Consider the following 144179-nt stretch of genomic DNA (forward strand, 5'->3'; position numbering starts at 1 on the left):
TTCAGAATGCTGCTGCAGCACAGTGTGTGTTTATATAATTCACATGAGAGAGCACAGAGACAAGGCTAGCTTTGAAACTGGGCTCTCCTAAACATTCTCTCTCTAAGGGGGATAAAATACTGAAAAATACTTGGTTTAAACTGCTGCCAAAACTCTTATAGTTTGTACCACTTCTGGAAAAGACCCTGGGGTCCAGCACTGGAATCCTTTCTATTGATTGGCTGGTTAAATAGAGGCCTATTAGATTCAGACAGGCTAGATTGATTATACAGCAGCAGAAGGAGCTTAGACTCAGAGCTGAGAGAGCAAGAGAGGGAGAGAGTATGTACTATAGCATCAGTATGTGACTGCTGGTGCCTGATAACACTGATACCTAGCTCCCTCAGTGGACAACTTACTGAGCTACCTTTTTCCTTCACGAGAGGATGCCAGCCTCAAGCCTGTGCAAGCGATGATAGACTGGACCTTGGAATAGTTCATTTTACTTATCTCTTAACAAGCTGCATCTCTGAAGAAGAGGTTCATTACTGAAAACAAAAATTTGCCCTCTCCCCACTAAACCCACACAGCACTGATGATATACACAGTTTGATCCTCCAGGTAAGGATTTTCTTTGTCCTTTCTCAGCAGTTAATAAAAAAATGCATTATTCTTTTGTATACCTTGCATGTTAAAAATACCTACAAGCTTTGGCTTCATGTACAGTATGTATTTATTGCATATAAATTCTCTCATTCTCAGGTGGATAGGTATCAAATACTATGCATGCACAGAGAGAGGATTAGGAAGGAGCTCTAGATTGTGAAAAATCTTGATTATACTTTTGCCCCCAACTAAGTGAAAATGAATTGGTTAAGTGACATTTTTCTATCTACTTGTGCAATGTTATAATGTAAACTGTCCCACAGATGCTAAGCAGTTTAGGGCAATAACAGCATAGCAATAAGGCTCCCTTGTATTATTAATTCTTGGCTGTTCATGTTGTGCAGCCAGGTAAGGCAGGCATTTCACTGGAGCATTTCACAGTGCTTGTCAGTAGTTTAAAACAAAATCTGTCTTTTGACGGCAAGCTAACTACTGCTTCACAAACATGATCTGTCTTATATGATATGGCATTATACTGCCATCTTATTAGAGATATGACAATTATAGCTAACGTTCTGCTTGCAAAGAAAAGACCAAGGCTTAGGAGCTGAAACATGAATCCTCGGATGTTCAGTTATTCTGTGCCTGATGTGCCAGTCCTATCGGGCTGATTGCCGGTTTTGATGTGACATTGACACTACACTCCCTTAAAGCGTCTTTTGTTCTGCGTAAACTTTTCACATATTACATCCCTCAGCTTGGTGGGAAACAGTTTCATTACCTCTATGGAAGGTGATAGGTTAGAAAAGAAATAATCGAGCTTTAGGCTATGCAGCAGTCAGGAAGTTGATTGACTTTGGGATTATAGGTGACAGGAGAGTAAAGCTGAAAAGACAGCACTGTGACTTCAAACAAAAGACATTCATATCATATTCTCTCTAACTGTGATGATTTGCATCACCTTTCATGTTCGTTTGTTTGTGCTTTCTGCTTCTTGATCCCAACCAAAAGGATTTTTTTGTATTCCAGACACTTTAATTTTCTATCTGAGTAGAGTGGAGTAGTCACTACATTAATCCAAGCATTTGAGCAGTTATTCTCACAACCAGGCACAACTTTCCTGTGGGTCATCTAGTTAAGAAATTTTCACAGAAGGTTACTGATCCTAAAATGTCTGTGCTTTTAAACCCTAAATTTCAGTCTACCCCGGCGATGGCAAACCAACAATAGATATGCTGCAATTACCATTTTTCCTCCCCCAAAATATTTTGCCTATAGAGTGTTGTATATACAACATGAAAGTATTAAATATCATTTCACCTGGTAACTACAAAACCCCCACAAGTAACACCAAATACCTTATTCATAATTATTCAGTTCACTCTTCATATTTTGTAGACCTTAAATATTAATTAAAAACTAGTTATGTAGGGCAACATGGTCACAGATAAATTTTTGAAATTGGCATTAGTATAAAGGACGAGAGTGCACACTTGAATGGGTGAGAGAGGTATCTGGGCTCATTTTTAATATACTTTATGAAAAAAATTGCTAGAAATGTACAAATGCAAACTGACAAGCCTTAAAAAAAACCAAAAAACAGTATCTGTCTATTCTATTCAGCTTTCTCCTTTCTTAAATAGTCCCAGTGTCTGTCTACAGTTGATAAACACAATTTATGCATATAGGTAATACTAGCCTTTCCTCCTGTGATATTCTTCACATTTAACAGTGGACTCAGTTAGGGCCAGATTCTGCGGCATTTACATGCATTGAATAGGGCCTCACTACATGAGCAGTCCCAATAGAATAAATAAGACTGCCGGCCAGAATACAGTACTGTACAAGGTAAGTGTCAGAATCCAGCCCAAAGTAAGAGAGAGAGAGAGAAATGCTTTTTCTTTTATCTACTGACAATGTAAACAGAGCACAGTATACGTGTCAGATACTGAAGGGAGTAGAGCTAGCACGTATATTAGTTGTGGCTGGGATTTTTCACCCAACTCCCATTGAATTTCATTAGGAGCCGAACCCCTAACTCCCTTAGGCGGCTATGAAAATACACGCCTGTCTCTTTAAATATGTAGCACCGAGGGTAACATTTACGAATACTACTTTTGCATAGCTTTGACTAAGAGCTCTCCGAAAGCTTTCACATTTCACCTCTCCCTTTTATCTATGCTTGTTTATTGAACCTGTGCAAATTTAAATGTACCACTTATGAAAGAGAGCAATCACTGATTGTTCTTGGTTGTTTCCCTCAATGGCATTTCCCCTCCCATAAAAAACTACAAAATAAGCATCAGTTTTAATTTAATCAAAGAGGGGGTGTAATATCAACAAGCCCCCCTACAAACAAGTATCTAAAAACATTAACACATTGATGGTCATCATGAAATTCTAAAAGAAAATTACAAGGATTTTATTTTTCTACTAGCAATACTCAGCTTGAATAATTATTAAAAAAAAAAAAACACACACAGGAAAAAAATCCAAAGCCTTCACATTATTTTAGGTTTTGAGATTGTGCTATTAAAATGTGTTGATAGCATCTGTGCATAAGTTTTACACCATAAGGGTTCACTTTTGTCAGTCCCTGGTTTAAATAATTTAATTTACCTCTTAAACATGTGTTCATTTCAAACTGGATTTATCTAGTCTAAACTGTTCATTTCCATTGATTTTTTGAGCACAGAGAATCTTGACTGATCACTCCATTTCACGCTTTGGTTCAATAATATCAACCATTTACCCAAATTACTAATTTTTCCCATTCAGAAACTCATTTTGCTTCTGCTTTCCACCAGGAACTCAGGAAACTGAAATCTATTTATTTTCACAGATAACTTGAAGCCATTAGGGGGCTCTTTCTTCCTATACTATTCACACAGCAGGCCACGTTGGATAGATGCTATTGGTTCCTATACTCATTTTTAAATAAGTTCTGCTTGGATGAGTTTATTCTGAACATATAACTATTTTAATCAGACAGAACAACTGGAAAATATTTATTGATTTATTTGCATGCATGCCGATGGTTGGGAGGCTAGTCCTGATGCTGCTGCTGATTTATACAGCTATGTTTTAAATGTATTGTGTGTGTCCGTCCATCCATCCATCCGGCTGTCCGTCCAGTGTGTGTAGGGAAATACTTTCAAGAAAAACAAGACAACTGCATTTAATATTAGTTGCTGCAAATGTCCAAAAGATGCTACATATCTGCTCATTCCAGAAACATTTCCTGGGAGCTGTCATGAAAAGAAATAGTTGATGAGTGCTCTGATATGATTAGCGAAAGACTCATATTTGACTGAGCTGCCTGATAAGAACCTTTACGTTGTTTGGAATATGGACTAGGTAGTTTCTTCAGACATGCAACATTCTATTTGAAGGAGAGACTAGATGACAGTGAGCTTTAAAGTGGATGCTATTTGTTTGAAATGAGACATAGAGAAAATGCTACACTCTTCATTTCCCTTTTTCTCTATCAGCCTAAACCTGAAAACACTTACTCATGTGAGTAATCCCACTGAAGTCACTTTCGGCCAGATTCTGAAGCTCCTGGTCATGCTGAGTATTACCTGACTTGAGAAGCCACCCGAGTGGAATACACTATTCCATAGGCATGTCCTTGAGTATTACTTGCAATATTCGGTCCTATTTCTGTATATAGTATTATTTAACATAGCAAATTGACATCAATACAGGGCAGCTGAAACTTAGACGAAAAGTAACAGAAGTTAGCTTAACTAGTGAAAATATTTTCCAATGGAGATTATACCAATAAGTATACTTAGAGCGATCAGTGGTTAGCACTGTTGCCCTCTCTGTACTGAGGGATCCCTCACACTAGCAGCACACATCCTATTGTGTGGCAGATTTGCTGCACAGTTCCTCCATGCAGGAGGTCACTCCTCAACAGCTTCCTCAGCATTGGTAACTGTTGCACAGTATCGGAGGTGGCTCTGGGGACTGAAACTGAGCAGTCCAAAGGCTATGAAAAACCCATTCATAAATCTCAGTGCCAAAATCTAGAAACAAAATCTTTCTACTTGATTTAGGCAAATATTGTAGAAAAATATATACTGACTGGGAGATTTTTCTCCAAATAAATTATATTAAAGTAGTATTTTTTTTAAATGCCATCATTGTGCTGTACTCCACACTGATATGGCCTCAACTGGAGTATTGTGTCCAGTTCTGGGTGCCACATTTCAGGAAAGCTGCGGACAAATTGGAGAAAGTCCAGAGAAGAGCAGCAACAATGATTAAAGGTCTAGAAAACGTGGCCTATGAGGGAAGATTGAAAACATTGGGTTTGTTTAGACTGGAAAAGAGAAGACTGAGGGAGGGACATAACAGTTTTCAAGTATATAAAAGGTTGTTAGAAGGAGGAGGGAGAAAAATTGTTCTCCTTAACCTCTGAGGATAGGACAAGAAGCAATGCATTTATATTGCAGCAAGGACAGTTTAGGTTGGACATTAGGAAAAAAATTCCCAACTCTCAGGGTGGTTAAGCACTGGAATAAATTGCCCACTGCGGAATCACCATCATTGGGGATTTTTAAGAGCAGGTTAGACTAATACCTATCAGGGATGCTCTAGATCAGTGATTCTCAAACTAGGGCCGCTGCTTGTTCTGGAAAAGCCCCTGGTGGGCCGGGCCGATTTGTTTACCTGCTGTGTCCGCAGGTTCGGCCAATCGCGGCTCCCACTGGCCGCGGTTCGCTGCTCCAGGCCAATGGGGGCTGCATGAAGGACGGCCAGGTTTCTTCAAAGACACACACACACAAGCTCTTGCCACAATGTCTACTGTATTCCACTGCAGAGATGTCTCTAATTTACTGGCTGGTGAATTTTATCCTTTAAATATACACACTATGTAAAGCACTTGGAACTACTTTTGAATGAAAACTACTGTGTAAATGTAAGGTGGTATGATAAACAGAAGTCACTCTGCTAATGAAACCTGCAACTGTCTGGGATGCTCTGCTAAGCATGAATAAAACATTTGTCACTGATGAATGTATAAAACAATTATTCAGACGTCTCCAAATAAGACTCCAGATATGCTTAACAGGAAACATTTTCCCCATTTTCTGCTTTCTTGGAGTCAATGCGGGGGAAGATTGTCATGTGTCTCAGACTATCATTGCTATAAGTAAGAAGTTTACAAGAATAACTTAAATATTATGAAAACTGTTAAAGACTCATTTTAATAGAGCTGATATATATATATATATATATTATGCACATGAAGCTGGGTCTGTTGCTGTTATTTTTTCCAGTTTCTTTTAAAAATTAAAAAATAATTAAAGCTGGGACCCCTGTTCCCAGCTATGTCAGGTCTACCTAGGACCTCCATCCTATTTAGCAGTGTGGAAAGAACAGGTCATGACTCACTGACAGCTATTTACAACCCCTGACTTGAGAAGCCCAGGAATAAGCCAATGCTGATATTAGCTCTATCTTTTGTTCCTCACATCATCTTGTACGTAAATATATGCAAACCCCCATCCTGTTCTGTATTGTTGTATATGTAGCCTCCACCCTGCAATCAGATGTGTGGATGGACTTTTGCACCAAAGCAGAAACCAGGTGTGTTCAGTCAGGCTCCATACTGGCACAAAGATCCATCTGTGTAGATCCAGTTGCAGGATGTGGCCCCTAGTTAAGTTCTGTGTAACCCAGTGCATGAACTTTAGTTGGTTATCAGATGTTTGAATCCTGCAATGAAATGTGGTGGTTGTTTTCTCCAATATGTACAGTTATTCTATACACCTAACATGACTAGCTGTAATATATGGAGAAAGAAAAAAATACTTTTCTGTGTATAATGAAGAAAAATACTATTAAACTGTGTGGAAGAACAGTCTGGAGATAAGCTTTTACAAATTTTGGATGTACTTGAATTTCAAAGCCTTTAGAACAGAGGTAACAAAATGCTACTGCTTTGCAAAAACACTGAATATGTTGAGGTCTAGAACAATGCACGGACAAATCTTCCTTTGTACAATAATTAATGATGCAGGTCTGTGGAGTACAAAGTACATCAGCAAGGTCCTGCAGAACAGCTGATAGTGAGAAGTACTTCTTTTAGTTGGCTGTCCTTCCTTGGCAGATTTGTACCTTAGAAAATTAACTTGTTTATAGCAACAACAAAGCCATGGCAATTCCTTTAATTATGTATACCTTTTTTTTTAATAAGTATTTTTCATGAATTCCAGTAGTTGGCTAAGGACAGTACCCCAAGTATATTTTATTCCTTCCAGTTATTTAAGATCCCTGATATAAATTGGTGTAAGTTGAGCTTCCTGGCCAGCTCTGAAGTAGTGACTACTTCAGTTACTAAGAATGCATGACGATTAACTATTTGCTTGATTCCATTGAGGATAGTACATTTGTTCTTAATACTGCAGAATGATCAGCAGTCCTACTTGTACATGGCCCATATAGGTGAAGATGATAGACTAGCCAGGTGGCCACTGGGAATTACGTATGGTATAGAGGAGAGTAGCAGTATATTGGTTTATAAACTGTTGCATTAATCTTTTTCCTCTTGGAGTAAACGGGCTTCTGTTTTCCTCTTCTAACAAAAATGGAGACAATTAAATGGGTTTTCCTTTTTTGCACTGCCAGTCATCCAAAATCCAGACAATAGTTCTTATCAGCCCCAGCCTCAATTGGATGATAAAAAAATGTACTGCTGGGTGTAGAACCATAGACTCAATCCCGCTACAATTGAAATTGATGGCAAAACTGCCACTAACTTCATTGGGAGTAAGAATGGGCCCATTATTTACTGATTTCTTGTGATGTACAAAGGCACTTAAACATGACCCAAAGCTTCATCCAAAATTCAGATCCAAACTTTTTCTCAAGTTTAACTTAAAAAAAAAAAGCACATAACCTTCACATTCCAGTTTTGGCTGGGACAGTATCTGGATATACTAAATTATCATACAGGAGACTAGTGTTGTGAAATGTCCTACCCAATTGAAACCAGAAAGTACAAATCCTCACAGGAAAGCCACCTCTCTTCAGCTATCCTACCCTATTCTGAGACGTGACAAATTTCAATTAGCTCCAGATAAAGTTTTGGATGCCATTCCAAAACATCAAAGCTTTTGGAGGTTTGCCCATTACTGCTGTGCACTCATGTAAGAGAACAAGAAAGCTTTTCTTGATAATTTTCAAACACAGACCTATAATTAAGTAGATAATTTAATTAGCGAAATATCAGCAATGCAATTGGCAACTGATCTTCCTTCTCCACATCTTATTCCAATAAAACATCTAGGGCTATATTGACAGTTGTCATGAAGCCACTTTGTTACACTGATACAAAGTGGCTGCAAGGAAGCTATAAAATACCTGGTAAATAACCCTGGTAAAGAAAGCCCCTCTGGTAGGTGCAACATCAGCTCTGCTGATTCTACCCTAACCCCTGCAGGAGGCCATGGTGCAATAGTTAAGGCCGGGGGATGGAAGGGGCATTTGGAGAATGTGGCGGGGTTGTTGCTGGAGCAGACAAGTGCTCTAGCTATTATTTGGCTGTCACAAGCCCTTGGGCAGCTGTGTGCAAGTTAAGTGGCCTGGTTAGTTCCCAGGAGCTCCTGGATCAAGGTGCAAACTACCCACCTCAGTGTTTGTGCAGAGATGATCTCCCCTATTTGTACTAGCAATTGGGGCCCTGTCACAAGCTATGCTCTTCCTCACTGCTGATGAAAGTAGTTTCAAGAACCAAAGTTTTTCCCTCTCTAGGAAACTAACAGGTCCAGATAAAGTCACCTCCTATTGCTGGTGTACAAGCAAGGAAACAGGCCCTTCTGAATCTAAATTGTGACTTTCCCCCACTCTAGCTTCCCTTTTCTCCTCCCTCCTTTTATGATTGTCATCTGGGCATAGTGGGTTTGTGAGGCACAGCAGCATCCATTCCCTGAGCCTCTTAACTCTTTCCTGTATGGTTCTAATGCCCTGCAGACTTGTCAGAGGATGGGAAGAGGTTTCTGTGTTGTTTAGATTCTTGTAAGGAGCTCATCACCACAATACTTGTTCAGCTGGCTTTACCTGGATGTCTCCAATCAGATACTAAAAGGCTCAATAAGAACACAAACCCTTTCAGAGTATTTTGAACATCCATGTAGCAGACAGCAAAAACAATTACTAAGCCCACAGCCTGATGGTTCTGAACTTCTCTTAATAAAACAGTTCTCATTATTTTCTACCAGTTTTCTTTTTAATCAAATAAAAAGTAAACTCCAGGATTGAAGTCCAGTCCTCTGCCAATTAAAAATATAACACCCAGGGGATAACTGCTGGGAACATTACATGTAGTAATGCAAATAATGATTTTCCTAATGCTCCAGAGATGCCCACGTTTGACCTACACTCGGTCTAGTTTATAGAAGTCAAACTGTTTAAATCTGTCTTGTGTCCCTTTTCACATGAGATGTTACTGAACGCCTCAGCCAGGAAAGTTTTCCATTTAGTAGCCTGAAGTCTATCCCCACCCAAGGCACATCACTGCCAAATATTTCTCAGAGTTTCTTTATAAATGCAGTACACATTTCCTTCCGGAAATAATCTCAGGGAGCTTCAGGACTATGCTACTTTGCAAAGGAAATTGCTTAAGGCAATTACCCTGTTTCAGCCAATCAACTGACTATTCTACTATTTGAGGAGGTATTTTCTGCTTATTGCATCATGTACTTTACTAAAGAGAAGAAATGGATTGGCAAAACCCAGGCCAAGTGAATAAAAATACAGCCAAGTGTAAAGCATGAGGGCATCACAGTCACTTCAGCATGCATGTGATTTGGATTCTATGTGTCAGAGGTACTTCACCAATGCTGTATAACATCATGGAGGTGCTCTCTTATCTGAGAAACAGACTTTCACCCCCCACTATGTTGCTGTACTTAAATACAGCAGCCCAAAGGTTCTTGCTGTCATTCTTTAGTCTTTGAACACTTTAAAACCAGCTTCCAGGGCCTTCTCAATTTAGGGATCCTTTATCAGAAATGCAATCCTTTTGGCAATCTACCAGCACCTGGGTCTAGTGCAGGACTGGCTCTAGGCACCAGCAAAGCAAGTACGTGCTTGGGGTGGCACAATTCCAGGGGCGGCATTCCGGCCAACTTGCTTGAGCAGTTGTGCTCTCGGAGCTTGGGGCAGCAAATTTTTTGCTTGGGGTGGCAAAAAACCTAGAGCCAGCCCTGGTCTAGTGAGCTAAAGGGACTGATGAAAGATATTTATTTAGTTTGACTTGTTTTTATAGAAAGGGAGCTTTGTATTTTCTTGACTGAGAATATGACAAAATGGTTCCTAAAACTCTTGTAGGCAGCAACCATGTTTCTCCCCAGTTACCCATGCATAAGTCATGTTTTGTTTTATTTTTTAATTTTGAAAATGTGTCTAGTCACCATGGAAAAGGATGCTGTAATAAATATTGCATATATTTCTAGTGGGCAGAGGAATGGAATGTGATCTGTATCTTGAGGTTACGTTTACACCTCATACCTCCTGAGGTGGCATGTAGGGTATGTGTAGCTACATGAAGCAGTGAAAAACAGGTTGCATCACACATGTCAGGGAAAGACTCGGGGGGAGGGGGAGAGGGAGGGCTTGGCAGTGGGGAGCTGCTAGAGCCTTTCACCATTCCCTCTCCCTCTGCACCAGAACCTTCCCCACTGCCAGAGTCTTTCCTTGTTGCCTACCCAAATGCAAGAATCTTTCCCCAGAGCTCAAGCATTTTCCTGCACTGGTGAAAGTCTCAAGCAGTGGGACACTATACTGCTAAAAATAGAAGTGTAGAAAGGGAGGCACTGTGTGGGTGAGTAGAGAGCCCTGAAGGCTACATACCAGGGTACATACCCACAGGGCTCAGAAATGTGTTTGCTCTACTTGCCTAAGCGGTACCTCATCATCTACACAAGGGGTGGGCAAACTTTTTGGCATGAGAGCCACATCTGGTTGGGGAAATTGCATGCAGGGCCATGAATGTAGGGCTGGGGCAGGAGGTTGGGGTGCAGGAAGGGGTATGGAGTGAGGGAGGGGGCTCAGGGTAGGGGTTCAGGGTACAGGAGGGGTGTGGAGTGGAGCAAGAGGCTCAGGGCAGGGGGTTGGGGTGCAGGATGGGTTTGGAGTGCGGACTCCGGGGTGTCAGTGGCACGGCATCGCTAAGGCAGCCTCCCTGCCTGCCCTAGCCCCGTGCTGCTCCCGGAAGCGGCCGGCACCACGTCCCTGCGGCCCCTAGGGAGTGGGGGGAAGAGGGCTCCGAGTGCTGCCTTTGCCTGCAGGCACTGCCCTCCGCAGCTCCCATTGGCCGGGAACGGGGAACTGCGGCCAATGGGAGCTTCGGGTGTGGAACCCACAGGTGAGGGCAGCACGCGAAGCCCTCTGCCCGCCCCCCCTTCCACGAGGGTGGCAATCCCGTGGGCCGAATCCAAAGCCCTGAGGGGCTGGATCCAGCCCACGGGCCATAGTTTGCCCATCCCTGATCTGCACTGATATTTATACCTGTGCTAGGGGGACATACAGTGTATGTATTTTCCTTTATGCTGAAAGGAATGTGCAGTGTAGACATTATTCTTTCTTAAGCATTTTTGTAGTAGGAGTTGCTTTACATGTTCATTTGTGCATTTTCAGCACCATACTAATAAATCTTGAGTTTAGATAGTAAAATATAATTAGGTCAAACTTCACACTGCTTGCCTTGTAGATGATGCTTTAACTTCTGGATTTAACTGCCGGCTTGTGGGTTTGTGAATGTAGAGATGTGCCAACTCAGTGAATTCTAGCGGTAAATCATAAGATGCCCTGGTCTCAGGAAGGATAGTATATGAATGAAAATAGATGTATATAATAACTTATAGGTTTTAAAGCTGAGTCTTTCCCCAAATTGCAAGCACATAAGACCAATTCATTCTCATATTTTGCTCCTGTGTTTTGCTTGTATATTCACCATCACTTGTCATTAATTTCTGCTATTTTAATTTTTTTTTAATTTACCTGTTGGCTCACCTTTTGGTACGCATCATTGCAATATCTGTGGTGGAAAAATATGGTGGTGTTCTTTGAAGTGCTAATATTGGGATAGATGTATCATTTTAAAGTAGTAATGTGGGTGTTTTGTATCCTAGAGGACAGATATAATACAGCAATTAAATGATTACCCAGGCATCACTTTGCCACTCCAACTCACAGGAACACATTTAACTCAAAAGAAGACTGATTGTACCTCATGCAGAATTAGCACCTTTATTCTACTTTTTTTTTCAAAACATTTAAAAAAAAGTGCAGGACATTCTCTTACACCTTGTTTCAGTAGATTAATCTACGTATTAATTGCTGGTGTTACTAATGTAAAGAAATTTTAAGTAAATTCCTTTAAGGGCCTCACACTTCTTGTATTTGACATAAATGCAATATAATCTAAACTTTCTAAAATACTCTTCAAACCTGTGTATACACCTAAATGAGGTCATTATCTTTAGCCCCCAGTCCTGCTCCTTTTGAAGTCAAACCCTAAATACCCTTTTCTCCAAATGCATAGAACTAGAACCTGATTCTCTTCCTACTTTACAGCATTATGAACCAGGAGTAATTCTACTGAAATTAATGAGGGTATTCTGACATAAAATTGGTATAAGAGAGCAGAGAATCAATTATTTATCTTCTGTATAACTAAATTCTTAAATTGCCTTAGTTATTTCTGTAGCCTTTTTTATATTTACTTCATTATAGTTTTGTATAGCTAGGAACTAAACTAATTTCTTGTCAGTATCTATTTTTATACATCCAAATTGTGGTGACTTTATTATTTCTAAACTCGTTGGCAAAGTATATAGAGTTCCACTGAGAGAAATGCGACCACAGGCCAAGTTAGACAAATATTACTACTAGATTTAGGATTGGAGTGAATTTGGGACTATGAGCTATTGTTTCCAAAACCAGACATTGGGGATTTTTTCTCTGGTGTTTTTTGAACACTCCTAATCTCTTCCATATAACAAGAGGAAATCATGTTAACATGTGCCATGTTCCTAGGGAAAACACATGGAAAAGTATGGTTCTATTTGAAGCACCTGGTCCTGCAGCCCTTACCCAGGAAATTTACCTATTACTTTCTAAGGACTTTTGCAATAACAAGGAGTACAGGATTGGACCCTAAATCTGATTTCATGACATTTTGTATGTTTGTGTATATTGGCAGGGACAAGGGAATGCAAATATAGCTCTTGCATCCATTTTTGTATTAATATAGTCTTGAAATGAGTCCATGTCTTTCTATTGTTTTCTTAGAACAATATGGGCTCCCTCAATAGCGGAGAGGGCACATCAGTTCTCAGTGATATTAATTAAAAGCAGTGTTGCCTGGTATCAGATTGTCTGTCTGTTTTTGCTCTCCATTGCAAACCCAGGAGGCTTTCTGACAATGTGATTGCAGATCAGTGATCAGAAGAGAATCGGTTAACACTGACCTGAGCTGCGGCCATTTGCTGGTGGGTGGAGGGGCACTTCTGTTTTCAGTATGGTGGATTGTTGAAATAAAATGGCCTAAGGACATTGTCCCATAGAATTGTGGGACATCACTGTAGCTGTGCCACTGTAGCATTTTAAGTACAGACAAGCCTCAAGTGTAGCAAGCTACACAACTTCACAGCTAAACCTTGCTTGCTGATGGGGGACTTCTCTGGGAATTTCCTGACTCTGTTTTTTTTCCTGGGCTATGAGAAGAGAATGAACACTTCCTCCTTCATCCTTTCAGACTCCCCGCTCTCTTTATAACCCTCCTTTAATGTAGGCCATCTGGGGAGTCCTAATTTTTGGCTGACAGGTTGAACATTTTCTCTGGGGCAGGGAAAGACCCTCTGCCTTTTTCCAGGTGTGAGCAAATAACCCCTTCTCTGTCTATTTTTATGTGTGGGCTTTGTTCATGCTATCCCATCACCCTATCCAAGTGAACAATAAATGTAAATGTTCATAAAGTCTCTTCCTGAAGGGCATGTACTTATCTTTCATGTTAGCTTTTACCCGATTATGGTGGCCACGCATTAAGATGCATTCGGAAAGAAGATTAGTGTATTGTATTACCAACTCCAAACTTTCACAAATTAAGTCAGACTCTCAAAATTTATGATAATGACTTAAACTATTATTTAAAAAAAAAAAAAACCTCAGGATTTTTATTTTCCATCTGTTTTCCCCTGAAAGCTTTCAGGATGCATGTGGGCCACATTATCAAGTTTTCTTTTCTTTTTACATTTATGATAGCCAGAATCATAATTTTATTTTATTTTTTTTAAAGAATAAAAATAAAAGATAGAAAAAAAGGTGAGTTCCTCATGTAATCATGCAACCACTTGTATCCAGGAGCTGGGGCATTTAGTAAAACATCAAATATTGTAAGATTTTTGATAAAGTTGTGACAGTTGTAAACACTGAGTTTATAACCTGCAACAAGGAGGAAGAGACTCTGAAAGTCAGACTAGCACCTATGACAAGAAGTTCAGATTTATATTTGCAGTTTCCCAAAGTTCAGAGGGTTTGGATCTGAGATTCTGATTCTCGCCATCCTCTAATACAGAGGTCGGCAACATTTGGCACGCGGCTCGCCAGGGTAAGCATCCTAGCGAGCCGGGCCAGTTTATTTACCTGCTGACGCGGCAGGTTCGGCCGATCGCGGCCCCCACTCGCCGTGGTTCGCCGTCCCGGGCCAATGGGGGCGGCGGGAAGCGGCGCGGATGAGGGATGTGCTGGCCGCGGCTTCCCGCCGCCCCCATTGGCCCAGGACGGCGAACCGCGGCCAGTGGGGGCCGCGATCGGCTGAACCTGCGGCATCAGCAGGTAAATAAACTGGCCCGGCCCGCTAGGGTGCTTACCCTGGCGAGCCACGTGCCAAACGTTGCCAACCCCTGCTCTAATATATATATATATATAAAATCTGTTTTAAAAAAATCCAGATGCTAAATACTTACTGAACATTAGTTTTTAAAAGTAATTTCTACCTAATTTAAAATGAGCATAGTTGTACTCAAACAGCAAAAAATGTTGTACTTTCACATTTAAAACTGATTGAACCCTTCACAAGCTCATCAAATACTGTAGCTGAGGTAAATTATTAGTCAGCAAAACATTGCTCACTTTTCCCTGCTCCTCCAACAAAAATAAGTCTCAGTCTTAGGGTTACCATCTGTCCGTATTTCCCCGGACATGTCCGGCTTTTGCGTCTCTAAATAGCCATCCGGGAGGAATTGGTAACAAGGTTAAAATGTCTGGGTTTTTTTTCTCCCTCACCTCCCTCCCTCCCTTCCATGCAGAGTGTGGCTGCTGATTGGGCGGCTGGGCCGATTGAGCCGCTCCCATTGGCCTCCAGCAGCCAGAGCCCTCCCCTGCTCCCCCCTCCCTCTGTCTGCAGCCCTGTGTAACACACAAACCGACCCACCGGGCAGCGTGTTTTGCCTACACGTGGAGCCAGAATGGTAAGGGGAGTCTGGGGGGGGGGGCAGTCAGGGAGCGGGGGAGTGTTGGATGGGTCCCCGGCCTCCACCTGCCACCCCCCCTCCGCGCGTTCCCCCCCCCGTGGGGTCCCCTCTCCCTGCCTGCCTCTCCCTTGCCTGCTTGTACTGCCAGAGTCAGCAGCAACTGCTGTCTGCTGCCCCCGGATCCTAGTGTCCCCCATCCACTAATGGGAAGACAGGCTGCCCTTACCCTGCCCTTCCACCGTAGCCCCGAGCCTCTCCAATGCCCCAAACCCCTCATCCCCAGCCCCAGCCCTCATCCCCCCGCACCCTAATCCTCTGCCCCAGCCCTGAGCCTCCTCCTGCATCATGAACCCCTCATCCCCAGCCCTCAACCCCCCGCACCCTAATCCTCTGCCCCAGCCCTGAGCCTCCTCCTGCATCATGAACCCCTCATCCCCAGCCAGAGCCCTCATCCCCCCACACCCTAATCCTCTGCTCCATCCCTGAGCCCCCTCCTGCATCATGAACCCCTCATCCTCAGACCCACAGCTCTCACCCCTGCATCCCCTCCTATCCCCAAACTCCCTCCCAAACCCCCTCCCCCCTTCCCACACACCTCCTCCTGCCCTCAAACTCCCTCCCAAAGCCTGCACTCCCTCCCTTTGCACCACCTCCCACCCCCAAACTCCATCCCAGAGCCTGCACCCCTCACCCCCTCCTGCACACCCACCCCCTGCCCCAGCCCGGAGCCTGCACCCAGCACCCAAACTCTATCCCAGAGCCTGCACCCTGCACCCCTCCTGCACCCTAATCCCCAGCCCAGGACCTGCACCCCAGACCTCCTCCCCCCACCCAACCCCCCTCCCAGAGCCTTAGGCAGGTGTGGGGGGGTTCTGGGCACCACCAAAATTTCTACAACCCTGCCACCCATGCGAGTGGATAAGGGTCGGGGCAGTCAGGGGACAAGAAGCAGGGGGGTTGGGGTTCTTAGGGGGGCAGTCGGGGTGGGAAGTGGGAGGGAGTGGATGGGGCGGGGCTAGGGTGGGGCTAGGGCAGGGCTCCCCCCCCACTGTCCTCTTTTTTGATTGTGGAAATATGGTAACCCTACTCAGTCTAGCTTTCCAAAATGAAGCCAGAGTAATGTTGTCTATTGTAAAACCTGAGCCTTCCATATTTCTATCTCCTTACTTCCCTCTACCTTATCACAAAGAGGACAGTCTTGGGAGCTAAGTTATTGTGCCTTTGCAGAAAAAATGTAAGCTCTACTCTTGTAGATCCAATTCATCAAATTCTGCCTTTACTTGGAGACTGTCCAAAATGAGGGAATGGTCTCCAAGAGCTTAAACAAATCTTTACTTTTAGGACAAGATTTGAAACAGGATGAAGCCGTTTATATGTAGGTTCACATTGCTAAATTCTACCTTCCTGCAACAGGCAAACTCACAAACACATCTCTATCATATTTGTAATGTCTGATGAAAATAATAGTTTATAATAAGGCAAATCTATAACACCACTGTCTTTTTCAGACTGGTTACCTTTCTCTTTGCACCAGTGAGAGCCATGAACACCCTTAAAGAATCTTTTCTGGAAATGCACTGAACAGTATGATCTCATCTGGTATAACTACTGACTACACACAAACCCATTATAGCATTTGACATACATATGCTGATTTACTTTATATAATAAAAGATTAAACCAACCCAATAATGCCCATGTCAATAAAAAACAATCAACTGTCGACATATTTTTAAATACCTAGAGAAAACTGTGCCCCTTTCATTCATACTAAGCTTGAGACAGTGTCTTTTGTTAAATGTCCCATAAACCTTGCTTTTACATTGTTTTCATTGTTATGGTTGCCAACTCTCCAGGATTCTCCTGGAGTCTCCAAGAATTAAAGATTAAACTTTAATTAAAGATTGTCATGTGATGAAACCTCCAGGAATACATCTAACCAAAATTGGCAACCTTATGAACAGTGTAACTATTATTCTACAAGTGTAAGAACACATTTCTTGCCTTCAGAAGAATGTGCTGCTTTACACATTAAAAAATAAGGTGGCTAGCAAAATCCGCTTCTCGAGACAGTGACCTGAACTTTAAAAGCACTTATGAGGCAAGGAAGCTCTGGTGTTTATTTTCCTCCTTGATTTGAAATGAAGCATGTTGTGTAAATAGGGACAAAATTATGGTGCAGACCATATAGGGTCATGCCCTGAAGAAACTCCTCTCATTACATTGCATTTTGGAACCTTGTGTCCCTTTGAAAAGATGCAGGAGCCTTTATCAATTGCATACTGAATGATTTGACTATTCCATCCAAACAACCGTCCCCTAATGCACTGTAAGAAACAGCCGTATGACTAAATTCTGCCTGATGATTCCCATAGTCCTATTATTGATATACTGCTTTTGAAATCCCTCTGTGAAGATCATTAGCTTGAGGCACAAGTATCTTCCCATACAAACCTACATGCTATACTTGTAATGGTCAAATCTTCTAGTGATGATATAAATATTACTTAAAGTGATTTTTGCCTTTACAGCTGTATCTGTAGCCCACAAAAGCTTCCTGTTCTATCCCTTGGCTCCCTGAACTCCAGTTGGGCTCAATGACCCAAAAGAGAGATGATGCCAGGTGACTTATGTTCTCAGTCTATACATAAGAGATCATCCAATTTTGTATTTATTATACATGCTGAAAGGCTGATTAGGCACACCAGCACATAACCTCCATGGGCATTGTAGCTAAGTGTGTGTGTACACACGCATAACTTTGTGTCCCTGTAGCCATAAGGTGGATGATTGCACCACCTGCTTTAAAGCCCTGAGAGACTGCAAACAACTGGTGGGGCTATGGCCTTTCAAAAATACAATGTACCCACTAAAGAGAAACTAAGTAACCTGGGTGCTCTGATAACAAACAGCATGCCTCGCCAGTACTAGGAGTTGCTGTGATGGCCCCTCACCTGCATTTAGCAGCTGTAAATTGCTTGGTTCAAATAAGCATATGAGAAGCATATGGTCAATAAAGTCATTTATAATTATTAACCCTCTGAGGGCAATAGGTAATGAATCAGTCTATATTCCCTTAGGCACCAGTCCTAGCAGGGAAATTTTATACTTGGGTAGGAGAATATCATTTAATAGACCAGCAAATGTGCCCATCTCCATAATTAATTTTTACTCCCTGTGGGGAAATAAAAACTGCTTTTCTCAGCTGAAATACAAGATCATGATACATTATACTTTGGCATTGAATGACACCAACAAATAGATTTTACTCTGATGGATCTGGTATTCCTTCATTACCGGACATGCTTAATTTTACTAGGGGCTAGTGCTGTGGATATTGGCAAACTATTGTAAATCTACCGTAATCTAGATGCCTAATGTTGATTTGAGGAAGGCTTCTATACCATGAAAACTACATCCTTTAACCTGAGTATAATGCAAGTAATATGAAAGCCAAGCAGTTCAGCTGTGTTTATCTGACCTGCAAATTGCTTCTTTCTACTTATATAGTTGGGAAGACATAGAATAGTTAAGAGAAATCTAATTCTGGTCTAATTAATATCATCACGCTCATCATGGACTAATGCCAACCTGTACTACCACTATATCTCAATCTGCTGCTGTATCAATTGCCAGTTCTAACCTGTACAGTGATCCCTATACTTCATTTCATTTGCCAATAAAAATTAAGGTAAAACTTCCTATTTATTTATTCATTCAAATTCTGTTCTCATATCCTCTGATATAACGACTATTATGGAGTTAATCTGGATTTACATTACACCAGTATAACTAAGAGCAGAATTTGGCTTTATATATTTATACATTATAAAAATCCCATGTATATTTCCTGATTGTCTCATAAGTTACAGTATATTTACTGACTTGGGGTCTGATTCTTTTGTGCCTTGCAGGTTGTGCAGTCCATTTACAGCAGTGCAGAATGGATGTAGAATGCTACCAGATGAGAATGGCAGTGTTTTATATTAACTTTCAACAGTCAATGACTGCATATGGTGAAAGGCTGTGGAAACTAGGCCCTATGGTATTTCATGAATTAAACAAATACTTTTAACGTTTTTGGGTGTTTGATTTTTAGACTCTTTTGAAAGTTACATTTGAAAATTTATATTCCTGATTCTTCCCAGGAAGCAGCTGGTAAAATTCAGGTTGGTCTTTCTATTGTTTATTTTGTAGGTAGGGACTCAGTCTTTTAATATTTGTGAAGTATTATTCACCCTTATGACATATATAAAATCACACTTGTTAACTGAAGGGGAATATTAACTTGGCATAACACTTTAGCTATTCAGCTTCATCTAGTATTAATATCCACTTTCTTATGCTTAGAATGTTCTGACTGTTGCATTTGGCTATCATGTATCTCTGGCTTAAGGGGCAGACTGGCAGATGGAGGAAGTCCCTGGACTTTTGCCATGCTTAATCTGGCCATCCCATTGATAATGGCCAAAGTAAGCCCTGAACAAGCTGTCATTAGTCTTTGCTGCTGGACCAGTTGCAAGAGTTCCCATGGCACTCCATTAACCATCTGTGACTTCCTTGTTGCAAAACTCTTCTGTTTTCCAAAATCATTGTCCTTTTATTCAAGCTGTCAGTCTAGTACAGAAAAAATATTTTTTAGTAGATAGTTATGAAATGACAATAGTTGCTTCATAGGTCTGGTTGCAAATGAGTCTCCATTAGAAGCCTGATTTTGCCTCTCTAAAATGCACAAAAAACCACCCATCATATCAGTCTCAAAATTGGTAGGTTAGATCTGAAGTCAGGGTAGAAATTTTCACAGAATACTAACTTAATCAGAGAAGAGGCTCCTGACATACGATACTCTCTAATATAGGGGTTAAATGCTGTTCCAACATTCTTTTTAGATTTTTTTCAACTTTGTAGCAATAAAATAAAGGAAGAGAGCAAATCTGCTTTACCGGATTGAGATCTGTAGTGCCCAAGACTCAACTTTAGTTGATTTAAAGTGTGGTTTCAAGAGTTATTAAAATGTAGTTTATACTATTAGCAGATAACATTGTATAGCTCAACAGAAGACGGAATGAAACATTTACAAAAAGTGCACCACTCTACCCTTCTTTTTAGATGAGATAGAGGTGAAAAGTATAGTTACGCAGTTTTTTCTATAGGGAAAAAGAGATATTTGTCCCATAAAAAGGCTCATGGAGAGACTTTCCTATAGAGAGAGAAAAGCATTTTCCTCCTTTATGTGGACTTAAAGAGATCTGTAGCATTGGAAAGCCCCCAGCAAGCCTTAAATTCATTGTTCTTCCCCCTGCCCTTATCAAGCTCAGGAGGGGCAACCCCCACCTCACCAGGAGCCTTAGCTTAATTGTGAGCCCCCAAATAGCCATTTTGGCTCATTGCATGCAGTGTTGTTATAGCCTTGTTGGTCCCAAGGTGGGTGATGTAATATCTTTTATTGGTCTGAAAAGCTTTTGAGCTTACACAGAGCTCTTCTTCAGGTCTGCAGAAGAGTTCTGTGTAAGCTTGAAAGCTTGTCTCTCTCATCAGCAGTAGTTGTTCCAATAAAAGATTTTCTCTCTAAGTTTGGCTCACTGGAGGATAATGACCCTATTTTGGTTTGTCAGGGGTGGGGAGCCTTCTAAGGTTTTGAAGTCCCTCTTAAGTTTCATGGGGTGATGTCTGAACAGACTTCCTAGGTGTAACAAGGGGGCTCCAGTGGTGATCTATTTAAGGATTCTTAAGAGATCTCCCCTTCTGTTAATTTCAGGAGATCCATAGAAATGAGGATGGTCCTCAGAACCTCCTCCCCCAGACCCTTGTCCTCACTCAGTTTCCCTTCTCTGCAGACCTCCTTAGGAAGATCTGGAAGGGTTGGAATGTTGAAGGGGTGTGGCTATCGGGGCTATTCCCTACTGAAGTCTACACAAATGGAGAACACTCAGGCAGGAATTTAACCACAGGCACCTGTGGATTTTGGGAGATACCCTAGAGGTCTGTCTCATGAATGATAGCCTTGTGCCTTCACACAGGCTCTGGTGTTCCCTGCCTTCTATAGGGCTCTTTGGCAGCGTGGCTCCATCTGCAGCTGCCCCAGAAAAACCCACTTTCCACACTCTGGGGAGGGTCCACATGATGAAGGGGGTTTGCTGGAAAAAGAATACAGCCTCATGATAGTTTAACCTTTCAGAGGATTCCCCATGCAGGCGTGGGGAACGGGGAGGAGATGTATGCAGTAGGCATGGATCCCAGACCTTTCTCTGACTCTTCCCCAGTGGAGAGGATTTTTGGAGGTGGTTTTCTGAGAGTCTTGAAGTGACTGATATGCCCATTTGGTCCAAGAAGGTGGAGATGTGTATGTGCATTTGAGGGGAGGAAGAGCAGGGCTCCCGTTTCTAGCTTTAATAAATCATGAGAGAACAGACCTTAAACCTGGCATTGTTTCACATGCAAATGTGCCCCTTCCTACACGTCATAGCAGTGTAAATTTTGAAGGGAAAAATTCCACAGTTGTGGTGGATAGGTCAGAGAGAAAGAGGAAATATTTCTCTGGTAGGCTATTTTTAAAAGATTGGTGGAAGCTGCTTAGGGATTGGAGATGTGCGAATAAATTCTATGAAGAGGATTCCTTGTGTAACATCCCCTTGTTGGCAGCAGGGATCAAACCTGGGATCTCTTGAGCTTAATGCATGAGTCTCTACTGCCTTAAAAGACGCACCTCTTTTAACCAAGGCTGTAACAGGTTCATTGCTCACTGGCTGGCCTAGCCACTAGTAGAGGGGGGTAGGGTGCCACACCGAGCAGGCAGGGGTTACACTTGGCAGGCTATCAATGGTGTGTATCACGTGGCTTTGTCATTTATGAACAGTATCTCTGTGTGTATGTATAGATATAAAGTGCAAATATATTTTCATATGCAAATGAATGTAGAGGGGTGCACACTTTTTTAGGACTCCTCTTCCAGAAGGACTTTGCTAGCAGTCAGAAGGGAGCATAACATGTGTGTGTCCATGATATAAATTTACTTGCATTCTTTCATAGACAAGAGTTTATTCAAGTGCCAGGACTTTATTGAATATAATAAGATGAGACCATCTAGCCCAGTATCCTGTCTTACGGCAGTGGCCTTTTCTCAGAGGTCAAAGGAAAGGTGTCTCAGCCAGCTTTTCTTAGAGGTCAAATGCAAAGTTTGCTAGCCATAGACTGTCTTTCACTTGAACTTCCCATAGCGATGGGTCCATAATTTAAAGATAAATTGCGATCATCTGGTGTTTAAGTGACAACATGGCTTTTACTGCATTGTGTTGTGCTTGGCAGATTGTTAAAATATACCATACAAGTCTGTGATATTTTTCACTAACAGATGCTATTATATACAGCCATTCACTGAATGGAAATTGTGCATAGCCTGGGAGTTTTCTGGGAGCCAACTGATAAAGGACCTTATTCTTAAAATCATTTCCATTCCCTGTCAACTCTTGACACAATAGCCAAGAACTCAAATTGTAATTTTCAAAATCACTTTGCAGATTATTATTAGAGGCTGATGGAATATCACAGAGCTCAGTACACTCCGTTCCTTTAAAATTATCATCAGGACACAGTTAATTTAGTAACTGTTATTTATCCACGTGAGGTTTTATTTTATTTTTTTTCTTAGTTTGTCTCAACTATTTACTCCCACTTGTGGTTAACGATAAACGATCTGTTCCTGTGATTACTATAAGGTGGCAGAGATGTATCAAACTGGCTCATTTAATGAGACTCTTTCATGCAAGAATGAAATTAGGGCTTGTTGTCATTGCAACAGTGAGCTTGAGGTAGGCCATGTCTACATTACAGGGACAGTAGCAGAACAGTTACAGTGCTGCAGGTGTCCTGGCATAACCCCATACCATTGACACATAGATAAAGGACCTTATTCAGTGACAGAAGAGGGTTTTCCTGAGTGATGGTAGCTAAGTTGATGGAAGCCATGTCTATACCGAGAGCTAGGGCAGCTTAGCTATGGTGCTATGTCGACCTAACTTGTGAGTGCAAGTCAGACCTTAGTAAACTCAAGTTAACTCTAGCTTGAGGGAGAACAGAATGAGGGTAGCCACTCTGCAAAACAACAGCGGAGCTAAACAGTGATTTGGTTAGCATCGTAGAGTGATTTGATTAACAGTTGATGTGTTGTAACTTCAATTGATACATCCGTGCTGCATTTTGAAAAATGCCACTTAACTCAACCTAGAGCAGCGGTTCTCAAACTTTAGCAACCTGAGGACCCTCATTTTGATTTAAAATCTTTCGCAGACACCCTAGTCCCCCTCTCAGCCCCAGGCCCACCCCCCTCCATCCCTTCCCCCTAGGCCCCATCCCCACCCCTCCTCTTCTCCACCTCTTTCCGCCCCCTCCCCCGAATGCACCCTGAAAAGGAACACCTTTTCCCCAGCATGCAGGAGGCACTGCAAGGGAGGGGGAGGAGTTGATCAGTGGGCCCACGGACCCCCTGGAGTAACCTTGCGACCCCAGTTTAAAAAACACTGACCTAGAGAATTGTACGTGTGGGTGGGAGTTGGATTGGGGCAAAACTCGAGTTATAGTTCGAGCTAACAATGCAGTGAAGGCAGATACTTAAATTGAAATGAATTCTCTTTTATGTGATCATCCTCATTACGGACGTTATTGTGAAATCATTTATCAGTTACAAGGTCAAAGTCCAGATGATTTCAATGCGGCTTGTGCCTGAATAAGAACTCAGTCAGGACTGTATGGAGTCCATGAGATCTGAATCTCAGAGCAGCAAAGAGAAGCAAATATATCCTAGAATATATTATATGTTTGCTGGTATTTATAATTCCAAGTATACAGGAAATGCATTACCAGAAAATCAGGAATAGTACATAAGCCATAGCTTTTGGCTGGGCTTCAAAAGTACCCTAGGTAGTCATTGCAACACTCTTACCTGGAGAATGTAAAGTTCTCGGTGGCTCTTGTGACAGGAAAGGAAACAGCCTTCTGGTCAGCCATAGATGTTGAAATTCATTATGGCCCTGGTTACTATCTGAGAGCCAGATGTTTTTCTGATGCTCTGAGGGTGCGATAGAGAGTGGTCAGTGTGCTAGTTGCACACTCTCATTGGGCACACCAGGAGTAAATTCCCAGTAAAGGGTGTTGCATCAACCATTTCTCTAAATGGCATCAACCTAGTCCCTTAAATTTTACAGCCAGCAAGCCTCATTTACATTTTATTCAGGTTGTGTCACAGTCAGTTTCTCTTTCATGTGGAACGTTATCTTGTTCAGGCATGGGAAAACTGCAAAATTAGAGTTTGATGAAAAGCTGTAGAGCTGAGCATCCTTGTATATTGAGGATGCTTTAGGCGAAAATATCAGTCTACCCTAATGGCTTCACAAACATATGACAGGTAGCAAAAGGGAATCTTGAAGTCCCTGTGCATGAAAGTCTTTGGAGAGAATGAGTCAAGGGCTACTTTCACTGAGCTGACAGGAAGAAATGACAAATAATGGAGAACATCACTGCTACTATTAATAATTTCATAGCCACATATCTGCCAAGGCTCTCCCAACAAATCTGGGGCTGTGGTGTTTGTGTGCCCCAAAGCCAAGGCTTTCTGCCTGTTGGCAGAAAGAGCATGTTTGTAAAGTGTGTGACATGTATCCCACTAGTAACTAGCCCACAAGAGATAACAGCTCACTACTGCTGTCAACTAAAGGAGTTACTTCTCCATGATAGAGGTTTGTTTTAGTCCAGGTCTTGGATTAAAACCCTGCTGATGTGTGAGGGTTGTTACAGGGTAACAGAGTCACCAATTGCTTTTAGGAAAAATTGCTTTGACAACTTTTCACACTTGCAATCAGTTTACATTTGGAATGTGTCTCTGCAATGAGGGGAGCTAGAAACATATCCTACTTTTAAATGAAAGCTGGGATTAGCAATAATACTTAGGGGGCCAAAACATCATGGAACCCAAGCGGTGAGCCTCTGTTACTGAGAGCAATTACAGTTACCAGTTACAAAGATCAATGAAGCTGTGTGATGATCTAAGTACATATAATGTGGATGTCACAGTGGATGATCATGGTAGTCCCTGCTGATCTTAAGATCCAAACTTCCCTATTACTCTTGCTAGAGAGTCTTCTTGATCCTCATCTCTTCCTAGGACTTTCTTACTCCCCTTTATTACCCAGGCAGTGTCATGACCACTTCATCCCTTCTTGTTTGCTTGGGCCGTATACTGGTGCCAAGCCTCAGTTGGTCAAATGAATAGACACTGGGCAGAAGTTTCTTTTCTTTTCTTTCACTACATTATTCCTCTCCCCTTTCTGACTCAAAAAAACATTTACAGTGGTACAAGGTTACAACAGCTTAGTTCCATTACGCTTGCCTGTGAGTGTACTGTACAGAGTCAGCAAGTTCACACACCTGTTTTGACAATGCATTTTCCACATCTCCGGAACACTTCCCTGCGAACATTTCCCATGTTTAAGATCATGTCAATTGAGGCAGTCAGCAAAATGTTACTCTTATTGTAGAAAATAGAGATGCGTTGAAAAATTTACAGTTTAAAATTTGAAATGTTTTTATAAATAATGAGTGCTGAAAAGGGTGATGATTTGACAGATAGAACACAGTGCTTGTGGAATTTCAAATCTCCTCTGATAAATACAGTCACATTTGCAATGTTTTTAATACCCCAACAGCATTTTAAGTTTGTACACAAAGAATTAAATTACACTAAAGCATTTATGCAGTTACACATACACGCATGCACACACACACATTAATGCTTTCCTTTCAATCTTTCAAGAGAGGGGTTTTATTAGAGGGTAAACAGAGAGATTACACAAGTAGTAGTATTAACACACACTTCTCATCTTGAAAGTGGAGAACAATTAGGGAAAATGTAAACCTAACACCTGACTTGTTACAGCTATCTTTTACTCATCTGTGCCTTGTGTCCTATACAAATTATTTGAAACAATCTCACTTTTTTTTAATTGACTCCTTGTTCTTTTTATACATTGTCACCTTGTCAAGCACTTTTAGCAAGGAGTTTATTAGCACTCCCCAGCAAGGACTAGATGCTTGTTTTGTTGCTGAAAAAGATATTTATGTAACGACAGATAGCTGGAAAATGTTGTATTTGTGGATTGTGGGGTTGTGCAAATAAAAGTACAATCTAAAAATGACTGGAAGTTTTTCAGAGCCATTTAAGATTAGCAGGCATCATGAGTATGTCAAGGAAAACTACATCGTGACCTATATCTTGCATAGGCTGAGAGTTCTAAAACTCTGAAGCTCTGAAAATACACCTGAAGGTTTTTGTGGTTGTAGAGTACTGAGCTTTGAACTAGCTGCTTTATGGAGGACTTCACAGAGAAAGGCATGATCTTTTACCATGAAGTATAGATGTGAACTATACTAAGGCTAGATTGTGGCTTTAAAGCCACATTCTTGGATAGGAGAGAGTATAGAGACAGTTCCCTAAGAGGAAAGCTAGAGGGAGAGGTGCAATTTCTCCCCAAGATGCTCCTTGTACATGGGGGATGCTAGTTTGCATCATTTGCATGGAGTAAGATGCTCTCCTGGTGTGCCAGTCTCACTTTTCAGTCTGATGCAGAGGCAAAGACCTTCTCTCTGTCATTCCCTTGCCTGTTTCAGCAGCCTTCTCCCTTCCAGCTGCAGGGACTGCATCTGTGAGCAGCACATATAGAGGAGCAGAGGAAACGTTTTGCTTGACCCTGGGTAATTGCTCTGGAGCCATTTGAAATCCAGCTCACAACGTGTTCTTTTCTTAATTTAGCATCTTTTATGTAGGAATCTTGTATTTATTGATTCGTTCCTGATTTAGAGGCCTCAGTTGCATTATTTTAAAAAGAGGTTTAAGAAAATAACTGCTATGTCCAGGAAGGTCATTTTATTTAGGAGGGGATTTTGAATATACATCTCATATTTGTAGTATGCAACAGAGAGTCCTGTGGCACCTTTAAGACTAACAGACATCTGTTAGTCTTAAAGGTGCCACAGGACTCTCTGTTGCTTTTTACAGATCCAGACTAACATGGCTACCTCTCTGGTATTTGTAGTATGTAATGACCGAAACTGTTGCAGCAGGTAGGTTTCCTCCTGTCTGATATCTTATCAGCTCCAGAGTGAGCAGCCACTGATTACGAATTATTAAAATAAAGCAGTGTCTGCTATCGTGATCTGCTGGCTTTTGCTATTCTATTTTGTCCCAAAGTTACTGTGCTTCTACTGGACATAAAATCCGAAGTCTATAGAAGCAATCTCAGGTCTATGGAACAAACAGTATCTTGTCAAAATCCAGTGGCAGATTTGTAGATGAAGACTGCTGGATCGCAGAAGCTTAGAAACCCAAAGTAAGATTTTGGAGTGAGGATGACCAAGGTTGGCAAGACACTAATAATAAAAATAATAAAAACCTTAGGAAGATATCTGGGAGAGAAACTAAATGAGATCATCCTCCCTATGGCATACCAGTTCCAAATTATGTATCATCTATGTTTTGTTTAGGCTTTTAAGTGTGGATTCCTTCTTCTTGGTCTTTCTGCCAAAGCTGTGGTTTTGGCAGAGGCTTTAGCAGTGCAGTATCAGAGAGACAAAGAAATATTGTTTGTCTTATACCTGTCTTACATGTTTTCTCTAGTAACTGAAAACTTGCCCAGCATGAAGGACATTGCTGTACATCAATACAGGGTGATGGAGCAGCATTTCTCACTGGCTGATGGAGAGGAGAGGTGCAAACCGAAGTGCTCTGTCAGCCTTTTCTTTCAGACTCTGTTAGTCCCTTACATCCACATTTTAAGATAAGTGTAAGGTGGCTACTTTAATAAATCAGACTCCCAGCATTTGAATAAAATAACCTACTTGTATTTTGGTTATTAGCAGCTTTACTTACACTAATTTCCATGATGTAAATTCAATTTAGTGGAGTCATTATTCACATCATGCAACTGTGAACTTACTGGGAGATTTTTTCTTCTTGTCTCCTTATGGTTAAACAGTGGGGTATGCTGGGTAGAAAGTGGTTGTTGTGAGTCAGAGATGGCATCGCTATTGACACCAAAATTAATAACACTCCGGGTCTGACAGGGGAGCTCCATGATGGTGTCTAATCTGCATTAACCATCCCATAAACAATCAAGTACAAAGATGTTATTTCAGTACCTCTGACATGCAGTGCATCATTTAGAATCAAAGTAACATGCAATAAATATAGAAAGTCAAAAGAGAGGATGAAATAATGCTGTAATCTTGCAAACAGCTGATTTACTTTACGTAGGTGAATAATTCCATTGTATTTAAGTCCTTATTTTGTCCTCTCTTTTGACATCCTATATTTATTGTAGTTCATGTAGATGTAAATCATAGTTCATTTGATCTGAACTATGTACAATGTGCCAATTGCATTGAAATAATCTTTGTAATTGTGTTTGAAATGCTTATTGCTGGAAAACAAGCAGTTAAAGCACCTCTTCAGACCTTCTCCTGTTGCAACCAGAGTGCTATTTTGGTGTCAGCAGTGATGCCATCTCTGACCTGACTCATACTGTCTTTCTGCCCTGTAACCATAAACAGCAATGAAAAAAAACAACCTCCCACTGAATTTACATTTGCATGATGTTCAGTGGGACTGCTCAGGTGCTTAAGTATTTGTGGGATCAGGGCTTTAAAATGTAAGTGCTTTCTAATTTCTATTGAATTTGCAGCTTGTTCAAAGGAATAGGATCGGTATCAATGGGAAGTCCTATCCCCCAAACAATGTTCTCTTTAAATGTACTTTTTAATTTCTGTTTTATATTCAGATTTCCCATTTTTGTGGTTCTGTTTTAACATTTTATAAAGTTACAATAGTGTGGTGAGAATGTTGAAGTGTCTTGTTTGGTCATAGCTATTTTTTCTCTTATCATTTCTCTCACTCTGGTTATCATTCAAACCAAGATAACATATAGTGAAAGGAAAGAAGCGAAGCAATACAAATCCTTGATTCAGAACAAGGCTGAAATAGCACAGAGTTAAGGCAATAAGAATCCATGGAGAGGAACAGCAGGTAAGATTTAAAAAAGAGATTGAAGTGGTAAAGGAAAGAGAAAGAAATGGAAAGAACAGAAGAAACAAACAAGATATATTGGCGAAATTCAGAGGTACTCTAGCAAGTTAGTAAAACAGACAAACTGCATGCCACAAAAATTAAGCAGACAAAAAAATGTTAGCATGTAGAGGGAAAAAAATAAAATTCTGTCTCCAGCTGTGGCCTGTATTTGACACTTCTGAGAGAGCTAATGACTCCCACACCCTATAACTAGGGCTGAATGATACCTGGAGTGACTGTGCTGTGTGGCTTCCCTTTTGATTCTCAGGGGGTTACCCCCGGCTGGTTTGATTGGAGACTTGGGTTGTACAGACCCAGCAATATGTGCCCCATTTCAGAGATCTGCTGGTGATGCTGCGAACACACATTCTGCATCCTTTTCCTTTGAAGGGTCCACTAGAGAGAGAGCCAGTTCCTCTCCCAATCTTACAGGGTCTTTTAGAAGGTTCAGGACTGGCCTGACCTCCCATTGGGCAGAGGGAAAATCAAACATTTTCCATTGGCAGAAGGCTAACAAGCCACAGTAGTAGATTATCAGAAGCGCTAAAGACTTGCCGCTCCTATTGACCACTATTAGAATTGTGAGTGCTCAGTACTTCTGAAAATCAGACCCCACAAGGCTTACCACATTCTAAAACTTCTGAGTTGCTATTTTTCACTCCAGTTAGGCATCCAGATGGCGCCAGAAAAGGAATGGTTAACCTCTCTGCTACCTTGATTTGGTGGGATATTAGAGGGTTTCCAAGCAGCCTCCTTTTCCTAAAGGCTCTCCTATCTGGCAGGCCCACTACAAATGATAGTGTGGCCACCTGATTTCACAGTAAACCCCAAAGATTGGGAGCCACTGATTTCCAACAGGGAGTTGTGGGCTAGACCAATGGGGACTCCCAGAGCACCACATAAGTGGAAAGTGAGGAGTTTCTGGAGTTTCTGAAGCCATGGAGGATGAGCGCAAATAGAAGTAGCAAGCGGTGGTCTTTCAGATTTTTGTAGGTTTGTACTGATGTCCACAAGGTCTGGCTAGAACTCAAACTCACCCTAATCTAAGATAAATGCAGGGGTCTAGCCAAACATGTTTCCAATAAACCCTACTTCAGGTTGGCCAATTATTCAGTAGTGTGACCTGGGTGAAATATCTGTCCCAGAGCTCAAACTTGTGGTTCTATTATCCTTCTGTATAAAGAATAACTAATGGTCACAAAGTTATCCAGTCCTTTTCAAAATCCTTATATGCTACTTTTCTCTGACCCTCTGCAGCTGCATAAGTAAGTCTGTCTTTGTCTTTTATAATACTTCCTGAAAGGAAAATTCCTTTGACCAGAAAAAAAGAAACTAGTATTAAAATAAAATCCCTAAACCCATTTTGATTAGGAATGTTTTTACCCATATTAATAAAATCCAGAATTACGCTTCACTTTTATAAGACAAATTTGGGTGTGGGTGTGGTTTTTTAACATTGGTCCTAAGTTGCAGAAATCTAAATGATTGGCAGAAGCTGATAAACTTGATCTCCCAAATGAAAAAAAATAAAACTTAATTCCATGTTTGTGAAAGTTGCCAGATTGATAGACATGGAACTTGAATCCCTCTGTTTAATGGCAGAACAGGCATAGCTCAAGCAGCAGCAGTACGAACTTCTCCGTGCAGTCTCACAGCTGTCTCACCCCTGATCTGGAGGGGGCAGACACAGAAGCCCATCAGTGCCAACTGGCAAAAGGGTTAATTACAAGCAACTCCTGTCTCAGACCTGACAAGCTTGATGAGTGGGGTCCTTCATGAAACACTAGGTGCTAGCTCCTTGGGTCTAGCAAGTGCTGCAAAGGACTGAACTTTGGGGTGAGAATCTGCTTTATTAAATAGGAAAGGTGACTATTAATAAGATGAGGCCCTAGTTACCATTTCATTATTTTACTGTGTATCTGTCACGTGATTCACTACTCACTGTTGTAGTGCTGCTGTGGCCCATCTGACAGTTAGCTCACGACCAGTCTGATGCCCACTCCTTCACTTTCTCAACCTGTGGTCGGTCTCTCTGTGGACTCAGGCTACTCTCTCCTCATCACTCTGGGTGTTCATTCTGCATGGCTTGGTCAACCAGCCAGGTCACTATAGTTTTCCCCATCTGGGGTAATATCAAGGTCCTACTGGACAAACTGTCCCCGACAGCCTTCTGCTTCACTGCCCAGTCTCTGCCACTTCCCCAGTGGTTGGTAGGGGAAGCCAGGCCTGCCCACTACTCCAGATTCCAGCCCAGGGACCTTATGTCCAGCAACTATGGTCTACTCAAGTTCTGACCTTGTGGCTGTTCTGCTGAGATCCTTCCCACCTTTCCTTCCTATAATCTGGCCCACCCCTGGGTTACCAGTGGAACTTCCTCTGCTCCCTATGGCTATCTCACTCACTTGGGTTCTTGTCAGAATCTATATCCCAAGGCAGAATCTCAGGGTTTACTCCTCCTTGTCTGTGGCCAGCCACCCTCCTCTCTAGCGAGTGACTTCAAAGCTTCTCCCCACAGCCATCTCTTACCATCAACTTCCTCTCTGTGTACCTATCTCAGCTAGGCTCCATCCGCCATTAGGCCTTATCAGCCCTGACCCTCCTCAGGTGCGCCTGTCACAGGGTTAATTGGTCCTTTCTGCCTAGTCAGGCCTTATGTGGGGTAGACACCCAATCTCAGTAGCTAACCATTTGTTTCCCCTCACTCACAGTTGTTTGTATTTGAATCTCTTTTTTCTTAAATAAATTTCCTTATGTTTAACTGAAACTGAACTGAAGTGCTGCATGTGATACAGGAGTGGTGGGCTAAAGTAAAACTTGTCAACTGGGGTATACTGGTCCCTTGGAAACTGCATGTCTGGGATTTCTGTGAGTATCCAGTGATCAGGGGCTGGACACCACAGGGAAAACTGAAGGGAGTAGGGGACTGGGTGCACCTATTGTCAACCTGCAGGGCAAATGCTGGGATAGCATAGCCCAAAGGAGAGTTCATGGTGGTGTTAGGGAGCCGACACCCAGCCAGGTACAGGCTGGACTCCCTCCTGCTGGTGGCAGGTGGCAACAAGGTGACTCTCAGCCCTTGAAGCATCACAAGCCATCTCTGGAATTGAGAGGCTAGTTCAGTCTCTGTGCGCACTTGATCTTTGGGTTTTGTGTTCTTCCTGAGGAGAATACCAACAAGCCTCCAGCTGTGTAGATATGTTTTGCAATAAGGGCACCTTTCTGCTATGAACTGGGTGCAGATCACCAATTTCATTTTACACTGTCAACTGAACACTAGATATGAACCAACAACCTAGAGGTGAAAAGTTCCTTATAATGTGATCTCTCCAGTCCTTGAATCAGCCGGTCTTTCAAAGAGAGCCAATTTTTTAATGTATTTTGTTCTCCCAGCCCACCAACAAGTTGTGATGTTGATTTGAACTTCATTTATATTCTGTAAACAAAAATGAAGTCTGTTTTTGTCAACACTCCATTCCTCACAAAGAACAAAGAAGCGAAAATGTGGCACAGTGATTAATGATCATGATTAACTCCCTGCAGGTTGTGGTTTCATGCCCCAGTGATTCTTCTGTCATTATTCTGGGTAAGATGCTACATTAGCCACATATGCCTTCAGCCACTAAGCTTGATAAAACATAAAGGTTAAGCTCTAGCTTGGTATCTTTTGTTAAGGCTTGTCTTTTAATGCCCTAAACCATTACAATTACATGTTATAAAGTTATTCAGCTGAGTTATCTAAAATGGTAAACCATGTAGTCAACTGCATTTAATATCTATATCTATATCTATATAGATATAGATAGATATAATATTACATAGTTTAAGAAAATGTAAGAGCTATAAATTATAATTATAGAATCATGTTTTGAGTTAAATTTTCAATGCTACCTCGTCCTTTGATTTATGCACATTAAAGCGGAGCAAATAATTTGTGTTTTTGATTCCAGGGCCAAACTGAAAAATCCATGGGGAAATGAAAAAAAATCATGGCAATGAAAAAAATATTGTTTTGGGTGGACCAAAACATTTTGTTCAGCCTGAAATGATTTTTTTCCCAGTGTTTCTTTTTGAGTGTTTTTCACCCTTTTAAAAAAATGCACTAAATTTCTATCTGAAATGCAGTTTTGAAACAAAAAGTCAAAATGAAATGTTTCAAAATGGTCAAAATGAAATGTTTCAGTTCAAAATGGTCACAATAACTGTTTCAACATTTTTTGGACAAAATAATTAGCTGAATTTTATCCAAATTATTATGTAGTTTTGGTGCTTCCAAAATGCATTTTTGGCAAGTTTACTGTTCATCAGAAACATGTCACCCAGCACTAATGCATGTGCTGTTTTTGTACAGTCACTTGCAAAGACAAATGAAAGAATGGAATGATTTAAAATATAAACTCCTAGATTGAATAATATTGTGGCAGCTCTTATCTTGGTTGCCTCTGTTTGCAGTATGTAAACACAATAACCATTTTTATATTAATCATTTAGACACAAGTTATTTGAGTATACTATAGAACTAATCAGACTGTAGAAATAAAAAGTAGTTTTGCAGTAGGTCTGAAGATGGATACTAAAGAATTTCATGTACACCTCTACCCCGATATAACGCTGTCCTCGGGAGCCAAAAAATCTTACCGTGTTATAGGTGAAACCGCGTTATATTGAACTTGCTTTGATCCGCCAGAGTGCGCAGGCCCGCCCTCCCGGAGCGCTGCTTTACTGCGTTATATCCGAATTCGTGTTATATCGGGTCGCGTTATATCGGGGTAGAGGTGTATATGACATGGATGCTTGTATCAGCATCAGTGAACTTTTAAAATAATTTCAAAGTAACTACAACCATGCTTTCTTTATTACCACTATTTTTCTTTTCCATACGCATATCTGATATAACACATTATTTTGAAGGAGTGATTTGGGGAAAGAAATAAAATATCTTGATATTTCTTTAAAGTCCTTAATGCCAATAGATTCAGAGCTCCTGCTATTGTATGAGCTTACATGTAACATGTTGAAGGAAACTCTCTATTGCCAATAATTTTCAGCTACAAAGAATATCAAGAAACATATTTAATACATATTTTTCCTTCACTCACTTTAACTACATATTTTGGTGCACTGTGCATACAGCTGATCAGGTATTTTTCAACATATCATTTTTTGTCTGCAAATGCTGATTTGTCAAATTCAAAACTGTTTGTGAAACATGGTCAGGTTCGATGAATTTCCTAACTTGAAAAAAAGTCAAACAAAAAAGTTTCGAAATTGTTAGTTTTTCATTTAGTCATTTCCAAACTTAAAAATTCTCATCTTCCAATTTGAAATGACTTTTTGTTTAAAAATTTAAGCTAATTAGAGTGGGGAAAAAAAGCTTTAAGAAGGGAGAACAAAGTTTAACTTGAAATGAAACATTTTGAAATATCAAAATGAAACATTTTGGTTGACCCAGAATGAAAAAAAAATCATGTTTTTGGTGTGTCAATATTTACAACATTTTGTCCTGGTCCTGGTCTTGGTTCAGGACAGTATCCATGGGATGGGGAACAGTTTCCTGCCCTGCTGTAGTCGTGTGCAGCTTGTATAGTATAAGTAAGTTAATTTTGATTTGTTTGTTTATGTTGAGTTCTATTAGCATCACTTGGGCATTTTTTAAAAGACGTTTGTTTGGCCTGAATAACCATGTTCCTATCCACTCAATCATCTTCATGTGTCCCTTTCTATTTGTTTCCTGTTTGGGATTTTTTCTCATCCTTGTTTTGGGGTTTGCATCATGTAAGGTACACATAAGAACTAAAATTTTCAAATCTAACTAGTGGTTTTTGGGTGTACAACATGATTCATCGTAAAGATGTCTGATTTATTTAAAAGCACTGATCATCTGCCCACTGAAATTCAGGCTGCTTTTAAGCTGTTTCAGGTCAGACGCACAATATCTTTAGTCACTTCTAAAAAAATTAGGCCAAGGTATAACTGATCAGCCTGCATCCTGATTCTAAGGATTTTAATATCTCAACTTTTAGCTTCAAGTTGTGTTTGTCTAACTTGTTCATTTAAAACAAAGCTAAAACTAAACAAAAAAAACCCCTTTTTGACATTTTTTATGTTGTTTATTGCAATCCATACTGCAAGGTTGTTGATCTTAATTGGCACATTTTATAGTAAAATTCCATGAACAAATAGTATTTCATAGATATTTTATTACATGGTAAATCAGTGGTTATATCAGTCCAGCAGCTCAAACGCATGTCTTATAGACTATGTATTATAAACATCTGTAACACTTTCTACTAATGTGCTTATAATTGGAACTCTTTGCAAAATGTTTCTTTGTTCCTATGAAGAATTTGGAAGAAAACTGAAAAGTTTTTATTTTCATTTTTTTCCCCCTTCAGAAGGTGGCGGCTTGTTGAAAAAAACAAAGATTTTTTGGTTTTTAGCAACTGAAATTTCAATAATACCCTATTTTTCCTACTTTTCACTGAAGCCTCCCGACACCCCCAAAAATGAATTTAAAACAGACATTTCCTGTGGGAACTTCCATTTTGACAAAAAAGGCATTTTTTATTTAAAAAAAACCAAACTATTATACCAAAAATGTTTGACCATTTCTACTTACAGCAATTTATATGTTTGTAATAAGATTATCGCAGCTTTAAATCACTTATTGACCCCTTGTAAGCTATTATAAATGCACCCTTAATATAAAGCGTGACCTACTTAATTATATTATTGCTGTATGTGGTTCAGCCACATGGTACCTGAATTAAATCCTGTCTGTTACTCAGGGCCGGCTCCAGGCACCAGCCGACCAAGCACATGCTTGGGGTGGCACCTTAGAAGGGGCGGCCAATGTTGGAGTGGCGGGGGGCGCTCGCGGTGTTTTTTTTGTTTGTTTTTTTGTTTTGGCCGGGCAGCGGGGGGGTGTTTCGGTGGCACGGTGCTGGGGGGGGGCTTCGGCGGTCCGGCGCGGCGCTCGGGGCGGGGGTTTGGGCGGCCCGGCACGGTGCTGGGGGGGGGCAGCGGCGCGGCGCTCAGGGGGGGGCAGGGATTTGAGAAGCTTGGCGAGGCGCTTAGAAGGGGGGCGGGGGGGGGGTTGGGGCGGCGCGGCGCTCCGGGGGTTTGGCCGGGGGTGGGGGTTTGGGCGGTGCGGTGCGGCACTCGAGGGGGGGGGGTGTTACGGCGGGGCAGCGCTCTTCTTTTTTGCCTGGGGCGGCAAAAAAGTTAGAGCCGGCCCTGCTGTTACGGAGGGCAAGGTAGGGTCACATCTCATCTTGTGAGTTCCATAGAGAGCTATTCCAAGGAGTTTTTCATGGCGTTTTGATGCTGTTTCTCCTATGTCCCATGGTGTCATTCCACTTGCTCATTTCCTGTATCATTCAGCATTCTGATTTTACTGTTACATTTCTCATGTGGAGGTTGGCAGCACATGACAGTATTGCATTAATATCCTTATTAATGGACTAGTTATCCATACAAATCCTGAAGCATGGTCTCCCCCATGCAGACATTTTCCTTTATGCATTCTGCTACTGTTCTGCTGCACAGCTACAACTGATATATCATTCTTGTATAGTTTGTAGGTAAAGTTTTGTAAGTCTAATTCTGTCATAGCCTTCTCCCACAATTAGCCTACAGATTGTTCTTCTTTGTGCCAGGGACCTAACAGGCCCCCAGTCAATTTCCGAATCAGGGTATGTGTAAAGGTGATACAAAATCACCTTTGCCCAGAATTGCATGCTCATCCCTGCCACATCTCACAAGTAAAGATCAGCCAGACCTAGGGATTGGGCCTTGGTTTCTGTTTCTGAGTCAGATTTCTTTTTAATTATGATTCGTTTTTGCTCTTTTGATTTCACTGCTGTCAGCCACTCAGCTCAAAATAACCTCTTACTAACTTGTTTCCTTTATTTTTTTTTAATTGAGAACCATATAGAACAACAGCAAAGATAAAAGGCCATACCATTTTTAGAAACTAGCTTTAAAATATACAGAACACATTCTCATCATTGGTTGCCATGTGCCATAGGCCCAGATCCTACTTGCAGTTGAGTGCCCCAAACACCCACCAACTTTAATTAATTTATTTACTTTCAATATTATTTCTAACACTATTTCTGTTGAATACTTCTCTGCTTGTGCACCTTCATTCTGCACTAATTGTGCAATACTTTGTGGAGCCAACAAAAAATACTGCAGTAAGGCATCACAACGCCAGCACCTCCAATTGTAGAAACTTTTTATCCAGATACCAGACAAATGTATCCATGGCCTTGGCCACACGTAATAAGTAAGCTATTTTCTAACTAGCACCTTATAAAATGCAATGTATTCACTAAATACCAATACAATTAAATGCTTAACAGTAAATACAAATGTAAATTTTTAGCATAATGCAAACATATTACAATTCAAACTGTTGTTCAAAATCAATTAAGGTGTGCATTATCAGGAACAGCAGAAAGCTGGGACTTACCATAGAAATTACCACAAAATTAGTCATGGGAGAGGTCTTACTTTTCATGCATAATTACCATAGTTACAATATGAAAAGAATAATTATCCGCCAGTCCTATAAGTCTTGAACTCTATCCCACATCAATCAATAAATTTGCAGGCATTCTCTTCCCAGTGGAGTCTCAACTTAATTCTGCCATCAGTAGTAGTAGGTTGCTTAATACAGAGAAGCCACTCAGGGTACATGTGAGTCTCAGAGTCTAGATCAACACACTGGGGCTTGTGCTAAAATAGCTGTGTAGTTGGGGCCTGTGCTGGAGCCTGGGATGTGAGGGCACATCTATGCTGCAATAAAAGACCAGCAGCGTGGCCAGGGCTGGCCCAGGTCAGATGAGTTGGCCTCTTGGAATTCAGGCTGTGGGGCTAAAAATTGTAATGTAGACATTTGGGTTTGGGCTAGATCCCAGGCTTTGGAACCCCACAAGGTGGAAGGGTCGGAGAGCCCAGGCTCCCACCTGAATCCAAACATCTACACTGCAGTATTTAACCTTGTGAACCACCATCACTTGTGAGACTCAATCCTGGTCTACACTAGTCGGTTATTTCGGAATTAATTATTTCGAATTAATTCGAGAAAAAAAAGATTCTGTCCATACGACCAAACCGTTTTTTTCGATTTAAAGGGCTCTTTAATCCGATTTCTGTACTCCACCTAGGCAAGTGGAGAAGCGTTTAAATTGAGATCGCAATCCCGGGTTAAAGGTATTGTGGACGCAATTCGACATTATTGGCCTTCGGGAGCTATCCCAGAATGCTTCCTTGTGACCACTTTGGACAACACTCTCAACTCCGATGAACTAGCCAGGTAGGCAGGAAAAGCCCCAGGAACTTTTGAATTTCATTTCCTGTTTGGTCACCATCAGCACAGGTGACCATCAACACAGTCCAGCAGCACAGGCGACCATGCAGAGTCCACCATCACAAGAGATCACGTAGTCCTGGATTCGCAGATGAGCTCCAGCATGGTCCAAACGGGAGGTACTTGATCTCATCGCATGTTGGGGAGACGAATCTGTTATGGTCGAACTTCTTTCAAAAAAAAGGAATGCAAATACGTACGCTAAAGTCTCCAGGGCCATGACGGAAAGAGGCTACTCCAGGGACACAGAGCAGTGCCGTACAAAAATCAAGGAGCTCAGGCAAGCGTACCAAAAAGCCAGGGAGGCGAACAGGCGCTTTGGGTCACAGCCCCATACATTCTGCTTCTACCGTGAGCTGCATGCAATTATGGGGGGTGACGCCACCATTACCCCACCACTGTACGTGGACACCTGCAAGGGGGGAGTTGCACGGAGCGAGGAGGAAGTCATTGGAGGACGAAGAGGAGGAGGACAGTGCACAGGCAGCAAGTGGGGAATCCATTTTCCCCCCAAGCCAGGAACTATTCTTAACGCTGGAGCCAATAGCCTCCCCCCATTCCCAAGGCGATCTCTCGGACCATGACCCTGGAGAAGGTACTTCTGGTGAGTGAGAGCCTGATTGGAGCCATGAGGTGGGGGGCGGGGGGGAAACCCAGCCACGCTGAGCTGTTCATGTTTAGGTTAAAGGGCTCATACCTGCTCAGAGCCTCATCGGAGCCGTGCGGGGGGGGGGGGGGAGTATTGTGTGAAGCGATCATCCCAGAGAGCCCGCAGGCCTTCCTTTTATATGGCAAACCCACCAGGCATTGCTTGCTATGGGAAAGGGGGCCCAGCAGTTTGAAAGCATTGAAATGAATGTAGAAGAAGCAGAACCCCGCATGCCCCTAGGCTGCCTGCAAGCTGAATTCTGTTGCCCGGCCGTGTGTGATGGCTTACTCACACCAAAGTGTCCCCTTTGTTCTCTGAAATGTATCTTTTAAAATACTACCCTCCCTTTTTGTCCTCCCGCAGGTGCAAATGTTTCAACGCGGCCCCTATCTACTCCGTCCCAGAGGCTGGTCCAAATTAGAAGGCGGAAAAAATGAACTCGGGACGACATGTTTGCCGAGCTCACGCAGTCCTCCCGCACTAATAGGGCCCAGCTGAATGCGTGGAGGCAAACAATTGTGAAGTCCCGTAAAGCATTACAGGAACACGAAGAGAGGAGGGACGCGCGCGATGAGAGCAGGCAGGATGTTATGGACAAGCTCATGGGGGAGCAAACTGACATGCTGTGCTGTATGGTGGATCTAATGCGGGAAAGGCAGCAAGACACAGACTGCCGCTGCAGTCCCTGTATAACCACCATCCCTCCTCCCCAAGTTTCATAGCCTCCTCACCCAGACGCCCAAGAACACGAGGGTGGAGGCTACGGGGACTGTAGTGGGGTAGCTGCCCCACTCCCTGAGAATTTAGGCTGCAGCAGGCCAGTGGGCCTGCACAGATGGGCAGACAATCAAAGAAGAGCTTATTGGGAGCCAATCAGGACTGGGCTCAGCCTATAAAGGCTGCCCAGGAAGGGAGCAGTCAGTCTGTCCCAGATCTTCAGGGAGGAAGGTCTGTCTCCTGAGCAGGAGACCAGCACCCAGGACAGCGCAATGCGGGGCAGGCTCAGGGAAGCAGAGTGGAGCTTCAGCCTGATACCTGCCAGACTACCGGTCCTGAGTAGAAGGGCTTAGAGGGTGCAATGGGGTCAGAGAGGAAGTGACCCAGGGAAGGCTGAAGGCAAGGGGAGAGAAGGAGGGCCGAGAGGCTGCTGTTAGAGGGTCCCTGGGTTGGGACCCAGAGTAGCGGGGGGGCCTGGGTCCCCCACCTTTCCCCCTTGTGCTGCACCGGGCTGTGGAGCAGTGGCCGAGTCAGGCTGCAACCTGCCCCCTGACGTAAGAGGGGCTAGATTTGGGGTTTGTGGCAGGCTGCTGAGGCTGGTGCAAAGACTCCTGTTAACACCCTCCCCCCCTGGAAGGGGGTGAGGATGGACTAAGGCGCACTGCTGGAGGGCAGTGGCCTGGGCCTGAAACGGACGTCGCCGAACGGGGAGCAACGCAGGTCCAGATGCTGACAGAGGGATGGACGGGACACCACCAGGAGGGGGCGCCACCCATGGACAGAGCTAATTCCCAGACGTGCCAGCGGGAGGCGCTGCAGTGGTGAGTCCCAATCCTGTCACAGGGACCCACACACTCAACCCCAGAGGATCGCCCAAGCAGGAGAAAGCTGGCATACGCCAACTTTTGATTTGGTTTCTGGACTTGTCCTTCCCTCCTCCTTCCCCTCCTCCTCGTCCCCTCCTAACCCAATACCCCCCCCCCCTTCTGATTTCTCTTAATGTGTTGTGCAACAAATAATAAAGAATGGTTTTAAAACAAGTTTGACTTTATTTCCTTTCATATATATAGGCAGCGGGTAACTTCAAGAGAAACAAACACAACTGTCACACTGTACCCTGGCCAGTCATGAAACTGGCTTTCAAAGCTTCTCTGATGCGCAGCGCGCCCTGCTGCGCTCTTCTAATCATCCTGTTGTCTGGCTGTGTGAAATTGGCTGCCAGGCGAGTTGCCTCAACCTCCCACCCCACCATAAACGTCTCCCCCTTACTCTCACAGATATTGTGGAGCACACAACAAGCAGCAATTACAATTGGAATATTGGTTGTGCTGAGATCTAACCGAGTCAGTAAACTGTGCCAGCGCACTTTCAAACATCCAAAAGCACAGTCTACCCCCATTCTGCACTTGCTCAGCCTATAGTTGAACTGCTCCTTACTACTGTCCAGGGTGCCTGTCTACGGCTTCATGAGCCATGGCATTAAGGGGTAGGCTGGGTCCCCAAGGATAACTATAGGCATTTCAACATCCCCAACAGTAATTTTCTGGTCTGGGAAGTAAGTCCCTTCCTGCAGCTGTTCAAACAGACCAGAATTCCTGAAGATGCGAGCGTCATGCACCTTTCCCGGCCATCCCACGTTGATGTCGGTGAAACGTCTTTGTGATCCACCAGTGGTTGCAGCACCATGGAAAAGTACCCCTTGCAGTTTACGTACTGGCCGCCCCAGTGTGCCGGTGCCAAGATAGGGATATGCATTCCGTCTATCGCCCCGCCGCAGTTAGGGAACCCCAGCACATTAAATCCATCCACAGTGGTCTGCACATTTCCCAAAGTCACTACCCTTGATAGCAGCTGGTCAATGATTGTGTTGGCTACTTGCAGAACAGCAGCCCCTACAGTAGATTTGCCCACTCCAAACTGATTCCTGACTGACCGGAAGCTGTCGGGCATTGCGAGCTTCCACAGTGCTATGGCCACTCGCTTCTCAACTGTGAGGGCTGCTCTCATTTTGGTGTCTTGCTGTCCCCTTCCCTGAAGCGCAAAGTCACAAAGTTCCATGAAAGTGGCCCTACGCATAAGAAAGTTTCATAGCCACTGGGAATCATCCCAGACGTGCAACACTATGTGGTCCCACCAGTCTGTGCTTGTTTCCCGGGCCCAGAATCGGTGTTCCATGGCATGAACCTGGCCCAACGCCATCATGATCTCCCAATCGCCACATGCTGTGCTTCTAGGAACGTCTGTGTCCATGTCCTCATCAGTATAGTAATCGCACTGTCATCGCTTCCTCGCCCAGTTTTGCAGGTACTGCACATACTTCTGGATAATGCCTGAGGTATTTACAATGGTCAAAACTGCAGCAGAGATCTGAGCGGGCTCCATGCTTGCTATGGCACCTGCACAGGTAATCCTGGAAAAAGGGCGCAAAACGTAGGAGAGCTGTTCGGTTCAAGATGGCCTATAAAAGGCGGTAAATGGTTGTCTTCTGTAGCTTTCACGGAGGCGGGAAGCTCACTAGAGCTGCAAGAGCAGAGTTTGCGGTGGAAGCCGTGCGGTTCAGTTCATGATGGCCGAAAAATGGCGGGGAATTGTTGCCTTCTGTAGCTTCCACAGGAGCCCAGGACAGACAACATGGAGAAATTAGCTAGCGATGCAAGAGTGGGAGAACAGAGTTTGCGGCGGAAGCTGTGCTGCTCGGTTCACGGTAGCTGAAAAGCGGCGGGAAACGGTTAGATAAAAGAGTAGATAGAAAGACGAGAGGACATGCGAGGTGAATTCATAGCACCAGGAGACAGGCGGTGCACTGTACTGCACCATCTGCTGGCAGTATGGTGTCTGCCGTAGCTTTCACGGAGGGAGGAGCGACTGACGACACACACCCAGAAACACCCACGAGAATGTTTTTGCCCCATCATGCAGCGGGAGTTTAACCCAGAATTCCAATGGGCGGCGGGGACTGCGGGAACTGTGGGATAGCTTCCCACAGTGCATCGCTCCGACATTCGATGCTAGCCTCAGTACTGTGGACGCACTCCGCCGAATTCACGCGCTTTTGTGTGGACACAACACCGAATGTATAAAATCGCTTCAGAAAATTCGAATAGAATAAATTTAAATTAATTTCGCACTGTAGACGTACTCTCAGACTTTTTATTGCAGAGTAGACATACCCTGAGCCTATTCCTAGGCTTCAGAGCCTGAGCTCGAGCGCAAGCTGCAATGTCTATGCAGTCATTTTTAGCATGAACCCCGTGAGCCCGAGTCTGTTGTATCAGGCTCTGAGACTTGTTGCCACTGCCAGCTGCTCACTGTGTTGACATACAGTCAGATATCTCAGTGATGATTGTCATTAGACGGGGACTCAACAGCAAACATATTTTCTCACTAGATGTAGATACGTTATTTAAAAAAAAAAAAAAAAAAAAAGATTAACAAACCTTCATTTTGCACAGTCATTTTGCAAGTCTGGCCCCAATTTTTATACTCCCCCATAATAATAATAATAATTATATTTTCACATGCAAAACCAAATTGTCTGTAGTATGAAAAGGGAGGGATAACTGTTGGAAAGTGGTTAATCTCCACTTGCAACAAATGTGTGAAAGTTTACAATTTGTTCCAAGTTGCAATTTTGCAGTTGTGCACCAACAAAAAAAAAGGCTGATAGTGGAAATAGTAGAATTTTATTCCTAATAAAGTTTAGCAATGTCTCAGATTGTTGCAAGAAAAATCTGTTGCTTATGTAGTTTACAATTAATCAAAACCCTCTGATCTACATTTACCCAAATTTTAGGGAAATTCACATCCATATCTGAATTTTACAGCAGACCCATATCTCTGTAATAGGCCAAACCAAACGTGTGGATCTAAACAGTCTCCAAATTTTGGAAGTCTGGACTCTAAACTAGATCCAGAACTTAGTTTTGCTGCTGGAGCCCATCCATGATCAGAAATTTTTATTAGATACATCTTGGGAGAATTCACTGGGGAAACTGCCAGACAGTAAAATCACAGCAGCCAATAGCCTCCATAAGAAACCGCTAAATTCCTCATACAAATCAAGCACGACCACAAGTGTAAAATCTATCTTATATTGTTGCCCATCCCCAAAGTTTGAGTACTTTAAAATGAAGGGAAGTATAAATAATTTTCCATATTTCAATAAATTGCAAAATAAACTGTATCCACTATAAGAAGTAAATTTCATTCCCTTTGAAGCACCTGGGATTGGCCACTGTCAGAAGACAGGATACTTAGCTAGATGGACTATTGGTCTGACCCAATATGGCTGTTCTTATGTAGAAAGCTTACCAGAGGTCACCCCAACCCCAACCTCAAGCTCTGGTGGGTGTCAGTCCTTCAAAACCCACAACTGTTTGTCATTGTATCAGATTCAGAACCGGAACCACCATGAGTCTTTTCTTTATATACAATAGAACCTCATTGTTATGAACACCTCGGGAATGGAGGTTGTTCATAACTTTGAAATGTTCATAACTCTGCACAAAACATTATGGTTTGTCTTTCAAAAGTTTGCAACTGAATATTGACTTAATAGAGCCTTTTAACTTTACTATGTAGAAAAAATGCTGCTTTTAATTATGTTAATTTAAATGACACAAGCCCAGAAACAGTTTCGATCCTTGTCAATTTTTATTAAAAAATTCCCTTTATTTTTTTGCAGTTTACATTTAACGTAGTATTGCATTGTATTTGCTTCCCCCCTTCTTCTTCTTCTTTTTTTTTTTTTTGGTCTCTGATGCTGCCTGATTGAGTACTTCTGGTTACAAATGTGGTGTGTGGTTGATTGGTCAGATTGTAACTCTGAGGTTTTACTGTAAATTGGGCCTTTGATCTTGGCCTCATTTAACAGGTGTTCAACAGCCAATGGCCTGCTCTTTAGGACATAGTTTCAAAAGGATGGGTTTTTGCATAACCAGAAGTGGGGAATTTGCATTCAACTCCCCCTAAATGTACTCCAGGAAAATAACTTAACGCTTTTTGTTCGAAAGTCGATTCTTGTATGGCACATTGTTCAATATAATAGTTTAAAACCCCCAGGTCTCAAATCAGTCATATTAAACCTCTCTAGAGGTTATACACAATCCCAACCCACAATAATACATAAACCATTTATTTAATACAATGGACCCCAAAGATATTTACATGTAAGTAAATAAGGCCTCCCAAGAATATTGCAGAGAATTGCTATATCTGCCACAGGGCAATTCAAAAAACTTCCATCAAATATATATTTCAATAGAAAATTGGGTCTGGGAGTAGACTTTTTTGGGTGTGTGTGATTGAACACCATAACTGAACACCAAAAAACAGAAATTTCAGAATTTGAATTTACACCAAAAATTAAAACTTCCATGGAAAAGGTAGACAAAAAATAATATTTTTGTTTTGTTTTAATTAATCTCTGGCTGTAATGTTTGAGGTCCTACCATAAGCATAAACTTTTAGTTTTTTCAATGAATCTGAGTTAAATACATAATTTAAAATATTCAGAAATATTCAGCAGCTCTAATAATATGACCAAATACTTTATTTGATAAATATTACTTAAAAAAATATTCCCCAACTGTAGAGTGGAGTTGATGATTCAAGTATTTGACATATATCATTGACATATATTGACATGTGAATATATCCCAGATTTATCAAAAATCGTGAAAATTATTTAACAAATATTTTAATTATTTTCCCTGTTCTACTTTGCAGTTAGAAATTCCTACTAAAAATAATGACCTACTGCTTTATTTTCTAAAATCATAGACGATTAGGCTTGGAAGAGACCTCAGGAGGTCATCTAGTCCAAACCTCTGCTCAAAGCAGGACCAACCCCAACTAAATCATCCCAGCAAGAGCTTTGTCAAGCTGGGCCTTAAAAACCTCCAAGGAAGGAGATTCCACCACCTCCCTAGGTAACCCATTCCAGTGCTCCACCACCCTCCTACTGAAATAGTTTTTCCTAATATACAACCAGACCTCCCCCACTGCAATTTGAGACCATTGCCCCTTGTTCTGTCATCTGCCACCACTGAGAACAGCCTAGATCCATCCTCTTTGGAATCCCCCTTCGAGTAGTTGAGGGCTGCTATCAAATCTCCATTCACTCTTCTTTTCTGCAGACTAAATAAGCGCAGTTCCCTCAGCCTCTCCTCATAAGTCATGTGCCCCAGCCCACTAATCATTTTTGCTGCCCTCCGCTGGACTTTCTCCAATTTGTCCACATCCTTTCTGTAGTGGGGGGCCCAAAACTGGATGCAATACTCCAGATGTGGCCTCACCAGTGCCAAATAGAGGGGAATAATCACTCCCCTCGATCTGCTGGCAATGCTCCTATTAATGCAGCCCAATATGCTGTTAGCCTTCTTGACAACAAGGGCACACTGTTCACTCATATCCAGCTTCTCATGCACTGTAATCCCCAGGTCCTTTTCTGCAGAACTGCTGCTTAGCCAGTCAGACCCCAGCTTGTAGCAGTGCATGGGATTCTTCTGTCCTAAGTGCAGGACTCTGCACTTGTCCTTTTTGAACCTCATCAGATTTCTTTGAACCCAATCCTCCAATTTGTCTAGGTCACTCTGGACCCTATCCCTACCCTCCAGCATATCTACCTCTCCCCCCAGCTTAGTGTCATCCGCGAACTTGCTGAGGTGCAATCCATCCCAGCATCCAGATCATTAATGAAGATGTTGAACAAAACCGGCCAAGGACCGACCCCTGGGACACTGCTTGATACCGACTGACATCTAGACATCGAGCCGTTCATCACTACCTGTTGAGCCCAATGATCTAGTCAGCTTTCTATCCATCTTATAGTTCATTCATCCAATCCATACTTCTTTAACTTGCTGGCAAGAATACTCTGGGAGACCGTATCAAAAGCTTTGCTAAAGTCAAGGTATATCACGTCCACAGCTTTCTCCATATCCACAGAGCCAGTTACCTCATCATAGAAGGCAATCAGGTTGGTCAGGCATGACTTGCCATTGGTGAGTCCTTGTTGACTGTTCCTGGTCACCTTCCTCTCCTCCAAATGCTTCTACTTAAAGACATTAATAACCTTGACTCTTTGACAGACATACTACATGTGTATCTTTTGCTATTTGACCCTCTTTCATAAACATATGCTGTAGAGGCCCTCTATAGAAATGTTTATTTTTGATTGCACTGAAATTGACTTCATGTACTTCATCAGTCCTCCACAGTAATGTAACATGCAAAGCCTTACACTGATGATTTCAGGTCTGCTATGTTTTCTTCATAAATCACATTCTGTCTTGCTGAGATCTCACAAAAACATGTATTTATATTAACTTTTTGTTTGCCTTATGAAAATAAATTCAGAACACTCAGAATACAACAATGAGGTCTCCTAGCGGAGAGAAAGGTATAAGGTGTTGAATCACCCCATCTGGAGATTTTGTAAGTAGATACTAAAGCCTTTATTATAGTTTTGCATGGCAACTAGAAGGACTGCTGCTAACTCATCTCAGTCATTGAGGTCAATATATATTATTAATTGTATACCCAATGAACCTTAGTTTAACAGAGACCTTAAGAGATTAAATATGTTTTGTTCCTTACTTTTCCTCTTTTGAGTGTATAAAGAAAGCTTGAAATTGTTGTAGTCTTCTGTTTGGTTTTTCATTAGAAATAACATTAATTTCAAGGCTCATTCTCCTGGTTTTGTTGGAAGTCTCAGAGATGTGGAACCAGAAGTGCTCACAGACCTTAAAGAAGGATGGGGGATGTTCAGCCTTTAACATTAAGGGCTTTTTCTTCTGTTTTTCTGTATGATAAGCATTAGTATTAAATAGGCATTAGCAAATTCAAACAAAAGACAAGAAACAAGTTTTTCAAAACTTGGATCCAAAAGTTTAGGCTTTTCACTCCTTATTTATGCACCTGAAGAAGTACCTTGATTTTCAAACATGCCAGGTATCCAGCAGCTTCCAATAACCTCAGAAGTGTTAAGCATGAAAATCAGTCCTCTTAGGTGCGTAAAAATGGAGTTAAGTAACTAACATTAGCCTTCTACTCCTGGAAATCTTGACCAAGGAGTTTTTAGAAATTGATCCTACAAACAGTTAAGCACCTAAATAAATATATTCATATGAGTAGTACCACTAACTTCTACTGGACGACTCGCATAAAAGGCTTAAGCATTTACAGGATTGGGCTCTTGAATAGGCTGCAGCACAACCTCAGCACAAATCGGACAGTGCCAAGAGACTGGAAAGTTAATGTAACTGACCAAGAGACAATCCCTGAGTGATGAAGAGGCAGCATAGTTAGTGCCTACACCAATACCGTAGTGAGGGAGGCATGTCCATGTGTGGCAACAAGGAAGGGAGAATGACTGGAAAACTGATATAGTCCACTTATCTCTGGCTGGTGTATGGGCCCCTTGGAGTCATAGAGTAGATTAGAAGAGCCTGCTCTAAACTATGCTCTAGTTTGGACCACTCTAAACTATGCTAGCAGGAGAATGATCATATAGAACTAGCCTCAGACTCAGAGAATTGCAAGGAGCTTCTTTGTGGATCCTCACTTTCAGTTGCAGCCAACACATACTGGTTGCTGCTGAGGATTGAATCCAATGTTTCCTTTTTCAATTATATTCCCTTGCTTGGTACTTGTGGTGACATAAACCTCCTAGTTCTTTAAACATCTAATTTTACCATGAAAAAAAGAAGATAAAACATGAATTTCTAATGTAAATAATAAAAAAGGCAGAAAAAGCACTTATTTTGTGGGGCAGAGGAGGACACATACCTTAGGAAGAAAGAGCTTAAACCGTTTTGTACATCTGATGCAGTCACCTTTAAAGTGAAGTTAAATGTCGCCACTGAGATGAAAACCAAAAATCAGCTTGAAAAATATGTTTCAAAAGACATGTCAGACATGTTAGTAGACCTTAACATGAACCTTTTCTTGACCATTGTCCCATATCATAGTTCTTCCCTGAAGAACTAAACCCATGTGATTTTAACTAATTTTGCAAGTATTTTTTCACTTGAAAGCAAGCAAATAAGCTCCAGAGTTTTGAGGCCCAGCTGGGGAGTTGCAACACTGATAGCAGCAACTCTTGGAAGTACAATGCCTGCTAGAGCCCATAGCAAATGTAGCTGCTCTGCCATCCTGAAAGATGGTGAGGCTTCCACTTCTCTCCTCTCTCGCAAGGGGGACAGTGCTGCTGGTTAGTTCTGGAGCTGCAGCATGGATCCTATTCATTCCAGACCTTTCTTGCTCCCCTTCTGCTATTGGAGCCTGTCAGGTAAAGTCCTTACACTCCCTTAACACGAGCACCTAAACTGTACTACATCCTTGCAATGGGCTCAAGTGTAGGAGGTTTCTTGCACCCTCCCACCCATGCACATCTGCACAATGGTCAGACATCATCTGGGCCTTAGTGTCTGATATCATAAAGATACTGATGCATGTGCTCTGGAAGATCTTATGCATAGTAATGAATCTCAGTAAATGAGGTTTTATATTTATATTGAAGTTGATACTTAACAAATCTGGGAATACAGGAAAGTCCTAGAAGACTTGGGAAAAAGCTAATGTGCCAATATTTAAAAAGGGTAAATGAGGTGTCTGGAGGGAATTATTATAGGCTAGTTAGCTTGACATGCTTACTGGACAAAATCATGGAAAGGCTGATATAGGGTGCAATCAGTACAGAATTAAAGTATGGTGGCATAATTAGTGGCCACTCTGTATGATTTTATGGAAAATAAGTTTTGTCATACAAATTTGATATTTGGGGGGGATAAAATTACCAGGTTGGTTGACAAATGTAACTCTGTTGACATACATTTAGATTTTAAAAAAAGTACTACACAGAATCAGTGTAGCCCATATTAAATGGATTATAAATTGGCTAACTGATAGATCTCAGAAAGTAATTGTAAATGGGGAATCCTCATCCAGTGGAGATGTTTCTAATGATGTTAATGGGAATCTGTCCTCTTCAATATATTTAGCAATGATCTGGAAGGAAATGTAAAATCATTGCTGGTAAAGTTTGCAGATGACAAGGTAAGTTCTACAGAGTGAACTGGATTTCATGGTAAACTAGGCTCACTTAAACAACATGCCTTTTAATTCAAACTGGTTGGAATTTTCCATCAGACTGATTTTCTGACAGAAAATTCTCTTTCTGAATAATCAAAATTTTCCATAGAAAAATTTCAATTTTCCAAGAAAAAAAAAAAAGATTTTCCACTGGAAAATCATTCCCAGCTCCATGGCTCTCCTGCTCCTCAGCCTCCTGGGCTTCCTGGCCCCACAGCTCTGGGATATCTCAGAAGGCAGACTGTCCCACAGCTGGGGCTTCCAGGCTTCTGGCTCCTCAGCAGCTCTGGAAGTCCCAGCTCTCATGATCCCTGAGCTATCGAACTCCCTACCTCACAGGCTGCTGGGGTTCCAGTCAGTTCAGAGAGCCTCAGAAACATTTTGGAAAAGGTCAAAATGATATATCATTTAGTGAGAGACTAAGGAAACTCCATCTATTTAGTTTATGAAGAGAAGGTTAAGAGCTGACTTGAATTCCTACACAGGAGGAAGATATGATAGTAGAGGGCTCAAGCAGACAAAAGCAAAACAAGACTTAGTGGCTGGAAGCTGAAGCTATACAAATTCAGACTAGAAATAAAACACATTTTTTAACAGTGAGGGTATTTAACTATCAGAACACCATACTGAGGGATGTGGTGAATTTTTAATTCTTTAAGACTGGATATCTTTCTGAAAAGTATGCTTTGGCTCAAACTGAAGTTAGGGGCTGTATACGCAAATTAATTGCTGAAATTCTGTGGTCTGTCCTATGCAGCAGATCAGACTAGATGATCATAATGGTCACCTCTAGCCTTAGGATCTATTGCAAGTCAGTAGCAACACTGTCCCTTTAAATAGAAAGTGATTATCTGGAGAGTTGAGACATTAGACAGAAAAAAATCAAGTTAACCTGAACACTGTTTGACCTTAGACCAGAGGAGAAACCTAGAATGTTTTAGAACCACTGCAAGATATTAAAAGATGTATAAAGCTTGTAGGGCATTTGACTTGGTGCCACACAACATGTCATCATAGGGGTCTACTACAGACCACCTAACCAGGAAGAAGAGGTGGGTGAGGCTTTATTTAAACAACTAACAAAATCATCCAAAGTACAGGACTTGGTGGTGATGGGGGACTTCAACTACTCAGACATCTGTTGGGAAAATAACACAGCAGGACACAGATTCTCCAACAAGTTCTTGGAATGTATTGGAGACCATTTTTTTTTATATCAGAAGGAGGAGAAAGCTACTAGAGGAAAGGCTGTTCTAGATTTGATTTTGACCAATAGGGAGGAACTGGTTGAGAATTTGAAAGTGGAAGGCACCTTGGGTGAAAATGATCATGAAATGCTAGAGTTCATGATTCTAAGGAATGGTAGGAGGGAGAACAGCAAAATAAAGATAAAGGATTTCAAGAAGGCAGACTTTAGCAAACTCAGGGATCTGGTAGGTAAGATCCCATGGGAAGCAAGTCTAAGGGGAAAAACAATTGAAGGCAGTTGGCAGTTTTTCAGAGACATTATTAAGGGCACAAGAGCAAACTATCCCACTGTGTAGGAAAGATAGGAAGTATGGCAAGAGACCCTGGCATAACCAGGAGATCTTTGAGATCTAAAACTCAAAAAAGAGTCCTACAAAAAGTGGAAACTAGGTCAAATTACAAAGGACGAATATAAAAAAATAACAGAAGTATGTAGGGACAAAATTAGAAATACCAAGGCACAAAATGAGATCAAACTAGCTTGAGACATAAAGAGTAATAAGAAAATATTCTACAAATACAGTAGAAGCAAGAGGAAGACCAAGGACAGGGTAGACCCGTTACTAAATGAGGGGGGGGGTGGACAATAACAGAAAACATGGAAATGGCAGAGGTGCCTAATGGCTTCTTTGTTTTGGTTTTCACCAAAATGTTTGGTGGCAATTGGACCTAACCTAGTGAATGCCAATGAAAATGAGATAAGATCAGAGGCTAAAATAGGGAAAGAACAAGTTAAAAATTACTTAGAAAAGCTAGATTTTTCAAGTCACCAGGGCCTGACGAAATGTATCCTAGAATACTCAAGGAGCTGACTGAGGAGATATCTGAGCCATTAACAATGATCTTTGAAAAGTCATAGAAGATGGAAGAGATTCCAGATGACTGGAAATGGGCAAATATAGTGCCATTCTAAAAAAAGGGAAATAAGGACAACCCAGGGAATTACAGACCAGTCATCTTAACTTCTGTACATGGAAAGATAATGAAGCAAATAATTAAGCAATCAATTTGCAAACATCTAGAAGATAATAAGGTGATAAGTAACAATCAGCATGGCATGTCAAACCAACCTGATAGCTTTCTTTGACAGGGTAACAAGCCTTGTGGATAGGGAGGAAGTGGTAGATGTGGTATATCTTGACTTTAATAAAACTTTTGATACTGTCTCACATGACCTTCTTATAAACAAACTAGGGAAATGCAACCTAGATGGAGCTACTATAAGGTGGGTGCAAAACTGGTTGGAAAACCGTTCCCAGAGAGTAGTTATTAGTGGTTCACAGTCATGCTGGAAGGAAATAATGAGAGGGTCCTGCAGGGATCAGTTCTGGGTCCAGTTCTGTTCAATATCTTCATTGATGATTTAGATAATGGCATAGAGAATAAAGTTGGTGGACAAAGAAAGCTGGGAAGGGTTGCAAGTGATTTGGAGGATAGGATTATAATTCGAAATGATCTGGGCAAACTGGAGAAATGGTCTGAAATAAATAGGATGAAATTCAATAAGGACAAATGCAAAGTACTCCACTTAGGAAGGAACAATCAGTTGCACACGTACAAAATGGGAAATTACTGGCTAGGAAGGAGTACTGTGGAAAGGGATCTGGGGGTCATAGTGGATCACAAGCTAAATATGAATCAACAGTGGATGATCTAGATCAGGGGTTCCCAAACTTGGTTCACGGCTTGTTCAGGGTAAGCCCCTGGCGGGCTGCGAGACACTTTGTTTACCTGAGCGTCCACAGGTACAGCCGCTCGCAGCTCCCAGTGGCCTCAAAATGTAATTTTAAGTGGAGAATCATCATCAAGTGAATGTGTTTCCAGTGGGTCCCACAGGGATCAGCTTGTGGCCCTATGCTATTTAATATTTGTTATTAATAACCTGGAAGAATACATAAAATCATTGGGAGAGAATGTCACAGGTTGGTCCCTTGAGAGTCCTTTCAGGCCTTTATCACAGACCACAACCACTCCAAGGCTTCTGAAACACCTCTATGTTTTATTATATATTATATTTATAGATCAGTAGCTAACTTCCTCACTTACTTCTGGGGAAGGCTGCAAATGTAGCAACTAGTCCTCCCTATTTCTGCCTTCCTTCAGGCTCCTAGCACTTCCTTCCTGCTTACTTATGTAATCTTAGCTGCTGGACTATTTCCACCCAATTAGCCCCTCATCTGTGTCTCCACTGCCAACTGCCTGTTTTTCAGTCAGAGTTCAATTAATTTAAACAGGTGGGGAGTTGAATGACAGGATGCTGAGTTAGCTTCTGAGTCAGCACAGTCTGTTACAGAGGAATAAATAATGAAGAGGACAGATCATTGATAGAGAGACCTGGGTCACTTGATAAGCTGGGCACAAGCTAACAATGTGTGTTTAAATACAGTCAAATATAAAGTCATACCTCTAGAAACAAAGAATGAAGTCCATACTTACAGGATGGGGGACTCTGTCCTGGGAAACAGTGACTCTGAAAAAGACTTGGTGGTCATAGTAGATAATCAGCATCGAATAAGGAGCTCATGTTCAGCTGTGGCCAAAAGTGCCAATCCAATCATTAAATGTATAAACGGGAGTAGGAGTAGAGCTGTTATATTACCTCTTTACTTGGCACTGGCAAAATCTTTGCTGTGATACTGTGTCTAATTCTTGTGTCCATATGTCAAGAAAGAAGTTGAAAAATTGGATAGGGTTCAGAGAAGAGCCATGAGACTGATTGAAGAGTTGAAAAACATGACTTATAGGGAAAGACTCAAGGAGCTTGTTCTATATAGCTTATCAAAGAGAAGATTGCATTCTAATTACCTGCCTTGGTAGGAGATAGAAATTTGGTAACAGAGGGCTCTTCAGTCTAGTAAACAAAGGGATAACAAGATGCAAGATGTTGAAGCTACACAAATAAAGCACTTTTTTTTTAAAGTGAGGGCAACTAACCATTGATATAACTTACCAAGGGTTGTGCCAAATTCTCCATCACTGGAAACTTATAAATCAGGATTGGATCTTGTTTATTTTTTTTCTAAAAACATTATGATTCATGCTGATGAAGGATGGAGGGTTGAGAGACTCTGAACATTATAACAAGAATAAAATAGGAAACATTTCTGTAGATATTTAACCACCTCTCCATTTAACACCACTGCAGAAATCCCCCTGACAGTACAGCTGTCAATTTTTTTTGCAATGGGAAGTACAGTAAAACAGAGTTTAACTTCTGTACACTTCATCTATATGAGTGTGTTGGAACTGAATACAATATCTCATTCATCACTGTTTAAATGCTGTCCTTTCTTAATGACTAAAACTGGTAAATGTGGTTTAAAAGCAGTTTAAAAGCACCAAGAGTGAACTTCTATTTTTTGAGTATTTTAGCTTGAGACAGAAGAACATCAACACTTCAGAGAAGTTGTCACGTTAGATTGCAGTACAGAAGCTTCAGTGGAGATCAACTGTGAATGGGTTAAACTGTAGAGAGGTTTTAGCCAAGGTGAAATAAACTAATTTTACTGCTATTAAAGGAGTTGCATTGCACCCAGTAATCTCATGGGATGTCCTGGAAGATATTGTGGAACCTGTGACTATTGCCTGTATATCCACTAAAACACAGAATTTAATATACGAAGTATGCTGTTAAATTCCTATGGGATGACTCTTCCAGCTTAATTATTGAACAATCTCAGAAGCTGGATTTAATATTATGGAACCTGTGGTACAAAAGAATATAATTTCTCAAGCCTCAGCCAAACTCAAAGGTTTGCAAAGGGTCAGCACATCTACTGCCACAAGCAAGGAGGCAGCACTGGGGGAGAGGGAACATGCCCATTTCTGAGCCAGCATTCTTCACAGATACACAGAGTGATTACAATGTCAAGTCAGCTGACAGCAGCTGATTTGCAAAACAAGTGCATGAGCGAATTCACTTCAAGTAAAAAGTTTTCAAACATTAGTTAAAAAAATTACAAAGATGCTTTTCAATAACAAACAGTTTGGCTAATGATTGAAAAGGGAGATTACAAAAAAAAAATCCCATTCTGGACAAAGTGCTTTAAACGACTCAGAAATTCTATCCTCTTGTTCTACAAATGGACTCCAGTACATTATATGTAGAGGAGAATTTGGAAACATTCTGTCAGATTCCTACAACTGTGATTTCATCGGAAGCATAAAAACAAGGCAAATTGATACCTCAATGCAGGTTGAACGCATGAGCTTTGATATGTAGGTTTGAATATTAATCATTCTTGAGTTGGAAGTCATATCTGGCAGAATCATTGATATATAGCACCAGAAGTGATTTGATTTTTATACTGACATGCTTTATGATGAGCTGCTTACAACTGTGTGCACATAAATTAGAAGTAAGCTTTTTATTTATTTAAACCATAGATCATTCTTGTAATGAAAAACATTTCAAGCAAGATTTTAAGCTTCTCCAAGAGCATGTGTTCAAACAAGAAAGCTTTTTTTTATTATTTTATTTTAAGTGAATTTTACTGCACATGAAAAGTGCTGGAATGACAGCCTTCTATTTCTCTTCATATTGACTGAACAGGTGTAGCATAGGCAGCAGCTGTTCAAATTTCTCTCACACCTGAATAGTGTGCTTCAAGCCTGACTTAAAGGATGACATCTAGAGGTGCGGCAGTTGATATTAAGTCTTCCTGAGTCTTTCCATCTGTGGCCTCTCTTCTAAGACTGCCAGCATAGCTGCTTAGTCGTGGACTGTGGTCATTGTGACATAGAAATGTGTTCACTCATTTCATATAAGCCTTTAACAACCATCATTTGGTCATTTGCTAGAGGTTGTTGAATTATTCCCAGTGAGAAATGTGTTATTGAATTTATTCCAGATATCAATTTGCAATGTTTTACTTCACTGTATATGATTATTGAATTTATGCAAACAAATTTCAGCCTATTGATTGAAAACTATTCATAGTGAATATTAATTTGATTGTCTCATATTCAGAAATCACTGTTTAAATTGTGTGGTTGGTCATCTAATTCACATGGTATTGTCTCTGATCCCTGATTGGATGACTTAATTTTAACAAAGTACTTTCACTTCTACCCAGCACCATTTTTTTTTTTTTTTTTTGGTCAGTTAAATGTAGTTTCTTAATTAAATGAAATATGACTTAAGGCCCAAGCCTGAGTCTTCTCCTCTCCAATACATCAGTTTTACAGTGATGATACTCCATTAATTTTAGTGTAAAATGTGTTTAATGAAGTGGAGAATTAAATCCCTAAAAAATCACTTCCAATAACATTCATATAAGCATAGTTTTGTTTGTATGAATATTTGCAATTAAAGAACAATTTTATTTTAGTCCTGAGCCAGCAAGCACACAACTCGGCTGATGATGTATCAGGAATTTTCTAACAACAAAAAGCTGCAGGTGTATATACTGCATGATCAGATAAGTAAGATAGCTTGGGTTAAAATAATTACTCTCTGTCCATAATACGTTCATCCCAAGGTGCATTTGTATGTTATTGAAACGTATGTAGTCATTTAATAGTGGTAGATTAGGAGGCATTTAAAGAGGCAAAGATTTAAATCTGAAAGACCAAGGGGAAAAATCAGCCGGAGGCAATATGGTGTCACAACAATGTTGAAGCATTCATGCCACACGTTTAACTGGCAGACATTCCATAAAATGTAATGAATGACTTGGGAACTTTTTAAAAAGATCATAGCAAATCTATCTAATTTTCTCTGTTTTCTTCCCTTCTCTCATGATTAAGGCTACGATTCTGTCACAGGTATTTTTTAGTAAAAAGGCACGGACTTGTTGTGGGCAATAAAGAAGCCCCCACGGCCTGTCCCTGACTTTTACTAAAAATACCCTGGAGGGGAGGGGGGACAAACAGAGCGCTGCTGGAGCTTGCAGTTGCTGTAGCCCTACTGCTGCTACTGCGGCAGCAGCTGACCTCTGCTGTTCCAGCCCCAGAGGAGCTGACCCAGCTACTGCTCTGGTGGCCCTGGGGCTGGCCACTGGTCAGCTGTTCTGGCAACCCTGGGGCTGACAGCTGCTCCAACTCTGCCCCAGAAGAAGTCATGGAGGCCCCAGTAAATCACAGAATCTGTGACTGCCATGACAGAATCATAGCCTTACTCATGATTTATGGGTAGGGTGGATAGCTCAGGCCCCAAATCTTTTAACTACAGAAAAAACCACCCCAAAACAAAAGAAGAGATTGGTACTAGACATGGGTTAGAGTATCATACCTGGATCAAGACCCAAACTTCTCCAAATTCATCAGTGTTTGGAGCCAGGGTTTTAGTTTGGTGTCTGTGTTTAAACACTACATCAACAGTATACAGCATACTATGGCCTAGGAGACAACTGTAGTAGTATGGGGCTGGTGTGGCATTAAAAAGATCAATGGGGTCTGAGCATAGAAAATTCAGAAGAAGTTTAAGGCCTCAGAGCAGAATAGAAGAACTAAGCTGGGGTCTCAGACAAGTGGTGGCTTTAAAGAATCTATTCACTCTGGGGAAGGTATACATGGGCTATCCCTTGACTGATCCCCAAAGAAGAGCACTCAGAGCACTGGTTTGCACCTGGCAATAATTGACTGAAAGTTCTTTGTTAAACCTATCTTAAAGGAAGTCTGAAAGAGGTGGAAAGGGGTGCATTCTTTGCTCCAATCTTAAGATTGGCACCATAAAGTGACTATATCTCAGATTCTGTAAAGAGCTTTGAAGATGCTTTTCTGTGAATCGAGAAGGATACTAAGCACCTGCTTTGAGACCTCTGTTCTGTCCAATGGTGCTGTTCATGAGCCAGGCCCTGGAATGAAACCTTACCATGTCATGGTGTAGAACTGGTCCTTGAAATAGAAGGTCTGCCCTGTCCGGAAAAGTAAGGTTCCATTCTCTGGTCAATTGGAGAAGGTCTGTAAACCATACTCCTCAGCCAATCTAGAGCTAGAGGGGTCAGCAGGCTGCCTTTTTTTTTCTCTTAGCAGTCCTAGTTGAAGTCTGAGCCTGGAGGGAAGGTTGTAGAAGTAATGCAAACAATTTATCCTTTGCCTACCTACAGGGCTGGCTCCAGGGTTTTTGCCGCCCCAGCAGCAAAAAGAAAAAAAAAAAAAAGCTGTGATCGCGATCTGCTCTACCGCCTCCGCTTCAGTCTTCGGCGGCAATTCAGCGGCTGGTCCTTCGCTCCAAGAGGGAGTGAGGGACCCGTAGCTGAATTGCAGCCGAAGAGCCGGACGTGCCGTCCCTCTCCTGCTTGCTGGGCTGGTGCCTGGAGCCGGCCCTGCCTACCTGGTAATGAATGTGTCCTTTGCCAGGGCCCTGGGATCCAGTTAGTAACTGCAATGCAACCTTTCTGGTCAGTGGCTTGGATTTGATGTGAAGAGGTTGACATTCAGTGTTTCTGACTGTCTCCTAGGATACTTTTTGATGGGCCCATTCCCTGGTAATTTTGAGTTCTGTTTAGCCAGCATTCATGCAGAGCTCTAAGATCTCATATTCGTTTTGGCCCAACAATACAGAGAAGCTCCCTGTTTCAGAAGAGTTGCTTTTCTTGTTCCATTTGCTTCTCATTGCACACTGATTCACATATGACACTACCGCTTTGTTTATCAGTCCAGTTGGAAGACATGGCTATCTACATAAGTCATCCTATGAGGGATAGTAGCTCAAGGCTGACAATCTAAGTACCAGGATGTTGATGAAGAGGGTCTTAGTCTTGGCACATCAACAGTCCTGAACCATCTTCCACACTGAATGTGCCCTCAACCAAATTGACTTCTGTCTGTGATTAAGCAATTAGGAAGATGTGGGGTTCCCTGAGGGGTATCCTTTGGAGAGTGTTGTGGCTGTTTATTTACCAGTCTGGGAATTAAACAGTCATGTCTGCAATCTTCCACATCTCTTCTTCCATGGTGATCCAGTGCAGATGAGAGAAAATGCCTGTTCTGATATGTACAGGTTCTTATAATGCTCTCCTTACTGTGGTATCTGAGCAGCTTCCAGAAATGTATTGAATGTTGTGACTAACATTTTTCACATGTGCTTCATTAATCCTCTCCACAGGGGAGAAATGGTGTGTGCAATGCAGAGTTTTGTCTTAGAAGTTCATTACTTTTTTTAAACTGCCTGGAAAAGGATGTCTCATCCAACAACCTCTGCTGCTGCTTTAACAAAGGCGGGAAATAAATGAGGGAACCCGCCTCAGGAGTGTCTGGAATGAAAACTCTTACCACGTGGATTGGACACCTCCAGTCTCATTGAAAAAAGAAAGATGATATGCCCAGAGATAGAACTAGGGCCAAGTGCTCCTTAGGAAAATAGTATGACAGTACTTTGATAAAAAATGTCTGTCTTTGTGAAATAAGTGAACATGAGTGATGCGGAAAGAAGCTGATGATAAAGGTTTTTAGCAATGCTTTATAACATGTCATTCTGTGATCTTTTATCAGCCACTTGTTACTATTGTGACTATTTTTATATATATATATATATATATATATATATATATATATATATATATATATATATATATATATATATAGCCTATTTGTTTTCCTAAATGTTTTGTATTACAGTTCCCAGTATATTAAAATAAATTCTCCAGTGTTGCCCATGACAGCATCACATGAAGGCAGACAACAAACTTTATAAGTGCTTGTATACAAATGCTAGAAGTCTAAATACTAAGATGGGTTAACTTGAGTGCCTGGTATTAAATAAGGATATAGATACATGAGGTGTCACAGAAACTTGTTGGAATGATGATAATCAATGGGATATGGTAAAACCCGGGTACCAAAAATATATATAGGAATGACAAAGTAAGTTATTCTGGTGGGGGAGGGGCACTATATGTGAAAGAAAGCATAACGTGAAATATAGTAAAAGTCTTAAATGAATCAAAGCGTACCATAGAATCTCTATGGATAGAAATTCTGTGCTTGAATAATAAGAGTATAGCAGTAGGAATATACTTCAGACCACCTGACCAGGATGGTGATGGTTATTGTGAAATGCTCAAGGAAATTAGAGAGGCTACAAAACCAGAAAACCCATTAGTAATGGCGGATTTCAATTATCCCCATATTGACTGGGGATATCTCTTCAGGAAGGGACATGGAGAGAAAATTTCAAAAGATCATTAGTGACTGCTTCTTGGAGTAGCTAGTCTGGGAACCCATAAGGGCAGAGGCAATTCTTGATTTACTCCTAAGTGGAGCACAGGATCTGGTCCAAGAGGTGAACATAGATGAATCGCTTAGTAATAGTGACCATAATTTCATTAAATGTAACATCCTCGTGTGTGTGTGTGTGTGGGGGGGGATACTAAAGAAACTTAACATAGCAGCAATTAACTTCAAAAAGGGGAACTACACAAAAATGAGAAAGCTAGTTAGAGGGAAATTAAAAAGAACAGACACAAGAGTGAAATGCCTTGAAGCTGCATATAAACTATTTTAAAATAGTGTAATAGAGGCTCAAACTAAATGTATACCCATTTTTTTTTAAAAAAGGAAGAGGACCCCAAAAATGTCACCATGGCTAGACAACAGAGTAGAAGAGATGGTCAGAGGCAAAAAGACATTCTTTAAAGACTGAAAGTCAAATCCTACTGAGGAGAATAGAAAGGAGCATAAACTCTGGCAAGTTGTGTAAAGATATAATTAGGCAGGTCAAAAAACAATTTGAAAAGCAACTGGTAAAAGACACAAAAACCAACAGTAGTTTTTTAAAGTACATCAGAAGCAGAAAAACTGCCAAAAACTAGTGGGGCCACTGGATGATTGAAGTGCTAAACGAACATTCAGAGAAGATAACATCATTGGGGAGAAGCTAAATGAATACTTTGTATCAGTCTTCACTGCAGAGTATGTGAGGGAGTTTGCCACACCTGAGTCATCCTTTTTAGGTGACAAATCTGAGGAACTGTCCTAGATTGAGTTGTCAGAAGAGGAGGTTTTGGAATAAATTGATCAGTTAAATGGTAATAAGTCACTAGGACCAGATGGCAATCAACAGTTCTGAAGGAACTCAAACATGAAATTGCAGAACTATGTTATATAACCTATTGCTTTAGACAGCTTCTGTACCAGATGACTGGAGAATAGCTAAAATAACACCAGGGTTTGGGGGGTTTTTTTGTTTTTGTTTTTTAAAGAAGGCTCCAGAGGCGATCTTGGCAATTACAGGCCACTAAGCCTAACTTCAGTACCAAGTGAAATTGGTTGAAACTATAGTAAAGAACAGAATTATCAGATACATAGATGAACACGACATGTTGGAGAAGAGTCAGCATGGCTTTTGTAAAGTGAAATCATGTCTAACCAATATATTATAATTCTTTGAGAGGGCCAAAAAACAGGTGGACAAAGGTGATCCCTTGTGAATATTTTGTACCTTGACTTTCAGAAACCCTTTGACAAGTTCCCATACCAACGGCTTTTAAGCAAAGTAAGCAGTCATGGGATAAAAGGGAAGGTCCTTTCATACGTCCGTAACCAACCGAAAGATAGAAAACAAAGAACAGAAAAAATAGTCTGTTTTTACAGAGAGAGCTAAATACTAGGGTCCCCCATGCATCTGAGCTGAGACCAGTGCTGTTCAACATATTTATAAATGATCTGGAAAAGGGTAAACAGTGAGGTGCAAAGTTTGCAGAAAATACAAAATTACTCAAGATGGTTAAGTCCAAAGCTGACTGTGAAGAGTTACAAAGGCATCTCACAAAACTGGATCACTTGCCAAGAAAATGACAGATAAAATTCAATGTAGATAAATGCAAAGTAATGCACATTAGAAAACATAATCCCAACTATACATTCAAAGGGATGGTTTACCATGCAATAGAGATCATCTTTAAAGAGATCATTGGAGTCATCATGGATAGTTCTCTGAAAATATCTGCTCTATTTTAATCAGCAGTAATAAAACCTAATAGAATGTTAGCAACTGTTAGGAAAGTGATAGATAATATGACAGAAAATACTATAATGTCACTATATAAAACCATGGTATGCCCACCACCGAATACTGCATGCAGTTTTGGTTCCGCCATATAAAAAAAAGATATATTAGTATTGGAAAAAAGTACAGAGAAGGGCAACAAAAATGATTAGGGGTATAGGACAACTTTCATATGAGGCGAGATTAAAAAGATGGGGACTGTTCAGCTTGGAAAAGAGACCTGCGCCCCTGCATGCTGGAAATGCCCCCCCCACCATAATAGGAGGAGCCCTGAGGGCCCCCCGCCCGCGACTGGAGGAGGCCCGAGCACCGGGCCAGCCACCTCCCCCAAGTACCGGGCTGGCCCCAGACACTCCAGGCTGAGTCGCTGCCCGCCCCCCCAGCGCATGGCAAGCTCCAGCACATGTCCAAGCTGCTTCTCTCCCCCGCCAGACCCTCCCGCCCACCATTGTTGGTTTGCCGCGTCCCTCCTCACTCCCCTGCCTCCGAGGCGGAGGGACATGGCATGCAGTGGGGACCTCCGGAGGGTGGGTGGAGTAGAGGACCTACTACATGGCAGTCAGGTGACAGCAACAGTAGATGGTGGGGGTCTTGGGGAAGGGGCAGGGCCACCGCGGCTCAGATGTCCGGCGGCAGGTCAGCTTAGCCTTTCCTGGCCTATTATACCCGCCGTCCATTGACAGAGGTGTATGAAAGCATGAATGGTGTGGAGAAAGTGAATAAGGAAGTGTTATTGACCTCTTCATATAACACAAGAACCAGAGGTCTTCCAATTAAAAGAATAGGCAGCGTTTTTAAAACAAACATAAGACCGAATTTCTTCATGCAATGCACAATCAACCTATGTAACTCATTACCAAGGGATGTTGTGAAGGCCAAAAGTATAATTGGGTTAAAAAAAACAGATAAGTATATGGAGGATAGGGCCATCAATGGCTATTAGTCAAGGTTTTCAGGGATGCAACCCCATACTAAACGTCTGACTGCGAAAAGCTGGGACTGGATGACTGGGGATGGATCACTCAATAATTACACTATTCTGTTCATTCCCGCAGAAACATGTGGCACTGGCCACTGTTTGAAGACAGGATACTGGATGGTCCATTTTTTTCTGACCCAAAATGGCTGTTTTTATTAGGGTTCTCAAGCAATTAAAAAAATTATTTGTGATTAATCACACTGTTAAACAATAGAATATCATTTATATACATATTTTTGGATGTTTTCCACATTTTCAAATATATTGATTTCAATTACAACAAGTACTGATCTTACTTTATATTTTTATTATAAATATTTGCACTGTAAAAATAAAAGAAATAGTATTTTTCTGTTGCACTATGGTACTTGTATGAGGTGAAATGAAAAATACTATTTCTTTTATCATTTTTACAGTGCAAATATTTGTAAAAAAAAAAAAAATTAAGCACTGTACTTTGTATTCTGTGTTGTAATTTAAATCAATATATTTGAAAATGTAGAAAAACATCCAAAATATTTAATACATTTCAATTGGTATTCTATTGTTTACCAGTGTGATTAATCGCAATTAATATTTGTAATCATGATTAATTTTTTTTTAGTTAATCGCGTGAGTTAACTGCGATTAATCAACAGCCCTAGTTTTTATATGAGAGTTTGAAGGACATTGTATTCTCTCAGTGCAGCCCAATTACAAAAAACACCTGCACTAAATAAATTTATGCTGTTCCATTGTGAAAATTACGAGCATTCAATAACCCACAAGAAATCTAATTTCATTCTGATGGTGTTGTGGTCTAGTTGTTGCACTTTGGGAGCAGTAAAAAGCATGTAATGGGGACATTTGTTCATAACACCTTAAAATTTGTTTTCTCATTAACATTACTTAAAAAGAACATCTGCACTTACTTAATCACAGTATACACTGTATAGATTTGTTTCTACTATAGGTTGAATTAAGATTTGGGACCAGATTTCAGCTGTTCCCCATGATTAAAGTGCTGAGATTTTCAGTTCTATTGCAGCTCATTTTAAAGATAAGCTCTAATCACAACATTGGGATCTGAGTCTAGTTTTGAATTTTGAACCCATCTGAAATTAAGATTTCAGATACAGGGTTTTGGGTCTGGCTCATCTCTGTTTCTCTACTTCAATTTACCTTTTATAAGATTAGAACAGGATCAAGATTAGAAATAAATTGCACTATGGGGGAGGTAATTGCCTTATAGTTAGAAACCTAGGTATTTTTGAGGTTCCCATGACTGTAGTATCTGAGTGGTCATTAATGTATTTGTTCACACAACACCACTGTGAGGAATTTTCCTTATTTTACGGCTGGGTCAAAGAATCACAAAAAGAGATTGTGATTTGCCCAAGATCGCAGAGGACATCTGTGGCCTACTAGGAAATCAAACCAAGGTCTCCCATATCTTGGGTTAGGGCCCTCGCCACTTGACCATCCATCTTCATTTCTCAAGGGCACCATATTCACCATCTGGCAAGATGTAGGGAACAGCTTGTGTCATTCTGAAGATACACCTTCTCCTTGCATCACTAATCCTCCGTTGGGTTTGGGACAATGTCAGTTTACAGGTCTGGGAGTAAAGGGAGTAAGCTCCAGTGTGCTCCCAGTACAGGTATGAACTGTGGGGTGAGTTCAGGAATCTTCCCCATTCAAAATTCTGCAAATAAAACCCAGATTGCAGGTATGATAGGCATTATTTTCTAGATTACCGCAACAGGGCTGATTTCTTATATTCTCTAAGGTGTTTACAGGGGCAGGCTGACATTAATTCATAGGAATTAAAGACACGTATTATTAACGCCATACAATAGTCCTGCAATGGTGCCATGTATTATCTCTCAATCATATGAAAACATCTCATACAGTCACTTGACTATTTGGAGTCTAAAGGTCATCATATATCAGTTTGTATATCCCACAGAATTTGACCCTATCAGCCCAGAAGCCACTAGAAAATAAATAAACTGTGAAAACATATTGGAAAACAGAGCCCTTTGTAGCACTGAATTTAGCATAGCACTAAAGCACATGCAATGGGACTTAGGCATGTGATTAATTGCTGTGTTGAGGGGAGTTGGAATTACTCATGTGCTTAAAAATAAGCCCATGCTTTAAATGTTTTGCTGATAGGGGTCTGTATTTGTGGCTATTTCTAAATAGCAGCAATATGTAAGCTTTCTAAACTGCTTGACAGCTAGCTTTTGCTGTGAGTGATTTGCAGCTTTCTGACAATAATATGCTGACTGCCAGATGAGCATTAATTTAGCATTATATTACACGTACAAAACAATGGGAGAAAGTATTATGGCTTATTGTTATATCTGTCTGAAGTTATAACCAGTCACATGATTTACTCCCCAATTAAACTGTGTAGCTCATGCCAAGTCTTCTTCCTGGATTAATCATGTATGCATGGTAATAATTTATGACTGCAAAAGAAAAGGAGCTGGGATTGTCAGTGTTGACTGCTAGAGCTCTTCAAAGTTGCAACACCCCAAATATTAAAATTATCTGAGAAGAAAAAAATACTAAAAGGAATTAATAACGCCATATTTTTGAGGGATCGAATGAAATGTCCTTCACATGCTGTTCCACTGTAATATGAAAAAGAAAGCACAGGGCTAAATTCTGCTATCAGTTTCATCCATCCAAGCCCATTGACCAATAAGGTTAAATGACTGTAAGGGAAGGCATTATTTGTCCTATAAGTTTTACAAATTGGTGGTGCTGTGTAAATCATTCATTAAGAACACTGCCAAGTTTCACCCTCTTTGGCTTTTTTGCCTCTTAGAGAGAAATGTTCAATTAATGTCAGCTGACCTTATCTCAATACAGAAAGAGATCAGGGATCTGAAGATCAGGTTCTGTCGCTCCTTACAGTCTTCCCTTTGCAGTCTCTGCTAGCCATTCCTGCTTTGAGGCATTCCAATTAGCTGATTAGAGACCTATTCCTAAACAAGTTGTAACATAAGCTAATCCAAACGTTTTGCTAGAAACAATCCTAACAGTTACCTAAACCCTACAGTCAAAATGTAGTTCATTCAAATCAAGGTTATATCTGGGCTCAAACAGCAGACCTTGGACAAATGACCTGAGACCCCAATCTTTCAAAGACTTTGGCACATGCTCAGTGTTTAATTTGTGCCAGGGCTGAGCCCAAGCACCTCTTGGCTTGGCAGTTCATAGCCCCGGCACCTCAAGACTTGCTGCATCAGTTATGAATGTAAAAAAATTGCTTGAGCCCCAGCACTTCTTTCATTACAAATTAAGCACTGCTCATGCTTAACTTCATGCTCTGTGACTTAAATAAGAATACTCACAGTGTGTAAAGTTAAGCACATGGGTATGTCTGTGCAGGATTGAGACCTTAGATTTGTTTTTTGTTTTTAATTGAAAGATCTAGGAGACATGATTAAGGCCAGGTCTATACTACAAACTTACATCAGTATAGCTATGTTTCTCAGGGGTGTAATATATCCACACCCCAAGCGATGTGGGTGGGCTTTTCACATTGATCTATCTACCACCTCTCACAGAGCTGGATTAATTATGCTGACAGGAGAAGATCTCCCATCAGCATATCAGTGTCTTCACTAAGTGCTACAGAAGCACAGCTGCACCAGTGCAGGTTTTTAAGTACAGTCTGGTCTGAAAATGGACAGATTAAAAATGAGCCAATAATCTAGCACATCAAAAATTGAGAAAATGTCAAACAGCCATAAAATCCACCACCTCCAGAGTATTTGCTAGTTTGGAATCTTTGGAATGTGAAGAGTTACTTGAAAAAAAATTGTTTTTATATTCCCTTGCTGTGTTTGACAGCTTACTACATATTCTAAAATTATTCCATATATGTCTTAAATCACTTCCATTGTCCACTTAGTCTAGAATAACTGTAATGGTCATTGTCATGTCTGCATCGTTATAGATAAAGAACATATTTTATGTAAAATAATGTATACTTTTTCTGGATAACAGCAGAGCTACTCAAAATTGTACATGAGAAATGCTGCCACTAAATACCAAATTATTGTCCTTAAGATTCCAAACATTTGAGCTGTTTCTATTCAAATTAAAAAAAAGTAAGGGTTTTTTAATACATCTTTTAAATGTATGATAATGCCAGAGTCATCTTATTAACATGAATGGGCCAGACTGAAAATGGTGGTATAGCTCATTGGGCCTTACTTTCCTTTCACCTTCACCAGTGTATATCAGAAATAACCGTGACTAAGTCAGTAAAGCTATACAATGATGTAAAATTGGTATGATTTGAGAAGAAAATCAGACAGCAGTTGATTAGCCATTTTAATTGCTAAGGTTCTTTTTCTTCGTGTGGGCCATAATCTGGTGTCTCACAAGAATAAAACAGGATTTATATAGTGGCAAATAATACCTACCATTTGTTAACTAGAAAGTGGGTCAAAGGTCCAATGTGACTATGTTTTGAGCACTGTAACTACTATGGATTTCAGTAGGCTGTGAGGGTGCTCTTCATTAATAGTCTTGAGGATCTAAAAATGGCTGGAGGATAACAAGGTGCTGATGAAATGGCAGTCTGGCACTGTGAGCCAAGAGGATAGCTGAAAGCTGTCACTTTCCCTACTCCTGCTGTACCCAGTATTTCTCTGTTATCTTTGTCCATCCAGGAACCCTTTGTCTATAAACTTTTTGACAATACCTATCCCACAAAATGAGTGGAATGGTTCTTGGTATTCCAGCGTGTCCTTTACCATCATGATTTAAAATACCAACGTGATGGATGAAAATAATAATGATATGTTTGTTGAGGAGTGGGTGGGTAGAATTTTGAAAGGTTGCTTTAATTAATAATGCAGATGTAGACCCCTCCCCTCCAAACCTTGCCAGGGGTGCTTTGATAAGGCCTCTATGTACTGTGAATTGGCTCCAAAGGACTACAACTACTTCCAGTTCAATTGTAGACAATATGAGGACTACACATCCCATGATGCCATATTTGGTGCCTCTGGGACTCCTTGGATTTAGATCTGTGATCCTACATCTGGAGAAACTGAAAGGCAAGAGATCCTACAGGTATTGCAATGATCGGCTGCGAGACTGAGGGCGGGGTCAGGCTAAGGGAAGCTAAAGGAGAGAAGAGACTGGAAAAGGGGGAGGGGGAGGAGAAAGATCAAGTACCTGAAAAAAAGAGTGTCAGGAGTTTCATGAGAAGGGATTGCAAGGCCAGAAGCCAGCTGTGCTACCTTACCAGTGCTGTGCAACTATGCTACAGTAACTTGGTGGTAGACACAAATCCTGTAATTTAAAATTCTTACATCTTTTGTTCTTCTTTTTCATAAAAAGATGATAGAATTCTCTTTTTCTTTTGTCAAGCCATTAAAGATAAGTAATGGGGTGAGGTGAGAAAGAACCACTGCAGAAAAACATCTTTTTTTTTTTTTTTCATTTCCCCCCTAGTAACATTACAATAAAGTGCTAATTAAGATGAGGGAAAATATTGTGAGTATGTGTTCAAACTAAACCAGTGGTGGGCAACTTGCGGCCCAAGGGCCACACATGGCCCATCAGGGTAATACGCTGGTGCGCCGTGAGACATTTTGTTTACATTGACCATCCGCAGGCACGGTCGCCCACAGCTCCCAATGGCTGTGGTTCTCCGTTCCCAGCCAATGGGAGCTGCAGGAAGCGGCGACCAGCACGTCCTTGCAGCCCACGCCACTTCCTGTATCTCTCATTGGCTGGGAACGGTGAATCGCAGCCACTGGGAGCTGCGGCCTGCTGCACCTGTGAACGGTCAATGTAAACAAACGGTCTCACGGCCCACCAGCGTATTACCCTGATGGGCCGCGTGCGGCCCATGGGCTGTAGGTTGCCCACCACTGAACTAAACCAAAGTTTTGATTTAATTACATTACAAGTGATTTTTCCAGGGCAATCATGAAGCAGAACAGTGAGCAGTATTAACTTACCCCCACAGACTGTGGTGAAACCAAAAATGCATACTCTAATATGAAATTGCTCTAAAACGAAATCCCATTGTATGACAGTGTGCACATTTCTGTGATATCGCATCCAACATTCACTTAGTATCAAAGCTCACATGCTGTCTACAGGTCTATGACATAAGACTCTGCGATTAAATTTTTTAATGACACTAGAATAGTTTTCCCACAACAAATACCAGACACAGCCAATAAACCCAGAAATGCCAGATTAGGAGTTGACACCCAGTCACCAAAAATCTTATCAAAACACAATTTGAGCCAAATGTGTCATACTGTGATGTACAGTATAACAAATATGTTGCATAAACCACCATGCTATGCTTAGAGGTATCTTCTTTTTTAGTTACACAAGGATTTATATATGCAAATTTTCCAGTTAGAGCCTGATTCTTATTTTTAATGGAAATTAGGTGTACAAGTCAACATGGGCTGAGCAGGAAATTAGAAAAAAAAAAGGTAATTCAGAGAAATTAGCACAAAAGATCAGCTTATTTAGGCAACCCCCTGGAACTACTTCACTCTGTGAAGTATGCTAAGAAATCATGATAGAGGACATATAACTTCATAATTGCTGGATTCAAAACGCATAGCAACTGTTACAACAGGTGAATCGCACCCTGCAGATACGACTGCAATGATATAATATAGAGTTTTAATATTTATCTGTTTGTGAGAAACTCTAAATAGTTTTGTGGTTGTTCAGCACATCTTTATTGAAAAGTGCTGTTAATTGCAAGTCGAGTTTCTTTGACACATTCCCTTCAAATAATGAACCCATTAGGTCAGCTATTTTTTTTTAAGCATGTTGATTGCTGAAAACATCAACCAAAGAGAATGTATATTTTTAAATCTCTAGTACATGAAACATATTCCTGTATTATCTCTTTTAATGTTAAATACCTTTTGCCTAATATAAATTTATTACCATAATTTAGCAATTCCTTTAAATTAACCATGCCCTGATTACTTGTATATTAAATTTTTATCTACTTTTATGACCTAAAGCTTTACTTTCCATCTTTTAGATTAAACTGAGAATAAAGACTGTATTACAGAATAAGTGTATCTTTACTACCCCTGGTATTTTCAGGGTGCCTTAATGCTTCTGAACCAAATTTTCCAAGTTACACCAGTCCAGTCCCATTGAAAGCACTGGTGTAATTAAAAGGAGAATTTTAGCCCTGTGGGTAAATACAATCTTTTACATTCACCAAAAAGAAAGAGACAATATATAAAGCTGATCAAGTGGAACAAAAATTAAGCAACTGGATATGGGTCATGTGCTTGAAAATATCCCAAAATATTAGACAATCTTGGAATGTCAACAAGAATATTAAGGCCTTCATCAAGTGTAAAATAAATTCTGGAGTAAAAATCACACATACTCTTTCATACTGAATAAAATTCAGCCTTTTGTACAGGGCTAGCCCAAGGCTTATGCATCACTAAAGTCATACTTTAAGCCCTCTGAATATAGGGCTGTGCGGGGGCTTAAATGATGTGTAAGCCTTGTACTGTCCCTTTGCCCAGGGTGAATTATTTCACTTATGAGCAAGTAAACTTTTTGGCATGTCAGGTTAAAAAAGACATGAATTATAGTCTTTTCACAATTAGGCTGCCTTGAGAGAAAGTAGTCTAAAAAACTAGAAAAGTTTATTGAAACTCTGGCTGATTTTTAATCTGTGTTATATAGATCAGATCGTCCCAGTTCAAAGTAAGATATTTTAAAAAATCAATTACCTTTCCACAAATGGATTTTGAACAGGCTTATATCTTGGCTAAAGAGAATAAGATAGAGGAAATGAAGATCTTTCAGAGCCAAGTTCTGCTCTCAGCTGAAATTTTATCAGATTTAGAAACAACCAGTTCCACCATTGCTATAAATTTTTATGTTCCTTTGAAAGAGGGGCCCGACTAATAGACTCATTTGATGTCACAATAATTACAGTAACATGGAACAAGATAAGGATGTCTCTCAATCTATGTCATGTAAGCTGATATCACTTCTCTGTGTTGTCAAGCTGTTCGATAAGATACAGCAACATAATTAGAGTGCTTATTAGTCTCATGAAAACATAAGCTCTAGTTTTACGGTAGGTTGTCATGTGCAGATAATAGTCCCAATCTCTTCTTTCTTACACCAGTTTTATTTCAGAGTGACTCCCTTGCCTTTGATGGAGTTACTCTTGATTTACACCAGTTTAAGTGAGAGGATAATCAGGCCCAATAGTTATAGTTTGCAGGAGGTAAATGAATTGGTAAAGTAAATAAATAAATTAATTAAATAAAAGAATTTAACAGATATTATAATGTTAGACGAAGGAGAAGTATTCAGTCAATTACACCAATGTTCAATTCTAACCAGCGGTGCTAGAAAATGGAATTTTGGAGAACAAAAATGGACAGAGGTCTTGAGTCAAATTCTGGTCCCTCCTTCACAAAGATGTTGAGGTTTGCAAATGGGACTGCACAGGAGACTGAGGGAGAATGGAACAGTTATCTCTCTTGCAACAAAATGCAGGACAGACTGTAAGTCACTACAAGATGTTTGCCCTACAAGAGGCACTACGAGAAGCCTCAGAACTAAAATAGTGACTGCTGAGCTTGTGATCTCCCTGCACAAAGAATTTGGTTCATGTACTTGTGGATCCCCTGGTCACATCTCCAGGCCTGTCCTCTACCACCAGTGTTCCTTCCCCGATTCCCCCCTCTGCATTGTTACAGAGAAGAATACTAGAGAAATTTGTTCCATGGTGTGCATAAGGGTTGTAGACTCTTCGCAATGCTTCCTTTCCCTAATTTGTCTCATCTGTGCATGGGGATCATGCTAATTTTTGCTGGGTCTGAGGCTTGTTGTGGCACTAGAATGGCTGGGAGAAATTTTCACAAACTATTCAAAATTTTGGGCCATGATCAAAACAAATTGTACCTTATTTAAACATTCTTAGGCAAAAAAGAGGCACTCGCAGGGTTTTCCTCTTTCTTCAAAATTGTGTTCTTTAGTTTATTTATTGTATGTATGTATGTATGCATATCAATATAAATCTGGCAAAATTACTTGAGTCATGAACAATTTCAGTTCATGCCCAGGATGTCTTGCACATGCATGTGTGTATGTGTATGTGGCGGGATGTGGAGGCACTAAGATGTGATGGATATGATGATAAATTGTTCATGACAAGAAATTGTGCCAGAACCATATTATACACATAGGATTCTCAAATAAAATAAAAATAGACAATACTTGAAATGACTGCTGCCATATGACTTTGAGTACTATAGCAGTTTATAACACTGAGTCATGGAAAATATCATCAGAAGGCTAGTTAAGAAATCATTATGGGGCAAATGTTTCTTTAATTCAGGGGTCAGCAACCTTTGGCATGCGGCCATCAGGGTAATCCGCTGGTGGGCCTTGAGACATTTTGTCTACATTGGCCGTCCACAGGCATGGCCTCCCGCAGCTCCCAGTGGTCGCAGTTCACCATTCCTGGCCAATAGGAGCTACGGGGGACCATGCCTGCGGATGGTCAACGTAAACAAAATATCTCGTGGCCCACCAGCAGATTACCCTGATGGGGCGCGTGCCGAAGGTTGCCAACCCCTGCTTTAATTACATGTTTCTAATTGTCCGGCTATACCGAAAGAAGGTCAGGAGACACTTGATATGGATTTAATCAGGCTGCAATTTTATTATTAGATGATTGGGACTACCTGGCAGATGAAAGTGCACAGTGCAGGCACCTCCATGTTCATTCAAATAACTACCCGGGCCTTCCACTAGCCACCCCCTTCATTTTGCATCCAGATCTCCCAGCCAACCCTTGGCTTGGATCTTGCCATCCATACCCCCCCCCCCACACACACAGGAAGATGTTAAGAAAGGAGCCCCGAACCTCTCACCCCTCCATTCTGTTCCTTTAACCAGCACCTCCTTTTTAAGTCCTTTACTAGGCCATTTGTCTGGTCACTGGATACCTTCCCTATGGAGTACCTGCACTGGACATCCGCCCTACACTTACAAAATGAGTTGTGACATATAGCCTAACCCCGTTTCTTCCTCACTATAATAGGTCCTCCCTGACATCCACTGTGGAGAAGGCGGGAAAAAAAACATTCCATCTAAGCCAATATGGTGGTAAGGGAAAAATTTCTTCCCAGCCCCCTTAAAAAGGAGTGACTAGCGCAATGCCCACAGCAGGTTCTAAGCTAGGGTAACAAGATGTTCTGATTTTATAGGGACAGTCCCGATATTCGGGGCTTTTACTTATATAGGTGCCTATTACCTCCCCACCCCCTGTCTCTGAGACATCCACTCATAGATATGACTAGAAATTGTTTATTCTATTGTTATATTTCATACGATGTTACCTTGTCTCTCCTAGGGGAAAACATGCTTGATTTTTTTAAATGAGAGTAAATTCTATTAGAGAATGAGGCAATTGGAAAAGTCAAGATTGTCTTTAACAAATATTTATTTCAGACCAGTTTATGTATCATACTCTGTTCAGCTGAGGTTGCTAGTACTGCTGTTTTCCCTTTACAATCCCTAACTTTTTTTTTTAAACTAACATGAATTTTCATTTCTTTTTTCCAAGTGTTTTGATCGTGTTTGACTGTCCTACACCGTATTTCCTCCTTGCGCACTGCTATACGTGTTTCTAATGCATTGTATTAAATAATCGTTATTTGGCTAATGAAGTTGTATCTGGAGTTGGTAATGACTTTATGCAAGCATTTATTTTCTTATTTCTAAGCCTACTGAAATGATTAAAGGCTGAAATGAATATCACATTCGTGCCTTTGATGCATTATCTCATCTTTTGTAGGAGAACGTATGGCGTCTCTGTGATCAAAGACTGCAAAACAAATGCCACAATTAGATTGTTATGGAATATGTTTTAGGAAGAAAAAATAAAAATAAGTTGATTATAAACTTTGGGTCAAGGGAGTATAATACTCTACCACCATAAAATTTAGTTAAGTAAAAATAAATAAAGTTATGTTAAAACAAGTCTGTGTTCTCACAGGCATTTACCTTTGTTTATGCAAATTACTGCAGAAGCATGTTATGTCTTTGATCTACTAAGGAGTGCATCAAGGAAATCATGACTAGTTATATGCTGCTTCATCTATTCTCCTTCCACCTCTATGGGCAAAGCAATACAAGAAGCATATATGCTTTAGCAAACATCGGGAAAATTTTTATGGTGACAGTCTCTATGGAAGCTATTGAGTAGTCCTTACCTCAACAGGGTTACTCTACTCATATGTACAGTCTCTTTGTAGATAGGAATATAAATCCAAAAACTCCAGGGTAAATCAGGAGTAACTCCATTCATTTCAAAAGCATTTCTTCTCATCTCACACTGTATGTTTCCTGTATGGTTAAAGATGCTGGTCCAGATTCTCAGTTGGTGTAAATTGGCATAGCTACATTAACAAAAGTTGAGAAATCTGTTCCTGTATTTTGTTCTCCAGGGAATCTCATAATTATGTTCATATATGATTCTCACTGTTCAGGGCAAGAGCACCTCTATTTCCCCTCAGTAGTTCAGCAAGAGCATTCACTCTTGGCTTTCAGCTCCCCACTTGTGGCTTCTCTTGCATCTCTATCCTTTCTAACCAGGGTATTCCCATGATGGACAGTTCCCTGCCTTCACTCTGTCATTCTCTGTACATACAGGTTGCTTGCTTTCTCTTCAGAGGTGGATAACAATTTAATTGCTGTAGATATGCTACCACACTTTTTTTTTTCTATGAAAGCCTAATTTATTCTTAAGGTAAAAAACATTACAGAAAAAACATATTAAAAATAATAAAAGAAACTATGTGCATACCAATAAGCTTAACAGAGTTTATTCCAGCTTTCACATGGGTTCTGGCAAGTGCAGTCTTTTAATATCCCACCCCAGGGGCATCCTTATGGTTACAAATTCATCAGAGGATCAGGTCAGAACAAGGACCCTCCTATCATGTTCAGTTCCCTGTTTTGCAATTCAGGGGTCTTTGAATGGAGTTTCCAGAAGCAGGTAGTTAGTATTCAAAGGATCTCTCTCCCTAGGACATATTGTCAAAAAGTTGGCTTTGGAGGGGAAGAATTTGCATTTCCCTCACTTCAAGATATTTCCTAAGGAAATCCACTTTGCATGTATTGTTCCAAAAAAGACCTTTGAACTTCCTCATACTTTCCAGAGATTGTTTTAATCTTGTATTTCTGCAAAGAGGGTCCATACAATCTTACAATAGTACATACACATTTGCATTTATAACATGATGAACTCCAAAGGTGTTAGCCCTAATTCAATGAAGTTAAACTTAATTAAATGAAGTTTATCTTAGTTTTACCAGGTTTGTTCAGTAGATTATCAATATGGCACAATGATCATTTAGTTTAGATATTTTTCCGTTACATGGTCTAACAATGTTTCATATATACATATTCAGCAACACTACAATCCTTTATCTATTCTGAACAATAAATTTCCTATGGATTAAGAAAAACAGATCCAGTATCCTTTTAAACTCACTGTAGGTGCTGGCCCTGGTGGGTTCCAGTAGCTACTCAGATACATGTCTATGGGAAAGGGTATTTTACAACAGCTGGCAAGAAAGGGAGAGATCACAAATACCCTAGGTACAGAGGCGTCGACAGTTACAACTCAGTGAGACTTAGCAGTTCTTATTTTGGCCCAATCAAGGATTAGGGCTCTTCAAGTCTAATGCCTGGGTTGGCATCTACAGTCCAGTCTTCTAATACAATTGGAGCTTTAAGGTGTCTCTTGCTCCTGGTCCAGTTTCTACCGCTTACCCCACAGGTTCGACATAGACTTGATCCCAGCTATAATGTTAATCAGTTTCACTGTGGCCCACACACAACTCACTAGCTCCTGCTGCAGTCTGCTCTGCACATGACTCCCTGGTGGCTTCTCCTGCATCCAGCTTCCTTGCTGCTCGTGGCTTGCCATGTGGCCTCTGTTTGCCCCAGAGCCAGTTAACTTTCTGGATCAGGGTTTTACAACATAGTTTCTGTCCCCTTCCCTACTTGCCCAAGGGAAAAGGATATGTCTGAGTGTTCACCTCAGAGAGTCATAGAACAGTGGGGATGGGATTGATGGGAATGGTGATTTCCTGCTTACCTCATTCCTCTCACAAATGCCAGAATTTCATATTCCTCACACAGAAAATTTGGAATCAGACATAAGATTAAGGTAGGTTGTAAAACAATGCATTTAATATTCTAATAAAGAAAAAATTCTACTAGAAGGGCTGTAAATAAAATAATGAAATAAATATATATTGGCAAGGTACAATAATTCTTTCTCATACAATAAAATGTAGATTAAATATGTGTTTCAGGAGAACTTACAAAGTCAAGATAAAATGTCAGTGAACATATTTTTGAGTCCCAGTTCAAGCCCACAAAAGGAATCTAATGGGGCCTTATCAAAGTAAGAGAGAATTTTCTCTTAAGTTTCTGATCGGAGATCTTTGAGACTGCAATTTCCTTGCAAAAGAACAAATAATAAAGTAAAATACAGTGTGGAAGCTTTTGGAATATATAGAGACCCACCCAGTGTAATGTTTGATACTGAAAATTGACTCAAATGGAATAACATAAGTCTTTACATTCGAGACGAAACAGAACCATACAGTATAGATCTGGATTCAGCTCTGGATTTCAGACACCCTTCTCAATAAAGTTCTGGGGTGGGGTAACAGAGGTTTTTAAGCATGAAAGCCAGATCCAGGTTTGTGTCTAGATTTCAAATCCCATGCAGATCCATCTCTTCTTGAAACATACTTGAAAAATATATTCCGCCACAAAGTAAAAATCTAAGTATTAACTTCTGGCAGCTTGCTCAAAATATTCATACAGGATTAATAACAGCAGATCTCTTCCTGTCATAAAAAGATATATGTAAATTACCTGTGTATCACAGGCAAATAAAGAAAACAAACAAATACAAAATAGAGATTGAATCTTGTGTTCCCACATAAATATATGTTGCTGGTGTTTATCTCCCTCATTATAAACTGCAAGAGAAGAAAAGGGAACGGAGCACCGCACTGTTCCATAATGAAATGCCAATCATGGGCAAATCAATGGCAAAACTCCCCCTGAATTCAGTTGAAGTAGAATCAAGCCTGAAAACTTTAATTTCAAAATTGCGTAAGTTATAACATTTGATGACAAGCAAACATAATGTCTGGAAATTGCAAGTCACCCATGATGGAAGAAAGAAATGCTAAAAATGTTTAACAGACCAGTATTTGAAACTATCTCATAACTGCAATGTCCCAGAAAAATGCTAATCAGGACACACCTGATCAAATATAAAATGCAAACTAAATTATTTACATTTCTAGTGTAAGGGCGATTTTGTGAACTATTGTTTTCAATAAATATTCCATGTTAATCAAAGCACAGTGTTATTGGGTCTGATCTTCCTGCAGTGTAAAAAAGGAGTAACTCTACTGAAGAAAGTGGAGTTATGCTGGTGTAAAAAGGTGGAAGAAATATCAGAATCAGGTGTGATATCTCTGAACATATCATCTTGGAGAAGTCCAGATGGACCTGGGATCAACAGCAGCAAGTAGAGCCCTGTGGGCAGATTGGTCATAAGAAGAAGTTGTCTGGCCAGTAATGTATCTGATTAATGGTTGTAGCTGTTCCTAATGGTTTATAGAGGTGAGCGACAACTATGTGACACGGCACAGTGGAGGTGCAACATGCCAGATAGCAGCAGGGCTAGAGTGAAGAGGCAGTGCTGGTGGAGGAGTAGAAATGAGGTAGGAGGGAGTTGCAGAGCCAGCTATGGAAAGCTGGGAGGGTGAGGAAAGTGCAGTGGGACTTTTGAACCCCTTTGATGTCCCTCATATGCCATTTTTGTGTTCAATAAGAGAGAGGTTAAGAACACAAGTTGAGAGTAGAACTCAAAATTTTAGGGCCCAAAGGAGCTCACTGTTATGATTTTGTTCTGATCAAAAGATGATACTTGAACAGTGACTTTTAGTTCTCAGGCAATATATCTGTAAGATTTAGGGTCCAAAGTCCAGCTCTACCAGGGATTTCACCAGATGGGACAAACTAAAGCCCTCCTTGACTCAATTCATGATGATATCTACTAAGCTTGTCTCAGCTGGAAGATGTTCTTTGTGTGATGTATGTTTTAGGCTCTCCAGTTGGTAGCAGATACATACTATGTTACCCAGCTGTGCTGTCTAATTGACTAGTTAAAATATGGAGCCACAAAGTTAAAGGAAATACTCTCGATTCTCTGATAAGTAGGTACACACGGGCACCCATGTACTTCAAGGGGCAATTGGATGCTTCCTTCTGACTTTGTGGAAACAGCACAATCTACTGATGAAGCAACATTAACTAACTCACTAATCACAGATATAATAGTGGATAGAATCTGTAGACAATGAACCATAATTGGCACAGATTTATACTCTCTCCAACCCTATAGATTTTTTTGTTGGGAGACGTGGTATAAATCAGGATTAAATTTTCCTACAACTAAAATATGTATCTCCAATTTTAATATAATATAATATAATTATAATTAATACAATCTCTCTCTATATATATAAAAATGTAACCCTTCTGCCCATCTAAGTTGGCAGCAACAAGGGCCGGGTTCTGTATCTAGGGGTTCCGTTTCAATAACGCAATGCAAAACCGGCTCGAGCCCCCACCCAGTGACCTGGGACAATTACATACCACCCCCTGGGTACCTCTAAGAGGCAATACTTCCCCTCTCGCAAGCACGGAGTCTGAGTGTAGCAGAAAATGTTTAATAACATGAGGTAAACGACATTAGCATAAAATTGGAAAAACACCACAAACAGGATTCATAACACAAACCATGAGCAAAACCCACCCCAGCAAATTGGGCTGTGTCCTTTCCCTTTGGTTCTTGAATCCAGCAACCCAAAAATCACCCAGAGTCCCCAAAGTCCAACACCCCCAAAGTCTCTTGGGTCCAGCAACCACCCAAAGTCCCAAAAGCCCAACAACCCCCAAAGTCTCTGTCCCTGGTCAGTGCAGCCCCAGAGTAAAAGGGGGGGCACGCAGGGTGTTAAGGGGCACCTTACGTGATCCGAGGCTGGCCAGCCGTCTGTTTCTCCGTGGGGGTTCCACCGCAGCCTTCACCACGAGCCAGTCCACTTTCCTGCCATCCCACGAACTGCTCTGCTCTACAAGCTGCTCCACTCCACTCCACTCCACTCCGCTCACCGACCTGTGAACCGTTCCAGCCGTCCCCGCAAACAGCTCCGCTCGCCGTTCCTTGGGCCACTCCAACCGGCCCCGCAAGGCTCCACGCCGCTCGCTGCTCCTCCAGTCGTCCCCACAAATTGCTCTGCCAGCTGCTGAGCAATATAGCTTCAGGCTCCCCCACTAGTTAACACAGCACTCAGTGATCTCAGCTCTTAATAACATCAGCTCTTTTGTGATTTCAGCTCTTAGCGATTTCAGCTCATAGTATAGTAGGGGAGCCCCAGTGCTGGTGCACCATTGGCCCAACGTGAATTCAGCTCAGCAGCCTGTAACTAGACTCCTAATGGAATCAAAGTTAGCTCTGACATTCAACAGTGGAGAGAGGAGGTGGTGCAATTGGTGTTTCAAACCCTCAGAGGGGGCCCATACCATCAGGCACAAATACCTGTCCCCATCCTCTCTCAATTCACTGGGTTTTGTAACCCATGCCCCTTGTCAAGCAATTGCTACTTAGGTAATGGTGAAGGACTCACTCAGTCCTTCTGTCATACAACAGTTCCACTGGCCTTGATTCACAGAATCAGGGTAACAAAACTTTATTCTTCCTGCCCCAATAACAGAGAAACTGGGGATCCCACACCAGCCAAAGTAACCACTTTCAGTTGCTGTTGTTTCATGCCAGGTGAGTGGCTGTGCCTATGCAAACAAGATTAGCCCCTGGAGTTCTTTTCCACACTCGCCATAATTTACCACCAGATGTCAGGGTAGAGCTCATCCTGACTCTGCTTACATATATATATGTACACACACACACACAACTTATTTTTACTGACTGCTCATGATTTGTTTTGTGAGTAATTTCAGATGACTTTAATAAAAAGTGGTATGTGGCTCTCTGATTTATTTTCAGAGCATCTTCCTGTTGCACTTTCATTTTGTTAAAATAAATGTGCCAGCTGTCATATATTAATCTCTTTACTAATCTACCTTGGTGTATTTCTAATGCACCCTGCCAGTGTATCTGTGTGCCAGACAGGGGCGGCACTAGACTAGCTGCCAGCAACTGGTGCCTTAGACGAACCATGCAATTGGTGCCCGCCACCCCTCAACCCCAAGGGCAGATCTAGGCTGAGGTTTTTGGTAAACTGGGAAACATTTTGCCCCTTTTTTCCTTTTAATGTTTTTTAAGTGTTTTTATTTTATTTTTATTTTTTTTAAACAGAGGCTTAATTATTCGGTTTGTCCATCCGGCCGTCTGCCCAACCAGTGATCAGATAAAATAGAGACATGAAATTTTCAGAATAGATTTGTACACGACAGCTAGATGATATTTCAGTCCGATTTCAAATAAAAATGCATTAAAAATGTTAATTATAATTTTTATTATTACAAATCCAAAATCATCCATTACAATATCCTGCTTTAACTGCCATTACCACCACATCCAATATAGAAAGAAATAAGAAAACTCTTCAATGAACTTTAACCTGTATTTACAAAACACTCTGAATAAAAAACACTCTGTGCTCTTAAAACATGACTTTTCTTGCTTTAAGTTTTGAAAATTCAGTCACTAGGTCTTTTAGATCCAGTATTCCAGCTATTTCATGCTCTATTGACATTGTGGAAAGTCCAACAAGTCTCTCTTGCACCATTGTTGAATGCAGATATGTTTTTATCAATTTTAACTTTGAGAAGCTACGTTTCCCACTAGCTACGGAAACTGGAAACATTAAAAGAATGCGTGGAGCTATAAAAATGTTTGGAAAACTGTCTGTGAGTTTATTTTCACAAACAAACGACAGTACTTCTTCAGGAGTGGAATGTTTCTTAAGTCGTCTTAAAAAAGCCTGAAGCTCACTACACAAATCTGTCGCATCAATGTCTTTTGAATTTTCATGAGTCAATGCCGACTCCAGTTTTATACAAAATTCTCTTATGTGTTTTGCTGTTTTCTTTTGCAAGCTGTGGATATCATATAGAAAGCTAAATACTGACTCTAGCTGCTGCATCTGTTGAAATCTTTCGTCAACCGAATGAATAGCAGTACCAAGGACTGCGAGTAGAAATTCACTTTGAACCTTTGTTTGGGGTTCTGAATGGGTGTGTCTCGTCCTTCATATGAAAACTGCTGTTTCTTTTGCTGAATGCGAACTGGCTCTGGTTCAAATTCTGTCGGAAAGTCTATTTCTTCAGCAAGCTCGAGAGAATCTACCAGTGTTCTTTCGAACCCTTCATCACTTCTGAATTCCTCCAGAATATTTTTAGTTTGCTGCAGTTTTTGAATAGCAGAATGTATGTTCAAGTTCTTTTCCTGAAGCTGCTTACTAGTGAGGTTAATCTCAAAAAGAATATTATACCACAAAATGAGTGAAGTCACAAATTTGAACTTGGAAAGGCCATTTACAAGAGCTTCTGCATCTGAATGTGCCGTATTGCCAGATGATCCAGTAAAGGTAGTATCATCAGAAATTTCAATTAGGGCATCATAAATGTTTCCAAGTTCATAGCAAAGAGGCTTCAAATCATCAATGCGACTCTCCCATCTTGTCTGACTGAGTGGTTTACAGTTAGAGAATTCATATGGCGAGTCAGAATTTCCCAATGTCGTGTTGAGCCTGAGAAAAACACATAAACACGTTGCACCAGGTCAAAGAAACTGCTTGCCTCCAAACAGCATCTAGCAACATTATTGACAACGAAATTCAGAGAATGCGCACTGCAAGGAACGAAAAAGGCCCTAGGATTGATTTCCATCATTCTCCTTTGCACACCATTGTCTTTACCCTTCATATTACTCCCAGTATCAGAGCCTTGGCCACGTAAGTTTTCAACAGATAATGACATTGTTTCAAGCTCTTGTAGAATAGTTTCAGTCATAAATGCTCCAGTCGTCTCCTTCAGTGGTGCGAAACCCAAAAAATGTTCCTTTATGAGCACTTCAACATTATCTTCATCTGAAGACTTTTCCATATCCACAAAATGAATTATCATTGTCATTTGTTCAACATGGCTCACATCCAGTGTACAGTCCAGTATTATTGAAAAATATTTTGCAGAATGGGCAGCTTCTACAATTTTCTTTTTATGGCATTTTGTAGGATTTGAATCAGTTCATTCTGCATATTTTTTCCTAAGTAATGAATCTGTGTTTCATGATTAGTTATTTTACATAGATGCTTCTTCATAACTGGATGAAACAAAGCTAGGTATTCAACAAATTTTTAAAAGTTTCCTGGAGTGTATAATTTTTCATTTCTACAACGGATGCAGAATGCTAAATTTTGCCCAATGAGAACTCTCACTAAAGCAATCAGACACTCTAATATTTGTTGCCTATATTCTTCTTTTTCCTTGATCACACGTAAATTTTCTTCATCGATAGTTTTTCCTTTTTTCAATCGTAATTCGAGTTCTTTCCAATTTTGAAAACATTCCAAATGTTCTGTACTTTTTTCATGTGAAGATAGAATTGAAGATATGTTTTTCCAATCCTTCGAACCATTTTCAGTAAGTGATGTTTCAGTTGCTTGATTTTTAAACAACTTGCAGCAAAAGCAAAACACAGAGTCCTTTGACACTGAATATTGTAATCAGTTTTGATGAATTTCTTCCCCATTAATGAGTTTCCTCTTGTAATGCTGAGAAGAGAATTTTCTTATTTCCATCCTTAGGGAAGGGAAATTCATGAACTTGTTCGGGTCCATATTCCACGAGAATTTGCCGCACACTAGTATCACATCTGGGCCATGAAGCTGGGTCCTCATACTGTAACTTGTTTATAACTTCCTCATCCTTTCTTTCTTCTACTTCATTTACTTCAATTTCTGCATGTGTCTCTGAAGGTGAATACATTTTCTACACTTCCATATCAGTCTGATGCTGTGAGCTGCCTTCATCTAGAAGTAAGTTTCCATCATCTTGACTTTCCAAACTGCTTTTTTTTGGATGTGACCTACCCTCATCTCGAAGTAATATCTTCATCTTGATGTTCCAAACTGCTTCCATGCAGATGTGAGCTAATCTCCTCTCCAAGTAAAATTCCTTCATCTGGATGCTGTGAACTGCTTCCATTCAGGAAGGATCCCTGCTGCTTTGCTTGGTCCTTTTCCTTCTCAGTCTTTCGTTTATGATACTCAGCTCCTGAGGGTTTTCTTTTTCTTCTTTCTGCCATGGGGCATTTGAATATTGTTATGTACTGTGCTCCCAACTGCAAGCATTATAACCTTAAGGATGGCTGATACACCACATGGTTGGTGATTTAAACCACATTGCAGCCATCCCAACATGTCTTTTCACTGCTTAAAGGTTCAATGATTAGTAACATACACTCACATACCTAATAAAACAGTTAGTTACAGCATTTACATGGAAACAAAATGACCTTTTTCGACATTATAACCCGACACCGGTTGTTTGGAAAGTAATCCTCTTCCTCATGGTTACCCGGTTGGAGTGTGACGTTATCACTTTCATAGTCTATTAAGCGTTAACACTGTTACTTTTATTTTATGGACCTTATTCATTACATGTGAACCAGTTACAACAAAGAAAAGTTCATAATTATACAGCCCGATAATATCGCTAAGGTTTAATAACGCTTACAGATACTCACATTTTCGATTTATAATGCTGAAAGACGTTATTCTTTATTCTTTGGCACAAAGAAACACAATTTTCCACAGTAGTCACTCAATTCTTAACCATCTACCTGCGACGTGTGTTAAAATGACCGTTTGACATGTATCAACTCACGATATCTCCATTCTACATAAATTTCCGGTTATGCGATCTTGATGTATATTTGAGTTAGGTGTCACTAGCATTGCAGCTCTTGCCGCTGGTGGATGTGTTTCATTGTGGCTGAGTTATTGCTTATCAAAATTGCAGAGTGGGTCATCTTGACCCTATGTCACAAATTGAAATAAAATTTCACTAAAATATTATTTATTTTTGGAGTAAATAAAAGATTTGACATATTAATAAATTCTCAGAAATGTAGAGCAATTAATTATAGTTCATATTCGCTCCGTACACACACAGGAATTGAAATAATGACATCTTCGTTATTTTATTTGTGTTTTTTTTCATCTTTTTCTTTTTTTTATTTTTTATTTGTAATTGTTTCCCCCCCCCTCGAATTTGGCACCCCATTTAACTTGGCACGCTAGGCGACTGCCTAGTTCACCTATATGGATGCCCCAGTGCTAGATAATCTTTAAGTATATATGGTGGCAATCTTTTTATGCTCCAGCTGTTTTCTGATTCCCTACGCCCCTCTTAGTGCAAAGGGGGCTTGGCAGGGAGGGAAGTGGACATGACTGAAGTACCCTTGTACTCCCTGGCTGCCAGAGTTGTCCACTGAGCCATGAGTAGCCTGGTATATTTTTCAGCAGCTCCAGGATTACTCTAAATTGCATCAGGTGACCAGGATGGGCCAAGATATCTGGTGACTTAAGACTACATTTACACTCCTGTTGCTGAGCTGCACTGAACACCTTTAGCATAGCCCTTGATCTATCCCATATAGATGTAACAGTTTTACTCCTTTGCCACATGGAACAACTCCGTTAGCCCAGCTACAAGCCCAAGCAGCTGGGTATTGGGGAGATGTGCGGAAATTCAAGGTGAGACCTCTTTTCCTCTTCCCTCCTTAGCTGGCCTTAGCTGCATGCCCAGCTTTTTCCTAATACAGCCCCACAGTGTGAGGAGGACTGAGAACATGTACAGCATCAGATCCTCCCCACTCAGTTGCTCTTTTTCCCTGTGCGCTGCTGTGAAAGAAGCCTGCATGGAGCTGGGCTCTGTACCAAGAAAGAAGCGTGCATCTCTGAGCATCCTCCTGGAATACAGTCTCATCCTTGCTGTCGCTGGTTCCAGTGAGTCAGACACCTCCATGGCTGTGGATGTCAGGAGTGAGTACATCCCTCATTGCAGGGCTTTCCTCTCTGGAGGCCAATTTTCAGATGACGCTCATTGTATAGTCATAACTGAAATGGTTTCAGTTCAGCTTCAGCTCATGACTCAAGTGACTCACATAAAATGTAGTGTGTAACACAGAAATGTTCAGTGTTTTTCAAGGAAGAGCTAGCTGATGCCACAATGCAGATGCGATTGGGTTTCTCCATATGTTAGGTCTGATGTTGAAATCTGAAAATAACACACAGAACCATTAGAAGGCATCAGTGCTTCTCTCTCTCCCCCGTTCCCTTTTAAAGCATGTCAGTTCAGTTCCATTTCAAAATGTATCAGAGCAATTGCATTTTACTTTTGTTTACTTCCACTGGGCCTGTATTTTGACACACAATACAGCATCAATGGGATTTTCTGTCTCAGAATGTAACTGCAATTGTTACATTCAATGTTCCCCATACTTTTGAAACTTTGCTTAAATCACCCTTTAAAGCCATTGGCAGCACAGCCACCAGAGGGACAGGAGCATACTCTTGTTGCCCCATGGGAGTCTTGATTTAGAACAGATTCAGGACTCTTGCTTCCTAAATACTGATTTAATTATGTAATGTACCCAGTAAATTTAATCTTGAGGGCAGGCTTCCCCCACCCTTTCATCTGTCTAGTGAATGTATGATTTGCCACACAACTTTTAGCCTCTGTAATTATTATTAAAACAATTCCTCTGGAGGTATTTAGATTGACTATAAAGTAGAAATGAGTCAAATTCAGATCACCCTTTTACATGCAGATATCCACAAAATACATCAGGCCAACTAGTAATATAATGTACCAAGTTGCTGGAAAAAAATGAAAGCTATTTATTTCATAGGGAAACTAGACATAAGAAAATGAATGAATTGGGTTAGGTCAAGTATTTTCTCAGTCTCCAAGATGGCTGTTTTAGAAAGAAGTAGTAAGAAATCATAAATATCAGTAATTGCCATATGATCAAACATAATTGTGCTATGAACTCTCTAACAAAATCACTCGCAGCCCTTATCAAGACCATTTAAATAGCAAGATTTTAAAGACTTGGCCTCCCTTTTAGCATGTACAAGTAATTATGAATGCAAATAAGGATATGTAAATATATAGGCCCAAATTTTCAAGAATCCACTGTCATCCTCATCAATATGGTGAGCCCCAAAGGGATATGGCCTCCTTGTAAATCGAGCAATACCAAGATTGATCTGTGGCAAGGTACTTACATTGTTTGTCTATCATTGGCTATTTTGTTATGCCATCAAAGCTTTTGGTGCTCATGTGATTGCCAGCTGTGTACCAGTATTCCTTGGTCTTTCTTCCATTCTAATAATACGTCCCTGCCAAGAAAGCTGCCAAAACCGAAGCAGTGCTGATAGGGAGGCTAGGTTTGGTTTCAAATATCCTCATTTATATCTTGTCTTACCACTTGATATAGAGCAGCTGACAAAGTTGACAAGAAATGAAAACATCAATCCAGTGTTCTTCAGCCTTTCTTAGCATCCAGGTTTCATTGACATAAAATAAAATTGGCATAATTATAGTTCACTAATTTTGGGTGTGTCTTATTTGAGATACATAAAGGTTTCTTGGGCTCAGCATCCAGAAATTATGTCTTCCCATGTTAGCAGACATTTGAAAACTGATTGTGCCCACAATTCATGTAGTTAAATATCAAAATACCTTCATTTGTGTCTGTAAATAATTATAACTGCAAGCACAATTTTGTCAGTGGATGCAGTCAGGAAAAGGGAAAGTTATTTTAAGGCTACTTTAAAAATCCATCCCACACTGTATATTGCAGGTGATCAACAGAAACACTGGCTATAATATGCAGCTGTCCATAACGTATAGCTGATAATTAGGTTTCCTAATGCATATTTTTACTAGTCACCATCAGCATGATTTTTAAGTGAATTTAATATTATATGTAAGATGTTAGATGACAGCTCCACTTTGCTTGTCTGGGTCAGCCATCCTGAAGGGTTTCACATTTCCACTAAATCTTCGCTTATCTTACTGAAATTATCCTGATGTGCAAAATAACAGGCTCTCTTAAAGAGGAAGTGTTTATTAAATGGAACTGCTATCAATTGCAGACACCACCAAACAGGTTTCTATATGGATTGAATTACAGTTTCGTCTTTGCAGTGTAGGTGTAGCCATATTGGTCCCAGGATATTAGAGAGACAAGGTGTGTGGGGTAATATCTTTTATTGTTTCTCTCACCAACAGGAGTTTGTCCAATAAAAGATATTACCTCACCCATCTTGTGTCTCTAGCTTTTTCTTTGTTATTTTCCAAGGACCTCACCCTGTCTGGAACACAACACAACACAGCACAGAGATGTCTAGTGGCTGAATATTATACAGTAAGGAAACATATCACAGAAACTGCATCAAAGACCTCATTTGTGATTGTGCCTTTATGTCAACATTTTCCTATGTAAAACCAAACAAACTACTAACTCACTTTACATAGGCTACCAAGCTGCCATCAGTTAAAAACCTCCATTCACTACTGATTTGGGTAAGATTCAAATCAGTGACTTAAAAGGAAAAGGAAATGCTCCTCAACCTAAATAAGGGATTCATTTATTAGTATTCATCAGTGTCTTCCAGCATGCCCTCATACTCCAAGGCATAACTTAGAGGGGAAGATGCGTTATCTAGTGAGTCATCCATATTCATTAGTATGCAAATGCTTTTAAGCAACCAGTGCTGACAGCTCTGAGGAAGGTTCTTCATCCTATCCCTGTGTAATCAGCAGCCAAAAAGATGTGCTCTGAATGTTCTCTGACTGATAGCAACTGATTTGGAAACAACAAATATTTCCTTCAGAGCTGGCCACAGCTGACTATTTAGTTCCCCATTACATTAGAGCTTGTTTTACCCTAACATTTGTAGCCCTTTCATCAAGAGAATATTTGTCCATTGATAGAGGCACATTGTTTGCCTGAATAGCGCCACATCATTGTGAACTCATGCTTTTTTAAACAAGAATTCCTGTAAGTAATTTTTGGTTTGCTTGTAAGTTATCTAATCAGCGCTTTCCCCCCCTCTGGCTCATTTTATCATGTTATTGCTAGTCCATGTATAAGTTTTAGAAACAGAAAGGAGACTTCTAGTCATTTTGTTCTATGAAAACTTCCCAGTTTCCCAATTATTAGATGATACATTAAAACTCATACAAACATAGAAGATCAGAGTATTGATTTATCACGAGTTCTGTTTTGCCTGCAGCAGTGGCCATTCCCTGATATTCCCTAAGAAAACACCACCTGCTTCCCATTCACTGTCGTGCAGCTACTTGTGCAATAATGAGCAGTATATATTATGGATTGGGAGCAGACAGAGCACCTTGTTGATACTGACAGATGAATTTACACTCTGATTCATAAAATTATCATAACATGCAGAATGCAAGTCAGTTTAATTCATAATTGTTTAGAACCCCTAGTGTGTCATGGCTGAGTACATCAACACAAAAGGTCCTGCAAGGTTTCTTACAAACTGAAATAATGTTGTGCCATTAGTGGACTTAACTGTCCATTTCTACTATCAGATAAGCTGTATTACTCTCTTCCCTTTGGAGGTGAGTCCCAGATGTGTGAGAGTTTGCATAGTTGCTAAATATGTGAATAAATGGCCTGATGCATGGCACTAGTGTAAGTCCACTGATACCAAAGGAATTACTCCTAATTTGCCCTTTGTAAATGAGCACTGAGTCAGGCCCGAAGAGAGGACTCTTGGCTTTATACGTGTTGATTCAGCATCTTCCAAAAGCCCAAAAGATAAAATTCACTTAAAAATTTAAACAAACAAAATTACAAGCCTGAAGGAACCCCCAAAAGCAAACTTTAAAAATAGTAGCTCTAACCAAATCTACTGTAAAACCAAAGATAACTTCCCAAAGTAACTAAGTTTAAAAGAACCCCCGAACATGTACTTTAATGGTAAACTGAAATCTCTGTATTTTGTCATCTGCTACCTTGATAAGTGTTTGTAACTAGTGAACTGAAATTTGTGACTGGCACTGGTATTTATGTAGGCTCATTCTCATGGATGAAGAATATATACAGTATATATATTAGTCTACATGGATTTATAAGAAAGTAAAAAGTAAAATAAAAAATTGCACTTGATCAACTGATTGAACTAAATGCTAAAACTAAAACTGTAGATCTAAATCCAAAAAGAAATCACTTCACATAAAATTAATTTAATTGACTCTTCCCAAAGAAATACTTGAATTCACAAAGTGTGTACATTCCTGTCAGATGGGCTCATGAGTTTGGGCTTTGAGTTTAACCATATATTTATGCTCCCTACACAACTTTAACTATCAGTATTATGGAAGCACATCCACATTGCAAGGGCTATTTTGAATATTTGCACTATATGGAGATAAATTACAGAATAAATCTAAGACGTGCCTATATTTCTTTCATTTTGCCATGAAGAAGTTGATTTTCTCCAGCATAGGGCTTCTAGTGTTGGCTCTAACCATAAAAGAACAGAAGTAAAGGAAAGACCCTATATAGCAGTCTTGCTTCATATAGCAGCAGCCAATCACATGCTTACTGGATTCACTGAGTGAATGAGGTACAGTAATGAAGAATACATATTGCTTGGCGGCAGCCCATTAATCTGATACCTTTTTAAACTGACAGTTTAACTTTCGTGCCCAAACATATGAGGAAACAGCTGGTGCCTTTGCCAAAGTGTCATATGTGCTAAAGCTGAAAGATTCAGATCCTGATTTTGAACACACCAAAGTTTGGAGATGTTTGGATCTGGGATGTCAGGTCAGTACATTATAAAGATAGGGGCAATTTGCAAAATTCAGATCTGGATCTGGGGTAGTATTTCAAATGCCCTCAGGTTTTGGGAGTTGTTCACAGCCAGGATTTTGATTTGGAGAGGAAGGATGGTCCAGTGATTAGGGTGTTAGTCTAGTTCTTGAGAGAAACAGATTCAGTTTCATGCTCCACCACAAACTTCCTGTGTGTGTCCTTGTGCAAGTCACTTAGCTCCAGTTCCCCACCTGTAAAATGGGGAAAATAATACTTCCTTTTGATAAATATGTTTATTATTGTGAGGTACTCAGATACTGTGGTGATGAGGGCCATATCAGTATGACAGTGAAATGAATCATAGCTATACTTGCCTAGAAATGGGTCAGTCTACATATTTATCTGTCAGTACCATTGCACCCTCCACATTCATTCTGGTTTTCAAATCAAGTACACCTTAAAATCAGTATTAAGTTATTTACTAGTAGTGGTCTGCCCAGAGTATCATTTTCTCTGGAAAAAAACTCAACTTCCATATTTTGCTTTCCTCTCATGCCACTTCCACGATTAGTTCTAGCTTGTCTGAAGACAACCTATACTGTGAACTAGCAAATTGAGGCTCTTCCCCAGATAACAATATAAATATGCATCAGCGTCACTATACGTATTATTATTATTATTATTATTTATTTATTTATTTTATTTTATTTCATTTGCAACATTACAAAGTAGCAAAAACCTATAGGTAAAGACTGCTCTCCCACTGCGCCTTTGTGGTTGGATCCTGAAATGGAGCGCCCTACCATGTTGGATAATTTAGGCTCATAAACAGTTGTTGTACATACTAAATTTGCCAAATATATAGATATATAACCGAAAAGTTCCAAAAGAAGCAAAAATGGCAGGTTTTATTGTCTGTGTAGGCATTCCAATAATGTTGCACCATTACAGCAAATGCAAATCCTGATAACTGGACAGAAATAACCTTATTGATTTTAAAATATCTTTTGTTCACTGCTGGACTGCCCCTTCCATTATTTTTTTCAGTGTCACCATCCAGATTTTGTTTGAGTGTTTAATCCATTGCCTGTCTAAGAACTCTTGTGTCTAATAGAACATGTTACTGTGGTGTAGTCTTTGAATCTTCTTGTGCAAGGTATTATATTGGATTTGTGTCCTTGTGTGAAATTATGTAACTGTTCCTTGATAATTTTAAAGGCTCTAATAGTGCTCCTTGTTCCATGCCTATAATTCCCATTCCTGTTAATAGTTGTTAAACACGCAGCTCAAGAAAACCATAGTAGATTCAGATCTCTTTATATTAAGGCTTTGCTTGATTCTTTTCAGATTCCGCTTAAGGATGGGTTTGTTGGTTGGTTGGTTGGTTGGTTGGTTGGTTGGTTGGTTGGTTGGTTTTTTGAACTCTCATTTGTCAGTTGTAATACTTCTTTTGGATCAGAAGATGCTGAATTTTTGTATAACACCAGGGCTAAGCCTATTAGCCACTGCCAGTACTAGCATTGCCACACTATGAAGTGAAAGCCAATGGATGAGAAAATACCCAGAGAACCCATCTACTGATTATTATTTTTATTTTGCAAGTAAAGTTAAACTAGATAACACTATTGAAAATAAAACACCAGCTTGCTGGTTGGTATACTTTATTTCTCAAAGAATAGGTGCTATTGTTAAATGACTGTGAGTGACCCATAGGTAACAGCATAATAGTGATTTCATTTCTCTGCATAACTACTGCATTGCCAGAACTTAACTTATTGCACAACTACATAAACTTTAAAGTTTATCCTATTTCCATAAGACCAACATTATGGTTCACATTTTAAGACTTAACCATTGTAATAGACACTAATTCCTTTTAGGGTCTGATTCTGTCACCCACATTGAGTAGTACCAAGTAGTCCCATTATAAATAGAGCTTGTAAATATGTAATTTCACAAAAAATATATTTTCCAGAGTTGTCTATGAAAAAAAAAATCTACGATTTTTGGGGTGTTCTCCTATTTTTTTAAAGTGGCAAAATGGAAAAAAAAAGGGGAGTGGCAAAATTGAGGAAAGGTTTACTACCAAACTTTTTTTTTAATCAAAAAATCTGAAAAATTGAGGTAAAGCAAATGACACATGAACAGTCTTGCTATATTTTCTGAAATGCATTTGCATTTTGAAATTAGTTCCTGAATACCTTTTGTCAATAGTTCTTGGTTTGGAAGAAGGTTGGTCTAGTGGTTCGAGTGCTAACCTCAGATTGAGGAGACTTTAGTTTAATTCCCTACTCTGCTACAGACTTCCTTCGGCAAATCAATCATGTGTTTACATTTAAAAAAACAGAATGTGTGCTGCTAACTCAAGTTAAATTAGCAATGAAGACATATCAACTTGGGTTAGCAGCTCAAGTTAGAGCCTAGGGTTGAACTCAAGCTGCTAAACTCAGTTGCCCAGGCTTTGCTGCTATTTTAACCCGAGTTAGCAAATGCTGATAAACTAACTCAGTTTAAAAACATGCCTTTTTTGTGGTGTAGACATTCCTTTCTTCTCTTTGTGCATCTGTAAAATGGGGATACCACACTGGGGTTTTATGAGGAAAATACACTAAAGATTCTGTACAATATTCTGGGGGCCATATAAATATTTAAAATAGAAACACAGTTGAAGAGAATTGGTTTTAGACTATAAAATACTAATAGGAGGATTTTGTTCTGTTGTTGGGTTTTGTTTTGTTTTATTTTTCTTTCTCCTGTAGTATTCATGCAGTTGTATTGTAATGAAACAATGCAGGGTAAATTTGGTGTGGTTTTATGTTTCCTTCCTAAATGCTCTCTCCTATTTCTACCACCAGTCTTAGCAGCAAAATATAGATCTCTTATTTCAATCTGAATTAACTACAGTATGTTCTAGTCAGGAGGAGAGGATGGAAGAGGATAAAGTATGGGCCAGATCAGACGAGAAACATTCTTATAAAAAAGAATCTGACACATCAGAGAAGGACAGACAAATAAACAGTGACAAGTTTTCAAAGTGCTTGTACACAAATGCTAGAAGTCTAAGTAACAAGATGGGTGAACTAGAGTGCCTCGTGTTAAAGGAGGATATTGATATAATAGGCATCACAGAAACCTGGTGGAGTGGGGATAATCAATGGGACACAACCATTCCGGGGTACAAAATATATCAGAAGGACAGAACAGGTTGTGCGGGCAGAGAGGAGTGTGTGGCACTATATGTGAAAGAAAATGTAGAATCAAATGAAGTAAAAATCTTAAATGAATCCACATGTTCTATAGAATCTCTATGGATAGTAATTCCATGCTCTAATAAGAATATAACAGTAGGGATCTATTATCGACCACCTGACCAGGACAGTGATAGTGACGATGAAATGCTAAGGGAGATTAGAGAGGCTATTAAAATAAAGAACTCATTAATAATAGGGGATTTCGATTAACCCCATATTGACTGGGTACATGTCACCTCAGGACGAAATGCAGAGACAAAATTTCTTGATACTTTAAATGACTGCTTCTTGGAGCAGTTGCTACAGGAACCCACAAGGGGAGAGGCAATTCTCGATTTAGTCCTGGTGGAGCACAGGATCTGGTCCAAGAGGTAACTATAACAGGACCGCTTGGAAATATTGACCATAATATAATAACATTTAACATTCCTGTGGTGGGAAGAACACCTCAACAGCCCAACACTGTGGCATTTAATTTCAGAAAGGGGAACTATGCAAAAACGAGGAGGTTAGTTAAACAGAAATTAAAAGGTACAGTGATTAGAGTGAAATCCGTGCATGCTTCATGGACACTTTTCAAAGACACCATAATAGAGGCCTAACTTAAATGTATACCTCAAATTAAAAAAACACAGTAAAAGAACTAAAAAAGAGCCACCGTGGCTTATCAACCATGTAAAAGAAGCAGTGAGAGATAAAAAGGCATCTTTTAAAAAGTGGAAGTCAAATCCTAGTCAGGTAAATAGAAAGGAGCATAAACACTGCCAACTTAAGTGTAAACATATAATAAGAAAAGCCAAAAAGGAGTTTGAAGAACAGCTAGCCAAAAACTCAAAATGTAATAAAAAAACATTTAAGTACATCAGAAGCAGGAAGCCTGCTAAACAACCAGTGGGGCCCCTGGACGATGAAGATACAAAAGGAGCACTTAAAGACGATAAAGTCATTGTGGAGAAACTAAATGAATTCTTTGCTGCAGTCTGAGGATGTTAGGGAGATTCCCAAAGCTGAGCTGTCCTTTGTAGGTGACAAATCTGAGGAATTGTCACAGATTGAAGTGTCACTAGAGGAGGTTTTGGAATTAATTGATAAACTTTACAGTAACAAGTCACCGGGACCAGATGGCATTCACCCAAAAGTTCTAAAAGAACACAAATGTGAAATTGTTGAACTATTAACTATGGTTTGTAACCTGTCCTTTAAATCAGCTTCTGAACTCAATGACTTGAAGATAGCTAATGTAAAACCGCTATTTATAAAGGGCTCTAGAGGTGATCCTGGCAATTACAGACCGGTAAGTATAACGTCAGTACCGGGCAAATTAGATGAAACAATAGTAAAGAATAAAATTGTCAGACACATAGAAGAACGTAACTTGTTGGGCAAAAGTCAACATGGTTTCTGTAAAGGGAAATCATGGCTTACTAATCTATTAGAGTTCTTTGAAGGGGTCAACAAACATGTGGACAAGGGGGATCCAGTGGACATAGTGTACTTAGATTTCCAGAAAGCCTTTGATAAGGTCCCTCACCAAAGGTTCTTATGTAAATTAAGTTGTCATGGGATAAGAGGGAAGATCCTTTCATGGATTGAGAATTGGTTAAAAGACAGGGAACAAAGGGTAGGAATAAATGGTAAATTTTCAGAATGGAGAGGGGTAATTAGTGGTGTTTCACAAGGGTCAGTCCTAGGACCAATCCTATTCAACTTATTCATAAATCATCTGGAAAAAGGGTTAAACAGTGAGGTGGCAAAGTTTGCAGATGATACTAAGGTGCTTAAGATAGTTAAGACCAAAGCAGACTGTGAAGAACTTCAAAAAGATCTCACAAAACTAAGTGATTGGGCAACAAAATGGCAAATGAAATTTAATGTGGATAAATGTAAACTAATGCACATTGGAAAAAATAACCCCAACTATACATACAATATGATGGGGGATAATTTAGCTACAACTAATCAGGAAAGAGATCTTGGAGTCTTTGTGGATAGTTCTCTGAAGACGTCCACGCAGTGTGCAGTGGCAGTCAAAAAAGCAAACACCATGTTAGGGATAGTTAAAAAGGGGATAGAGAATAAGACAGAGAATATCTTATTGCCCTTATATAAATCCATGGTACGCCCACATCTTGAATACTGCATACAGATGTGGTCTCCTCATCTCAAAAAAGATATACTGGCATTAGAAAAGGTTCAGAGAAGGGCAACTAAAATGATTAGGGGTTTGGAACTGGTCTCATATGAGGAGAGATTAAAGAGACTAGGACTTTTCAGCTTGGAAAAGAGGAGATATGGGGGGATATGATCTAGGTATATAAAATCATGAGTGGGGTGGAGAAAGTGAATAAGGAAAAGTTATTTACTTGTTTCCATAATATAAGAACTAGGGACCACCAAATGAAATTAATGGGCAGCAGGTTTAAAACAAAAAAAAAGAAGTTCTTCTTCACACAGTGCACAGTCAACCTGTGGAACTCCTTGCCTGAGGAGGTTGTGAAGGCTAGGACTATAACAGGGTTTAAAAGAGAACTAGATAAATTCATGGAGGTTAAGTCCATTAATGGCTATTAGCCAGGATGGGTAAGGAATGGTGTCCATAGCCTCTGTTTGTCAGAGGGTGGAGACGGATGACAGGAGAGAGATCACTTGATCATTACCTGTTAGGTTCACTCCCTCTGGGGCAGCTGACATTGGCCACTGCCGGTAGAGAAGATATTGGGCTGGATGGACCTTTAATCTGACCCAGTATGGCCGTTCTTATGTTCTTAATGTTATTAAATATATCTGGCACACACAGGAATTTGTTTAACATCCGGCAGTCGTGATGTTTTCACTTTTATTACCTGGGTTGTTTTTCACCAACATTTAGTTGGGTTTATTTTAAGTTGTATAAAGAACATTTTATACTCCATGGTCAATTTGAGCTTCCTTTTAGTCTCCTCCCAGAATGATTTCCTCCAAATTCCTGTTGATGAGTCAACTGAGTAAATTTTATTAGGACATGATGTTCAGAAGTGACTAGTGATTTAGGATGTCTCCATTTTTGGATGCCCAACTAGAAATGCCTAAACATGGATCGATTTTCAGCAAGTGCTGATCACCCTCTTCCTCCATCTGGAAATCAGGCCCCTTTAAGCTAGGTTAAGTTGGGTACCCAAAAAAAGAGAAGCTCTCAAAATCACTAGTCACTTCTGAATGTCTTTGTCCATTGCTTTTTAGTTCAGTTTTGGGACATCATCTTGCCATGTGAAAAAAACAAAACAAAATATTGCGACCTAGTGGATAGAGCACTAGGCTGGGATTTATTCCTGGCTCTGCCACTAGCTTGCTGGATGACCTTGGGCAAGATCGGTCATCTGTTCATGCCTCAGTTTCCCTATCTGTAAATTGAGGATAATGATAATGACCTCTTCTGTAAAGCACTTCGAGGTCTACTGATGAAAAGTGCTATGCAAGAGGTAGGTACAATTATCACTGCTCTAAATACGGGCTCACCATCAGCAGATCATATGGAGGCAGATTTCTGTCAAACAAAGTCATTCTTCTTTTGTATTAACACAGTTCCATAAATGGAGGATACTTCCTTTACCTTATCCTTCAGTGTGATGTGTGTGGACAAAATCCTGTTGACCTCACCAGGAATCCATGTGACTCATGGATCTAATCATGTGCATAATATTTCAGGAGTAGGAACTTACTTTGTAAGGTACCATATGTGTGGATTTGCTCACAGATATAAGAAAAGATAAAGTCCATATGTTCATATTTGAAATCCACAGTCAAACATTCCATATGCTGAATCATTGTTAGATGCGGTTGTCCTTTAAGTAGAATGCCATGCATCAGTGGCACACTAAACAATGTCCACAGATAAGCTTATGAATAATAATTAATAATATTCACATGCCTATGTTAAATAAAATCCAGAATACAACTCAGAGTGCTCAAATCCCACTTTAACATCATTAGCACATTCATGATATTTTCACACCTGCAGAATGGCATCAGATTGTTTGAGAAACTATTATGAAATCCCAAGCCACACAGCTCAATAGGATGTCAAATACCATTTTTTTTCTTTGTTGCTAGTGGCATAGCTAAAATGGGAAAATAACATTATAACTGTAAAGATCTAGTAAAAAAAGAAAAACAAAACCAAACCTCTCTTTCACTTCAATGGAAAAGAAAATATTGTGATACTGTTTATATATATATATATATATTAGCACTGGAAGTCACACCTAAATAGCACTTTAGTTGTACTCAGGCACTCTGTGCGTGTGTAGCTTATTTTCTGTTTAGAAAAAAGGACTGCAGCTGAGAACAACTGACAGATACTTTTTTTCTCTGAGAAACTATAATGGATCTTAACACATTCAGACTGCAATTGACCAATGTTCTCTGCAAGGAGAAATATTAGCAGCACACATATGTAATTTCCTTTTTGCTCAATTGTGTAGTTTCCTATATACTGTTGTCCTTAATGCCCTAGTTTCTGTTATGACTGAATTGTTTAATGTAATTTGGCTAAATTTTAGCTCTATCATTCATAACCTAAATGTTAACATTTAGTTGCATCAAACCACACAGCCTTATATCCTAGAACTAGAGCTATGTCAGATATAGCTGGAAGGGATGAGATGATTTGATCATTGAAACAACTAATGCCACAACTAGACTCCCTGGGACTACACATCTGGGACAGAACACACTAGGGTTTGGGGACTTGAGAATATAGAGACTTTTTAACAATAATTACTATCTGCCTCTTAAATACTTAATATCCTAGCTCTGAGATTGCATTTTGGAGGCCAGGTTGCTTGGTGGTTTCTAGTTTCAATTAAACCCCTATAAGCTATTTTTCCCCCCAACACATATGAATTGTGGGAAGATCCCCAGACTCTCTGTTACGGTATCTAAATAAGTGACCTGATACTCATGATTCTCAGCACCTACATTGCCCATGGCCAAATGTTTTACAAACACTGGACCAAATCCTACAATTCCGTACTCACTTTAATAGTTCATGATCAGGCAAAACATCCATTGACTTGCTTGAATCAGGACTGGGGGTCTGGCTTTCAAGTTAGCTACCCCAATGAAGTAGAGCCAGGTATGATACGCAATGCGGCTCAAAAAATAAGAAAAAACGAAATGTAGGTCAAGGGCAAAAGAGGAAACACCTACTCTTAAAGGAAGTGCCATACCATCTTCAATGTCCACAGAGAGCCTCAGTTGTAAAGGCCTCATCATGAAGATGTTGCTCAAAATTTTCAAACATTGGCACCTAAATATATATTGGCAACCTATATGGAATGACCTGGTTATGAGCATACACTCCTTGCATTGAAATCAAGTGTTTTACAGATTGTGGGCCAAATCTACAGCACTATGCTCATTTTGAGCTGTTGGTGTCTGACTACAGGGTGGGGAACTGCGCCCTGTGTGTTTCTTTTACCTTTCACAGCCACAGAGCAACAGGCCCAGACTCTTGAAAGAGAGACACACACTGTAAGATACATGATGGGGAGGTAACACACTAATAGTTTTTATTTATGTTATTGTCTCATAATCTGGCATATTATTTGTGTTGTTGTTTTTTCTGCACTAAATGATGTGTGTTTTCCAGCAAATGCCTTTTGCTTCTCTGAAAGAAATTCCTTTTTGAAATATTTAGAAAACTGGATAGTATTTCTTTGTTAAAAAATGGGTAGCATGGTACCATGGACCATCAGCTTGAAAGAGAGGACTTTTAAAAAATGTAATCTTTAGTGTAATTTACGCACACAGGTTAGAAGGCTAATGAGAACACCATGCAGGTGGTGAAAGACCAAGAACTGTCAGAGCACAATAGTCCATAACAGAACATTTTTATGTTTCTAACAGAGTGGAGCACATAAATAATAGAAATCACTAAAAAAAACCCTCATAATTACTGAGATGATGAAAGAAATTAAGGAGACTAGGTAATAAAAAATGTAACAGGAATACAGTTTATTCCCTTTCTAAGATAAGATTGTGCCTGGCCCAACTATCAATGCAAGGGGAGGAGAGGCAAGGAGATGTTAAGAAACTACTCCTCACTCTGATCACCTGTGCAGGAGACTAGCACAATTCGAGGCACAGAAATTCCTCCGTTCTAGTATCCCCCAGGAATGTAAATTCACCACCCCGTGGGAAAGGGGGTAGGAGGATGAATGGCCCTAGCCCTCTAAGATGGCTAGCAGAGAAGGGAACATGCCTGTACTATCCTAACGTGCAAGACAACATGCATATTTCACCTGTGTACTGGGGTTTCAAATCACCCAGAGGTACAAATTACATATTTTGATCAAGTGTCCACCATTTGTGTCTGTACTTATATTGTGTCACCTTCAGAACCACAGGTAATGCACCTCTTTTATGTAGTCTTGAAAGAAGTAAGACATGCAGAAATGTATACTAGAGATAAAACACACATATTTAAACAAAAATGGCATTTCTGTAGTATTTGGGTCACCCTGTATAGGACCCAGACTCTCAGCTGATGTAAATTGACCTAGCTCCATTGAATTCTATGGAGCTCCTCCAATTTATAGAAGGTGAGACACCAGCCCATAGAATGAATTCTATACTACCATGCTTTCTGCTTGCCCAAAAGAGAATAAGTGAACCTGTCTATGATCAGAAAGACCTAGGCACTCTTATTCAATTCTGGTTTTGATTATGGAGGTATTTTGCTTCCATGATTTTTCAATTACACCTTTGTTAGAAAGAATTCAGTAGGTAGGCTATAAAAGTCCTGTTTATAGTACCTCAAAGGGCTAAGGAGAAAAAAGACCAGATTCTCCTCTCACTTACAATGGTAAACATCAGCAGTAGCGGCTAGAGTTATAATTGTCTTAAATCAGGGTGAGTTCTGAACAAGGACAAGAGAGTTTACAAGATAAATAAAAACTCATTTTGTACATTTTATCTTTTACTATAAACCAAAATTTGACTCTATATGGACAAAACAGCCAAAGATCTAGGCATAGAGCTGGTGGAAAATGAGAATTTCTGTTCCTTGGGAAATTCCAAGATTTTTTTAAAAAAATGTGTTCTAGTTTGGAATGAAAAGTACTAATTAGAGTAGCAGTGGTGGTAGTCTGGAATCATTTTTTCTAAGACATTAAAAATAGCTGCTACTCTAATTATTAAAGAATGCTTATCCTGTTCAAAGTGTCAAACTGTTTCATTACAACATCAAGCAGGAGACATTTTGAACAAGAAAATAAGACAAATTTCACTCTACTAAATTAGCAACTGATTTTAATAATTTGAAAAATAAAATTAAAGCCAGGTGAGCTGGGGAGCCATGCCTTTTTTTATTATTATTCAGTTTTGATGTATACAGATTCACACTTCTCTGGTTTCACTTTGCAGCTGAGTTCAAAGAAACCCAAAAGCAAATTTCACTTGAAACTGATAAGTTTCTCACCTATTTTTCGTTGCATTTCAAAACTAAATAAAATGGGATTTTGCATAATTTTGATGCAAAACCCACAAATTATTCCCTGTTTTCTCAAACATAGGGTCCAGTATCAAGTAAACAGTGCACGAAGATAAGCAAACTGTTCTTGGAACCTCAGAAGAATTTCTGATAAAACTTCAAGCCACTTTTTACTTTTTCAGTTTTCACACCAAATATTTAGTATGGTTCTATTTTATCAGTTTGAGGCTAGATTCTGGTCATAATCAGACCACTTTGTTGTTCTAGGCTCCTGGCATTGCCCGTTGGGGTTGCTGACAGCCAGCATAAAACAGAGCATCTCTAAGCCTTCTCTACTTTACACCAGGGATCGATGAAGGAGGATTAAAGCTGATTTTGTCCCACCAGCCTGCTGGGCTCCAGTAAGAGTAGTTTGGAAGTAGCCCTTAATTTAGAAATTTATAGCAACCAGAGGGGGAAAAGAAGTTTAAAAAAAAAACCTGATAAGGTCTGAAGAAGAGAAATTCAAACAGTGCCATTGTTGTACTACTGTCCTATAGGGTGACCACCTTGTCAGAAGGCAAAAGCGGGACATATGAAGATCCCTGGCCCCCTCTGTGGCCCTACCTCTGCCCCTCTTCTTTCCCTTGAGGCCCTGTCCCCTGGCCAGGCCAGAAGCTGAAGCTGGGCAGTGGTAAGAGCTGCCTAGGAAGACAGGGACGCTGTGGGGAGCCCCAGACACTCCACCTGTCCTGGTGGTGCCCGAGAGCAGTTCCCGGACCATCTCCCACCCTCCAGGGCATGCCATCCAGAGCAGGTGGAGGGTTCAGTGCTCCTGACAACAGCTCAGGCTCCCTATATGGTACTTACTACTGCCCAGCTCCAGCTTCTGGTCTGGCCAGGGGGCTGGGCCTCATGGTGGGGGGAGAGGAGGAGCAGGAGATGGGGTCTCATGGTGGTGGGGGGCTAAGGCCCACTGGGAAAAGGCTGGTGCCACCCCTGAGCCTCGGGCAGGTGCGGACCGGTGCCACAGGGAATCCGGGACAAATGCTGTCCTGGAGTCATTCCGCCCGGGCCTGGGACTTGAACTCTACATTTGGGGATTGTCCCACCCAATCCCAATTCAGTAAGGGTGGTCACCCTACTGTTTTATGTAGCTGGTATTTATTATTATTATTTTCTGGTAGCATCCACAGTGTGCCACACAATGTCCACATATGCATTGAACGCCAGTATCTGCCCCAAAAGTGATTATCTTCTTAGGAAGCGATTACAATCTACTATGAATTCTGTAAATAAGATGAAATTATTGCATATGGTAGTGACTGTGCTCATTTATTATTCCTTTTATGACAGTATTCTTTCATCAATAATTCATTTTTACAAATCATTATTATACTGTAAATTATTAAATACATAAATTATTCTGTATGTATAATCTGTAGTTTCAAGGTACAATAGTATTTGCCATTTTTTTTGCATCACAAAGATGTCAAAAAGAATAACTATTACAGGCAACAGAAGCTGTTTCATTACTGTGCCAACCATTAGTTTTAAAAGGTTACATTTCCCCAATTTTTTGTGTCTTTAGGTAAGTGAGTTAAATACATTGTATGCTGATGTCAAAATGGCCCCTTTAGTATGTGGAGGATATGAGTAAATGAAGAGTATTAAAGTAACACTGTGTGGGAGATTTGTAAAAAAGATTTCTAGAGAGTTAAATATGTATTTAAAAGAATGTATTATTAAAATAAAAATATTATCTGAATTACAGTAGCACCAGTGGAGATGAGGGCCCCTTCATGCAAGCCACTGTACAAACATTTAGTAAGAGAGAGTCCTCAGCACAAAAAGCATAAATCTAAAGAGGTTAAGAAAGATGATGGATGGGTGAAGGAAGGTATTACCCTAGTTGTATACATAGGGAACTAAGGAACATGGAAATTGAGGCTGGGGTTTACAAAGGAACCTTAAGAAAGTTAGGTGTGCATGTTCCACTGAAATTCAATGAGGGGTGGGCACCTAACTATTATAGTCTTCTTTGAAAATGGAAGCCTAAGTGACTTGGCCAAGGTCACACATTTAGTCTGTAGCAGTGCAAGTATATCACCTGAGTCCCAGTCTACTGCCTTTCTAATAAATGTCTGTGGAAGCTACATGTTTTTTGTGACACTGCTGCTCTGATTTTTGGAGGGGATGTAGTGTAAAATGGGCTGTGTCATACCTGCACCTCTGCCATACTGCCCACCTTCCCAGTATTCCCTCACTGTTCCCACACCCGCTGCCACAACCATCATCCTCTCTATTATGGTGATGATGTTACCAGAATCTGAAAGCCCATGTTTTCCTCTCTGTATTTATTGCTGCTGAAATAGCATTCACTTGATGTAAACTGTTATTGTAGTGTTTTTTTCCTCCTGCTTGCAGTGATTTGTGAAACATCTCTACTTAGTTATGGAGCAGCTTTGTGTTGTTTTGAATACTTTTCTTTAGCTATGATTTTGTATTTATTTATTTATAAACTTTACAGCTATAGCCTGTCATCAAATAGGTTTGGACAAGTAGCTTAAAAGAAAATCATAGATGTGCTTGACTTTGACTTGAAGACACACAGACAACTCCAAACAATGTTCAGGTGGTATCTCATCAGAGCTAGATTCATTGCAGAATGCATCACTTTTTATTGTTACTGCCATCCTAACACATTGGGTATGCACTTAATTTGCAAAGAAACAACTGTTCTATGAACACATTTAGTGGACAATAAGGAATTATAGATTTTGGAAAATTTAAATCACCTGCGTGATCGCTTGCATGGGTTGTGAATCCTTTGGAAGCCAAGAAGTTGGAAAGGATAAAAGTTTGGAAACTAGGGCTTCAGGCTAGTAAATCAGAAGGAACAAAGTCCCTATCCTGTAATCCTGAAATGCCTCATTAGAGGTGCTATTTCCATTCATACTGGCCAAAGAATGGGATTGCAAACTGATGGAATGGTTCAGCATAAAATATAGTTATATTTAGAATGAGATTTAGTATTTATAAAAAAGAAAGATCTGTAAAAGCAAAGTTATAATTAGAGGTAAGCCAATTGTCAGTACTACATCTGCTCACTGTCACAGGAGGTATGAAGGCAGTACAGTCAGCCCATTGTCTGAGGGAAGCTCCCTATATTTCTCAGGCTCCTTTTTTAATGCCTGTAAAAGAGCAATGTTAATGGGCTCTGAGCAGTGATGTGATGGAAGGGGCTCTCAAGTGGCTGTTCATTAACATTCCTTCACCAAACTGAAGGGAAGTTGGGGATAATTTTCCTGTCTGTGATGAAGTTCACCTTCTCTCTGGAGACTGTACTACTTCTTTACCAGAGATAACATATACATGGGACTCCTAAAAATAATCTTTAAAAACAATTGGTGGGCATGTTTTTGGAATGTGCTAGATTATAGTAAATGGCAGGTTTTATTTTGTTTTGTTTTTTAAATGGCTGAGGGAGGATACCCCAGTACCTCTTCAATCTACCCAAGTTGAACATATGCTGTTCTATCAATGTAATCAATATACCCTTTAGAAAACACAGTGGATTCCAAAGAAAGATCAATAGATTAATACTTGTTTGACAGATATGAGTGGTTATGAAGTGTCTCAGTTGGAGATATGCAAAAGAAGCTAGAGTGGGGAAGATCAAATGAGGATTGTGGTTCTTTGAACAAGTGGATACCTCAAGCACCAAACATATCAGTTAAGTGTTTGATCTCTTTAGCCCAACAGGTCTTGAAAGTCAAACGGAATAAACTTTGTTTAAACTCTGAATTCTGTATAGAAGACGTAAGGGAGATAGGGCTGCTTTAACCTAGGAGATAACAAGCTTCCCTCCAGGTCCATAATGAAGATTATTTATTTCAGATAATTAGATCAATTTAGTAGCCAACTGTGGGAGGAAATCAGGATTAGAGTGGTCATTCATGGCTTGCACGGGAGGGTAAGTGTTCTGAACCCTTCAGTGTGTCTCTTATGAATCTGAGCTGTGAGGCAATATTGGCTAATCTGATATAATCTGATGCATGGTGCCCCTCAGGCCTTGTTTTGCTATAGGTATCAAGACATATTTGCTGACATTTACCTCACCAAATAAATAGGCCAATAGTAGTTGTTTTTTCCTAAAGCACGTGTGTTTATTACTGACAAAAAGAAATGTGCGCAGATGATAAAGAATATAACGAAAAAATATTTTGATTATGTTGATTGTGTTTAATCCTACTCATTACAAACATGGTAGTGACAGCCACATCACATGTCACCCAGAATGTGATGGAGTGGTGGAGTTGGTCAGGGATTACTTTAGAAAATCAGAATGAGACCAATAAGTGTGTTCAGACTATGATTTAAGGTCTGTCTGTCTAGCTACCTATGTATTTATAGTATGTCAAACAACATGGCATCCAGGAACTAAATGTGACATTCTGAGAGTCAAGAATATGGAGCGGATATCTAATATTAAACTCAAAGCGGCAGCTTGACACAAATCCTATCTGACCTGACCATATCGGAAGTCTTAATCCACTGATTATACCATTTCTACCATGGAAGCTAATGCATCTCAGCAAACCCAAACTATACATGGCTAGACAGAAAATCCATCTAATGAGTGGTTAGACTAAGAATGAAGGATGGGGGTGAGGAGTTGAGTCCAGTGTGTGACTGGAGGCTGCAAGATCTATGCTGTCAGTAAAAAGTGAATGCGAGAGTCATTTTCCTATGAGTTAATAAACAAAGGTATAGATCAGTCACTAGCTGGTTCCTCTAGAAGGTTGAAAACCTATCAGAGAAGACTTGTTAACTCACTGGTCAGTGTATATTATGATGCACTGAGAATGAGTTATTACAGACCTCTGCCACAGAATGTGGTTCATTAGTTCAAACTGTAGATACACAGCTTTTAGCTCTAAAAGTCCCCAGTTCAAACCCCAGTGTGTCAGTGAAAATGATGTTTGTTACACTCACACATTAGGGTGGTTGGTTAAGAGTAGGATATGACACACTGGGACAATGTCTGTATTATTTCTTAGTTTATGCATGACTCAGTTTCCCCAATTGGTTTTATATTGCTGCCTACTTGAACTCAAAAGACTAAGTAAGAGCGGATTTGGGGTTTGGCCTTGGCAGGAAAAGAAATGATGACTAAGAGATAAGATAGCTTCAGGTAGACATCAAAGCAGTTGGGGCCATTACGGGGAGATGCTTCTTCCAGGCAACACCAAAGTTAACGCTTTTTGTATTGCCAATGCTGAGACCCTTAACAGATCAGAGGACCCTGAGAAGGTGCCCCTGGCAGCAAGGAAGGAGAACTGGGGGTGAGCTGGGAGGGGTGACTCTGGATGTATCACTGAAAAAGCTGACAGGCTTGAAGGAGACAGCTGACTGAGGCAGGGGGAGAAGGCTGCAAACAGTTCAGGCTAGGTCTTTCAACTCAATGAAGCCGGGCCCACCTGAGCTAAAGATAGGGAAGTATCAGAGGGGTGGCCATGTTAGTCTGGATCTGTAAAAAGCGACAAAGCGTCCTGTGGCACCTTATAGACTAACAGACGTATTGAAGCATAAGCTTTCGTGGGTGAATAGGGAAGTTACTCAGTCACAGAGGTTAGTGGATTTCCTGACTGGAACCAAAAACTCAGAATGAAGAACTGCATGTTGGTAGCAATTCAGCTCATAATAGACAGGTGTGCACATTATTAAGCTGCTATCATAACAGGCAATAATTGGCACTTTGTTGGTGATGTCAATGACTAACACGATATGGCTACAGACCCTAGAGCTGGTCCTTTGTGGAGGAAATTTTCTCTGCCACGCTCCAGTACACATTGTAGTTGAACCCATGCTTTTCCTATGCCCATGCTGTACCTGTTTTTTTTTTTATATAAATAAAGAACTTGAGCACTGGCAATCAAACACCCTTCTTGGACTCTAAACTGACTTGGGGGGCGGGGGGAACACAGTAGTGAAACTCTAGCTATTGAAAAAGAAGGAAACAAGGTCCTTGTTATGCCATTTGATGTGCATTGCAAATTTCTGCATAATAAAAAGATGTTCTCCACTTACTAGAAGTGCTTACTAAAGCACTGTATTTAAAAGAGATGAAAAACATGGTTCTTTGCATATGTAGGCATCTATATTTTTAATGAGAATGGAGGATAAAAGCCAGAGTCAATTACAAAGAGTTTTAATAATACAGAGTTCTAATAAAGCAAACAAGAAAACTAGGCATTCTCTTTAAAATTATATGATACAAAGGAAACAAAAGGTCAAGCACAACATTATACAATGAAATTAATTCAGGGAAGGCTTATTCTAGTGTTATGTAGACTAAAACATCATAATATTCTCTAATGGGGCTAGAAGCTGTCAACAGCCATAATCTCAGCACTACAGTTCTGGAAAGTTTCACTAATGCTGCCAAGTGTGAATTGTCTTGTTATAGACCAGGACTTGGATGCATCAAGTCATCACTGTCAGAAACAGCACTGAATATTCTTAAGTGGTCTCCTTGTCTGGGAAGAAATGGATTATATAAATCCATTCTAAAGCTTGAAAAATTTCACTGAATGGTAAAAAGGTCTGCAAAGGATGTTCATTTGCTTTTATGCACTGTATAAGTAGGAACTCTGTATGTATGTGTATCAGTATGTTGCCTATGTACAGTGGTCACCATTAAACCTCAACTTTTATCAACAATTAACTCAGCACTGTATCTGAGAGACAGTAAATCCTCATCTCCCCACCCAGTACTTAGAACACAAAATAACTGGTATCTCAGATACAGTGTTGCGGTAAATGTTAATTTTAATGGTGACTACTGTGTGTATGTGTGGCATGGCAAAACATAGCATACACACAATACATACACTGACACATAGTGTAAATGTGTAAAAACATTACTTCAAAATAATCTAGTTAGCTTTTTTTTCAAACAGAAATAGCATTCTGGAAGGTGACAGGCAGGATAGCCAGTCATCTCTTTAAAAATGTGCCAGAGCTAAAGACAACTCCAGGCTCAATCTGCAAAAACTCAAGGAGATGGCTAAAAAGCCTTATGATGCAGCTTGACATCTGAGTCCTGGATTGAAGGAGAAGCGTTATGACATCCTCAAATGGAGCAACATTTGAGGTTGATGTAAAATATATATATTTTTTTCATTACAACAGATTTGGGGGAAAAAGAAGTGATGACATTATATGCTACTGTCAGACCAGATGACGTATTCTGTTTGTTCATCGTGTGTGTGTGTGTAGGGGGATTTTACCCACCCTAAAAATATTAAGCTGAGTGAGAACTCGATGGACTATATCCTTCAGTGAATGCCAAAAGAGGCATATTTGCACACTTTGAGAGGAAAGATAAGCATTTTGATGTATTATTGTTCCAATGGTGATTTGTAAGGTGGCTGCAGTATTTTTTTCCCAGAGATGTGAAGCAAGTTCTTCAGAATGTCAGGTGCTTCTTAAACAAGTGGTGTGTGATTTACTTCATTAATCATCCCAATTACCTTCTAAATACACAGTTCCTATTTTTTTTTTCTTGACAAGTGAGACTTTATAAATGTAGGTTTCAGAGTAGCAGCCGTGTTAGTCTGTATCCGCAAAAAGAACAGGTGCCACAAGTACTCCTGTTCTTTATAAATGTAGTCCCTGATTTAGCAAATCACAGTGCTTAAGTGGATCCTGATTCCATAAAGCACTTAAATATGTACTTAAGTCTTATTGATTTCAATGAGATTTAAGCACATGCCTAAAGTTTAAACATATACTTAAGTGCTTTGCTGAATATGGACAAAGTGATTAAGTGGTTTGCTGTATCAGAGCCTTTTTTTTTTTTTTTTTTTTAAGTCCCTCCATAATACTTGGGTTCTTTATCTACATTTTTTTTAAAAGTTCTATTCTTTCAGATCTGCCAAACCAACACATAGTGACATGTGTTCTCCCTCCAAGCTCTATTATTTTACATCAGAAAGTGCAATATAATATTATTTACATTTGGGAAAGAAGAGCGATTCTTTCTGTTCATAGTATGACATACTAGAACTTGATATCAGTGGCAGAATGTATAACCATCTGTGACCCGGGTCCCAGGGAGGCCACACTAAGATTGCTCAATCAGGGCAAACTGCAAAGAATGGGGCAGACAATCCCCCAAACTGGTGGTTGTTCTAATACTTAGATTCCCCAAGCCAGCAACAAAACAGCTTCTGCAATACCTTACTGGTTACCCAGAAGCCAAAACACAGTTCCCTTAAAGCAACCCATCCTTGGGCTACCACCCAGATAGCCAAGTCAAATATGATGATGATCACTGAAAATCTTGTTCATCATATAAAAAAGTTCTACCAACCCAAAAGAATTGGACACATTGCCCACCAGATCAATTAATATTTTAGATCTTACCCAAATACGTACTTACAGCCAATTCTTATTAACTAAACTAAGATTTATTTTAAAAAAAGAGAGTATTGGTTAAAAAATCATTATACATACAGATATGAATAAAGTTCTTAGGTCAGTTTCACAGTAGAGGTGGTGAGCTTCAGAGTTGCAAAGAGTTCTTTCTGAATTATTTCCATAGGTTATAATCCAATGTCCAATATCAGGGTGATCCAGAATGGAACTGGAGACCTCAGTCTTGTGACTCAAACTTCCCCTGATGAAGCTTAAGCAGATCTGAGATACAGGATCAGGGCCCTAGAGTTCTTTTTGTAGTTCTCTGGCAGCCTTTTTATAGCAGGTGAATAATAGGTGAAACGTTGTGGCTTTGAAGTAGACCTCCTATGTCCTAAGCATCACTGGTAATTAGCTACATGGGTTAGTATAAGGCAACTGCCCATTTCCCACCATTTACAGTAGTTTACTACAAATTTCAAAGAGAAATAAAGTCAATGATCTTACTACATTTACTTTTCATCTAAATGTTAACATCTCCTTTGATCTCTAAATTAACGGAATAAAGCGACAGACAGGAACTGTTTGGTTACATTGTCTACATCTAACAATATATATGTAAACGCACAAAAAACCACAATCATTATCTACTAATATGTCTCTAAAGGTTGAATCTGGGTCAATTAGCCTGCTAGTTGTGTAACGATTTCTGGCCCTATATCACAGTATCTAAAATGAAAACACAGTGGACCAGGTTCATCAGTGCATTCTCGTTGCCTTCTGCTGCTCCTATGACATAAAGCAACTATTGTCTCAGCACAGTGCTAAAGCAATGCAAACAGTACGTGGTACCTGTAAATCTGGCCCTATAATTATAATAAAGAATTAACAACAGTGGGCCAAATTCTGAAATCATAACTTTGTGTTTACTCATGCAAAACTCCCAAAATGCATCATGGTTGCACAGCAGAACGTTTAATTGGGATATCTAGTAATGTGTTAGGAGAAGAACTCAGCTACTACAACCAACAGTTTCTTAGGGGCATTGTCTTCTAACTATAGAAAGTGATGAGATCCTTAAGCCACCTAACATATATACTGCAGTATGCCATTTAAATTAGCCAGTATGGTGCACTCCACTCTTTTCTAAATGAGCGATAATGTGCTTCTGATCAGGTATTACCACCCTCCTCCTGCATAGCCAGGAAGGCTCTACTAACTGAACTTCTAATTCAGTTTCTCCTGGAATTAAACAAAAAAGCATTCATCTTCTTTTTAATATCTTTTTTCTTTGTTTTCTCCTCTCCTTCCTCATTAAATAAATGGAAATCTTTATAAACTGATATGAGGGGAGTGGGAATTTGCTTGAAATTAGGTTAATTTAATAAGAAAAGAGAAGACAATCTAGTAATTAGGCCAGAGTACAGGGAATTTGCACCCTTTCTTGTCAGCTCACTGTGTGATCTTGGGCTCTGTGTACATCAGGTAGTAAAATGGGCATAATAAAGCTTCCTTACCTCACAGTGGTATAAATAATTAGTGTTTGAAAAGGACTTTGAGATCCTCCACTGAAAGGTACTACATAAATGTCAGGTATTAAAGCATTTGATTTATGTTCAGTGAATCTTGTTTTTAAGCATCTAAATGTTTTTACAACACAATTCAGAGGGGCCTGTAATAAGATGAAGAACAAACTCCATTGCATGTGGATGTCCGTATGTGACTGCAATCCTTCTTTCAGTGTGTGGAATGGTATTAGTCTCTGTCCCTCATTCATGTTATTTCATTGTTGGTGGTTCCCAAATGGATAACTCCCCTCTCCATGTTAAGATAAAAAATGATGCCGCTTATCACATCTTGCGGGGTGTGAAACTGGGCTAATAAATCACTCAAATTATTTCTTTTGTATGCAAGCAGTGTTGGGAATGGTGCAGGCCAGGGGGCAGTTTGCTAAGTGAGATAGATTTACATGGGTCTGGCCCATGGGATCTTGTACATGGAGTATGAGGAGAAAAGAAATACACAGTGGGCAGGAGCTGTAAGACTTCCTATATGATGAACACAAGGCTACCTTTTAAGCCTTCAAATTGATCTCCCAATTCCAGGTGACACATTAAATCAGAGTGATGCTGAATAAATGGTGTTCTTCATCTTGAATTGGAGGGAGAAGGGTAGTCTTTCCACCTGCCCAGGTGTCTAGGGTTGCAATACAACCTTGGTCTTTGCTTGCCACTAAGGGAGGTTGGGAGGGGGAATAAAGGAGTATAGAAGAAAATAATGCAATTTAAAATGTAGGGTATAGAATGAGGTAGAATGTGAAACAAATACAGAGACTACAAAAAAGGACAAGAAATAAAAGCAGCTGTTGAGATGTTTCTCTGAGCTACACCTCCACTGCAATACAAGTTCACCCATCAGTAATTGTGAGAGCCACATCCTGGAATTGGATCTATGTGTACAGACCAGTCTGCCACTCAGAACCCTATTAAAATCAGCAGGTTCTCTGAGAGTGCATATGTCTGCCTGGATAGTTCCAGTAGTGGAATGTGGCCCTTAGACATGAAGTTCTTCATCCTTCTGCAGTATGATGGTATGTAAATTGTTTGCACCCAATATGACTAGGTAATTAAAACTGGTGAAATCCAAACTGTTGTGAAAATAATTCAAACAGCCATTTGTGTCTATTACGCATGGAGAGAAAGCAATAATTAAAGATTGTACAAGGAAGACTGTCAACTGTGATAAAGGATGAATAGGAGATTCACATGAAACAGCTGGTGAGAATAAGCAGGAGGAAAAAAGAGGAGCAACAGCTGGAGAGGATAAAGGAAGAGTTGCATATAAGAGGAGGCAGTCGCATGAGAAGAGGAGTGAATAAGTAGTAACAAGAATAAAAATGTGCTCCTTTCCACTGTATATTATCAAAAATGAAGTATATCAAAATTATGGATTTATTTAAAGGAAGCAATTATATCTAGATTCTCTGCGTTCTTGGTTCCTTAAAGTTCAAAGTTGTATTCCATTTCTATCATTCAAGTTAACCAACAGAAAAGTAAAGCTACATATTGATAAAGAGAAACAAAGGAGTTACAGCACTGCTGTGGTCTCTGTAGCTGCAATGTGTACTGCACGTTCAAATAGAGAGAATTCCCCTCCCTGTTCTCAGGCAGCTAACATTTTATACTCAAATGCAGCCTGCTATGTGGGTGGTCCTACAGAGAATGTTATTTCTGTTCTTTCGTGGTTTTGTTGTTCTTTTAATATATGTTAAACGTTACTGTGATTGAAAGTGTTTGACTTTTTTAAATCAGAAATATCTGTTAAACACACACATGGTTCTTAGTACACTCCTGTAGATGTAATCTGAAGTAGGAAACAAACTGAGTTCACCTGCATGTGCTGGGAATTCAATTCTTGGGAAATTGCAGATGGCAGGGCTGCTGCTTCAATGTATCAGGGTTGGTCAGATTTAAATCACAATCAGGACTCCATAATAGGTACAGCACCAAAGTAGACCTGGGGAATGCATTCAATCAGTGCCTTTCCAGTGTCCCCTGATTCCCACACCTCCTGCAGTTGGCCTAACCAAATTCTGGGTTGTAGGGTTTGCAAGCAGTTTATGATTATAAGCTATTGCTCCAGGTGGACTTTCCACCAAGCAAGGGTCCACAGCCCATGTTATGCTCTTAGAACCCTTCCAGTAAATCAGGCTCATTTGCTTCTTGTTTCAGTAAACAAGAAGGTTCATCGACCCTTTTGGAAAATATTGATTGAAGTGAACTTTTCGAGGTAATCCTGTCAGAAAAAAAAAACTGATTTAGAATTAAAGTTCTATATGCAATTCAAACACAGCATATTATTACACACGTTATTAATTCCTCATCCAACAGCTATTAAACTTTTATAAACAATTTGCACACTAAATCTTTACATCCAAGTCATAAACAGAGACCATTAAATAGAAAGTGACCTATTTCCTACCACCCAATCAATGTTAATTCTAGCCCTGTAACAAAATACTTCCAGCAGCCTGAAAGTATAAAACAACCTTTCCTGCCATCAGTCATAGCTATGTACAAAACCCCTAACTTTTATACATGAGGGACCATCTTCATGCAAAAAAAAAAAAAAAAAAAAATCAAAAGATAGTTTTGGTAGTCAAAACTATTTGAACATCATAGAAACAGCAATCTTCTCTAACAGAGCAGAAATTAATTCCATGTAGTTATAATTAGACCAATGTCATATGTAAGAACCTATCCCAATACTAACTCTTATGCAAAAACTAAGTAATTAGTGTTATCACCAGGACCATCTGTGAAATTGCAGCCTCAGAGCGCATATCACTATATGCTTAATTGAATGAACATAATTCCACGTATATAACATTTATCTATTTTTAATGATTGCTTGCTATTTTTCTGGCTGCTGTTATGAGAAGACCCATTAGCTTCATAGTTGTTTTGAGATGCATCACTAGAAACTTTACCATTTGAAAATCTTGTACGTTTCTTTTTCCTTTAAACAGAGATTGATTCCAGTAGATTTTGGAAGAAGCATTCACGTCACACAAATGCATTGTTGTCACTAATTAGCCATTATTTTGGTAATCTAAGTCAAGAGGCCAAGGAATGAGTGGCCAAGGTTTCAGAGATGGTCTCTCCTGGTCAGACTTGAGGCTCATTGGCAGGACAGTGTGAAGAAATTTGCTTCTGAGAATTAATAAGACTTCATTAGTTTTTATAGAAACTCCTTTTGTTTACTAAAGATGTTAAATAACTGTCCAATAAGGTAACTTCACAAAATGGATGCTTCCAAAAATCAATGGGGATTAACAGAGTGAGGGCATACATATCAACATCTACTTACAGTATATGCTGACATGGTTTTTCAACATCTTTTTCAGGAGTAACATTTCAATACTGTTACCAGACCACGTGAGAATGATGTTGCTGTAACAGTATCATTGTGATTTGCCTGTATTTTCAAGGTATCTAAAATACAGACAAGTACATACAACTCTTCTTCCTTGCACTAATTCCATCGGTCACAAAATGCTCAATTCACTGCCGGAGTGCCTCCTTTTAGCTGCATCTGGGGAGCAGCTGCCAGACCGACACCCCTTCCTGCAGTTGCACTCTGTTACTCTCTGCCTTGCTCTCTCAAGACAGAATTTCTCCCACTTCATGCTTGACCCTCCAGCCAGGTCACTGGAGTCCTCTCCTTCTGGGATATCAGTTTCTCTGGACCTACTGTCCCATGCAGTCTTTCCTCTCGCTGTCCCTTAACGGTGCCACTGCCCAACAGCTGGTAGGGGAACGCAGGCCTCTGCACTGGGTTCCAGCCTAGGGACCCTACAACAAGCAGTCAAGGGGTGCACAGTTCTAAACCAGGGATACTTCCTACCCTACCGTCTCTCCCGCTGAGAGTGATTGCAGTTTTTCTCTCTGCATCCCCCTTCTGCTCTTAGCTACTAGGCTTTATACAGGCCCCTCCCATTCCTTTCCAGCTGAGCTTCCTCTTTAATTAACCCTCATTATGCCCTGGCTCCTCCTCAGGTGCAGCCTAGGCAGTTAATTGGCCCACCTAGCCATCTTAACCTCGTCAAGGCTTGTGTGGGGTAAGCAAACCATCAAATTCCCCAAAATATAAATTTTCTGAAACAAAGCCTTTTCATTTAAAACAAAACAAAACATTTACCCCTGTGGGAATGGTCAAAATCAACACATTTTCTGAAATGCTTTGATTTTTATGAAAACAGCATTTTAAAAAAATTAAAAATTTTTGACAATCTTTAGCGAAAAACAATGTGGTTTTACTTTGTAAATGTTTCCTGTGTTGTTGTTTTTTTGATCCACATAGGCTTTCTCCCTCCCGCCACACACAGATTTTCTGTTTGTGATTGTTTCTTTAAGTCCAATAAAGTTAAACCCACAAAATTTTCCATGATTTTATATTGAAACTATGCAAAACTAAATTTTTCGTGATTTAATTACAAGGCCAGAAAATTGTGCATAGCCCCTTGAAACGTTTCTGGAATGCTTGTAAAGTTCATGAACTTAAGCAAACTTTTTTTATGAACACAGTTTGACTTTGGTAGTGGCATTATCCAGTTTAACATACTTAATTAGAGTCTGTTAATTATCCATTTTCTATATATAAGTACTCAAAGTAGCATACTCAGGTATCCATTAGAAGGTGTTCATTATTTATAAGTATTCAAATATCTGTCTAACTCTTCAGTATTTATATTATTTATATAAATATATTTGCAAGATCCCTCATATTTAGTGTTTTAAATAACTATTCAGAATTCTAATTGGAAAAAAAAATGTTATCTACTTCATTAAAAAACACTACAAAGATACATTGTCATCAGTTTGCTAAAGGGTCTACAAATGTTTAAAGTGCTAATACTCAGCTCACTAAGCATTGTAATAGAAGAAAGATAGAAGGATCAATGGTTAGAAGATAACTTGTGCTAAATATATGCTTGTGGTAAGTCACTGGAGTTACACTAGTGAATTTGATAGTTACTATTTGTAGGTATGGGTGCGGGTTTGCGTGGGTATGTGGGGAGCAGATATAAGTGCTCATATAAGACAATGGACTAGCATTAAGATAATTTCACCATCATTACCTACATCTCTGGAAATTTTCTTCACTTGAACCATCACATTAAGGAGACCCTAGTTTTAAAATGTGGCTGAAGTTACATCCAAAAATCGGTATTTATGTAGCTAAATATCCATTTGGGGCATCTTAGTGCTAATTAAGGTGCCTAATCTTTAAGCAGTCACATGTGAACTGGCTAATCATTGTCTGTCTATATCAAATGAAGAACAGGAGACACTTGATATGCTTTTAATCTGGCTGCAACTTTATTATTAGATGTCTGGGATTACCTGGCAGATAAGTGTACCGTTCAGGTAACTCCATGATCATTTCAATATCTATCCAGGGGCTTCTGTCAGCTCTTCCTTTTTCCATTCAGGTCCCTCAACCAACCCATTGCTGGGACCTTACCATCAAGGGTGAAGGTGGGCTGTAAGGTTAGCTCCCTGCCAGGCCAGTCATAGGAGCCCTGAAACTCTCCCCCCCCTACCCCCCCCCACACACACATACACTCTGCTTCTTTAACCAACATCTCCTTTTTAAGACTTTTCCCAAGCCATTTATTGGGTCACTATATCCCTTCCCTATGGAGTAGCTGCACTGGACAGCCACCCCACACTTATGTAGTGAGTAGCTACATCATAGCCTAACTCCTTTCCCTATTCATCATAACAAAGCCCTCCCTGAACATGCTGTGCGGAAGGTGGAAACCCCTTAACCCCCCCGCCACTCCACCTTTGCCAATCTGGTGGTGAGGGAAAAATTCCTTCCCAGCTCTCCTTAAAAAGGAGCAGCTAGTGCGATGTCCAAAGCAGGTCCTGTCCAAACCTTATATTTTGCCACCTCCAAGGGGAGGGAGGGTGGGTGTTCCTCTGCCTGGTCCAAGGAAAAGGGGCTTCCAGGCTTGCCCTTATCAACTCCTCAGCCCTTGTGGTCCCTGGGGGATAAGTCAAAACCCCACGCAGCCCAACTCTACTTTTACAGAAGGCAATAAGCCTCTCTCTCACCCTACCCACAAAGCACTATTCCCTTTCCCCTGGCAAGCTGGACAATGCTGCCCCCATTCTCCCCGCCCCTTAAAGTTCAGGCTTTTAGACAGGAAGTAATTGGAGACTCTAGAGGCAACTATGGTTGACATCCTCAAAAACAAACCCTCAGACCAAAGTACAAAAATGTATTCAGAGATCCCTCAGTTTTTATGAAAAAGACGTACAAAATGTTTCTTACCAGTGTCCTCTGAGATGAGGCCAGTTCCCAAGAGCCATGACTTAGAGTTTTTGGGAGTCATGACGGAATTTAAATTTAACAGACCACCAGCTAGCAACTGGCAGCCTTAAAATAAACTGCTGCATAGCCGCAGTGGTGATTACTTGGTCATGTAATCAATTGGATAGTCTAGTTCTTGCAATTATACTGATATAGGAAGAATAGTTTATAGAGTATTTTTCCCACCATCTATTTGTTCTCTTCTGAACTGCTGTTTGGCCATTAAAGATAATGGAATAAGCAGCCCTGGAATGCAAACATATGTTCTGGTTTCAAGGAGTGTGTTTCCTACCTCTAGATGCAAACAAGCAAAGAGTCTCTTGCAGATTGGCTTGAACTAGGTAACTTACAGTTGAAACATCATAGTAAAACCAATCACTAAATGAATCATGAATTCTGACCTCAGTTTTATATCAGCGGATGTTTTACATAACATATCAGAGAACATTTAGCATGTTTTGACTTGTGCAGTGTAAGACAAGCATGGACAGCTGCTAGTTTTAGTGAATTCAACCCTGTAAAAATAGTTGACACAGAATGTTATTTGTGTATTTATAAGCTTTCCATTTAAAGATGTGGACAATGTGTCTCTTTGCTGTGGTGATTTAACAGTTACAAAAACATGGTATACTGACATAAAATTATTAGTCTGTACAAAATCCAAGTAAGGTTGCAGTGATAAAAGGCATCAGCTTTAGCATTTCCTTTCTTATGAAAATAAATTACCCAGTGAATTATGAAATCAGATCCAGTACTATTATTTTTATTGAAGAAGGCAGCTATGAAAGAGAAATAGCCTGCAACTTTGATTGTAGACATCAGCAGCCTCCTGTCATTGGGACATATTCTATTTCAATTTCAAAATACATTCATTTATATGCAACGCTTGACTACAGTGTCTTCAAGTTACACTTAAAGACATTATCATTTATCAACAAAGTGATGTTGGAAAGTAAAAAAAAATGCTGAGCATTCAGTTGTTAGATTGTTGCATTTTTATTTCAAGCAGAAAAAATAAGGAGCTATTTAAAGAGAGACTATCTGCTTATGTATTCTCTTTCTATTCAGGTTCTGTAAGGAATGGGCTTTTTTAAACAACTTGGCTCCAGTTTGCAGACATGTTGCTATGCCCTACTTCGATGGTCCCCTAGAGAGGAGAAAATATACCATTTTGCCTACTTGCAAGAAGTGCAGGCAGATTTTGGAATGCTCCGGGCTAGCCTATGATTTTCACACCTGGTTCAGGAATGGCTAGAGTGGTGAGGAAATAGTGAATAATGTGGAGGTCACTAGCAGAATAGATGTCTACCCCACTTGCCGATACAGTGGCAGAATCTCCGCACCCAATTCTTTTGTTGAGTCTAAGTAGGCTTTGGGCCTGGTTGGAAGAGTGCTCAGTTTAGATGACTATTTGAATTGCTTAGCCATATTCGTCTTTGTTGAATTGCACAGGTTAACTCTGGACACCATATTTGGGCCAGGGAAGGAATATTGCAGCAGATTGGCTCGGCCTCAGGAATGTGGGAAGGTTTTGATTTCCACTCTGCACTGGCCCCTCAAGAACTTTGGTAAGCAATGCCTAATTTTGTTGCAAATATATTCTCTGAGTTCCCGGTGGTGTAAACACAATTGTCGTAGCCCTGCATCCCAATTTTCAGTTAATGTTGGGAGAATGAGGGATGTGCTAATATTGCTGTAATCATGGTGGAAATGGTCCTTAGTGGTGGGTCCTGTTGTGAAGCTCCCCTTCTCTCACATACAGGCAGTGCCTGACTGTGCTTTCAGGGAAATGTGAGGGAAGAGAACTTTATTGTTCCCTTTGATAATAGGACTAATGAAATGTACAGAGACATGCAGAGTCCATTTTTTTTATATATATATATTCCAAAAAATTATTTTAAACGTTCATTATATTAATGCTTGCCCACATCTGTAAAGTGCTTTAAGCTCCTCAGGATCAGTTCAAAGTATTCATACTACACATATTTAATGAAATTAGGTTCAGCATCTACAAAAAAGATTTCCTGGATCAATTGCATGAATAATGAAAATCTCAGACCTGTGTGAAGGAAAGCGGAACATGCCATTGCTAAAGCCAAAAAACAAGGCAACATTGGAAAGCATAGACAAGGATCACTGCATTCAGTAGATCCAGTGTCTATTCTTAGATTATAATCTCTTTGGGGCTGGGACTATATATTTTTTTTTGTTCTGTGTTTGTACAGTGCCTGGCACAATGCGGTCTTAGTTCATGACAAGGGGTCCTAGTTGCTATGGTGATAAGCATAAATAATAAAAAGTTCTAACTGAACTCTAAGTCTTGCACTGCAACAAGACTTTATTTTAGACAACCTGCTCAGCCTTATAGGGCCATGATCCTCAGTTGTTATAAACCAGAGAAGCTCTGTTTACTTCTATGGAGCTTTGTTGATTTTCACTCGCTGAGGATCTGGCCCATAAGTTCTATATCACATTGAGTAGTCATATACAACAAGCTCTTAGATTTGAACATCAAAACCACCAAATAAATGGGACAAACATGGAAAATTGTCAAGGGCCTACAAAGAATGGTAAAACATAGGAAATAATCTGCATAAACCATTGCAATTGGAGAAGTAACAGTTGAAAATCTTTCACAAAATACCCTAGTTAGCCCAGATAGATTGGAATTAAAGAGGCCCAATGAATGCCAGACATGCATAAAGCAAGGTAGGGACTGCATTGGTGGCATCAGAAGCAGAAGGTGGTGGTGCTTTGAAAATAGACTATACCAAATATACACAGAAATTGTACAATAAAAAAAGTTCATAGTATCTAAAAATTGATAATAGGGCTTGCATTTGAAATAACTACAGTGTTTGTCCCTGCTGGTGTATATTCTAGTTATCATAATTCCCCCATTCAAATAATCAGAGTACTTAAATCACTATATAAATCAACTCTCTACAGCTATATATAAACTTCATCTTAAAAAGAGGGCAGGGATAATTTATGTACAAGGTACAGAGATACTAGAGCAATAGGCAGCCATAAGAAATCCTTCTAGAGAAAGACAGTGGTATGTTTGATGATAAATCATTAATATAATTGGATATGAACTGTATTTTTTTTATTTATTTTTTTTATAAATCACCTGAATTCCAGGATGAATGGAGAATGAATAGAAAGAAACAGTATGCTGACTATAGCTATACTATTGCTGTGCCTTCTTGCTTAAACTTCCAATAATCAGAAGCACAGTGGTTCAGGACTATAGAATACATGAAAGCCTGGCTACACTATCAATATGTAGGGTTTTCATATCACAGAGGATGTGTATGTTCACTTTGTGTAAGCTCCCATGACAATATGTTCTGTGTGCCTACACATTTTCAGGGGAGCCAAGTGTGATAACATTTGAGCAATCTATAGCCCCACAGATGGTAAAAATTAGACAGAGAGTAGTAAACAACTTATATATATATAATATATTTTGTCAAATGCATAGTGTAATGCACTGACACATAGTGTAAATGTGTAAAAATGCATTGTTTATCCAGGTTGCAGATCCCAAATTGGGATGGGGGGAGGGATGATACATTTAAACCAAATCTCTGCATTCCTAATATATCCATTCTGAACACATAGTTATATATGATAGTTTTCTCTAGTGTCCCAGATTCCCACAAATCAGCAATGTAGATTTTTGTTGTAGGTCAAGTAGAATGATAAGATCCTTGACGTACCTATCTGGTCAAGTCTTTGAAAAGTTTCCTTTTAGTTATTACCAGAGAATACAGTTTTCTGTCATGGAGCAGAATTCTTTTCCTTTATATTGAAAAGCTGTTCTTTTATTAATAGTTTTTCAAAATCTTAGGGTGCCAGATACTTGGCTATATTTGATATTGTAAAATTCTAAATAAAACTATACAGGATTAGCAACGGGGGCTCGGGAAAGGAATTATTATGATCCCTTAGCTAGGTGGGGTGAAAGCTAGTTCAGGTATAAGATCTTTATCCAATATATGTATCTTTCCACACATGCGCTGAACTTTTGCCAATGTCTAGCCCTGAACCAATCTTAGTCCTTTTTGAAGAATTTAAAATAGATGCCAAATGTGTGGTATAAGAAACTCATCAAGGGACTGGGTTTCCCTTGGTTTCTTGGTTCCATTAAAGCTTTGGGTTATCAAGGTTCTGTAACCTCTGATGCTGAAAAAGCAAAAACAGGATTTTCACATTTTAGTAAGAAATGTGAAATCCATCCAGCCATCAGAAATCTTCTGTTTTCTTTGTGTTGGACTCTGTCCTTGAAAATTAGCTGTTAGCCTTACTTCCCAGACTAGTCGTAATAGTGTGCATATAGTTAAAAGTTGTCTAGGTCTTGGCTCAGTCCAGTTTCTGGTGTCCACATGACAAAATACATCAAGATAACTGGCAGTAATTGGCATTCTATTGGACAATCTCAGCAGACAGGGCAAGGACAGCATGGGCATGGGAACTGAACTTGTCTATCCTTTCTCTGCTAAAGGTAATTCTGCCAGATCAGGGTTAAAGCAAATTGGCAGGGTAGTGCAGGGAAACTCGTTCAGACTGTACTGGACCTGTTGGGTGGATTTTTTTTTAAAGGGACATCTGTCTCTAGCTGTCACTCAGATACCCTTCAAAGACATTCTGAAACCCAGTTTTCCATAAAGTAACTTGAAAAGAATACAGAGAAGAACCCGGTGCATCCAGAAGCATGCACCTTGCAAGCCATTTTAATTTGTTCCCAGAGCTCATATGTCAGCAGGAATATCCTGGAACTATTCTATAACATGCTCACCTCTTCCCCTTTATTTTTTAAAGAACAACAAAGCTTTTTGAAAAGTCCATGCATGTAAGGAAGAGAATGAGTTATTGGTCATGAGAAACAGCCACAGTGATTCTACCTACATTTCTCGTTCTGCATTGTGGCAGGGTAATTCAGACTCAGCTGTCAGAAAGTTGCTAACTACATCCACACTTCCCCTTACTGTATGTCAAGGCTGATTCCCCGCTCTGGCACTTTGAGTGCAGAAGGTGGGGGCCCGCAAGGATTCTAAAAATTAATACTTGCCACTCCAGGCTTGTATTAAATGCCCAAGGTTACAGTTTTTCTCTGATCTTGGATTGGTAGATGCTGCCACCACCCAAGTGCAGAACTCCTTTGAGAACCCCGGAAGGCACACTTGGGAATTCTTTCCTGTGGGGTACCCTCAAGCCCTTTCACCTCTGCTGCGGGGAAGAGCTGAGAAAGGGGGGGAGGAGGAAATCAGCTGTTGCCACCAGCTAATAAAACAACATGCACAAACCTCTTAAGACACAAAAATCCAATTCTGTTCTTAAGGTAAATTTTATTAATTAAAAAAGAAAAAGAAAAAAAATACATCTGGGAACTTAGGCTTTTGCTAGATTTATTAAAAAAAACTACAAGGATTAAGCATTAAGGATAGTTTTTTTGACATCCAGCTTAAAGGTTACAAGCAAAACAAAGTCACGTGGGGTTAGCACAGAGGAATCCACAAGCCATAAAGAAATAAAAGAAATAAATCTAATTGTGTCTTCCCAGACATTTCCTGATCTACTTACATATCTGGGGTTTTAAATGTGTAGTTTCTAGGTATACTGATGATTTTTCAGACCTGGCCCAAAGCTTCTTACAGCATAACTGCAGCCCTGTCTGCCTTTCCCTGGAGAACAACAACAGACAGACAAAAGGGGAGTCTTGTTTCAATTTTAAAAAGTTCTAGCCTTCCCATTGGCTCTTTTGGCCAGATGCCCACTCACTTCCTTTTACCTATGCATCACAGTGAGACATTTTAACCCTTTACAGGTAGAGCAATTAGAGAACAGCTACTAAGAGGGATTTTATAGCTACTGGCTAGCTCAGTGTCCATAAAAGGGAGCTCGCCCCCCCCCCTTTATTTATCACATTATATATTGGCTTGCTTCTCATCAGGCTTAGCAACAGTGATGGTTGCTGTACCATATGGTGGTCCCGATTCTCAACTCCAACACAGCTTGGGCTGTCATTTGCATTGGCACAAAATGGGTATAAATGCTACCAAATCAGAATCACTACCATTCACACTGTGTTTTTTTAAACCTTCATAGGCACTGATATAAATGGCTATGCAAGATGCAAAGCAATAGAGAAGCAGATTCTAGGGTTTTATTTCTGTTCTCAATGAAATCAATGAGCATTTTGCCATCATGTTCAGTGGCAGCAGAATCAGGCCCAACACACTGATTAGACGTAATGGAATAATCATAACCAGCCAGAATTGGTAAGTCAGTATTTTTGATATTATTGGAGCACATGAAGCCCCCAGTTGGTTGATTTTTCCACTGCAAAACCAGGGGACAAAACATCTACTTCCCATACCTCCATTTCTCTCTGTCGCAATTCCCTTTGGAGTTATGCACTCATGAGGTCTTGAAAGGTGACCACTTATGCATTAAGAAGAAGAATTAGGACTGAATTGCATTCCAGCGGCTCATTCTCCCGCTTTGATTAATCTGTATTCAGCATCCACAGCAACTGGAAAGTGATGATCCTCCAGTCACATGATTATGCTCAGGTTTTTCTTTCTTTGCTTCACATAGCTGACTAGAGGCCGCACTCACACCATACATTTTTTTGTATGATACAGAGTCAGTATTAATTCACATTTTAATTACATGCATTTCCCAAATGCAAGCATGCATTAAGTAAATGAGCTAATGATAAAAGATATTTTTGAGGCTACAGTCGGAACACTAACAGGGCTGACACGGGAGCAGAAGTGACCCAGGACAGCATTTCTGCAAGTGCAATAGTGTACTCTGTAGCTTTTGTGGTGCTATTGCAAAGATTTTTGTCAGGATTGGTTTTAAAAAGGTACTGTCAGATTTTCTTCCAGATACATTTGGATGCAACTTTTCCTATAGACATACTGAGGGAAACAAAATACACACCTTTTCAGAGATATATGCAATAGTATTTAAAGGTGGGTCAGTGCGGGATGTACATACATGTAAGCAGATATATATTGCAGATCTGGTCAACGTTTTCCAAATTTCAAGTTTAACTATTTTTTATTGCATGATCTACTTTGCAATTATTTTGGGGGGAGTAGAGGGTATTTCCAGTTCACTATACAGCTGGTTTGAAGTGTTTCAATAATTGAAAGACGTTGATGTTTTTCAAAATTAAAAAAAAAATCAGTAAAAGGGGTTTTGTTTTGTTTTTTAATTCTCACAATTTTTTTTTCCAGCCTCCTTTAATATAGAGACACCTGCAAAGATTGTATTGGACATTCTGCAAATAAGGACTTGTTACTGTGTTTGGAGATATGTCTGCAAGTGCCAAGTTCTGTTCTTAGTTATACAGGTTTTAACCAAAACCAGTTTCTCTTCACTAACACACACCAAAATCTCAGAATGATTAAAAATACATAAATACAAATTAATACCCTGATCTCCAGGAGTACTGTTTATTTTAGTTTGTTAGCATAATAAATCAACAAAAGGTGGTGCCTGCCGCAGACCTCTATCTACAGTCCCAGACCCACTATTTCTTTATAATCTTGAAGAGCAGTGATTATAATAAGAGAAACACAATTAGTCCAAACTCAAGGAGAGTCACCTTTCTAGTTATCCAGGCTAGGGAATTTACTTGTGGGATACCTTGGTGGCATCTCAGCTCCCTAGCCAGGCTCAGACGAGGTTAGCACATTACAGAGTTTCTAATTTGAAGGCAAACAATGCCAGCTTGTTTAACCCTACTGATCCCGGATTAATCTCTATGGTAGACACAGAGGTGTAATAGGGTTAATGCTCACGGACCAGCTTTGTATGTGGCACTGCCTGTCCAGAATTGTTTCTGCACTAAATCCTGAAGGGCTAGTATACCACATCACAAATACTATATCTCCTTCAGTCCATTAATTATGGATTTGTAATAGACAGCAGAATTTTACCCCAGGTGCTGTTACTCTAAAAGGAGCATAGTTTTTGTTTGGTTGTTTTTTGGACAAAAGTATATAGTTCTAGTTAATGTGCTACTATCTGAAAATTGCATATGGAATCCATTTTAGGAGCATAGTTGTAATCCTTACTTTAGGAAGAATTCTTTTACTTCTTGCTGTATTTCCAGAGTGAGTTCACTGGCAAAATGTCATGTGCTAATCCACAGTTCCTAGTATGAATATTTGCATACTGGAACATTGTGTTAATTTGAGACATTCAACAGAGGAGTTTGGTTCTATAAACAAAATATAGCCAGGTTGTGGCAGGTATAATCTTAATGTCAATGAGGGCTCTATGTATAAATTGGCAGCAATATAGCCTTTAAAACACATATTCTTGGAAGAAATCTCAGATGGGAAGGTTTTGATCCTGTGTGTTAACATTTCATATTCTAAGTAAATTTAAAAAGCACAAGGCAAAGTCAGCCAGAGCCAATGGACATTCTGGAAATCAAGCACTTATGATCCTGCAAGTTATTTTGCCTAATCTTTAGATATTATCCATTCATTAATATTATGCAAAATTGCCACTGAATATGGAAGGTTTTATTACAAAAGTAATTATCTCATTACTAATACACATTTTATGACATCGGAGGACCCAAATTTGCCCAGGTGTAAGAGATTGCAGGATCTTATTGATTTTGTGATAAAGCAACTACAAGTCTCTAATAACAATGGAAATCATGTACTGAGCATTGTTCTCAATGTGCTATAAGTCACAGCCTAATAATTCAGTTTACTTTCCAGTAATTACCTGTGGACTTTTAAATTATTCCCTAGCTCTTGATGTTCATTAGTCACTGGAAATGAAAATGGCAAGGAAATCAATAGTGCATAATTTGGAACATTTTGAATGTTTATGGATTTCTTAGCATGATGAGAAAATTGTAGTACTGCTGCTCCTTCTCCTGGATCAATATAGACACATATTAGGAACCATAACAACAGTCTTCTCAAGGACAATCATTTAACAACATTGGAAGTAGTGCTGGTACTACTGATTTTTTTACGTTTCCATTAGTGAGCATGAGAAATGGCAGATTTTTATTTTTTAAACCAAAAACATAAAGCACACTTTTGAGAAACTGCTTTTGACACAAATATTTGATTATTTTAAATCTATATCCACTGATATTTAATGAGATGGCTCTAAGGTCTTAGCTGTTCTGGTCTGATACTTCTCTTAATTTTATGACCTTACAGATGACAATTTCTATTCTTGCTGAACTTTGGCTACAATTCCACAGTGTAAGAGAAAATGTCAACCAGAAAAAGTTTCATAGCAACTTAAAGCAGCTTTGACAAGCCTCCCCCCACCCTAAACTGAGGTGTCATAATTAAATGGTGACTCACTCTTCCTATGTAATCACATTAAGATGGCCTTGATTTGACATATCTATATAATTGTATTAAACTGAAGATTCAAATGAATCAGTTCAACAGTTGACATATCCCATCCCTCAGAAATAGCTTATTAGCATGTAAGATATTTTTTTTAAATCAGTTCTTCAAAATTACTTAAATCAGACTGAGTTTATTTTTTTTTCAGACTAATAATATTTTAAGATCTGGTTTAACATAAAAAGCAAACAGAAAAATGTAATGTGCTTATTAATTTTAATTCAGTTTCTAATAGAATAGGTCTTATTTTCTTCTTGCACCAAAGGTGCAATGTACATTTAAAAATGTAGTCCCCTGTTTCTGCAAGTGGATTGATACAGCTACAGAATGGGGTTCTTAGCCTAAATTCAGAAATAGTTTCCTTTGGTTTCAACAATGAAAAACAATTCTATAAGACCATAGGGTAGTGTAAGCTAATATGCCAGAGCTGCTTTGTAATAGATTGCCATGGATTTTATTGTAGTGGGGCCATTTTTATAAGCTTTAATAAGTGTTATGAGCAAGGTTAAACCTTGTTGTGGATTGAGGTTAAACCTCATTGAGATTGATGGGTGTGAACCAGGGCCGGCTCCAGGCACCAGCCCAGCAAGCAGATGCTTGGGGTGGCCAACGGAAAGGGGCGACAGGTCCAGCTCTTCGGCAGCAATTCAGCGGTGAGGACCTACCGCCGAATTGCCGCCAAAGAATAAAAAGCCAATTGCTGCTTTTTAAAATTTTTTTTATTGTTTTCACCACTTGGGGCGGCAAAAACGCTGGAACTGGCCCTGGTGTGAACACATCCTTCAGTTAGCATAACTGTAAGGATAAGCCCACACCTAGGAAAAAAGAGTTGGTGAACTTGCCCAGGAGTTTTTGCTGAGTATTGTTTTGGGTGAATTGTGTGTGTGAAGGAAGGGAAAACTGAAAAACACCAAAACTGAGAACAGACAAGAAAAGAGAGAGAGAGAGAGAGAGAAATGCAAAAGCAAAAAGCAGGAAAGACAAGCAGTAGCCTGAGAGCACAGTGTGATGCTGGAAAGAGCTAAGAGCACACTTTGGACTTAGCTAAAGAGGCTTGGGGCTGTAAACTAAAAGACTGCTCCTTTAGTCCTTTGTGCCTGCTGTGTTCAAACAAGCAGGACTTTGTAAATAAAAAAGACTGAATAAACAAAATACCAGACTTCACCAGTTCCTCCTTTTAACTGGAACATCCCAGGGCCACGAACTTTCACTAGCTGCTTGATTCATAAACATTCAAATCTGTCTTCACTATTGCTTGATTGGAATAAGCAGATTCCATTCAAAACTTCTCATCTAGTTCATATTGTACTCTAAATATGAACACACTTGGCAAATACATTGTCCCAATTAAAAAACAACAACAGAAAAACAAAACAAAAAAATGCAGAAACAGAGGTAGTCTATTTCTGTTTAAAATTAAGGGGATCTCCCTTATGAATGGTCATAACTAAGAAGTGAGCCAGTGAGGGAAAGAACATTCAACTTCCCTTATTTGCTGGAACATGAGTACCATATAGGCAAACAATAAATGGATAGCCATTTGTTGTGTTGGTCACAGCTGAATATGAATTTTGATCTCATATGGTGGTGAGCATTAGCACTGACCCAATTCCCACACAGTGGTGTCTAAAGTGCTACACTTGTTTTCCCTGTTGCTCAATGAGGAAACAACTATGATGCCTATGGGTATGGTACTTCTATTATTGTACTGCAGGTAAATAGTGATCTAGTAACTATTCTTGTCCATTGTAATGACATGAAAAATTTCTACTACAGAGCTTTAAAAAATTACAGATTAGCTAGTTTTGAATTCTGTCAGCTGATGTCCACCTAAATGCCCATGAATACATGAACGGCCAGGACCACCATAGTTGTACTTTACTTCTGTAATTGCTGTATGTAAATCTGTAGTAATATCAATATATCAGGCAATCACTATTACCAGTTGCGTAAGGAGCACTCTGTAGGAAGATTTCATATTTTCTTTTTTCTGTCACCGGCATGTGGGGAGCAGTGAGGAGACATAAACCTAGGAAAAGGGAGATAAGCTACCTCTAACAGTCCATCTATTGTTTTTTTCTGGTTATGTGACAGAACAGAAGAAGGCAGTTGTCGACATGGTAAACATTTAACTGTGGTGTGTCCAAAGATTTCCCCAAAGATGGGTGTTTTTTTCATATATTCTTTAATGATCTGGAAAAGGGGGACTAAGATGAACAAAATATGTAAGTAACACATTATTATTTAATATGTTCAAGGCTAGAAACAACTGAGGAACTTCAGAGGGACCTAACAAAGCTAGATACATTGTCAGCACATAGGCAAATGGCATTCGATCTTAAGAAATAGAAGGCAGTTCACATTGGAAGAAATAATTTGAGTTAACCATAAACATTGCTAGGTTCTAAATTTAATTTAGTTGTTGCCACTTTGGACAAAAGATCCAGACATCATTGTGGACAGCTCAATGAAAATTTTGGTCAATCGGCAGCAATAGTGAAAGAGAAAAAAAGAAGTTAGTATGGAATAGAAAATAATTCTGAAAATATTGGAATGCTATAATATGAGTTGAATACTGAGCTCACATATGGCTACCCAATTTTATAAAAGATATAGTGGAAAAAGATATGCAGAAAGAGACAACAAAAAATGATTAATATCAAGGAAAGACAAGCATGTGAAGCAATACTGAAATTCACTGGGCTGTTCAATTTACAGAGGAGATTAATAAAGGAAATGAGTTCCATACACTGCATAATTCACTTATGGAGTTCACTGCCGTAAAATATCAGAGTCAAAGATTTAGAAAAGCAGTTGACTGGCATATAATGAATCCACAGATACATTAGAATAAAGAGTAATAGAGCCCAGTTTTCAGAGGTGCTGAGGACTTTCAGCCCTTTTGTGCTGCTCTTTTGCTGCAGAAGTGCTAGAAATCAAGTGGAAGTGCCTTAACTGCAAGTCCCCCCCCAAGTATGGGGCATCCCTCAGTTGTATGAAGGTGGTGCAGGGACTCAATCTGCCCGCCTCATCTTGAGGCAGCAGAAGGGATGTAACTGGGGGAAAGCAAGCACACTTTCAGAGCCTGCGGACACTCATTCTTCCTTGTCGCTGCCTGCCCTTGGGGTTCTAGATGTATGCTTGATCAACCCTGAAGCCTGCTCTAACTTAGACTGCAGAGTCGGGGTTCCCCAATGGTAGCCTAAAGCCATCTTTGTTCCCTGCCTTGGATCCTGGACTGTGTACAGCGTAGCCAAACCCAAGAATAGACCCATATTTTGTGATACATGATGCTCAAGTAACACAACACTGGAGCCAAAATGTCTAGAGAATTTACTTACATATGTACATATAAGCAATATTAAGATTGAATGTCTTGGTTTGTCATGGCAGAAAGTGACAGTTACAGTGAACAACTTGAGCAAAAAATTGTCTGAAGGGAATTTAGCCCTGTCTTTAATTTGATCTATTTCCCTTACTTATGTCTTCTACTGCATTTCAAATGCAAGCCAGGAAGACTAAAAGACTCTCAGAAATGCTAAAACTTGTGTTCAAATGCATGTGTGCCACTCCCTTTGAAGTCAATGAGGCACACATTTAATCTGAGGGCAAATTTCAGTTCTTCCAATTGCCCTTTTGAGTGTCAGCTACTTCATCATTTCACTTTTCTGAAACACACACACACACACACACACACACACTTTTATTTTTGATGGCCTTGCTCCAACTTTTCTTTACAATTAAAATTGTATGATAAGCCCTTCAAATCTGTGAAAATCCATTTGTTCTCACTGTGAAGAAGAGGAGGAAGTTCAGTGGTTTATGCTGGCAGTAGATATCAAGTCCTCTGACAAAAGTTTTCTGTGCCAATCATTGTCCCTATTTTGCTCCCTGGAATCTGTCTGGCACCTGTAGAGTAGTTATGTTATTTTACAAGACAGAGGACAATGTTCTATGGGAAGCTTTTAAGAATAACTCATGTAATTCAGTTTGCTTAATGTCAAACAAGGGTCCATACTACAACAGAAGTACTCTAAATGTCAACACAAATCAATTTTGCAAATGTCAAACTGACATTAATGAAAACCCAGCTCTCTCACCATGAATGCCCTCCTAATTCATAATAAATGTTACAGCATCTTACATCACAACCATTTTATAACACAGGAAATACTTCCAGCTGAACTCTTTATTAGGGATTCAGTTTCCTAATTCAGATGAATCATTTACAAGCCTACCCATTATAATGACAAAAATGTGTGTTCAAACAGATAATATAGGTATAAAATATACATTTGCAAAACAAGGCTATGCAAAGTCTTTCATAAAATGCTACAAATTCTTGAACAGTCTTGAAATGATAGATTTAATGGAAAGAGACGTTTAAAGGAAACCTGGACAATCACATAAAAAATTAAATCCAAACAGTGCATGTATGTATACACGTACACATTTCTTATTTATTTATATATATATATATATATATATATATATATATATATATATATATATATATATATATATACACACACATAAATTAGAACTAGTCAAATATGGAAAACCTTTCCCACTAATACCTGTTAGAATTTTTTAATGTGTTTCAGCAATGCTTTCCTCCCTGCCATAGTGTTGTTCCACAAATATTTGAGCAATTCACCTGTACTGGCACAGATTTCAAAGGTGAAAGCATGAGTGTTCATGAAAAAATAACTAAAAATTCATTAAATGCAAAGTTATTCTTGCCAGAAGTGCTGACATGCTCAGTCCAGCCACAGTTCGGTAATATAGGTTAACACGTGCCTCACTTTAAGTACAGGAGTTGTCTTAATGAAGTAAAATTTTGTATTTAAGTGCCATGCTGAATCATGGAACGGAGACCATGAGGTGCACCTGGCCAAACATAGCAAAGCAACAAAGCTTTCATTTTGAATATTTTTGATTAACCCATGGATAATTTTTGAAGAGGTACTCACTGAATAAATTTGATTTATGAATAAGAATAAATTTGAGGCTATCACAATCTGCTTGCAAACAGTCTTCCAGCAGTGAAAGAACTTAAATTCATTGAATGAATGATTCATTACAAATTATTCACTCAGCTGTAATAGAAATATATACACCAAATACTCCCTGACTAACAAAGAATTTGTCACATTACTCCGTGAAAGAGGGTTGACTGTGTCCATCACAAGTGACATAGTTGAGCTTTGTAAATATATACTGTGATGTTGTACTCCATATGTTTTATGGAAAGATGCTTATGAGTGTAAATATGATGTAACTGGAATATGCTTTATGCAAAGCATATACGGTCTCTTGTAAGATATCATAACAAAGGTTATAACTTACTGAATATATTCCTCCTATTTGTATGTATGTATCATTCTTGTATCTGAAGCTAGAAATATAAAGTATAACTCTGGGGTCCTATTGTAATTATGCAAAGTGTGGGCCATTGATGATGGTTTAGAATCTTGATGACTCCCATTGACTAGGACAATTAGTTATAAATGGCCCTGTTTACTTGCAAGCCTTCCTGTGTTCGTGTAAGCCAGCCCAGGAAGAATGGAGGCTGGGAGGTCTCACAGGATATGTGACCATGGCACATGATGCTGAAATCCATCTTAAATCTGGTACTTTTCCATTTAAAAGAAGTGGTGGGGACCCAGTGAGACAAAAGATTCCCACCTTGGGCCAAAGCTATAAAAGCGGGTGGAACAGAACAAAGGGGGCTGCCAGTCATGAGAACACCCCTGTTTTCTACCTAAGATGTCTGCTGGAACTAACAAGGACTGTACCGGGGAAAGGAGTGGGCCCAGACTAGGAAGGAGTATAGTCTGTGAAAGAAGCTTATTGGAACCGCTCTGAGGGTGAAATATACCTGTATTCCTTTTCTTAATGTATTAGACTTAGACTTGCTTGGTTTTGCTTTATTTGCATGGTGACTTACTTTGTTCTGTCTGTTATTACTTGAAACCACTTAAATCCTACTTTTTATTCTTAGTAAAATCACTTTTGTTTATTCTTGAACCCAGAGTAAGTGATTAATACTTGGGGGAGCAAATAGCTGTGCATATCTCTCTATCAGTGTTATAGAGGGCAGACAATTTATGAGTTTACCCTGTATAAGCTTTATATAGAGTAAAACGGATTCATTTGGGGTTTGCATCCCATTGGGAGCTGTGTCTGGGTGCTGGAGGCAGGGTACCTACTGAGCAGTTTTTGGTTAAAGTCTGCACCTTTGGGGGCGTGGACCAGACCTGGGTCTGTGTTGCAGCAGGCTAGCATGTCTGGCTCAACAAGGCAAGGTTCTAGAGTCCCAAGCTGGCAGGGAAAACAGGCTCAGAGGTAATTTCAGCACATCAGGTGACAGTCCCAAGGGGGTCTCTATGACCGAACCCGTCACATATACATCTAGGAACAAAGAATGTAGGCTATACTTGCAGGATGGGGGACTCTATCTTAGGAAGCAGTGACTCTGAAAAAGATTTGGGGGTTGTGGTGGATTATTAGCTGAACATGAGATCGCAGCATGATCCTGGGATGCATAAACAGAGAAATCTCAAGATGAAGTGGAGAGGTTATTTTACCTCTATGTTTGACACTGGTGCAACCACTGGTAGGATACTGTATCTAGTTCTGGTGTCCACAGTTCAAGAAGGATGTTGATAAATTGAAGAGGGTTCAGAGAAGAGCCATAAGAATGATTAAAGGAATTAGAAGACATGCCTTATACTGACAGACTCAAGGATCTCAATCTATTTATTTTAGCAAAGAGAAGGTTAAGGGGTGATTAAATACAATCTATAAGTATCTACATGAGGAACAAATATTTAATAATGTGTTTTTCAGTCTAGTAGAGAAAGATATAACATGATTCAATAGCTGGAAGTTGAAGATAGACAAACTCAGACTGGAAATAAGGCATAAATATATAATGGTTTGAGTAATTAACTATGGGAACAAGTTATCAATGGTTGTGGTGGATTTTCCCTCACTGAATTTTTAAATCAAGACTGGATGTTTGTTTAAAAGCTATGCTGGGGGGTGGGGGGGGGTCTATTTTTGGGGATGGTCTATGGCCAGTGTGATATAGGAGGTCAAACTAGATGATTACAATGGTCCCTTCTGGCCTTGAAATCAGTGAATCTATTATTTGCCTATCCACTGTCTGGTGTGGCATTAAATGTATTTTTTAAGTGGTTTGTGTATTGTTGAAAATATATCATTTAGGGATTTTCACAAAAAAACAATGACTCTATTTCCTTGACATAGACACTCATTCACCCCGTCCCCCAAAAGTTGCTATGGGATTTAGCACAGGCTGGGCAAATAGTGCAATATATATAGAGATAGTAGATATTGTGAATGTGACCAACTGGTTCACTTTGCTGGTATTTCCCACACTTTTATTTGTGAACATGTAGGTGAGTATGTTTCAATTTGCAAGAAATTATATACAGAGAGAGCATGATACCTAGCTATAATCTAGGGGCAGTTTTAACAGCCATATTCCCCAAGCCACAATAGATCACCAGGCACTTCCATTTCTCCCCTGCTCTACCACCATTCAGAGGAGTCTGTCACATATGTTAGGGCAAAAAGATACAGAAGCTCAGGGCAGGTCTACAATTTAAAATGCTGCATCGGCACAGCTGCTGACAAGAGAGAGCTCTGAGCTGAGATGGGGAAAGCAGGAGATAAGAAACAGCATTCTATCAGAAAAGAAAAAAAAAAGGAGAGACCAGGGAAGAGAAATGACCTAGGATCTGACCCCTTGCAGAGCAACCTAATTGTATATTATATTATATATTTCTTGAGAAGATTCATTTTAACAGCTCTCTTCATACTAGAAAAGACAGGCATAACAAGATCGAAAGCCTGGAAGTTGCAGCTAGAAAAAAATCAGACAAAATCAGGGATAAACTTTTGACAGTGAAGGTAATTAACCATTGGAACAGCTTATCAAGGAAAGTAATAAATTATCAGGCATTTGAAGTAGTTAATTTGGGGTTGAATGTATTTTTTAAAAGAGATTTTTAGTTCCACGACACATTATTGAAGTTACTGGGTGAAATTCTATGGCCTGCGTTATGCAGGAAATCAGGTCATATTATCATAAATGGTCCCTATGAATAAGAAGATATTGATTTATAAATAAAATTAATTTTTCAGGCTCAAACGATGATAAATCTCAAAATGTGGATGTCCCTATTGTGGAAGTAGTAGTATTTGCCATAAGATTACTACATGGGAGGTCACTATGTCCAGAACAGCATACGATTAAACATTAAAATTCTGTAAAGTTTCTTTGGCCCTATTCAGTTCTATTGGAAGCTGTGTTTCCTCATCCACCGATGGAGACAGTAATCACAGAGTGAATGATACCTTCAGCATGGGAAAGAGATAGTATGTGAATGATCAGTGATGTCCTTTGTCACCCCTGATTTTTGCTTTAATAATGGAACCCTTGGTTAGTTCTTAAGTGATCATCCACACATTTAAAGGTTTCAGAATTAACAAAACAGCACGCTTTTTGGATGATATTCTGCTCTTAATCTCGCAGCCTGAAAAATTCTTTACTTGCCGGAAAATTTGTTTACTTGCAAAACATTTTAAATAATTTCTGGGTTTAAATTGAACACGTCCTCATTAGAAATTCTGCCTCTCTACATGACAGATTTCAGAATTGAAGGTTTTAAGGCATGATTTCTCTAGGGTCTACATCTCGTATATCCTATCTAGGGAATCAAAGTATCCAGAAACCTTGACTTTTCTTTTTTTTTAAAGAGTTTTACAAATATTTTAGCTTTGATTTATTATGTTTGCCTTTACTGTGGAGAGAGCAGTATGTGGATAGATGAAAATGGTGGGAGGTGGAAGATCCCTTGCTTCCAAATCAATCCTAAACTGCACTGCACAAAGGCATTATGACACTTCCTGGGTTACCTGAGGTGTATCACTACCATCTGCTTTCACCACCAGCCTTATTGGTGCCCACTGGGGGAAATCCTCATAACTGACAGCCACTGACAGCATAAGTGCTCTGCTCCAGGCTCTACAAGCCCTGCTCTTTTCCTCTGCAGGCTAGCACCTAGCATACCCATCCTTGCTTCTTTTGAGTGCCCAATCCCTTATCTTCTGGACACGCACAGTATACACTGATCTGCTGCCTTCAGAGAAGCAGTGCACCCTGGTTCGCCCCTCAGTTCAACAGTGTGTTTAGTGCAAGGCCCTTGGTAGTTCCTATAGTAAAACCAAATATAAATGTATTTAACACAGCTCAAGAGAGATCCAAAAGAGTGGCAAGTAAAAGGAGACTCCAATTACAGATAGAAGAAAAATATAAAATGCCTTCTAGAGTCTATACTTATTACTTCATAAGAACACACGAACAGCCATACTGGGTCAGACCAAAGGTCCATCTAGCCCAGTATCCTGTCTTCCAACAGTGGCCAATGCCAGATGCCCCAGAGGGAATGAACAGAACAGGTAATCATCAAGTGATCCATCCTCTGTCGCCCATTCACAGCTTCTGACAAACAGAGGCTACGGACACCATTCCTGCCCATCCTGGCTAATAGCCATTGATGGAGCTATCCTCTTTTTTAGCTAGCTCTTTTTTGAACCCTGTCTAACTTCCCTGTCTAATAATATATTTCTCACCCAATGGTCAGTCTTTACGGCACTTATCTAATCCAAGGAGCTGGACCCACTTCTCATGAAACACACGCTGCCCAAGTATTGCCTCTATAACGGATAGCATCTTTGTGCCTTTTCTTCTTCCCCTATGCAGTCCCAGATGTTTTGTCTCTTTTCATAATAATAATCAGGGTGTTTCATTAACTTCAGCTCAGCTGTGGGGTCCCCTATTCAAATCCTAATAAAGTTAAAAACCAGGGTGATGACTGACCTCCGAATCACTGTTTTATTACTAGGGAACTCAAGTATTTTGTGTTGGCAAAAAAGGCCCATAACACTTAGTGACAATGGAGCCAACCTCTTTCCTTCCCATATAAGAAGAACGCATGCCCTTTTTTCTGACTAAAACCTCATCTAATTGGCAGTGAATTCCAACCCAGTGATTTTTAAATACAATACAGAAAGTTAATATAGCTTTAAAATTCAGAACGTATCTGGCATCTTTCACCCCAGTTCATACTAGTCTTTAAGCAGGCTTGGCGCTTGGGACATCATTAGAATATTTCAGATGCTAACTAGTATAGGTGTAATGACTTTAGGCAGAGGTGTGGGTAACTAAAGTTATAGGGTGTTTTATAGAGCTGGTCAAAACCTGAAATTTCCATTCCATTTTGAAATAAAAAAAAATATTTCCTGTAAAATAAAGTATTTGAAAAGTCAAAATCAGAATTATATAATTTCATTCTAATCTAATATATACAAAAAACAAATTTATGAATGAACTTAATTTTGAAATGAAAAAAAATCAAAATGATCTATTTTTACCAGGACACTTTCATTTTCCCCCCAAAACAATATTTCATCAATATTTCATCAAACTTTCTTGTGGAAAGTTAATGGAACTTAGTTTATGCTGACTTTATGACTTCTTTGGGGCTCTGTATACGCATAGGAGTCTGCATGTATGGAACAACTTGAAGGCTGGAGGCCTTAATATTTTTGAGAATGCATCCCCATTAAAAAGAATTTTGTTTATTCTGTCTTGATTAAACAAATCATTGACACCCACTCTTGTTTGTTTAGCTTGCAAGTAGAAATCCCAGTGGGTAAGTATGCCCTCCCAATGATGTGGAGTATCCTGTATTTTCAATTAGTGTTGTGTAGGTTTGCAAAATCCTAATCTCAGGGGGGTCCTGAAGGGTGCCATTTCAGATTGGGGGGGGGGGGGGGCGTGGCAATTTAAGTGTTATTCCAGAGGCTATTTGGGCACCTGAAAACTCTTGGTTTTTTTGCAGATAATAATTTAGATACAGTGCTCCTGTCAGATAATAATTTCTAATTCCTATATAAAGAAAGAAAATTAAATAAATATTAGACCCATGCAGCTCTAATACTAACATGTTCTGACATCTTGTGTCAATTCACTTAAGGGACTGGTTAGGTTTAAAATCGTAATGTATATTCTTACTTTGTTACTAACTCTTGAATACAACAATTGAAACAATTGTAGAAAAATCTAGATTACTTTCTATCACTTTTTTGCTGTTCTTTAAGCTTGGAATAGATCATTTAATCTTTGGAAACATCCTATTATGGCAAGACCCTGTGAGTTTATACTGCACCTGCCTGGGGCTCTAGGGGTGTTACCCTACTACAAATAATAGACTAGAAACTGACTTTAAACAGGAGTGAAATTGACACTTTCAAGTCACTTATAGTATTGCCAATCCCAAATATTCAAAAATCATGAATCAGGCTCACCAAAAATCATGAGATTGCATTTAAAATAATGTGATTATGTAAAAGTAATAGAGTTGGTGTACTTTTTATTTACATTCTGCTTTTTGAGCCTTTAGGATGCACTAGGGTCACATTTTGAAGCTTTCCCCATAGCCACAAGGGCTAGAAAGTTCATTTTTCTTTAAGAATGAAGGCTGAAATAATCACATATCACTTGACTCCAGGAACTGGGGCTTTAAGGAAAACAATAATTATCATGAGTCCCATGACAAAATCATGAGAGTTGGCAAAGGCTATTTTCTTTCCAGAAGGGTCTTAAACACAACACTAGAGTGTTTGATTGAGTTGCAGCTTTCACAGGAGAATATTTTAAACTAAACTCCACGAAAATTCCACATTTTAAAATTGAGGGGAAAAATGAGACTTCTGAGGTATATTGTGGCCACTGCAGGCAGGAAAGGAAAATAAACAGGCACAGGAGCTCTGGGCAGCTCTTCCTCTTGAAAGAAAGTTGGAGGATCGAATCTTCTAGTCCTTAATCAAATAAAACTTCTATCGCCATCAGCGCCTACACTCAGAGATATTAACATGTGTTTAATAACTATACCCTCCATACTTAAATATCTGAGCCATCTTATCCACAATTACACATCTTATACACATTGGCTCAGGGATTACATTTTCTGTCATATGCAGAACAGTGCTGAGCACACAGATGGTGCCCAGTGAATAATACAAATCATGACAATAATCATCATCTTTATGGACTCTGTTGATGCAGTTTCTGATCTTTGTTCTGGAATTGCCATGAACAGAGCTGAAACCCTAAGAACTTGAGGTATAATCACATCTGATACTCATACGACACTTTCTCATTCCTTCCTTTTCTCAGACTCAGAACAAAAAATGAGAAAACAAAATGTTTTTCAGTTAAAATCTGAAATTGCACAGCAGGCATTGCTGTACAACTCAGTGTAGGGCAGAATCTGCCATCCATTGACAGTTAAGTGCTCTTCTTTCATCTGACTCTAATTTTCTTTCTTTCTTTCTTGACTTCTGTGCTGCATTTCATACTGTCAACCATGACATCCTTCCCAATCGCCTGGGACCAATTGTTGGAGACTCAGGGAACTGGCATTCTTGGTTTTGCTCCCATCTGAGCCTCTTTTTTGCAGCATGCAGCAGAGAGAGAAAGACTGGTCCAGTAGATAGGGAGGTAGCCCTGAGTAGGAGACCTGGGTTCTACTCCCCCCTGCCCATGCACTTCCTGTCTGACCCCAGGTCAGTGTCATAGGGACAGAGTTTCAAAGATTTTTAGGCACCCAAAAATGCAGCTAGGCATCTATGTTATACCAATAGAATAAAAACCAGCAGGATCTTATTAAGAGGGATAAGGCAAAGATGCCACATTTATTGTAAATATAATGATAAAGCAAAAGATAAAAGTAAACAACGTTGTTTGACTACTTATTCCTATCACTACTTATTCCTTATACACACACACACACACACACACATAGATAGATAGATAGATAGATTCATTCACACAATCATTCATTCAAGTTCTGTATAGGTGTTATAGTTACCAGCCTAGAAGTTGCTCATGCCAAGTTACTGGCCAGGTAGCTTAGTCATGAGGATGGAGCCGAGTCTGTGTCAGATGCACCTGATGCTCCTGGAGGTTGGCAGCAGAACCAAAGACTCAAAGTCCTCAGTCTTGAGAGTCCATTCTTATAGGATTTAATTCCTATGTTAGTCTATGGGAGCTGTTTCATCCTGCTGTTGCTGACTCAATCAGCAGATGGCACACATTCCTGTCCAAAGTGGCACATTCCTGGTGGCTCCACACTGTCCAAAGTTTGTGTTTCTCATCCTTCCAGGTGATGGGGTGGATCCCAGTTTACCCTCTGGGGGTTTTCTGGTCATCCACTTGACACATTCTTCGGCCGATCGATACTTCCTTTCTAGGCTGGCACCTCCCTAACCATCCATGTATATCAAGCATTCATCAGCATACATTCCATACCTTAACCATATTTTAATTTACTGTCTCCACCACTTTCGGGGTGTGTGCTAATTCATTTGAGACTCCCGGCCCTTTAATCACAGAGGGTGGGGGGGTCTGTCCTAGGAGCCATTGAATGAAATGAAAGTCACTTAACAGCTTATAGTGTTTGTTTACATTGTATCAATTACTTCAAGAACAAAGTCAGTTAACTTGTTTGTAAGTTTTACATAGTAGTAAAGTATCTTTCACAGGATAGATATAATCAATGGTTTCTACAGACAGTAGCTTACAAGTTTTAACAGAAGACCCAAGAGATTTTTGCACTTGGTGAAACTGTTGGATTTTAAAGTGTGGGGGACAAATTATGAGGGGGTCACTGTCACTTGGGGGAATCACTGTTAGTACCTTCTTTAATATCCCTACATCTAGTGGGGTTTACAAAGCACCTAACCTTCTAGCACTTTTGAAAATCCCAGTAGGTGCCTAAATACCTTTGAAAATCTGGCCTTTCGTCTGTGTCCCTCAGTGCCCCATCTGTAAAATGGGGATAATAGCACTGCTCTACCTCACGGAGGGGCTGTGATGTGAGGCGCTCAGATACTATGGCGATAGGGCAACATAAGTACCGCAGGTAGAGTGGGAACTTCTCTATACCACTGCTATCCCTTCCCTGGGTTTTGGCCCCTTTTTTTCACCTATCCCATTCACATCTCCCTCTTTTCTGAATGTAACCTTGGCTCAGAGGCCTTAGCTGTATTTCTTCAACACCTCCTCCCCCCTGCAGAGGGATTCCTATTTTACAGGTTCATCTAACAATTTCCAGATCCTTAATTTAATTACCAGCCCTTGCTTATCTGAATCACCCTGTCTGTTTGTAAACAAAATACTGACTCCCTGCCCCAAGGGCACAACTTGGGAGCAGCACCTCTCTGCAGAACACACATTCCAATTCCATTCTAATTCGGTGCAGTTAAGATCTCCTTCTGGGAACACACCTCCTGTATGAAATTCAGTGGGGCGCTGGAGTGTGTCCCCTCCCCCCCCCCCACCCCCATCGCCGGCCCCAGGATATGGTAGCATTCACCTATACACTCACACCATTTTGGTCCTGAACAGTGTTTTAAAAAAAGAAAGTAGATTGTGTTCTTCAGGCTAGCTGGTTTCTTGTTCATTCAGCCAACTAGATGGAGAGGCACATTTCATAGATTAGGCTGACTCTCTGCAGCCTTTCGCATTTTGTGCAAATAGGAAATATATTTAATCTCTATTTTAATACAGCTTTCAAAAATAGACAACAAAACTGTAAAGTAAGCATAACAAGTTCATATTCAATTTAGAAGTAATGAATAACATATTTACATAAATAGCAATCAATTACTACATGTACACTAATTTTTTAATTAGCTCCTGCTGGGAACATTTGATTGATTGATTTATTTTTGGTGGTAAGTGAAAGAGAATTGATGCAGGAATTACTGGATGAAATGTTATGGACTGTTATGTAGAAGATCTAACTAGGTGAGCATAGCACCCCTTCTGGCTTTAAAACCTATTCAATATTTTATTTATACTGCACTACAGGCACATGTATTTTGAAAATGTCTGCAGTATGTGCAGTCTTCTGAGCCACACATACTGTGGAAGGCTGGGGTTGTTAAATATTTTGGGATGTGTTGCTCACTATATTTAAAAGTTGTGCAAATTGCAAAGATTGTGGATAAGAACAACAAAAAGCATGGGTCACAATGAAATATGAAGAATGCCATTCACTTACTACAGTACTAGCTAGCAAAGTGTATGGTCAAAAATGAGTGTAAATTGACACAATTTGAGAAATTGGCACTGGAAAAGCATGCAATTGGGCACCATTGTCAACCCCACTCTACTCCTGGTCATATATGCAGAGTATGTCTCATATTACTCCAAGCAACATCACAACTTAGATCTACAGCCATAAGAAATGAGGTTGATAAACTGGGGCAGCTATATAGGGATGTACTTACGCAATCATTTAATCCCCATAAGGTCAACAACAAATGAAAAAGTGTAAACCTTACAAGTATTAACACAATTGATTTGTCACATCTATAATTATTATTATGAATAATCAGTCACAGGTTCTTTCCCAAATTGGGCTACACATGAGATTCCCTTAGGAACCCCTCTTTTTCTCTTAGGGACTGAAGTTATTGGTGGTAGAGTAGTATAGATTCAATACTAACCTTACAAAGAAACCAGATAGGTGTACTACCTATAAACAATAACTAGCATAAAAAAATGTATCCCACCAAATAGCCTGTATACCCAGTAGGGCCAGGGTAATAAACACATTTCATACTTACACTATGAAAGATGATGATGAAGAAGAAATAGGGATATAAATTAGCAAGTGGAGAACTTCAGAAGGCCACAGATCCAGTTGGTGCTAGTCCAGAGCCGGAGAGAACCCAAGGAAAGGGAACTGGGCATGAGGCCTTATACACTACATTATGCAGAAGTCACAGATGTATGGCCATAATTATTCTGATTTCCTAATTATCAATGTTAGTGCCTGCCCCCATCCATCTATGGCATTCTGGGAATCCCTAATTAACCCTAATCACTAATATTAACCATTTTCATCAATCCTTTCTCAATTATTTCCTAACAATTCTGATGTGTCAGTGCGGTCTATCTACTTGCCTACCAACTGACTGTTACCGCCCAAGTGCTCGAGGCGGACTTCAAATGGTCCGTTGCCCGGTGTGCTTGGCACCAATAAAGACACCGAGGGGAGAAAGCAAGCCAAGTTTATTTCAGAGCTCTGAAATGGCACTAGGAGACCAGCATGTCTCAAATCCAGTGCAACAAATACAAATAACTTTTACCTTTTATACTTCAAGCAGTCTCTGTGTAAGCCTTTGTCTGTTACTCCCTCTTACACCTCCCACCCCTCCCTTCTCTAGCAGTTACAATTAGAACAGTTCCCATACGTCTGCTTATCTTATGGCCTTGCAAGGCCTGTTTACAGCAGTCTGCCTGCTAGAAAAGCTGACCCTTACATTTCTGCTTCAGCTTGCTACTAAGCCTATAAGCAGTGAGCACAGAAGTAGGTGAGAGTTCACAAGATGAGGTTTGGGGGTGCAGATAGGCCCAGAGCAAAAGAGCTTCATCGACACTTTGGTCTTCCATTCTCCCGAGTTACCTGGTAGCTATGCCTAGTGGTCCCCAACAATCCCTCCTTTGAGAACACTCAACAAACCTTTGTCAGAGTTTTCTCATACTCTAAAGACAAAATGCGATTAAGCTCCATACAATCAGGATTATCAATGAGAGGGTATAAAGGAACCTCTGGGGAGGGGGAGGTACAAATCTTACATATGAGCACTTTACAGCAAATGAGCAAAAGAACAAGAATAAAACATATCACCACACCTGTGAGCAAGATGTGAACAATGTTTCCCCCCTATATCCCCTAGTTCCCCTAAACCAGGTATCCAACCCCAAAGGGAATCCAAAATAGTGGGTTCCCCTTCCTGGGCCTTCCACTGGTTAAAGGCCCGTTCTGCTGACAAGATGTGCTGTGAGAGACCCTAAACCTAAACCCATATTGTGTTTACAACAGCCTAAATACCCAGAGGACAATAAGAATTATTGACACTAAACAAGTCAAAAAATAACAAGACCAAATACAGAGGCCAGGTCCGCCTTCTGTGAGAAAATAAAACCAATGCTCAGGGTTTTCGCGGGGAGTATGCCGTGACTGTTCAGAAAGATCACAACGCATTCCCAGCGATCCTTACTGTCTTTTGAATAACAGCTTAAGTCCCAAATCGTCGTTAGCAGTCTTCTCCGCAGGCTGGACAGTCCACTGTTTAGGAGCGGGCACTGCTTTCAGTCGAGAGTGATGAATCCAGTTCTTGTGTCCTTCGACCTTTGCCGCTGTATGGGTGACAAGCAGGACGGTGTGGGGTCCCTTCCACTTCTCTTGGAGAGGCTCGTCCTTCCAGGTCCGCACGAGAACGGAGTCACCAGGCTGCAGGGAGTGGACTGGAGTATCCAGCAGAAGAGGCTGTGAATCTTTGGTGTACCTGTGAAGAGAAGAAAGAACAGCAGACAGAGAGCACATGTACTGAGACAAGAAACCACACCCCACTTCCCATTCCCCTGCCAGAACTGGGGTACCATTCATAGGCCATGCTCTTCCAAACATAATCTCGA

This window comes from Emys orbicularis, chromosome 2 (assembly GCF_028017835.1).
Source record: "Emys orbicularis isolate rEmyOrb1 chromosome 2, rEmyOrb1.hap1, whole genome shotgun sequence".
Classification (NCBI taxonomy): domain Eukaryota; kingdom Metazoa; phylum Chordata; order Testudines; family Emydidae; genus Emys; species Emys orbicularis.